We start from the raw sequence: 144,179 nt of genomic DNA, 5'->3' as shown, positions 1-144,179 counted from the left end.
AACCCAATAAGACTGAAGTCCTTGCAAGAAGAGATCAGGACACACAAAGGAAACACCATATACTCCAATATATCCTGTTGCTTGCAACACTGGTGGCAGTCTACAAGCCAAGGAGAAACGTCAGGAGAAACCAAACCTGTCAACACCTTGATCTCAGACTTCCAGCCTCCTGAATCACGAGAAAATAAATGTCTGTTGTTTAAGTCACCCAGTGTGTGATACTTTGTTACAGGAGCCCGAACTGGCTACCCCACCATCCCATCTGATCGACTCCCGGCCGTCTTTCTACAGGAGAACCAGGCGGTTGGCCATTCTGGTTTCCGTGGGTAATCTGCCTCTCCCCAGGTCTGATTTATGAGCCCTGTCTTCTTTGGTATTTATAGCAGCTCCTCCTTGGCATCCTTTGCTGTTTGGATAAGCATGACCTTTGCCCCTTCCCCTAAATGCTAAATAAAGAAGTGACAGGTTTGACAGGCAGCCCCTGTCACCCCTTTGTCTCACCCCCTGCTCGGGCCTTCCTTGGGCACCATATGCTGTTATTTATGATCTATTCGTGTGTGGTCCTTCTGTCTCTTATTTTTCTTTACAAGCTTCTTATCTGAGCCCACGGAGAGGTATCTCCATCTCTAGAGGTCCCCTAGTTATCTTTAATCTTGTGGTGTGAAATAAAAATATCCAGTACCCTGAAAACAGAGAGCTGAGAGTCTCTGATGGTGGCCTATTTCATGCACACAAACATGCACACACACACACACACACAAGCATATACGTGTGAAGCCTTTTGGTCGAATTATGATTTGTGTGGACATGCCTGCCTCCAATCCACGACGTGTGGAGTTTTTCTAGGATGGCGACTGCATTGTATTTCTCTCTGTTGCTCCAGCCCTAGCAGGACGCCTGATCTTTAGTAGGTGTGCAATCATTCTTTTTTCCAAAGGATGGATGGATGGATGATCATGAGGGAATGAAAATTCCAAGCTTACAGAAGCAAAACCATAATTTCTGATCATTTCAACGTTACCAAACTTTCCTACCCAAAGGGCAGGACTTATCTCTTGATGCAAAACTTTGAAAATAAACTAGGTCACTGGAAGTCGCTCTTGCAGCAGGCTGACTCTATACACGTTGATTGTGAACGCAACATTGATTTTGATTTTTCATCCTAGTCTCTTTGCTTGGCTCCTTTCCCAGTGCACAAACTCCCATCAAGGTCAGATTCATTTATAGTATCCAGGATCAACTATTTCTCCCAGGGTTGTAGAGAGGAACAAGATACTTTGTGACTCCCTGCGTGCTTAAATGGAGATGAGGTTTTATTCTGTGGCTGAGGGAGAGGAGACAGGTTTGGGCAGAGGCACTTGGTGGAGGGGGGATGCAGGCAACAGCAGAATGGCTCCGGGAACCATTCTAGACAGAGATGTTCCAGGCTGAAGCTGGTGGGTCAGAGGAGCTGCTTCGTGAGACCTGGGACCCAGGGGAGGCTGCTTTGGGGGCAGACAGTGCAATCCCCCAAAGAATTGGGGGAGGCCATTCTTTTCACTTTTTACGCTGTGCTCAGCTGAGCAGCAGGGAGCACAGGGCATGTGGTGCGGGAGTACGGGGGAGGGTGGTGGCCGTGGTGATAATACCATCATGCACTTCTTGGGCAGGACAAACATTAGTGGGTTCACCAACAGTCCACGCGGACACCCCTGGAGTTCCAGCCACAGCAGGAGAGGCCGTGAGGCAGGGCAGAGGGACGGCTCTGGAAGCATGGGTCCTGATGTCCCAATGCCCAGGAGCTATTGTCTTTCACCTTTGTGTGATGAGGCCTTGGAGACAATTCCCTTCCATGGAGGATGTGATTCTGTTTTTCAGGAAACTCAAGTCGTTGGAGAAGTATATCTGATAAAGCCGCATTATACCATTATGAGGTGAGTGTATTAGATATTATTTTCTCCATTTCCTCCCACACCTTCCCCAGGGGCCCCTTCACTCGTCATTAACAGCACTGTCTTTCCCTTCCTCTCGGCTCCTATTTCATTTATTTTCCCCACCACTGTTTGGTACTTACTTCTCTCATTTCTCACCTATCAGTTTTGCTTACTCACCTAGCTTCTAGAGAGTTCTTTGAGAATGGGATCTGCTCTCACTTTTTTTTTTTAAGATTGGCACCTGAGCTAATAACGGTTGCCAATCTATTTTTTTTTTCTTTCTGCTTTTTCTCCCCCAATTCCCCCAGTACATAGTTGTATATTTTAGTTGTGGGGCCTTCTAGTTGTGGCATGTGGGACGCGGCCTCAATGTGGCCTGATGAGCGGTGCCATGTCTGCACCCAGGATCCGAACCAGCGAAACCCTGGGCCACCGTAGCGGAACGCGCGAAGTTAACCACTCGACCACGGGGCCGGCCCCGACTTTTTTTTTTCAATACCAGAAATCTACCAAATTCTAGGTGCACCGCTGGTATTCGAGGATTGTTTGTTAGTCGAACGAGTGGCTTGGAAAACAGAGTGCCTTTCTACGGAGATGACCCCTGGAAGTGTTTCCTTCTGTCCCAGTATAGCCACCATGGTGCGACAGCTCTTTGCTATTCTCAGAGGCGCATCCTTTTATCCTCCTACTGTAGAGCCACATGCCCTGTGAAGATCCTGACTAGTGAATTTTGGAAAGAGAATCTCTGAGAACTGTAACTCAACTTTGGGTAGAAGTCTATTCCGAATTCTGTGGACAACTTGAGTCTTGGGAGCATGTCTTTTTCTTGCACATAGTAGGCACTCAATTAAACTTCGTTCAATAAATAAAGAGAAAACCCCTCTTATTTAAATAAAAGAGTGAATTCGTGTTAGTTGCACATCTACCACATGCATAGCTGGATTGAACTCTTTTATCTTTAGGACCCACGGGAAGAAAACAAGGGAACATATGGCGTCTGCAACAAACGCTCTGCTCTGCTAACGGAGAGGGGAGGCTGTTCGCATGCCCATCTTCACCGTGATGGCTCTCTATTTCTCTCTGGTGGCGGATCTGTGCACTGCACTTGATATTTCTGAGGTTCCACTGAGGTTAGATTTGAATAGAACAGACTGTTAAAGCCTGCAGGGTCCTTAGAGGTTTTTGATTCCAGTATTTCTCCAGCTGGAGGGATTGTGATGGATTCTGAAAAGCCTCTGAATTCTCTACAAGATTAAAAATTAGTGTAAGTTTCGGTGATAATCTAAAATACAAGCATATTCTGGGTTACGCAGATGCCCATTTTCTATCCACGCACCACCCTCCAATTCTGTTTTCTCGTTTATGTTGTGTTTACAGTCAGGCTGGTGCGAAGGGTTACTATTTCAATTGCCAAGGGAGCCTCAGGAGGTTCAGGGTCCCTGTACCAATACAGGATTTGCAGTTTGAGAACCACGAGCAGCATACTACAGTATCAGCAAACCCTGTGCAAAAGTCCTGTGGTCTCAGTACCACTCGTGGAGGTGAGAGGCAGTGTAGTCCAGAAACGTGACATTCTCTCACGTTAGTTTTGCCAGTGGAGTTCTGTTGACGTGTAGCGTTATTGTTTATTTAAAAAATGTTTTAAAATGTGCTTTGGTGCTATTAAGAGCTATGAGTCTAAATAGTTTACACCTTATTTCATAATTGTGTATACATGTGTCATTACAGTACCAATGAAGTAATCCAACCGTGGAGGCCTGCAAATTTTCCCTTTAAAAGTGGTCCAGATGTTGCGCACGTTGAGATGATGCAACTGAGGCCCAGAGGAGTGACCTCATTCACTCAGCATCACGTGGTAGCTGGTGGCAGAGCCAGATATGCCCACAGGAGCCTGAGCTTTCAGACTCGCAGCCCTGTCTTCTCTCCACTGTGCCACACGCAGCACCTGGAGCTAAAAAGTCTGTTTCGATATAAACTCTGCTCTTTGCTCCACTCTGTCAGTGGAGACCTGATCAATAATCATTCAAAAATAATAGACATTGGGGTGTGTTACTCCTTTTCATGCTGATTCAAGCCTGGCCTGGGCTCCTTCTCGCAAGACCAGTCACCGTTGCTGATGTCCCATTGGCCAAGACATGTCACATGGCTGAGCCTAGCTTCAAGGGGGATGGGGAGGAGATTCCACCTCTGTAGTGGGGCAGGGATGAGCCGCAAAGTCACATCGTGAAGGGCATGTGCCAAGGGCTTGAGGATTTTTCGAGAATCTCCTCCACACCCAAAGAGCAAGGATGAAGACACTGTCCCCAGCCTCACAGGATTCAGAGTCTGGATGCCCAGGCAGGGGATTATACAGCCCCCATGAGTCAGTGTCAGAGTTGAGTAAAGCCAAGGGTGGCATGCAGTGGGCCCCTGCGGTGGACAGAGGCCATCAGCAGGCCGCACAGGCAAGGTGACTCTGCAAGCTGGTGCCAGTGACCGAAGAGGTGAGGACAGGTCTGCTGTCCTGAGCAGCCGCACAGAGCACCAGGCGTCTGGCATGCGGGACGGGGGCTGACATGGTGCCTGGTGGGTTGCAAGGAGGAGAGGTGGCAGATGAGGCCACCAATTAGCTAATCTGACATTATTACAGAAAGCATGGGACCACATTATTAGTATTTTTAGTCAGTCTCACATTCCTTCTCAGGTGACTTGAAATTTTACTTATACGTGCCCTAGCAAGTTTACTGGAAAGTTGTACAATTCTTTTCTCTCTCTTTTTTTTTTTTTGGTATTTATTAGTGCAAGTGACACAGCAGAATGGAAAATACGTGGATAATTTTTATCACTTTTTTTGGACTTTTTTTTTTTTTGAGGAAGGTTAACCCTGAGCTAACTGCTGCCAATCCTTCTCTTTTTGCTGAGGAAGACTGGCTCTGATCTCACATCTGTGCCCGTCTTCCTCTACTTTATACGTGGGACACCTACCACAGCATGGCTTGCCAAGCGGTGCCATGTCCACACCTGGGATCTGAACCCGTGAACCCCAGGCCGCCAAAGCAGAACGTATGCACTTAACCGCTGTGCCACTGGGCTGGCCCCTTTATCACTGTTTTAAGGGTGATTTACTTAACCCTTTTCCAATTTCAGGTGCGTGTTGACATTTCTGTGTGAGTTACCTTTCTCATCTCAATGATACGGTCAAAGGGAAAACACATTTAACAATCTGTAGCTGAGGCGGTTGCAACTTCATCTTTTTGGATTAAATTTGGCACAAAGATTCTGGCAACATTAAGAGCTGAAATTGCGGGAGATGTATTTATTACGGCCTGTAGCCTCTGTAGCAGAAAGAGAATTTTGTCTGCGGTTGTAAAGAAAAAAGCCTTGAGGATTTATGGAAGCGCAAATTGCCCAGGTATCTCCATAAAGCGCTAGTAAGGATAGTCGGGGCTCCAGGTGATGAGCGGCGCCGGGGCAGCAGCTGTGTTTTGCTCTCTGCCCCTAAATGACATGGGCCCCTGTGAACAGCTCCCGCTCCTTACCCCTCCCGTTCATTCCCCTCTCCTTCCACTCTCTTCAACTTCCCGCTCTTCTTTCTTGATTTACGCTAAAAGAGGAAGTAGCTGTGTCTGCGTCCTTGTAAGTCCTGTCCCTAAGCTCTGGATAGAATAGTGATGAGAGCTGCCTTGCGGCTCAGGTGGGATGGGAAAAATCCTGGGCTACTTGTCCAGATGGGCAAGCAGATCTCCCTTCAGGAGACAAAGAGAAAATGCAAGAAGATGCATCAGAAATGGGAGTTTTTACTGTAGTCTTTTTCATTTTTGCATTCCCTTCCCGCCCAAGGCACCCCGCACCTAGGTGTCTAATCTAGGGTTTGGCATTGAGTGAGAGGAAGAGGGAGAAAGAAACCGGAGGCAAGGCAGTCCCCTCTCCTTCTTGAAGCTTCTGTTGGATGGAGATGGGGGGAGGAGAGAAAGGGGAGGAGAGAGACAGAGGGAGAATGAGGGGAGAACAGAGGAAAGGAAGGGGAGAGAGAAGGAGGGAAGTTAGGGGGAGAAGACGCTTTGGTAGGAGTAAGAGGTTCTGATATTTTGTGCTCTAGCATGGCAGTTTACACATGGAACTAGGACTACATAATTTGGGAGGGAGATTTACAAAGTATCCACTCAACTAAGCACACAGAGGCATTAGTACCAGGATGTTCATTGCAGCATTGTTTATAACTGAAATATTGGAAACACTTAAATATTCAATAATAAGGCAGTAGTTAAACATTATGGTTTTTCTTCCAATGGAATACTATGCAGACATTAAAACAATGTAAGTAGACCTCTACCTATTGACATTAAAGATATCCATGATGTATTTATTTTATTTTAATTTAATTTAATTTAATTTAATTTAATTTAATTTAATTTAATTTAATTTTAGAGGAAGATTGGCCCTGAGCTAACATCTGTGTCCATCTTCCTCTACTTTATATGTGGGACACCTGCCACAGCATGGCTTGATAAATGGTGTGTAGGTCCACACCTGGGATCCGAACTGGTGAACCCTGAGCTGCCAAAGCGGAACGTGCGAACTTAACTGCTACACCACCTGGCCAGCTCCCCCATGATGTGTTTTTAAATTAAAAAAGAACTTTGCAAAACTTTACAAAACAATATCTCTAGTACAATATTTCTTTGTAAAAAAGAATCTGTGGATTCTTTTTATCTATGGATGCAAAATGTATCTCTGGATGCCAAAAAATCTGAAACAACAGGCATTTGCTAAAATGTTAACTGTGATTTTTTCTCAGTGGTAGGAGTTGAGGGCATGCTACATTCTTCTTTATACATTCCTTTCTGTATTGTCTGATGTTTTAAAGTAATGAACTCGAAAATTATTGGAATCAGAAAAGTATTAAATTTTATCATTTTATCATTTTGAAAATAAAATTCATCTTGTGTGTTGCCTTGATAAGGCTAAGTTTTCTGAAACAGTTAATTCTAAGTTAGTAATTAGAACTTTTTCCTGGGCACTTTTCCTTTTCTAGATCATAAGCTTGAACTCATGTACTTGGTTTTCTAAATCAACGGTTCTGAAACTTCAGTGTGCACCAGAATCCCCTGGAAGCTTGTGAACGCAGCTTGCTGGGCCACCCCCTGAGTTTCTCACTCAGTTGGTCCTGGGCGGGGCCTGAGGACTTGCATTTCTAACAAGCTTCAGGTGGGGCTCATGCGCTGGTCCCAAACCTCACCTACACTCTGAGAACCATTGTTCTAAATAAGGAAAAAGCCACTCCAAAGTTAGAAGTTATGATCTCCTTTGCAACTTTTCCAGGTTTTCTAGAATAAGTGCTCCTTTAAAAATACCATACACAAAATACTGCAAAAGAACTCTTGAATTTTTATGGGACCTTTTTTCTTAAACTATATAACACATCTGTATGAATAAATATTATATACATAATATCTCCAAATACCCGTAAATTGAATTTCAGATAAAACCAGTTCTCTACTGTGTGTCCTGGTACACGCCAACTGGCATTTTGTGTATCTGGACAACCACTATTTGCATTGTGCGACCTTTCTGCAGTTCTATATGACAAATTCTTGGCCTGAAGCCATTGCTCAAAAAGTTACACTATTGCGGGGCTGGCCCCGTGGCCGAGTGGTTGAGTTCGCGCGCTCCGCTGCAGGCGGCCCAGTGTTTCGTTGGTTCGAATCCTGGGCGCGGACATGGCACTGCTCGTCGGACCACGCTGAGGCGGTGTCTCACATGCCACAGCTAGAAGGACCCACAATGAAGAATATACAACTATGTACCAGGGGGCTTTGGGGAGAAAAAAAAGGAAAAAATAAAATCTTAAAAAAAAAAAAAAGTTACACTATTGCTCACATTACATGTTGAAAAATCTCAGTGAACCACGGGGTGCACACCCTCGTTTGAAGTTTTTTAAAACATTTTCTTCTCTTGGCTCTGTTGGTCTTGCATGGACAGCCACTGTGTTGTGGATGCAACAGCATCCCTTCCCTGCAGGACTTGCCTCATCTGTTGGGTCAGTAGGGGGGCGCTGTGCTGGTCAGTGCCCAGGCTCTGCTTGGATTCCCTGCGAGCCCTTCTCACCACATCTGTGTGCTCCTTGATCCCTTTTAACGGACTGCTCTTGGCCTGTGGGAGCAGCTTAGCTCCAACACCTAGTTCCCCGGCTCCCTGGAGTTACTCCCGAGGAGTAACTTATCCTCCAGGTTCCTCTGTGCCATCAGATTGCAGCTACCCTCTGTGGGGCTTCAGCTTGAGACTGGCCTTTGCTGGGCTCCTTGTTCTTGCCTTCCTCGCTTCCCGGTCAGCCCTGGGAGCACAGCTTTCAGAATCAACACACCATCTCCACATGAATCTCCGTCATATGGCTGTTTCTGGGCAATTCTGACTTAAGGCATGGGTCCCATGTATGGCGAAAGCCATCAGACATACCTAAATATATGCAATCTACACGGGATTGTTACCAACAATAAAAATGTACCACTGGATACTCTGCTGACCAGCAAGGACATACAGAGATATAAGGCAGAGTTTTGATGTCCTGGAGGGAATCCAAATCTTCTTTGGGAGGTGTAAAACATATAGAATAAAGTTTAATAACACCTGGGGGCAGGATATTATTGGAGACATGTTAGCCCACATTTCATCTTCAGGTTCTTTGCCATCCTTCTCCTCTCATCAGTGGGGAGCTGGAGCAGCCAAATGGTCTCTCTGTCCTAGGTGTGACACAGAAGTCACAGGAAGATCCGCCAGTACGAAGGATAGCGTGGTCAGGAACATGAGATGTCTCAGTGAGGACTCGCGTGAACAGATGACACAGGGACCAAAGGCTCTGTACCTGCTGAGCTTCCTAGAACTTAGATGTAACTCCACGGACAGGAGAGGGAGACCCTGAGTTGACTGAATTACATCTCTCCTTCCCTTGGCAGATTGAGTGTCGAAAGAGAAATCCAGCTGAGGTACAGAAAACAAGGACAGAGTCCATACCCACTGCAAACACAGGGACAGGAGCCAAGTCGGAGGTGCAGAAGGCAGCCCCATGGCATTGAGCACCTGAAACTTTCATGGGTTCACAGAAGCTCTGCAATGTGTGTATCTTCTTGTACCAAGTCTCTAACATCTAAGACCTTCAGGGGAGTAAGAAAGTTGGTTAAACCAATAAATAAGAAAAACCCTTTGCAAAAATCACACCCTTGTTTTATGCATTGCTTTGACTTGCTTTACTTCTAAGCTTGCCCAAGGCCAAGTAATCTCCAATTCAAGGCTGGTTAGAGCCAATCAGATGAGTTTTATTCAACAAAGCAGAGGGAGGTCAGCCCTTTAAAAAGAAAACATTCAAGGGATTTCATTTTTGCGAACGCAAATGCTTCATATTTACTGAGTCCCTAATCCAGCCCTGAGCTGAGGTGGCCCCTTGACCTCTTCAAGATAAACAAGGGTGGTTGTTTATTCCAACTAGTTACACCTCCTTGTCTTTCCTTCATGGTAACTCTTGGAATGAAAGATGGGTATGTCAGATCCTTGCTCCTTATGGGAATTCTGGGTACCAGTTTCTCTTCCTATTTGTGATGTGGGGAGGATATTTGCTTTGCTAGTTATCAAGGCAATAAAAAATACATGAACCCTTTTAAAGACTTTAGCTTGCACAGAGGATGACCTGAGAAAACCAATGTTTTTATGATAGATAATGGTGACAATGATAGTGACAATGATAATGTTGGCAAGCCCCTTGTATCAGTCAGGATTTGATCAGAGAAGCAGAACCACCAGGGGAGATAAATATATCTCCCTATCTGTCTATATATCTCCCTATCTGGCTATTTATCTGCCATTCATCTATAGATACATACCTATATACACATACACACATACATACATATAGACATATAGATATAGATGTAAATATAGATACAGATAAATCTTAAGGGTGTAGTTACAGAGATTTGACCCTAGGCAATTCTGGGAGTTGGTGAGGTGGTCTCTCTGTGAGCTGCTGCCTTTGTGGGATGCTGGAGCTTGAAGTCTCAAAGGCAGGCAGCAGGGAATCAAAGATGGATGTAAAGTCTTGGAAACCAAGAGCAAGCTGGAAGCCAAGCGCAAAACACTGGAAGCGATGTCCGTTTTCACTGCCTCTGACCTTGATGGGGTGGGGGGTCCCACAAAAGCTGGGGCCCTTTGTTACTCAGCTAGACACACACAACTGGCGCAGGAGTCAGAGAAGCTAGAGGGGATCCAGGGAGGAAGAAGCAGTTGCAGACCTGGTTGCTGCCTCACACCACTGAGGGGAGCCAGCATTTAATGGACAACGTGTGAGCTACACAATGGCTGCTACTTCATTTCCTCCCTCCACATCTCTCGCAGGCTAACCAGAAACTTCCGGGCAAGAGAATTCTGGGAATGAGTCCAGCCTAGCCACGGGACACCTTACTAAGTCACGGTGCCTCTGAATGACACTTTCGTCTCAGGACTCCCAGAGTTCTTAAGCCACTTTCAAGATTTTTCAAAATTAACTTTCATTTTGTTTTAATAGCATGTCTGTTGATTTCTTTTGGCAAATACATTTTGTATTTGCAGAACATAACTAGTGATAATATTTTAGAACATATATTTCTATTTCTTCTTATGTATATTTAAAAATAGATGCAATCATTCTGCATATGCAATTTTATTTCCTTAGATACAATTTTATATCCTTATATTTAAGCATTTTCTCATCTTTCAAAAACTTATTTGTAAACTGAATTTTAATAGCTAAATATTTAATTGTGCACATGTACCAAATTTTATACTATCATCCATCATCTCCTTACTGTTGGATTTTTAGATAGTTTGTAATTTTCCACTATTGCAAATGATGTAAATAATGATAGGATGGACATCTTTTTGCATGAATCTGATTATTTCCTAAAATGGATTAATAGAAACTGAATAACAGTCAACATTTTAAGTCTCTTGATATAAGTTAATAATATGTAGAAATATGTTTAGAATATCTGGATAGGTTACAACAATTTACAGTCCCATCAGAAATATATTAAACCCATACGTTAATTTGGGAAGAATCAATATCTTTATCCTATTCTGTCTCCATATCTCAGAACATAATATATTTCATTGACGCTAAATTTTTCCCTATTGTAACATCTCCAAAATTAGGACTTATTTACAATGGACGTTGTTTTATAGTTTAATCAGCAGTTTCCTCGCACCTTTGAAAGGAGTCCCTTTATCAAATTCTCTTCAGATTGTCCAGTTCCAATGCCAGGATGGTGATGGATACAGAGCGAGTCCTTCCACATTTTTTCTATAACTTTTTATGCACACACACGCCCACATGCATGAGTAATAAGATGATAAACTGGATGCGTCGATTAGGCTGTGTCTGTCAGTGTGTCAGAAGAGAGACGGGGAGAGAGATAGGAGATTTACCACCTTGCAGATATTTTTAAATAGATGGTCAAGAACGAGTTGAATGACTCACTTACATGAAGGGTACGATAAGGGCTAGGTTGTTGCAGTTTAAAGAGTATTTATCAGGATAATTACTTTGAAAAAATGCAAATCCATTTGCTCTGGGCCCCAATCCTATCTGCTAGGAGTGGGAGCGTAGGGAGGGTCCCCCTTTATCTCCAGTCCACAGGAGCTTTAATGGGCTGTTCCAAATGGGGGGACTGGCATCTGACCCACAGCTAAGAACGTGAAGAAGAGGTTTTTCCTCCCAGCCCAAGGCAGCTGCATAGAATGAACTGGACGCGATGGAACTAGTTATGCGTGTAGAGATGGTAGGTGAGGAGGGTGACTTTAATTTAAATCAAGTTCGGAATTTTTATTATTATACGGGATTAGACATCTTTAGTACTGAATTGACGCCATGCTTAGGACTTAAAGCAACCACAGGATTTGTCTATTACCTATGAGTTCACAGAAGTCATGACACGGTCTGAATTTCCTCCCTGAGGCAGCAGAGGAAATTTCCCACCGTATATATCTTAAAGGAATGGTGGAAGACAAAAATAAAGAAGTTTTCTTATTAGATCTTATAAGTCTTTCCTGTCTGACAAACACCTTCTAAATTTGTACATGACCATTATTATACTTTACACACCCCTGAAACTTCCTTTTTTTTACTTATTGCTCTATATCAGACATCTTCCTGTGTCAGGACAGCTTCACTCCATTGATTTTAGTGGCTGCCTAGATTTCCACAGTATGGATATACAGTACTTTATTTAACTACTCCCTTATTGATGGGCATGACTATTATTCTTATTATTTACCATTAAGAATAATATTGCAAAAACACTGTTCACCATCTAATTGACACAGATGAATAGATTCTTTGGATAGATTTGCTGACATAGAACTGCTGTTGCAAAGAGATGGACCATATGTTGTCATCATCTCCTATCCTCCATGCTCCTTCTTTCTGATAATGGCATCTCCATTTTCCTTTGGGGAAATGGAGCTATAATAAGAAAACATCTCTAATTGTTGTCTTCTGCTGTTATTTTGTAAAACAAATACAGTGGAGCCAGTGCTGGCCCTGCCAGAGAAGAGAACTGCGCATCCCCATCCTTATGAGTGGATGTCATGTGACCCAACTAAGCCAAGCAGATGCTCCCTCCCAGGAACTTGAATCTTGAAGAGAGTGACCCCAAAATGGAAAATGGTTGGAGATGATTTGTCCTGAAAAGAGTGCCTTCAAGAAGCTGGCCAACTGTTTCTGCCCTAGAGCTCTCCTGAGTCCTATTTTTCCTGAGACCCTGTTAGTCACGCTTTTCTTCAATCCCATGAACCACTTATCTTTCTAACTCTGTGTTTTTTTTTTTTTAAATGAATCTAGGCTGAGTGTGTCTCTATTGTTTCTCAATGAGATAAAGAATAATGCATTTAATATTTTGACAAATACCTCTGGCTGCCCTCTAATCGGAGGTAGCAGTTTAAATTTCCACCAACAGTTGGAAGCTTCTGGGCTTCTTTTTATTTCGATTTGCTTTAAATGATTCTGTGGTGTTATGCACAGAGTCTCCTTTTATTCCATTTGTCTAATACAATGCCACCCCGGTTTCCTGATAGAGTGACTCTATTTCTAAATGAGTGAAATGTCATTTGCGACAGTGGCTTGACCAACAAATAACTAAGTTCTTATTGCTAGAATACAACTGGCTTGTATTAACTTGCCAGAGGTATAGTTGATGAAATGGCCCAGTGTCAAACTAATTTTATGTATAAGTGAGTGATTCACAAGGATATGAGCCGCGAACTTGGACTCCAAGTATTCCAAAACTGAGTATTCTCAAACGATCACCTTAGCAACTACAAACAATGATGTAATCATCAAATACCAGCAAAAAGTACGGTAGGTCAAGCCTGCTACAAAAAGTTCCTCTAATTAACATCATGTTTGCCAATTACTTTATTCTTACTTTAAATGTATATTAGAAAAACCAGCTGTAGAAGCAGAACAATTCGTGATTTGAATTAAAGGCATATGAAAAAAAATTCAGATTCTCCCACTGGGCAAATATGATTACTAAAAGGAATCCACGTCGGGTCGTTGCCCTGTGTAAAGAAAAATGTCCAGGTGATTTAAGGAAAAGGATAACTGATTGTGAGAATTCAATCACCAAGAATTGTGTGTACCAGGGAGAGTACAGAGAAATGAAATCACGTCTCTTACCAACATTTTGAAACTTTTCCTACAGCACAAGGTAGGAAAAAATGTACACATTTGACTTTTCTCACCTCTTCTCACTCCACCCATTTTTGCTGAAACTTAAAGAAGAATGAAAAATGTCCAGAAGAGAGAGAATTATAATGCTGGAAGAGGGGCTTCACAAGGTTTTGGGTAAGGGCAGGAGGCTCTCCAAAATATTTGACAGCCAGCAAGGTAATATAAGTTAATGTAAATTAATATATGAAGCAAAATTAAATCAATTACCATCATGTGTTTCATAGGATCTTAGAAAGGAAGATCACTTAAGTAAAGTTGTGTTGTTTTGTTACTAAGATACGTGGAAAAGATTGCCTTTCACGTGCCAAGCTGTGCAACAGACAGCAGGAGAAATTGCCAAGTGCCTGAAATAGATAAAGGCTAGTTGCCAGAGCCTCCAGCACGGTGGGCTGTTGAGAATGGATGTCCCATCCTTCTCATATTTCACAATGAAGGATGGTGCTCACTGTATGTGAGTTCTTTATAAATACCATTCAGCAGTTTTTGGAATCTCCTTTCTGTTTTGACTTTCTTAGGATTTTTTTTTTTTTTAAGATGAAAAGGTGTTGAATTTTATCTAATACTTTTTCTGAATCAAATGAGAAGACCATATGGTTTTTCCTCTCTACTCTATTAATGTGGTAAATTACATTTATTCTAACGTTAAACCTCTCCTGAATTCCTGGGATACAGCAAATTTGGACAAGATACATTTTTGTTTTTATTCTTGGCTAGATTTGGTTTGTTAATGCTATTTAGGATTTTTCTATCAATGTTTACCAGTTAGATTGTCTGTAATTTTCTTTCATCGTATCATATTTGTCTAGTTTTGGCATCAAGGCTATATTGAGCTCATAGAATGCTACTGAGGGAGAAATTCCTTATTTTCCATCTTTTAGGAAATTGGAACAATTTTTCTTTAAAAGTTATGTGGATTTGCTCACAAAATTGGCTGAGCCTGCTATTTTCTTTATGAGAATATTTTTAACTACTGATTAAATTTCTTAAATCATGATAGGACTATTCAGGCATTCTCTTTCTTCTTTAGTCAAGTTTAGCAAGTTACAATCTTTCATGAATTCTTTTATTTAAGTTCTCAAATTTATTAACATAATAGTTATGAGCACATCAAGTAATTATAATGAGCATATAAAACAATTATGATAATTTATATTTTCTTTTCCTTTTAATATCTGTTGGTTTTGTCGTTGTGTCTCTTAAAAAATTTTCTACTACTCTTGATTTGTGCCTTCTTTCCTTTTTTCTCAATAAATCTCACAAAAGATTTGATTATTATATTAGTCTTTTCTAAGAACCAATTCCTTTTTATTTGCATTTACTCTGTTGTACCTCTGCTCCTTTTCATTAATGTGTGTTCATGTCTTTATTATCTCTTCCCTTTTCCTTTAAAGAGTTTATTCTCTTGTTCTTCTCCTGACTTCTTAGTTGGACATCAGCTTATTTTCAATGTTATAATTTTAAATACCAGTGTTTAAGGTTATATATTTTTCTCACATATAAATATTTAAGGCTATATATTTTCCACATCCTACAAGTTATGATATGTACATGATTGTACATTATTGTTCAGTTCTGAGCATTTTAAAATTTTGATTATGATTTTCTCTATGTTTAATTTTCAAAAATATATTAAAATTGTTTTTTGATTTTGATTTCTGACTTCATTGCATTATGGTAAGAGAACAGAGTCTGTATGATACTTATTATTAAATTTGATAATGATTTTTTTATGGTCAATTTTTATACATGTTCCATGTGTGCTCAAGAATTCTGTATATAACCATTAAATCAAGCTTGGTAATTGAGTGGTTCAAATTTTCTACAACTTTACTACTTCATCTGATTTATCTACTCATAAATAAGGAAAGGAAAGAATTTTGAAATCTCTCCTTCTGTGGGTTTAGAAGCTATATACTCTATATTTTTTAGTTGTTACTCTTAAAATTTTACCATACTTAATTTAAAAAAATCCAAATTTAATTTCCCAACCTCCTTCTTGAACAATACAATTCATTTTAACACTCTTAACAATGATTACCACAATTAGATTTCATTCTTTTCTGATCCAGTATTTCAGTTGTTTTCTCTTTTAACTCCATGATTAGACGTTATTTTTATTATAGTATACAACTGGTGTTTCTTTAGACTTACCTACGTATTTCCAAATTTCTTTGCTCGCCATTCCTCTTTGCATCTCAGATCTTTATTCTGAGGTCATTCTTTTCTTCCTAAAATACTTTTAGAAGTTGTCACGGTAAAGGTCGAAAGAAGTGAATACTCTCAAATTCTATTTATCTGAAAACGTCTTTATTTAATTCTTGAAAGATAATTTTGCTAGGCACACAATTCTAGATTTGCAGTTATTTTCTCTCAAAGTCTGAAGATATTATTTCACCATCTTCAACCTCCTGTTGTTGAGAAAACTGCTTAGTCTTTTTGTAGGTGTTCTCCCATTTTTTCTGGCTGCTTTTTTGTCGTTGTTGTGAGGAAGACTGGCCCTTAGCTAACATCTGTTGCCATTCTTTCTCTTTTTGCTTGAGGAAGATTGTCACTGAGTTAACACCTGTGCCAATTCTCCTCTATTTTATGTGGGATGCTGCCACACAGTGGCTTGATGAACAGTGCTAGGTCCGTGCCCAGGATCTGAAGCTGTGAACCCTGGGCCACCAAAACGGAGTGTGAACTTAACCACTATACCACCGGGACATCCCCTTTCTGGCTGCTTTTAATCATCTCTTTACAGTCTGTGTTCTCAACATCACTACAATGTACTTAGGAGTGGCTTTCTTTGTATTTATCCAACTTGGTATTTACTGTGTTTCCTATACAGTGGATTTATATCATTCATCAATTCTCTGCCATCACGTCTTTAAACATTGCTTCTTCTCTATTCTGTCTATTCTTTCCTTCTGGGACTCTTTTTTTCATGTCTTTTACTTTCTTTGTATTTTCCATCTCCTTGTATCTCTGTGCTGTAGTCTTCATAATTTTTTCTGACCAATGTTCCAGTTCTCTAATTTTCTCTTCTTCCACGTCTAATCTACTATTTAACCATCCACTCAACTTTTATTATCCACGGTAATATTTCTCATTTATAAGTTATTTTGGCTATTGTTCAAATCACTATTTGTTTTTATTCTATTTTTATTTTTTTAAACATATTGTGTATAATTATTTTTTATTTTGAATCTAGTAATTCTAATATCTAAAGTAGCTGGGAGCCCAAATCTTGTTTCTCCTGGCTCTTCTCATGGTGTTTGTTTCTTTGGGCATTTATGATCTCCTGTTTGATTGCTCTCAAATGGCAGAAATCCTGAGGGCCTAACCTGAGGATGCTTTCACCTGGAGAGGTTTTGTATTTGTTCTTCCAGGGAGAGAAGACGTCTCTGGCCTGGGACCCTCAGGAGTCCAGGCTGATGTCGGGGTGGGGGCTCTCAGATTCAGTCTCTGCCTTGTGGTAAGCCCAGAGATTAATCATGGGGCCCCTAAAAGTCTCCTTCCCATCACACATATACCACATTCTGTTGATTCCACCTTACAGTATCCTGTCTATGAATTCATTTCTCTGCTAAAGCCCTCACAGCCCCTTCCAGCCTTCCACCTAGATTATTTCAGTGGCCTGCTGACTGCCTCTCTGCCTCCCTTCCTTCCCCATCCAATCAATTCTGCAGCTGGCTCCCTGGTTAACCTTTCTAGAGCACAATTCTGATTTTTATAGTGTCAAACTCTGAGGTTTGTATAGGTTGTCACTTTTTGGAAAATACTGCCACTAGGTTACCCTGCTTTCACCTCACACAGTAACTCTGTGAAAGACAGTCAGTATGCTTTTTCTGCTCAGTGGCTTCCTCTTCCCTCCAGAGTAAACCCAAGCTCCCGAGTGCTGCCTGTAAGTCCTTCTAGTACTAGCTCTGTCGTACCTGTAAAACCGTATCACCTGCTAATCCTGCAGTCCAGCCAACCTGACCTTCTCAAAGCTCTCCTTTTCCTTCCTCACGTCAGTCCCTCAGGTGAGAATGTCCTGTCATCGCTGTTTCCACCGGAGTTATCTCTCCTTCCAAATCTGGCTCCACTGCTGACTCTTCCAAGACACCTTTCATTGGCCTCCTTAGCTGAACACGCTCTTTGTCTCCTGCGCATTAAGCAGTACTCACAGAGACACACAGACATACACATGTACACATATGTGGAGACAGAAACATACACAGACACACTAGACACAGATCCACAGAGACAGAGACACACACACACAGATACATGGAGACAGAAGCATACAGACACAGACACACGGACCCCCTCACACACAGATGCATGTGTATAGACACACATAGATAAACACAGAGATACTCATGCATAGATACACACACAGACACACAGACACACACACAGGAATTAATCACTTCTTGCTTTGTCTCAGAGTCCCTTTCCCTCTCTTTTCTACCATTCTGAAGCTCCTTTTTATTTTTTAAAATTTTTTTTTGAGGAGGATTAACCCTGAGGTAACATCTGCCACCAATCCTCCTCTTTTTTTGCTGAGAATGATTGGCTCTGAGTTAACATCCATGCCCATCTTCCTCTACTTTATATGTGGGATGCCTGCCACAGCATGGCTTGACAAGCAGTGCATAGGCCCACACCCAGGATCGGAACTGGTAAACTCTGGGCCACTGAAGCGGAACGTGTGAACTTAACCGCTGTGCCACTGGGCCGGCCCCTGAAGTTGCCTTTTTAGGTCAGGTTCTGTTTCATCTTTGCAGCCAATCCCCAGTTTCATCCACTCCAACCCCATCTTTAATGATTTTTCAACATAAAGGTGAAAAGTCTCTGCAGGATCCTACGTATTTTAAAGGCAGCACAGTGGCAACATCCCTGAGAAGACTATGGTGGTCAGAACCCCACGATGACACCAGGGGCTCCCTGAAGGCTTTCTCGATGGAGGGTGGGCCTGGAAGAGGGAGGTAGTCAGTGGTCGATTTCAGGGGACTTAATTCTGAAGAGTTAAAAGGCTAAAAAGGCTTTCTACTGATTTGTATTTTATGTGGGGGGGGGGATCAGAGATATGATCTTGAATGAATGATTCAATCTTGAATGAATGAGTGGATCCTGGGGCTGGTAGCAGCATCCGTGCTCAGAGGGGCATACAGCAAAGGCAGGGGGTAGATGGTGAGGAGAGTGGGCCCACAGTCCATCTGACAGAGGACCTTGCCTGCCCTGGTGTGAGAGCCGTGGCAGGCTCTCTTCTTGGAGAACCTGTCACAGACACCTGATTTGGTGGCTCAGCAGTTTCAAGTTTTCCTTGTGATATTTGAAACTTTGCAACTTTTCTTTCTTGCCAACGGTTATACCAAGACATCTTGCTTTTAAAAAGACACTCCAGTGACATTTTCACGTTAGGCTCTTCAACCTAAGCTAACAAGTGCTTACAGACAATATCCAGCTTGATTAATTAGCTTTGTTTAGCAGTTTGCTATTGCAATATGCAAAGTGATCACATTTTGATTGCTACGTTTGAATCTCTATTTCATATCAAGTTTATTAAACCATACAGGTCCATCACACAACTGGTGCTTTGCTGTTACCAAAATACTATTCTCCTGAAAGACCATTCTAGACACTACGTCTCACTCATATTGTGCCTCTGGTGTTTATTATAGTGTTTCACACATAGCAGATATTACAAATCACATAATGCAGACCATAAGCATTAAAGGAATTTGTAGGGAAAAATTCCTTGAGGGTCTAGTCGGCAAAGGCTTCCAGGAGGAGGTGGCCAAAGATTTGAATATGCACTGCAAAAAACATTTGTTGAAGTGAACTGATTAGGTAAAGGGAAAATGGGTGGGAGCCTTCCAAGTTAAGGGAGGTGTGTGAGAGAGTGCAGAGGACGGGTGGCCCAGTGAGGCAGTGAAGAGGGAAACCCTGCATCATTTCCATCCACAGGATGCTGTACAGGGGCCCCATTAAATGCAATGGAGCTGCAAATGGAATCCATCCTGGATGGGCTGCTGCATAGAATTTAGGAGCTGCAACATATGGCATACTATGAGCACACAAGAAGGATACTTGCCATAAAAGCAAACCAGAAGGTTGTAATCTAGTTAAAAAACATACTCAGGGACACAGGATAGTGGGACACAAAAGGCACCAGAGGCAATGGCATAAATAAGATGGGGAGGCAGTGTAGGGTAGGATGATGTCATGTTCTGTGACTCTAAAGAGCAGGCATTCTGGGGCAGCATGGCCTCAGCTGGAACAAAGGTGAGTGAGCTTAGAGTAAAGATTCAAGGATTGCCACCTCCTGGCACTTCCACCTTTGTGTAGTCCCCTCCCACGTTGAATCAAGGTTGGTCTGTGCCAACAGCAGAAGACAATGGAAGTGGCTGTGGATGACCTCTGAGGCTGATCATGAAGGGCATTGCTGCCTCTGCCTTGGGCTCCTGCATTGCTTGCTCAGGGATTGCCAACTGTTGTGCTCTGAGGACACTCAGCTCTGTGGGAGGCCCAGACAGAGAGGAACTGAGGCCCCCATCCAACAGCCAGCTCGAACTTTCCAGCCACACGAGCGAGTCCCCTTGAAAGTGGGTCCTCCAGCCCCAGCCAAACCTTCAGACAATGGCAACCCCAGCCAACCTTCTGACTGCAACTCATGAGAGACCTCCAATAGATCTGCCCAACCAAGATGCTTCCGAATTCTTGACCCGTAGAAAATGTGAAGGATAATCTATGAGAATTGCTTTAAGCCACTAATATTTGGAATAACTGGAACCCAATCCTTCTGAAAAAAAACAAAAAGCAAACCTGTCATATCCTTGGGTAATCGTTCAGTCATGGACTAGAAGAGAAGGAGATCATCTGGAAAGTGTCCCTCAGTCTGTGCCTTTCTAATATGACAGTGTTGGTCAAGGTGATCACTGATGTTATATGAGTCCGTGGACTCCTTCCTGGCAGCAGTGGTTAATATTACATTTACCAAACCAGTTGCATGATCTGATTAGAGAAATTACAGTGTCTGCAAATCCTAGCGCACTTAATACCTAGCTGTTGAATCAATGAAAGAAACAATACACAAGCTGAGCATCACCAATTAATGAAAAAACGCCGTTTGTTACAAAGGTACCAGAAAATCATTCCTTCCCCAACTTGGAAACAATAAATGAGAATCTTGCTGCAAATTACTAGACTCACAGCACGGGTGGTCCCGAATGGGAAATCTAGCATTTCTAAATTGTGTTTGCAGGAGTATCTCTTGGTCTGAGGACATCTGCCACCTGGTTCATTGACTCGCTGGTTATGCACGGAGGGTGTTCAACACAGCCAGGGTTTGGGTGGGAGTGGAGTGGCAGCAGGGAAGAACTCCAAGCTTACATGCCTTCTTGAAAAGGCCAATTCTACCAAGCTTGTCCTACTGCATACAGAATATCCTTCAGTCACTTGTGCATGCCTACATGCACTCAACAAACGTTTGCTGTGTGCCTGTATGGGTCAGGTCCTATGCCTGGTCTTGGGCTACAGGGCGAGGAAAAACAGACATGGTCTCTGTGTCTGGAGCTTACATCAAGCTGTGGTGATGCAGGATGAAGGAGCACACAGATGGGTGCAAAAACGCAGCCATGAGAAAGACGCAAAGGAAAGTCGTATGGTGCTCTGAGTGGGGATGGGGAGGGGGTGGTTTACCAGTTCAGAGGTCAGGGGAGATTCTGATAGAAGCTGAGCTATGAAGGATAGGAAGGAAGGCAGAAAGAAACAGGGGAGGGGATCAGCTGGTGCAAAAGCCCCGTGGGAGGAGGTGGCATGGTGACTCGTACTGAAACAGGGCGAGGGCAGTGGAGCATGTGGTTAGCACATCCAGGAGTGTGGATGGTTTCCTACTGAGAGAAGAGAGGGAGATAAAAACGGGCTCCAGCTGCAAAGGAGATGGAGGAGGAATGGTGGGAGAAGCAGAAGAGGAGAGCGAAGGAAAGAGTGCTTCCAAAACACGGAAGAGGTTGTGGGGCTGAAGGCCGCAGAGCAGTCACAAAATTATGGCTGAAGCAGGAACAGAGAAGCAAGATGGCTCCCCAGAATGGAGGTAACCTCGAAAACAGCTCAAGTATACTTTTTCATTTCAAGAGCATCATACAAGTAATTACTGAGTAGAATTTGTGAGTTCCGTTCGAGAAGCACATGGATTTGAATGGTGCACAGAATGTTTTTCCCTGGATGCCAGTTTTTGTGCTGATTCCAAAGGCTGCAAGGAAAATTGACTCGCTTTGCTTCTCAAGTGTGGTCTGAGAGAGTTAGCTAAAATGCTGATGCAGAAAATGGTGACTTTCTAAAGTCAGGAAAATCTAGCCATAAATAAAAGGAGCCCTAGTCCTAATATTTGCCAATATTTTCTTGCTGCTAATTCATTGAAGAATTATTCTTTCGACTGGCTTGTAATGCCAAGAGCACTGAGTTCACATACAGAGTATCAGCATTTGTCTCCGGGCTCTGATAGACGTGGGCTGGGCACATAACCTCAGTTGCTCCCTCTGTAAAATGGGCATAATAATGTGTCTCCTTCCTTCGTGCTTCCTTAAGATGAATGAGATCATGCTTTGTGAATGGAAGAGCCCCACTTACTTACACATAAGAGTACCTGAAGCCTCATCAATTGCTTACATCTCAGCCGGAAGGAGGTGATCGGGTCCCTCCTTGTAAGAAGCTTTGATGGATGGGGGAGGTAGGGTGCCACAGGGTATACACAGCACAGTGGGCAAGTGGTACGAGAGGGGGATGCCACCAGCAGGCAATGGGCTGGAGGTCACCACTGACATATCGTCCTCTTCATCACCTTCTCTGGGGCTGGTCACGCTGGGCAGCACGTTGCTACCAGCCAGAGGTGGGTGTTCTTTAGGAGAGAAGGATTCTGCTGGGCACCAGGATTTTGCTGGGCCTTTTGGTGGCTTGCCTGGGGGTAGTCCACTGGGCTAGTAGTGGCAGAAGCCCCTGTCAGCTGTTAGCTGGTCCAGATGCCATTTCATAGATGACCACAGGTCTGTGCCCCTGAATATAGGCCAGGTACGAAGTAGGAGCTCATTAAAGGCTTGCTGAATAAATAATTAGTTTCCCCATTTTGAGAGTGAGTGTCTGTGCACCCGCATGGGGTCTGAGGTGTGTGTGGCTGGTGTGACACGCTCCGTGTACCACAGCTCTGTGCCTGGTGCCTCTGTGGTACCCGCTGACCTGTAGCCATGTTCTGCTCTCGACAGGAGATGGGGTCAGGCAAACGCAGGCTGGAAGCCTTCCAGACATGTGTTTTCCTAGCACGATGCCTGGGCCAAGTTCTAAAACTGCCAACTGCAACTTGAAGACTGCACAGTTTGTGCTCTTGTTCCACCGTGGTTTACCACCCCGCCTCCCCAAACTGGCCTCTTTTTAATCCCACAGGATTAGAGTGAATGCACCCCAATGTCTGCCCACAGAAAGTACACATGGGGTTAAAAGCCCCTTGGGGGAAAACAGAAAATAAGTGATGAGATAGGCAACATTTATAACAATTCCTGTAAGTTTCATGGCCTAAATATCACAACACTCTGGATTGTAAATTTTTTCTTTTTGGTTTGTTTCTCTCTTACTTTGATTATGAGCTCTTTGAAGCAGCGGCTGGCTGAGACTCAGTCACATTTGAATCTCCAGATCCTAACACATTACTTAACAGAAAAATAGGTGTTCAACAATGATCATATAAAGGAATAGATTAATGAATGATTTCTCTCGATATAACCCAAGCCCTATGTCCATTGACAAGTGGTAGATGCTAGAATTGGACCCTCCAGCTGCTTCCATTTGCAGCGTGACTGCCTTATGACATGGACCACTAGACAGAAACTGAGGACCAAGTTCTGAGTGCTTTTATGTAACGGCAATAGAAACATTCTCAATTACAATCCTTAACAATTCCTAGGCTAGGTTGGGTGTCTGCCATCTTTCTGTTTCCTAATTCCCAGGATATTTATACAAAAGAGAACTTGCCTTGGCACTGCCTTGCCATGGAAACAAGTTAGAATGTCTGGGCAGAGGAACATGTTTCAGGCAATGATGGATTTACGGCAGTTTTTTTAAGGAGTGCCATTTCTTTCCCGAACCTTCCACACCCTGAGAAGATGAACAATGCAGTAGTGAGGGCTTGCGGAACTGCTTGCTAAGAAAGCTCGTTCACCATTCGGATGATAAGGGGGAGCTTCTTAGAATTCTGTACTGGACATGGGGCATGTAAAACAAACTTTTATTCATACCTTCTGCCTGGATCCTGAAGCTTTTATTGAAAATCTGATAGGGGACGTTTGGGGATGGCATGGTGCTGTAGAAAAAGATGTTCACTTGGAGTCAAACGGCTTGGGTAGGACCCTCCCCCTCACTAGTCACTGGTGTGGGTTGGAGAAGCCACACAACCTCTCAAAGGCTTGGCTTTCTCTCTGTAAAATCATAGTGCCTCTAAGGTTGTTGCGGGAATCAGAACCAAATGGATACTGCTCGAGAAAAGTTTGGTAAAACATTATTTTATACTATTGCTGGTTAAAAGGAATCTCTATCTTTTCCTCACGTCGAGATGAAGTCTACTTGCCTACCTCTATTTTTTTCCTTTTCCCTTTCCCCTCTCTTTAGGGAATCCTAGAGATCGTGTTTTCCTCCACATCTGTTGCGACTGAATTAAGGATCTCGTCAGTCACTCCAAGAACTGTGGGTCCTCTCTCTCGCTTCTATTCTCCTTCCATAAGTTCTTTAAAAAGTTGTATGCACATCACCATTGTGTAATGGGTATTGTACAAGGTCCTGCTGCTGCCACGCTATAGAGATATATTCAACTGTGATGCCTAAGAAGGAGTTAAAGAGCCATGTGAGCCAAACCAAAGCCTGAACAAGATTTGATGTCAGATGATGGCATGAGATATGCGCCCTCAAAACTCTACTGGAGTTTGTCATGGATGGTCGTTTGAACTCGGTTTCCATTTACCCACATGAAACATGAGAATAGCACTTTAATCCACTCCACCACGTAGGAATGCCATGACAATGTGTACGGCGCATACTAAACTCTTTGAATGTATGGTTATTTAAAAAATAACAAGAACCAGAGAGAGTGGATGTGAACACAGACTGATTCATAAAGCTAGAAATAAACCATAGAAATAAGTTGGAGGCAGGCTAGTAAGCGGTCACATTTAAATAGCTGATGGCCTGTCTAGCCCAAGAGTGACATCCACTTTGCTTTTTTTTTTTTTTGCTGAGGAAGATTCACCCTGAGCTAACATCTGTTGCCAATCTTCCTCTTTTTGCTTGAGGAAGATTCACTCCAAGCTAACATCTGTGCCAATCCTCCTATATTTTGTATGTGGGTTATCATTACAGCATGGCCACCAATGAGTGGTATAGGTCTGCACACGGGAACCGAACCTGGGTCACCAAGGCAGAGTGTGCCAAATGTAACCACAAGGCCATGGGGCCAGTCACACTCTGTTTTGTTTTGATAAACAAAATAGAAGTAGCAACCAGGAACTTGAGAAATTTAAAATGTTAAAAAATAGTAAAGTCTATCAGGACAATAGTAACGATAGAAAGGACTAAAAACTGGCTAGAAGGAAGAAAACTTCCAAGTCGTGTATTTTTTGAGATGATCACACTCAGGACAGAGGACTAGGACTGGGTTTTTTTGAGGTCTTTTAAACCTAAAAGTTAGCGATGCCTTTGAAATTTCTTTTAGGACTTTTTAAATTAAACACACTCTCAAATTTGTAATCAAATCAGAATCCGGACTTGTAAATGTTAGTAACTTTATTTAATATCTAACAGCCCATGGCCAATCATCCTGATCTAGTCATCAAAACTCTAGACTTGGAGGTATTTTGCATTGTACTTCACTCTGAAAGGTCCACATAAGAAAGTTGCTCTAATAAGTAACACACAGGGGAGACAGGTGCCCGCATGTGCATTTCCTGAGGAAGGAAGGAAACCTCCCTCGGATGAGCTTTCTCCATGAGCTTCTACAGATTCTGTCATGGGATAAATTTACTAAAACTAAACTGAAGAGTGGAATCCTGAAATTACAAGTCCTGATGGAGAGTTCACCACCAGGGTAAGAACAGCGTGACTTTGTATATTGCCAATTTTCTTTCTCTTTCCCCCCTGCATCCAATTAGTCAGAAAATCATTCTACCTCTGCCTTCTCGCTGTGCCCAGTCTCATCAGCTCTCATCCCCTCTATGGCTATCCTTGTGGTCCATGTATCATCTTCTCTCACCTGGATCCGAAGAGCCTGCTACCTGGTATCTCTGCTTCCACGAGCGCGGCATGCAGGTCTTGTTGGCTCACTCACCTGAGCAGAATCCTCCAACGTGCCCCCACATCCTGCTCCGAATAAAAGGCTAAATCCTTCCTGTGGCCCGCCAAGTCCTTACCCTCGCTTTTCCTCATTTTTCTTAACTCATCTGCTGCTAAGTTTAATCACTGCTGCTTTTTGTCAGTTTTTGACCCCCAGTGCCCAGAGCAGCGTCAAGCATGGAGTGGATGCACGATAAATATTTGTTGAATGAACAAGTGAATGGCAATTAACAGATCAGCATTTCCTGGAAGTTACCGTGTGCCTGGTACAGTCTTTTGGGTGGTAGATTGGAAATAAAGGTAACTCTTAATTCTCCTTCTCATAAGGACAGGGAAACACGCTGGTCAGGAGTCTGGTTACGTGGGCTAGAAATCCCACTCCAACTTAGCAAGAGGGAATTTCTTGTCTCCTGGAATCAATCTTCAGGCAGCACAGGGCTGGAGCTAGTGCCCAGGACATGCACACCTGCACGCCTCTCTCCCTGTTCCTTTGTTCTCCATGTGTTGGCTTCATTCTCTCCAGATGGTGTCTCTTGAGGCTGGAGCCAGAGAACACAGGCCCCTCTTGGCTACTGTATCAGTTTCCTGTGGCTGCTGTAACAAATCACCATAAACTAGGGGCTTAAACCAACAGAAATTTGTTCCTTACAGTTCTGGAGGCCAAAAGCCTGAAATTGGTTCTACTGGATGGAAATCAAGGTGCTGGCAGGGTTATGCTTCCTGCAGACACTCTAAGGGAGAATCTGTTCCTTCTTCTAGCTTCTCGTGGCTGCTGGCATGCCTTGGCTTGTGGCCACATCGTTCTCATCTCTGCCTCTGCGTGCACATTGTCTTCTGTGTGTGTCACATCTTTTCCTTCTTCTCAGGATGCACGTGATGGCATTTAGGGCCTCCCCAGATAATCCAGGATAAACTCTCCATCTCAAGGTGCTTAATTTAATTGCATCTGCAGAGACTTTTCTCCCCTTTCCCCAAAATGTAACATTCTGAGGTTCCAGGGATGAGGGCATGGGCATCTTTTGGGGGGCTGTATTTCAGCCTATCACAGCTCCTATCCTTCAACATCCACAAACCATCCGAGAAAGAAAAGACTTTTTCAGCAGCTCCATTTAGAAAAGTCCTGACTCTGACCCACCGGGCTTGGACCACTGGGGATCCTTGAAAGGATGGGAGTAGGCAAGATGGTGGTTGGGAGGGGACAGGCCCCACTGGAGCCATTCGGTTGGAGTGAGGGAAGGGGCTACTATCCCTAAAGAGGGGCAAGGCAGAGAGGCTGCTGGACAGACGAAAGTCATAGCTCATTAAATGGCACGTGGGGAAACATTGTAACATTCGGAGTGATGCAGGAAAGTCTGTACTTAAATCTGACAGTACTTGCAAACTACAAGAGCTCTGGGAGCTCAGAGAGCTTCAGGGTGAATGAAGGACCGACCCTCATTGGGAACCAGGAGGAAGTTTTCCCGAAAGGAAGGCTGGAGGGTTACGCCACTCCCGGATGCTCATTGAGCAAGAGGCGTCAGCCAGGGCTTACGGCGGCGTGGAGGTGGTGCTGTCGTTTTATTTCAGCAAAGAGATACTGTATTTCTCTTTTTCATCAGTCTACAATTTATTTAATAATCTTTTCCTCGCTGCAGAATGACACAAATCTGGTCAAGTTTTGGGTTATCACGACGGAAGCTCACACTAGCTTGTGAACCTCAGCCAGAGCAGGTACTCGAGGAAACTGCATCGCCGACAGCAGCGCGCGGACCTGGAACGCGGGCCTGGCGGCGCAGGCGTCCTTGTCGCCTCCAGGGGCGCCCCCAGCCGGCCCGGAGGGGCGGCGAGGCGGTCACGGTGGGAATCGGGAATAGCGAGACCCTAGGCCGTATTAACATCACAGAAATTGGAGGAAGCAAGGCCGGTCCAGTCGTCGGTCTGGCCTCTCCGCGTCCTTCAAGACGGCTTCCTTTGAATCTAGTCCCTGCGCTCCACAGAAATGCCAGCCAGGAGCAGCAGTGCCCAAGGACATTAAAGCTCCTCTCCAGGGCGCGCGGGGCGTGGGAAAGGCCGGGGTGAGCCGCAGGAACAAGTGCAGACAGAAGTGAAGGGGCCTGGCTGCTGTCCCCGACGTTGCAACCAAAGGGATTTATCTAAGGGGACATAGGGCATTCCTGGACTTGGCAACGATTGGACGCGATGGGCCATTTCTGCAGCCAGAAAATGAGAGACGTTAGACGCGAGGAGAAACATCCCAGGCCGCTTTGCCCCGCACGGGATACCGAATTTTCAGAACCGCCAAGCGGGGTTCCAGGGCGCTGCGGCACCCGGAGCCCGGGCCCCGCCTAGGCCCCTGGCGCCCCCGTCGCCCCCGCCGCCCCCGCCGCCCCCGCCATCCCGGCGCCGGCAGGGGGCGCCCGCGCGCGGCTAAAAGGCGCGGCCGGGGGCCGGCGGCCTCAGTGCGGAGCGCGGCGGCGGGTGCGCGGGCCGGGAGCGATCGGCGCGGGGCCGGGGCGCGGCGGGCACGGCGCAGAGCGCGCAAACCCACACGGACGGCGGGCACCCGACGGCGGCGCTTCCGCGCCCCCCGACTCCGGCCCAGCGCCCACTGGCCAGCCGCCGCGCCCAGCCCGCCGCGCACCGCGGGCTCCCGATGGCGCCCGAGGCCGGGACTCCCCCGCGCGCGCGGCGCCCGCTGCCCTGGGCGGCGCTGCTGCTCCTGGCCGCGCTGCTGCCCGTCGTCTCCTCGGCGGGGGCTCCAGGTACGCGCAGCGCGGGGCTTGGCCGCCCGGCTCTCCGCGCCTCCTCGCCGCTTCTCTGTCCACCCTCCGTGCACCACCCACCCCGCCTGTCGCCCCGGGGACCGTCGCCCCGCTCTGTGTTGGCTGCGTGTCGTGTCACTAACCTGTGCGTCCTCATCGCTCGCAGGTCGGGGCGCGGAGGGGCGGCTGGGGACGCGGAGGGGCGGCTGGGGACGCGGGGTCTGGGCGCTTGGCTCCCGCGAGCGCGCGCGAGGCAGGCGAGGGGACACCGTCGGCGCCAGGGGACCTCAGCGCCCTCGGTTTCAACTTTGCCGTCGGACACCCCGGAGTCGGGAGATTCGAGCAGTCTAACTTCCCGGGGAGATTCAGGCAAAGAAGAAAAAAAAAAAAAAAAAAAAGAAAGCCAAAGAAAAGCGAGCTCTAGGTGTTGCGGCGGGGGTGGGGTGATGCTTTTTTATGCCCAGAATTTCCCCGTGGGCATCCTTCTTTCCTCCAGTTCACCTGCCCCGAGGCATAGATGCCTGTTAGAGAGCAGCCCTCCGGAGACCAGGAGGGGCGCAGAGAGGCAAGACTGTTCTAGAAGCGCACAGGGAAAAGCTGCGAGCTGCCCCGGGGCACTCGGGTACCTGGGGGCCCAAGGAGAAGCCGCGCTCTCTCGGGGGCCGGTGCATCCGGCGGGAACTTTGGCGCTGGGGCAAGACATTTGTCTTGAGAGGAGGGAGAGGAAAGTGAATGGGACAGTCGGTTCGAGAGCGAAGCTCACCCATCCCCCAAGGCTGTGGCTGGAGGATCCTTTCTTTGGGGGTTGAAATGTGAGCAACACTTTTCAGAAAATGCCAGCGTGCTGTTGTCAGATTTCTTCTATGTTTCCCGCAGAGAGAGACGAGTTTGCGGTGGGTTTCTTCCTCCCTAAGCCTTTGGTGGTCCTTGTTCCCACCTCCCGTGCAGGCATTTTCACACTTGAAACTGAAGCTTTTGTTTGTCGTCGATTTGTAGGAGTCCAAGAAGTCCACATTTTTCTTGATACTGTTCACTCCCAGCTGGGTTATAAAAATTCAGATGGGATTCCAATGAGGGCTACTTGCTTTATCATGCTGTTTAGTGTCTCTACTGCCTGCTTACTACAGGGAAGGGGTAGGGAGTTGGGTGTCACATTGCCATGTGGCCCTTTTTTTGTGGGTACATCATACATAACGCTTCCTTCAGGTTTACGCCAAACGGTGGGATGCCAAATGCCACTTTTTCCTAAGAGGCAGTGCCAGTTGTGGGTTTTGTTTTCCTCTCTGTTAGCAATCTCTAGGAAAGCATTCACGGAATATTTTTACAGTACTTAACAAGAATAAAACTATTTTCAAGGCTTTCAACTCCCCCACCTACAACTCATGGCTTTTTTTTTTCTTCTAAATTAAAATTTTCTGAATGTTGAAAGAGGTTTTGTTCCAAAGATGGACTGACACTGGAAGCAGTGCTAAACTGGCTTTGTGGTGATTACAGCCTTATTCCTGTTAGATCCCACCACCACCTGCCCGATGGGTTAATTCGAGCCCATCTGGAGTTAGGGATGTTTGTGATAGCTCCCGGAATCCTGCCGGGTTCCGCACTCTTCCTTCTCTTGCCTTCTGCTCTGTAAATCACTCAGCTGTGGAATGTTGGAGCTGGAACGCTTGCTGGCAATTCCCTCTACAGTGGTGACGTGGGATTTGCAGTAAAATGATGACCAGACTGGAAATGGACAAAGGAGGTCAAGCATATTTTGAAATGAATATCTACTGCATTTAAATGAAATAATAGAAGGAAAGAGACAGACGTAACCTGCATATAGCTCCCCATGCTGTGAAAGAAATGGTGGGGCATGCGATTTGTTTCATCTGCTCCTCCAGAGGCTTCCTGTCTGTCTTGCTGTACATAGCTACAGTCGCTGCTCCAGACTTGCATTCTGGGTCTAATGGCAAGGCCATGGGCACACTGCTCCCTCTCTGGCTGAATTAATGCATGCGCCCAGCAAGCTGCTTGAGTCAGGTCCTCCCCTCCACTCTAAACCTTTGGAGCCAGGATCCGTGTATTGGAATCACCCAGAGCCACAGTCATAATGGCAGACCACCACAGCTCAGAGGGGCTTTCCTTAACACAGAGGTACTTGGCAGGGCGGGCTGAAGCTCTAAATAAACCCTCCAACTTGGTGGTCAATTAAAACATGAAACAAAATAAGCAAGTGGTGCCCCTCTGCCATCCATTCCTGCAATGAACTACTATGCAATTAAAATTAAGACGGCGCTTGCCAGTCTGATAGGATACATTTTTCTAAAAATGTATGGGGACACGCACTCTTGCATACATTTATAGCAATTATCTTAGGGTGGTTATACGTGATTTTGATTTCTTTCTTTAAAGCTTAAAGAGCCTTTCAGGGAATCCACAAGGTCAAAACTATTTTCAGTGTAATACTAAGATATTATTTGCCTTTGTCACTGTGTTGACATTTTTATAGGAAGGGTACGAAAGCTCGGTGGGTAGAATTGTTGGTACTGTGGTGTGAATCCAGGCGCTGGCACCATAATGGACTAGCGGTCATTGAGTTTTTCAGACTTTTGAAGTTAAGAAAAGATATGCCATTTTCAATTAAGAATGCCCTTGGGGCAATAGGAGGAATTGTTAATTTTACCAAATCTGTGTTCTCGAATGCATATCTTTTTAATATTCTGTGGGAAGACAAGGGAGAGGTACATAAAGCCTACCCAAGTTCAAGGCAATCCTGGGAAAAGCACTTGTGTGATAGCTTGAGTTGTGACCTGAACTGGCTGCTTTTTTCTTGGAACACCATCTTCACCAGAAAGAATGACTGCATAGACAAACTAGTTATTCTGACGTGAGTATTTGGCAGACATCGTCTCAAAAACGAACAAATAGGGCCCACCCTTTGTAAAATAGCTGCTAGGATGTCTTGCTGGTGACAAAATTTGAGCTTTCAAGGGAAAATGAGAATTGTGCCAAGTCATCTCCAACAGCGTAAGCTTGGAAGGGTCCAGTACTTAAACATTTTTCTCACAAGATTGGTGGTGATACACATGAATGTGATTTTGAAATATTGTGTATAAAACATGTCAACATATAGATAATCTGCATAACCTGGCGAACCACGAAATTCAAGCGATCAATGGAGAGTGTTACAAAATCTTGCCTGGCTAAATGATCCATCCAAAGTGTAGGATAGCCCAATGGATTTTTAACGTAACAAAATGTGACGAATTCTTTATGTGGCTTCAGATTCTACATTGTAACCAACCTTCAAGAAACTCCTACTTGATGAGTTTTGGTGTAGTATCAAAGATTTTCCAAAACTTTCCATAAGGCTATTAAAATACTTTTTCAACTACATGCCCATGTGAGGCTGGATTTTTTTCAGCTACTTCAACCAAAACAACACACTGCAGTAGATTGAAGGCACAGTGGGTGGGAGATCCCGCTGTCTTCTATCAAAGAGATTTGCTGAAATGCAAAACGATGCAATTCTTCTTGCTATTGTTTGGGAAAAATTATTTTTCATAAAATCCAGTTTTTTATGTCCATGTGTCATAGTTTACTATTGCTATTTTAAAATGAATTAATAAATACATAGTTTAACCTCTTCCTAGTTTTAATTTCTGGTCAGGAGATATGGATAGATAAACCCCACACAAACATAACCTCTGTGAGATCCTCATTAACTTAAGAGTAGAAGGGACTCAGAGAACAGAAAGTGTGATGACCACCTGTATGTAGAAGGGTTCAACATCAGGATGCCTGGGTTTGAGTCTCAGCACTGTCATTCACCCACTGTGTGGCCTTGTGCCAGTTAGTCAGTCTCCACTAGACCGAGCGAAGATTCCTTCCATCCCACAGGCTTTCCTGTGGCCCAGTCTACCTCCAGCTTTGTGGGGTTTCCCTCCTACTTAAGTCCTCTTTGAGAGGATGAGGTGAATATACCCTTCTCTTTCATCTTGTGTGTTGGGGTGCACCCAGATGAAAACCCTGTTTTATTCATCAGTTGAGCATGCAGTTCATTACCATGGAATCCAAGGTTGTAACATAATGGCAGTGTGACAATTCCTGTCTCTGGAAGGTTGTCACCAGACAGGTCCAGAGCATTATCAGTGTGTCTCACAAAGACCATTCCTATCTCTGTTTTAGTCATAAAGGCCCATTCCCTGAAGACAGGCAGAGGAGGGGTGAGGCGTGAAGGGGTGTATTGGTTTCCTGTTGCTGGTGTAACACATGTAGTGGCTTAAAACAACACCAATTTATTATCTTATAGTTGTGGAGGTCAGAAGTCCACAATGGGTCTCGCTGGGCTAAAATCAAGGGCTGTGCTCCTTCTGCAGGCTCTCGGGGGGAAGCCAGTCCTTGTCCTTTTCAGCTTCCAGGGGTGCCTGTGTTCCTTGGCTCATGGCCCCTCCCAGCCATTGCATCACACTGCTTCCATCCGCACATCACCTGCCCTGCTTCTGACCTTCCTGTCTCCCTCTTTCACTTGTAAGGACCCCCGGAATAATCCAGGATAATGTCCCCAACCCTAGATCCTTAATCACGTCTGCAAAGTCCCTTTTCCCGTGTGAGGTCACATATTCACAGGTTCTGGGATTAGGATGTGCACATCTTTGGGGATCGCTATGCTGCTCCTGCAAGGGGTCACGGTCGGGGTAGGGGGAGCCTAGATGCAGTCATTTCAGGAAGGGCCCCATCACCCTTCACCCATTAAGGAGAACTCTTCATCATTCTCTGTGGAACTTAGGGATTACTTGGGTTATAATTAAACCTCTTCTCAGGAGCGTTTAGTTCAGTCATGAAATACAGAGATGAGTACTTAAAGGTATAAAAATAAAGGAGAGAGAATACATATGTATATGTATTTACTTGTTGATCCGTAGAATATTTATGTTGGGATACATCCGAAACGGAAACCTTGGGTGCCTTTGGGGACAACTGGGTCCCTGGGGTCCGGGATGGATATTGTTTCATTAGTTCTTTTACTAACTTTAGTAGACATAAATTAGAGCACTTGGAACGAGGGAGGTATAAGTTACATACAGGAGCGAACATCGTCTTTTCCTTGCTTCTAGAAGTTATCCTTGTCTTCATGACAAAGAATATGAATTTAATCCAACTTGGGGGAATCGTGTTATTCTTTTATAAGGAATACTCCCCAGTATGGAGCAGATGGTTAAAATTTAGAAGTTTTCAGTAAGGAATGTTTGTGCCTCTGAGCGTTTGTGACGTCCCGTGGAAGACACGCTTTTCGCCCAGTTCCTTTTCCGCGCCGCGGCCGGTAGAGGGCGCTCCCGGCCTTCCCGCGGCGCCTCGCCTCCCCGCCCCAGGAGCTGCGGCTTCCCGGAGACCAGAAAACTAGGACAAATGTTCCCTTAGCTACTTTGGTTTTTCCTTGGTGTTTGCCTTTTTGCAATTTTGCTGCTCTTTGGAGCTTCCTTCAGATGTGAAGTCAGGAGGGACAAATCACTCATTAAGAGTGGAAGTGACTCCGTGTTAGTAATTTTCAGCTGATCATTGGGTAAAAAAGGAAGCTGCAGCCTAAGGGGGGGTCGGCAGCCCTATAGCTGCGGGGCTTCTCCGGTGTCTCTGCAGGCCGCCGCCAAAGCAGGAAGGCGGGCAGGGACAGGGGACGCCGCAGGGTGGTACTTGTGTCTCCCAGCATCTCCCCTCCACCGTCAGTGGATTCTTTCTGTATCCAGGCAGAGTAAGGCTGCTTCTAAGGCGCTTTGCAGGTGCAACAAAATAACTGGGAGCTGTTAATAGTGATGGCTCACATTGTCTACTGTGGTCCCTATGTGTGGAGGAAGTGATTAGATGACAATACCGTCATAATCTATAAAGTGCAACCTACATCCTCCTATTTTCATCTTTGTGAGTTCTTAGGTGTGCATTTTCCTTTCCTTTTAATGATGACCGGCAGTTACGAGTGCCACAGAGCTAACCGTTTCCCCGTGTGTCATTTCACTTATTTTCACAGCACCTTGTGAAATTGGTGATACCCCCATCTTACTATGAGGGACCTGGATTTAGAGGGGTTCCCTGGTAAGCTAGTACGTGGTAATCCCAGGATTTGGACCCCAATCTTCTGGATCCAAACCCCACGCTCTTCCTACAGCCTGTCCTCGCTCCCGTTGGTTTGGGGCTTTTCTGTATTTCTTTAGTTTTGTTCTTTAGGCCAGGGTGGGAGCCAGCACTGCCATTTCTGGTTGGCCCAGGGCGCCTTTCTCTGTCTACACTCCAGGAACATCGCCATGGCTGTTGAGAAATGATTCTGTCACACAGGGAACTGTGTTCAACTCCAGTAGGGCTTCACTTAAGATGAAGTTGCAGCGAATCTTACTCCGTGTTGGGAAATATACTTGGCATTGGGTATAAGCAAGATCCCCATTGTGGGAAGTGGCCTTTATCAGTGGGTCCTGTTAAGACTTGCCGTTGAGGCTGGTGCTCTGTGTCTGGTTCGTTCCATAAACCGTTCGGTGTTTAATACAGTGGTTCTTGGTGAATGTTCCATCCTTTTTTTTTGTTTTTTTTTTTTTGTTTTTTTTTTGTTTTTTTGGAGGAAGATTAGCCCTCAGCTAACTACTGCCAGTCCTCCTCTTTTTGCTGAGGAAGCCTGGCTCTGAGCTAACATCTGTGCCCATCTTCCTCCAGTTTATACGTGGGACGCCTACCACAGCATGGCTGCCAAGCAGTGCCATGTCCGCACCTGGGATCCGAACCAGCGAACCCCGGGCCGCTGAGAAGCGGAACGTGCGAACTTAACCGCTGCGCCACCGGGCCGGCCCCTGAATGTTCCATCCTTACTGTGGAATTCACAACCTCAAACCTGTCAGCCTTGTCCTTTAAGCAGAAGGCCCCCAGAATTCCAGTTTGTTCACAGCGGACCATTTAAGTCAAGGGTCAATGCTGAGAAATGTTAGTCGCTCACCTACGGGGTTGACAGGTCCCTCCCTCGCATCGAGGTGCTGAGACTGTAACACGAACAGAGTTACAGTGGTTTGAACTTCTCAGAAGGGACTTGTCATGGAAACGCCAGGATTTGGTGTTTAGGGCTACTTTGTAGTGTCACATCTCTTTCCCCACTTCACTCATCCTGACCCAGTGGCTAATTTGCGCTGCGTGACCTTGGTTGGGCAGGTCACAACTCTGAGGCCTCAATTTCCTCTTCTGAAAAATGAGGGGCCTGGACTGCAGACATGGCCAAGGGCCCCTTCCAGCTCAAACTTTGTGCGAGTCTCTGTTTGAAGGCTGTCCACTCATTCATTCATTCAGTTAGTCAGTCACTCATCCAGCGTTAATACGTGTCAGATGCAGAGACGCAGAGGCTCATAAACACAGTCCCTCTGAGAGAAGATGCACAGGCAGGGGTGGGGGGTATGGACAGTGTGGCCCTGGGGCCACCAGCCTGGAAGGGCCAGGACAACCATATCTGAGCTGGGTTCTGAAGAGGGGATGAGTGTATGTTAGAGAAGGAAGGCGAGGAAGGACAATTCAGGTGGAGGAACAGACGTGTGAAGGCACAGAGGCAAGAAGCACTGTGGCACATTTGAGGAAACTGAGTGTTCTGGGTGGTTCTTGCAAAGTGGTCCCCTGGGGGAATGGTGGCATTCAGGGTTGGGGGGTCAGCAGCAGCCAGCTCAGGAAGATCCTGGAGGTTGACCATAACCCAGAGCGACTATGGCCATTGAAGGAGCCTCCGCAGTGTGGCACGTCACTGGATCGGTGGGAGGTTGCACGGGCAGCCGAGTGGAGGACGGCACTGCAGTCAGGCCCCAGGGGCGGTAGATGCTTCTGTTCATCGTGTCGGGGGTTCTGATACATCTGCTCGTTTATCTGGGGCTTTGGGGGTTTCTTCATTATAATGCAGAGCAAGCCGACAGCTCCTAACTACTGTCTTTACCTTCAGTCCTATCTGACATGGCTCATGTGTTCTAGAACAATCCCATTTTGGAATGAGTTCCAGGGCACCGCGAGTCTCATGCATTCACATGCGGGTAGGTTGGTGTAGACTTCAGTTAAGGCCGCGGGTCCTCTGGGGCTACGCTCTATTCTCAAAACAGCAGCCACAATGATTCTCATGATGCATGAAGTCATAGAACCTTCAGCAGCTCCCTATCTCTCTCAGAAAAAAACCAAAGTCCTAACAATTTTTCGAGGCTGCACATGGTCATCTTCTACACCACATCCTCTGAAGTATCAGCCCCAGCCGCCTGGCCTCCTTGCCGGTTCTCTAATGTGTTGGCACCATCCGCCTCAGTGCCTTTGCACTTACTGTTCCCTTTGCCTGAACAACTTTCCATAAACATCTGTGTGTTTATCCCTCACCATCTTTAGGTTCTTTATGGAGCGTCATCTTCACATGAGGCCTTAGCAGACCACTCCCCCCCACTTAACAGCGTAATCCTGTCCCCCCCCCCCCCCCCAGTACATCTTATCCCGGCTTTATTTTTCCCCACAACCTTTATCACCACCTGATAGTTTGTGTATTTCACTTTTGTGTTTGATAATTGTTCGTCTTCCTCCTCTGGAATGTAAGCCCCATGAGGACGGGGCATTTTGTGGGTTTTCTTCGCTGAAGTCTCCCCATTGCCTAGAATGCTGCCTGCAGATAGTAGATGCTCACTAAATATTTGCTGAATGATTGGCTGTGCTTTCTTTGGCATTCGTTATATATGATATACATTAAATATATTTATGTGTGTTGACCAGCAGGATATGTAGGGGTCGAGGTGGGGGACAGTCACCTGCATCCCTCTCCCCCTGGCCCTGTGGGGTCAGCACACGAGTTTTGAAGAGTGTTGGCTCTTGTCGGAAGTTCAGTCTGCAGCTGGAGTGAACGAGGTGTACGTGGTCCCCAGGGCTGCTGTAACAAAGGACCACAAACTTGGTGGTTTTAAACAACAGAAATTTATACTCTCATAGTTCTGGAGGCTAGAAGTTTGGAATGTGTCCAGCAGGGTCATCCTCTCTGTAAAGGCTCTAGAGAAGACTCCTTCCTTGTTTCTTCTTGGTTTCTGGTGGTTTCCGGCAATCCTTGGTGTTCCTTGGCTTATAGACACGTCACTCCAGTCTCTGTCTCTGTTGTCATGTGATATTCTCCCTGTGTGTCTTCTTATAAGGATACTGGTCATATTGGGTTAAGGCTGACCCTAATCAAGCATGACCTCATCTGAGCTTGATACATCTGCAAAGACCCTATTTCCACATCACGTTCACAGGTCCTGGGACTTAGGACTCAACACATCTTTTTAGGGGACACAATTCAACCCACAATATATGGTATGCCTACCAACACGATTCCTTTTCAGTAGGTGAAGGAATTCGTGCAGCTTCCAACACTGGGCCGTAGTTGAGGCGTGGGAAGATGTGAGTCACCGCGTTGCATTGTCTGTGCTGAACTGTCAGCCCAAAGACCTAGGCATTTTCAGCGGGCCTAATTCATAGCTCAAGCCCAGCTAGGTCCTTCATTCATAAAGTAAGTAGTTAACTCAGATCTTTGGGATCAACAATAAGGAATTTGGGATTGATATTGCAATAAATAATGGCATCGAATGTGAAAAGTGTAGCCATACAGGATCATCTAGTACTTTCTAATCAACTTCTACGTGCCAGAGATGGTGTTAAGTTCTGAATGTTTTTACTCTGATGCGCATAGAACTGTGAGATCAGTGAGAGAAATCACCACATTTGTTTGAGGACTTTGCCTGGCGAGTGACTTTGATGTTGACCCAATCTATGTTTTTTCCCTAGTCAGTGAAAGCTGGGATGCACCCCCTTCCTTCTTTTATCTAGATTGTATTGTCTAGTCTGGACTTCCAGTGATGGGATAAAGCAGGCTTGCTCTTCCACAGAGTGTCAGACTCTCTTTGACATCCTTTGGGTTATGGAAAGCCGCCATGTTCTCTGTCTGCTGTAGCGCATGGCCTGGCCCTGCTCTGTTTCTAATACCATTTTCTACCCCACTCAGCAATGTCCCTTTATTACTTCCTGATAGACTGGGAGAATTGAAGCATCTCCTTGTGGTTAATGACTCTCAGAATCCACATATGTATCTACAGATGTCCAAGCAAACCGCAGCCAAAGGGAAGAGAAAAGAGGGGCAGGGAATTCTAAGCTGCTTGACCTCCTGTGACCTGGGCTGGTCCTATTTTACAGGCTGATCTGATTTCAGTGTAAATGACGACATTTTGATACTTCTAACACCTAGGGAGAAAGAGGTCTGGGAGAGAAGACACTGGCTATGGTCTGACCAGATTGCATGTCTCTCTTATAGAACCTAAACGTTTTGACTTGGGGTCTCTGGGATGAGTTCCATAGGGTCCACTGATGCTCTGAAATTGTAATGAGCTTTCATTACAGGAAGCTGTTCAGAGCATTCTGAGGGGTGAACGGTAGGCTGGGGTAGAGTCGCAGAGAGGGCTTGATCAAATGGCCTCTTAGAATTCAAGCCGTGGAAAGCCGTGGCCAGTGCTTCCACACATGGCAGAAATCTCTAGCAAAGGCCCTCCATGAATCCCACCGTGCCATTCTTTGTGCTCTGATCATCCTAGCCAGAGGAGGACTTCCTTTCCTCACCCTTCTGAGCCCTGACGATGTTTATTATTGGTAGGACTCAGTTGATGTGAAATGTGCAGTACCCTTACTCCTCTTTCCATGTGTCAACATAGTGCTTCCCTCAGGGGACTGAAGACCACTGCCTTTCTTAGGTATCTGTGAATTAATTCACTTGTATTCCCAGGGCAGCGCCTGGCTTGGTAACTCCACCATCACCCAGTTGCATGACACATTTATAGAAGTTTACCTCTGGAGGTGGGGAAACGTGTTGGTTTCTGGTAGAACTACTCAGTCATGGAAAGTCCTGAAGACCATTTTAGACACACAGGTGATAGGCAGATTGAAGAGGGGAAGTTGGGCCTGATTACCTAGGCTTCTTTTCAACTCTCAAGATTTAAAAATTCTCATTTACAGTATATTTCCCAAGACTGAGGAAAATGAGGACCGAAAGCCCCCTCCTGCTGTGTCAGGAGGGAGAACTGGATGAGAGCCCAGGTTTGGGCATCCTGCCGGGTCATTTCTGTTGGGTGTTAGGGTGTTAGCCACACCCCTTCTGTGGCTCCTCCTCCTCCTCCTGTATCTCACATTCGTTGAGTGCTTTGGGATTTCCTTTCGTATTTTATCCTTATGTCAATCCTGTAAGAGTAGCTGTAGAAAAGGAACTGATTAAGTTTGATAATTGCAGAGAGAAACTTTGCTGACCTGTTTGCTTTGTTTGGGGGCCTTGAATGGGAGTGGACGTCTCCTAATTACAAGCAAATAAAAATGGGCTTTTCTCAACTTTGGCTTGACTTGACCCCGATGGACATTGCCTTCTTCCTGAAAATCTCTCTACTCGTGTGTTCCCTGATGCTGCTTGTTTCCTGGCTCTCCTCTTTATCACTAATATTTTATATTTAAAATGTCTTCTCTCCAGTCATCCTTCAGACACCTGTGTTCTTTGGGTCCCGCTGGAGATGTCGTGGAGACAGTGGGACCCGCTGGAGCTCAGAGGAAAGGCCAGGGCTGGAGTTATGAATTGGGGAGCCAGCAGCATATGGTGATATCTGCAATCCTAGGACTAGATGTGGTAACTGAGGGAAAGAAGACAGAGGGAGTGCACGCAGGGAAGAGAGAGGGCTGGAGGCTGGGCTCTGAAACACAATAACCTTTGGAGTTCTGGCAAACGGGGAGGAGCTGGCAAAGGAGACCAATGATATGGAAGACAAACCAGGGAGTATGGTGTTCTGGAAGGAGGAGACTGTGGGGTCAAGGAAGACAGAAGAAGAGGTGCTTCCAGGAGGAGAAGCACTCAGCTGATGTGGAAATAAAGAAAGTCGAGGACCAAGAGATGAGGATGTGGCAACATGGAGTCTTCTTGACATTGACAAGAACTCATTCAGTGCAATGAGCTCATGCATCCTTGTGGATTCAGCTTCCACTGATGACTTTCAGTTTTCTACCTTTGGTTCTGATACCTCTCCAGGCCCACATCTATCCCCTTCAGTTATGATTACAGCAGAGAGGGAACAAAGTTTAGTAGAAAGAGCATGGTCTATGGTTTAGGAAGGTCTGAGTTGGACCAATGTCACTTACTAGCTGTGAGCCCTTGGCGAGTCACTTAATTCTCTAAGACTCACTTTCCTCATTTATAAAAGTGGGGATACCAAAGCACAGTTCTCAGGGTTGTTAGGGAGATTCGAGGGCTAGTAGTTATGATGATGTAGAACTCTTTTTAATCACCTCTAGATCCCCAATGCCTAGCTCGGAATCTGATGCATAGTAGGTACTCAATAAATATGTGTTGCAGAAGTAAATGATGGCTGACACTTAGTAGGTATACAAGAAATCTTTGTTCCTTTCTTCTTCTTTATGTCTCTCTATATTTTCTTTATCACAAATGGCCCCATGGCAAAACTTAAATTCTTTGCTTATTAGGTGTGTTGTGCATTTTTTTCTCTTCGTTGAAAGGTTATTTGCCAATGCCCATTTATAACCATTAAGTGATTATCTGAAATATTAAATATTAAAAAATGTTTTAAAAAGTGGTTATCATTAGCAGTCTGGCTTGTTGGTGGGTCCATGTAGTGGCTGGCTTCTGGTTGTGTCTGTCTCATTTACTCTGTTTGATACCTACCTCTCCACAACATTTCCTTGGCCTGGCTTCTAAGGGTATTTTTCTGGGAGCTTTCTGAGTAAGATGAATGGTGATTTCAGTGACAGTAATGCCCAAGTATTTAACATAGCTAGACAATGACTTTCACATTTTGGGAAAAAGAATGAATTTTCAGGGAGTTTTTTTGGCTGGCATGTCAAGCAGTTTATAGTAGGCTGAGTTTAAGCTGGGCCAGCAAACAATGGTAATTCTTTAAGAAACTATTTCTCAGTTGCGAATTGAATTTGAAGAATGTGCAAGAGATCCCACAAAAACCTGGAAAGTACTGGTTTTTCGTAGGGTCTCTGATGCTGGTCAACAGCAGCCATAAATCCTGTATTCCCTTCCCGTCCTTAAGCATTTTCGCTGTAGGGTTCCTTGTTTTCTTATTGTTGTTATAAATAAATATATCTATGGAATCCTTCCAATTCCATTTCCCTAAACCATTCTGGAAAGTGGTTTAGATGGGGAAAAATTCTTGTTTTTTCTCTGGAACAGTAAATAGTAGCTTTTGCTTACATAGGTTCCCGAATAAAATGGCCAAGAGCTTTAAAACCTCAAGTTCTAATGATCAAATTCTGCCAGCTCTGCTGGTTAAGTTCACTGTAATTTCTGGCTGCATCATTTTCTAGACAGATGTACTTACTCAAGTCTATGGCATTCTGACAAATAAAGCATTGACATTGTCAAAATTAAATTCCCAGAGCGGATCCCGTAAGAACAACAAACGGAAAGAAATTCAAGTTAAAACAAAGCAACTCTCATTTAGAAATCAAGAGAAAAAGTGACTTGATTTTATGGATCCAGAAGTGATGATATCAGGTAACAAGGGATGGGGCTGCTAATAACACAGTGTCTGATGAACGATGGCTGAACAGGTAAGGGAATTGTTCATCTCACTTACCCATGAACTTGGCCAAGAGCAGATTGCCTATCAGGGACCCATGATCTTTTTATTTTTCCCCTCTGCCATCCCTGGCCAGGTCATCATTCTCAGCCTTGTTGCTTCATGTTCCAAGATGGCTGCCGTATCTCTAGATATGGTGTTGACATTCCCGAGCAGAGGGGGCAGGTGTGGGGGGGGGAGGGGAAAGGAGGAGGATACAAAAATACAAAAGCACATGACAGTGGATCCTGACCCCTTTATAATGCTTTCCTGGAAGTGGCAGCAGTAACTTACTTATATGTCTCATTGGCTAGAATTGACCACATGACCACCCCTAGCTACAAGAGATGTTGAAGGGTCATGAATATTTAGTGTGCCAGCCTCCATTGTAGAAGAAAACAAGGGAGGAAGAAGAGCTGGGAATGGCTCTTGGGTCCCCAACCCACAGTCTCTGCCACGGCGGTTCTAAATTGAATGCAAGCTGTTGAACCGTTGTAAATTAGCTGGGAAACTTGACTTGAGTGGGATTAATAAAAATTCAACTTAAAATGCCTCGGCAAACACCTTGAGGGAGAAGGCAGATTCATTTTAAGGGTGTCCTTTGGGCTTGAGAACTTGATTTTAGTTTTGCCACTTGGTGTTTGTTTTGAAACAGTATTCCTTGCTGCTTCATTTTATTGTCCATTTTTGCCGATCTTTCACAAGTTGGGGAGGGGGGAGTGGGGAAAGAAGGAAGACAATGAAGAGAATACTGTGAGGTAAACTATATTAACAAATATTCTGTCTTTCTCTCTTCACTCCAGTTTCCTCCCAAACATAAATAAACAACCTAGAATCTAGAACCTTCTAGGTAAATTTGTCCAGAGGGAGCTGTTAATCCTTGAAGTGATGCGAGAGCATTTGAGTGACAGCCTTTGTTTACCAGCATCACAGAATTGTGGCTGCGTTGAGAATGCAAGTGGCCTTAGGCAGGAGATTGGGACCAGCTTCTGAGGGGACGGGGGCAAGGGAGAGAAATCACTGCCCATGAGGCACGGGGCTCTTTCCTTGGGAAGGTCCCATGTGCCAGCTGGAAGCAGGTGGCCTTGGGTATGACCAGTTTATGTGCAGCACCCAGGGGGAACCGTTTGCTGAAGCCAAGTATGAGAGTCACCTCTTTTCATGATACGTGGCTGCCTAAAACTCACCCAAGGTGGAGAATATTCTCCCAGAGACGGATGAGGGTGTAGGTGGTGCTGACAATCTGAAGAGGATAGAAATGAACTCAGTCAAACTCTACTTAAAGATTAGCCAGTGGCTCGAGTTTTGAGATTTGGATGGCTTCACCGTTGGCTTCTTTGAGCTGATGGAGAAAAAATGTGATTCACAATTGTGTTCACTGACCATCTAGCGCCCTTATAAGCACATTGGCATGTATGCCTGCGATTTTGGCCTTTTAGTCTGAATAAAATGATGCTTTGTTGTTATGAAAATACTGGAAAATGCTGGAAGGGCTGGGGACAACCGCAGGGAACTCAGGTTTAGCTGAGGACGAAGGTGAGGTGAGCAGGAGCACACTGGGAGCCCAGCGGTCCAGCTGGCCCCTCTGTTCTTTGGGAAACGCTGAGGGCAGATTCGCTGAGAGTCACAGGTGCTCCAGCCACACACAAGAGCATCCTGGGGCATTTCAAGTCTTCTAGCATCTCACTCTACTCGTGTGTACCCTCACCAGGTAAATATGACAGGACCCTTTGGACTTGGGGATAGAATCCAGTAAGTCACTATGACATTGGGAAGCTGGCGGCGTTTTGAGGAATGGGAACCAGGGGTCAAGTCTGGGGAGCCCTGTCTGTCCTCACTCTCCCGAGGGACGGGGACATCTGCTTGCCTTGGAGTTTCTACTGTGAGGACAGCACTGTGTGGCTTCCCTGTGGTGGGGTCAGAGTTTCTGTTTGCAAAGCTCTTTCACTCCCTGGAATGTTTTTTAAGTTTAAAGACTTCAGATACCTAGACTTTGGTTTCACTTTTTGTACAATTATTCCTGGAGAAATATGCCAATGGTGGAAAACACATTTATTGAACCCCGTGCATATTGTGAAATGTCAGAAGAGCAGCCAGGCCATTATTTTAATACTCAGATGGTGTCCACCCAACCCAGCCTTCCAGGTGGAAAATGCAAGCAACCATCTGTAAATTTTACTAGTATGTATCAGTTTTACTTTACACAGTTGCGAAACAATCTGTACTTTCTTCGTCTTTTGTTTTTCTGGAGGCAAGGTTGTAATTATTTGCAAATACAATTCCAACATCCATTTGAAAAATTATTTAAAACTCAGTGTTTTGCCCACATGTTGCCAACCGTCTGGGTGTTTCTACATTTCTCTATATTCCTGTGCTGTCTGGTGTCTTAGGGACAATAGCTGCATTTTGCCACCTTTCCTTGGAATCATAGTCTCAAAGTTGTATATCACCTTGATTCCTGCTCCCAAGCTCTCCTGCCATTTTAGCACATCCTAACCTTTTCTGGCTTATCGACTGGATTTTTGGTCAGACACCCGTGGTTACACTGAGATCTGTGTTTTCTTCATTTCAGAGTCTGGGAAATATTTGGCGGTTTCCAGTGGAAAGTAAAACTTGAATTTCAAACAAAGATGAAGCAGGCAGACTTACATAAACATGAAGGTTTTGTTGCATTAAAGAGCGATCCTTGGTATACTTAAGAAGTAATTTTAGCATTTTTGGGGTTTTAAGGCACTGGTTTATTTCAAAAGCCCTTAACATTCTTTTGGGGGTTTTCTTCTGAACCAACGTTGTCCGTTCTTGCTGCTCAGCATCGACTGCCAGACTGGGTGGGCTGCACGGAGTGCTCAGCTGGGAATGGCAGCCATTCCTCGGCTGGTATTTGCCTTAATTTTTTTGGGCGTGTCTGCACTGGCAGCCTTTTGTGACCAAATGTACTGGCTGCTGGAGGAGCTTCAAAAAGTTATTTTTGACTTTCATAGAAGATCTTGATTAATAGTCTCTTAATCCATCAGGGTCTGACTACAAGTGGCAAAAACCCAACTTGAACTAATTTAAATCCCAGAATTCATTGGCTTGTGCAGCCGTACGTTGGGAAGGACAGGAACTGAGCTGGCCCTGGGGATGCCTAAAACCAGGTCTCTCACTGCCCCCAGACTCTCTCTCCCTCTCTCCTCTCTTCTCCGTGTGACAACAAGAGCTGGTCACCAGCACTTCCAGGATTCACCCATCACAGCCTCAAAACTGGAAAGCAAAGGCAGTGCCCAGGGTCCAGCTCCAGTTAAAACAATTCCAGTGAAGTCTCCTGGTCTGGCCAGGGTCATATGATCAGAGGCTACTGGAAGAATTGGAGGAGGCTTCACGGGGTAGACAAAATAATGTGTCCTTTGCACAGCACATTTTGGATTCTCTGCCTTATGGAGATTTTAGGGTCTTAGGACTCTAAGAATTTAGGCTCTGGGAGACTGTGCATTCAATTATTTTTACTTCAGGGAATCTTGAAGAATCTACACCTATCCCAGTGAAAGATGGCAGAGACTGCAGTTGCTGAGGGAACCCTGACCCCGTCTGGGCGTTTGAGTGAATCTGCTCTAGCTGAGGCTAAACAGGGTAAGAAGGAAGAGAGGAAAGGAAGGAGGGCTTTCATTTTGTTAGATCTTAAGCTATTAAACCAAGAGGGCTTCACTCTTCAACTTTAAATTTTCCCTGGGAATTCTGTAATGGGAGGGACCTATACTGACATTGGACATTTTTATATTGCTGGTGGTGTATTATCGGAGTGTCTTCACGTTATCATTTCATCTCATTGCTTAAACTCTGGTGGGCTATTTTGGACAGTGTGAGTGGGGCAAAATCTGGGACTGGAATAGGACAGGCCAGGAGTAGGTTTTCAGCCTGGTGGCCAACATGGCTTTGAGTTGGCTCAAGAATGAGCTTTTCGCATTTCAGAGCCTTATGGAGCTGGGTGGGGAATCCCTACCTTAACCCCAGGAGGATACAGGTGGGCCAATGAGTGTCCTGGAGGAGGTTCCTGAAGGTGGGGCAATGGTCCTGATCCTCACCCTGAAGAGGCAGCCATAGCTTGACCTCGGTTGTTGGTCAAGCCCAATGGGGTCAGGGAACAACCTGCTGGGGACATTAAGGGGACTTCCACTTTCTTCTCATGTTTCACTTCTGGCCTCTGGTCTCATCCCATACTCCCTCACCACCATGAGGCAAGCTGTACCAGAGGGGTGAATGAAAGAGCCCAGTCTCCATTAGTCTACTTCTCTACCCAGTGGGATCAATGGATTAAAAGACACAGGTATGCAAGTCTCCTCTTGCACTGGACTCCACTTCTGCTTCCATGTGGGAGGGCACTAGACCCAGGCTCTCACCCCACCCAGCCTGTGCTGCAGGCTTAGCTCTCCCTTCTGTGTTCACTCAAGGGTCCAGAATTGGAGGGGGGGGGAGGGACAGGAAGCATGATGGGGGTCACATGAGCTCCACCTTCTCCAACTCAGCCTTATCAGTAATAAAACTGATAGTGTGATTTCTGACTCCTTTATCTATTTTCTCAAATTAGTTTTGAGCTCAGATGTTCCGAATGAGCACTTCTGTGCCGCATGCTTCCAATTCAGGAAAAGCTGCTTCATACATTTAGTGAGGTGAAATAAAATTGCTACGTGATTTGTTATCTATAGCTCAGTAGAAGCACATAGGCCCTTCCTTATTGCTTGCCCAAGTAGATCCCATTTGCTATTTAAGATATAGCACTTAAGTTCTAAGAATCTATGAATTGTGTAGCACAGTATAACCATGCATTTTTTGTTTGTCTTTTTGTTTATAGGCTATCCTTTTTAGTAAGGAAGATTGGCCCGGAGCTAACATCTGTTGCCAATCTTCCTCTTTTTTTTCTCTCCCCAAAGCCCCAGTACATAGTTGTATATCCAAGTTGTAAGTCCTTCTAGTTCTTCTTGACCATGAATTTTGAGATCCAAATCTATGTTTCAAATTTGATTTTCAAATCAAATCAAACTGATATTTAATTACTTGAGTAATTTTCTTCAGCAAGTACACAGTATAAAAATCCAAGAAGTAATATTTATTTTTCTTGCAACTGTTGTCTTGGTTAGGGCCTCAGAAAACAGTTGGTTCTACGTAGCCAACATTTTCTTAGTGGATTTTCCTACCCCAGCTCTGGGTTTTAGCTTCCCTGTGCGCAGTGATGATGTGAACGACAGCTCTGTTCAGTGCAATCACAGAAGTTACAAGATTGAAGCACGTTTATAAGCTGCTGCTTTGTTTCTAGATGGTAAGTCAAACAAAGTATGCATTCATTCATCTAATATTTATTGGATTCTGAATATGTGCCAACACTTTCAGTGGTATAGCATGTTTGGCTAAATCAGTCAACTTCAAAAGTTATAATGGAGCAAACATGAAGGAATCGTGCCAAAGAGGAGGCATTTCTTTCTTTGTTTCTTCCTGGGTTAATGATGCTCTTATAACCCCTCTCTCTCACATCAACCATCCATCCATCGTCCTTTCCCTTTTTGCCTATCTGGAGAATATAATGAAGTAACTATATGTTATTTTTAAAAAGTAAAACAAACAAGCAGAAGCAACACTTTGGATCCAGAAAGATTCAGTTATTATCTTGAGTCACCGTCTTCTAAGCATGATTTCCCCATGAATTGTGTCATTTTTGGATTACTTTTACCCTTGATTCATTTTATTAACTGATTCTGAACTTGCCTTACTTTTCTTCTGAGAAATATCCTTTGACAGAATTCCTTTTCTAGGAACATATTTATTTTCGTCCATTGTGGGTATGCCTGCGTGCTTAAGGGTGGGTGGTGATATTTGAACCAAGATCGCGAGCAGTGAGCTAGTGTGGAACTCACATGAGACTGTCAAGCAGGCAGTGGGGACTGTTGGTCTGGAATCATTAGGCCAGAGTGAGATGTGTGGACGTCATCAGTTTTGCTAGCCGTTGAAGCCTGTGTAGCATCACACACATCCCTCCGCAAAGGCATCCTGGGATGCATCTTCCTGACTTCTTTGGAGCCCAGGCCACTTTATTCAGAGCCTTTAGGTCTCTCGGGGAGGGAGAGAGATCTAGAGGTGGGATATGAGTCCTTGCACAGATCTATGCCTGGCGCCTTCAGCGCCTGGGGTAACTCTTGTTCCACTTCTTCTCCAGACTTGAGCATCCATCTGGACCTGCAGACCTTGTCTCTGGACCCAGACTCCCACAGGAGTCTTAGAGCTGAAATAGGACATTGGGAAGTTGTCCAGATCAGCAACTGAAGGGTTTCTCCTGGAGTTAAAGTAGAAGTCACCGACTGGCCACCAATGGACTGAATCCAGCCAGTTGGGGGTGGTGGTGTGTGTTTCCTCACACAGTGTTTTTAAAAAGTTGCATTACCAACTGGTATAAAATTGGGAGATTTCACACAAAAATCAGGATCTGTAGCTTTTTAGAACCTCCCCTCCCCCCAGAATGTCAGACAATATGGGGCCTGAATTCCTTTTTGTCAACAGGTGCCTAAAACTAAATTGTGCCTTTAGATGGAATGTGCACTCGTTAATATGTCTTCACTTATTTGCTTGATCTTCCTGGTCCTTGGAGGTGTTTGGGTTCGAGATCTTGGTGGACCTCATTTGTCTAAACCCTCCTCGCATATTTTTCTTCAATCTGTTAGCCATTTAAGTGAGCACTGAGTGTGTGGCTGGTGCCCAGGGCCAAGAGAGATGACAGAGTGGAAGGTGGGGAAGAGGCAGGTGAGGTGTGGTACCCTTGTCCATGATGATGAGCGGGCTCCACACATGTTGGTCAGACCAGGCTGGCTCTGGGGACCTGGCTCTGGATTCAGGCTTCCCCAGGACATTCATCAGCCCTGGAGGATCCCTTGAGGCCTCTCTGCAGAAGCTGAAGACCCTCCAAGGACAGACATCGCAGAACTGTTGGAATCTCGGTATCCATCCTTGAGCCGACATGAATCCATACTTGGACCCTTGAACCAAACTGGCCTCCTAGAACTCTCTTGGAAAGACCTGGAACTTGGAGCTAGACCAAAGGAACAACTCTAGGTACTGACTGTGCCCTTATTTTCCATTCCCAGACAGACCAATAGAGGTCTCATGGGAGCCATGCTGTGAAAATGTCTAGCCTGGCAGTTGCCAGGTATCTGAAAGGTCACCAAAATATTTTGCCACTCAGTACCTGGCAAAACATTCTTGAATCTGGATAAAGTTTACTGGTATGAACTATGGAATGACTTTGAGTCATAGCAGACTCTGCTGGCTTCCTTCTGTGTCTGGAGCACCTTACCATCTGTCTCCATCCAAAGATAGCATTGAATGGGGAGAGATGGGGAAGGACACAGACAGGAAATTCTTTTTGCTTAAACTGAAGTCCCGTAGGCTGCAGCTTAGGCTCGTTTTGCATCCTGTGGAGATGAAAAAACAGCTTGTTGCGGTCATAGCCTGTCATGCATGCTCTGTGTGTTTACATCCCGGTATTCCCTCTGTTAGGCTGTATCATTCCTGTTGTATTGACTTTGGGTTTGTCCTTTTCGTCTTTAGAGAGACAGTTCATGGACTAATTAGCTTTAAAGAATGTCCCCAGTATCATCCTTATTAGATGAAAATACTGAAACTATTACACAAGATTACGTGTTTCGTTTATCCAGCAGAAAGGATGGCCTGTCCTAAGTTAAGAACACTTAGAAATAAATTAAAAACCACTTTGTCATACTTCATCTTTAGCCTACAGAAAACCCAGAATGCAGTCTGCAGAGGCTGAAATGAATTTCACGCTCTTGATGCTTTCACTTCTCATTTAAAGAATGAAGTCACAAGACCTACAAAGCAATGATCAGGAATAGAACAAACAGGCATGTTTCTAGACCCAAGAACCGGCTTTTGGTCAAGTAATGCGAGTTTGTGCATGCTGACATGTGTTTGCCTGGAGCGGCTGTTGCTTAAATGCTGGTTTCATGAATTCACTTGGAGTTCAGGCACTGAGGGGTCGGAGTGGGGCTGGAATGACAGCCGAGATTGCCTTTCATTCAGGCTTCCTGTTCTTTGCATCCAATTCTTTCTGAGCGAGGCCTGGATGATGTTCACTAGGAAGCATCAAAAATGGCATCAGTTTTAAATATCTCCTAATCAAGTCACTGTAGTGTTCTGTTTAACTGGCCCAATTTGTGTGTGTTGGGGGGTTGGGTGGGAGGAGGGGCTTGTCATATATTGGCCTAAGGCCTTTGGGGAACCTTGAATTCAGGACTGATCTTACAAGGAGATTGACCCTGAGGCTGCCTTGAAGGTATGATTTCATGGTCCCCAAAAGGCCTTTGTGTTCAAAAACGATCTCCATTAGGTAACTCTAAGGCTGAAAATGTCTCTATTGGAAAGTCATTCCTCTGGTCTAAGGTTTTGTTGTAAGAATGCAAATATCCCTGAGAGAACACGTCATTCACTTATCCTTCCTTCCAGAGAGCGGGGAGGATGAGGACACCAGCACGAGGTGATGCGACTGTGGGTGGGGGCAGGAGTGGCCCCCAGAGAGGAGAATGGCGTGGGAATTGGGGGTAGATCTGGCGGAAACAGTAAACACAGCCATGGAGGGCTCATAATTTGTTTTAGGAGAGTGGTGGCTCCTAAATTAATTAGTTTTCAATGGATGTGGTCAGGGGTCATTTATGAACAGGGATGGACCCTGAGGGTCCGTACGCTGTGGGAAGAGCTGGGTTTTAGAGTTGGACAAAGTGGGGTTTGCATTTGCCTCCAGTCCTGGTGCAGCTGTGTGACTCTGGGCACTTCTCCTAACCTCTCTGCTCCAGGCCTTGTCTTCCTCATCTGGAGGAAGTGGGAGTGAATAACGTGGAGAGGGAGTGAATAACACCTCCCAGCTTGTGTGTGTTATGAGCATCATGCAACTTAAGTTTAAGTGTTTAGAGCAGAGGGGGAAGAGGGTAGATTCAATAAGCCCCCTTTTCCTGTCTATTTCACCCTTGCATTTTTATATATTTTAGAGTAGATCTACACGATATGGCCTTTTCCTTAACATACAAATGCTGACACAGGCAATTATGGAGTTGAGACACATTGTGTGATGGTACTTGCTCATTGGCAAGCGGAGAACAAACAAACCCATGCATGGACACGCTGGGAAACCGATTGCGTAAGAAGAAGGCAACGGCATTCACTAGGTTTGGGCAACCAAGGGCACTTGCCCCTTGCCCTTCTTTACTTTGTTCATCTGATTAGAGCTCCTTGAAGGTTCTGAGTTTCTCCTCTTAGTCTGGGCTCATGCAACCATTTGGATGTGGATTCTCATGTGAGTTGGGAATTATTCCATGTGTGTCCAAGGATAGATGCAAGGCAGAGCAGGGAAGAACAATGAGTTCTTCTTTATGAGTTGTTCCTCTTTTCACGTCAGTAAATCATTTTCAGGCCTAGGCAGTTGTGTCCTAGTTGAATTCACCAGTGCCTGGCAGTAAATGGGACGGTGTTTGGGTTTTGCAGGACTCGCGTTTCAGTCTATCTGTCCAGGATCTAACTTTTCTTGAGGGAGATTTGGAATTCAACTGTAAAGAAAAGTGTTATTCGCATATTCAATCATTCTTTTGTTTTCTTCCTTGGGAGAATCATCCAACCACAAACTTCCCTTTGCAGTTTCGAGACCTTGCTTTTCATCCACCGCCGTTTGGTCAGAGTGAAATATTGGATTCTGGCAATGATTTCTGCTGTTGCCCGAAATAGGGATCGCAGCTGACAAAAGCTTGTCAAATAGATGGCAGAGAAGGAGAGCTTTTTGTAGTGAAGCCTCAGGAGAAATAAAGGAAACTGAGGGAAGGGAACCTCAGTCTTCTGGCAAAGAAAATCCTGAGAAGTTTCTCATTGGCGAGGAAGGGCAGATGGGAATTATTGAAGAGCAGCCATGATTGCTCATTGGGAAGGCTCGGAAAGTCATTGCTGTCTTTATGGTCTCCCTAGCCCACAACTTCCTGGAGAGCACTGGGTTCCTTGTCTGTGATTTCTCGCATCGCGAGATCACAGGAACCTCTCCTCTGAGGCTGAGGATGGAAGGCTTTGTGGATTTCGGTCTGTGCCTCTGGTCCAACATGGTGCTTTTGTCTCCACGAGGGCGTTCATTGCTAATGCTTGAAAGTCATTGTCTTCATGCTCTTTTTTTTTTTCATTCTTTGAGTTTCTCTAAGCAGAGTTCCAGGAGTTCCCTCCTTTGCTAAATCATTTTACTCCAGAGGCAGTGGGGCAACTTTGGGAGGAATAAGTGATGTCTGTTAGAATCGTCTGTACTTATTCTGTTCAGAATTTTCGTTCGGTATTAAAATCACGTACTAACCAATCTATATGTCATCACGAAACACTCTTCCTTCTCTTTCTTCTTCCATGAAATTCCAAATTCATTTTTCATACTGTTATTAAGTTTTAAGGTTTTGGGGGTTTTTTAGGTTACTTTTCTCTTTCGTGAGAGTGCCTTGCATCATTGAATAATCAGTTTCAGATCCAAGTTTGCCTCAAATGCATTTGACTGTTGTGTGAATATTTAACATATATTTATATTGTATTACATTGCAGTATCAGTTACCTCGTGAGCTGAGAGATTTTGTTTGACAAAATGTTATGTTTCATTTTGGTTATTTTTGAAAATCAAGAATACTTTTTTGGAGCCTCGTAACTGAAGATAAAAATGTAACTGTGCTTCTTAATAACTTGTTTTTCTTCTTCTGGGACAAAATATGGAAACGTTTAAATCAGCTATATGCAGATCAACCAGAGGTTTACCTCCCTTTTAAGGTGTTGATGATCTTGGTTTGTTTTCTTTGTGGAAATGAATGCTTTGGATTCAGTGGCTGTTCTTCCTGATCATGAGAGTTTTATGTTATTCGTCTCATTGTGTTTTAAAGATTGTCCAACTTCACTGAGCAAAATACTAAGCGCTTATTTAGTATATGAATGCTTCTGGAGAATATGTCAAATTACTAATAAGTTATTCTTGCACTAGCAAGGTAACATAATCAAGCCAGAGAATGCATAAACTTTGATTTGTTTCACTTTGGTTTAAATTTACCACCCATAGTTATCCAGAATACATAAAAGCTTGTGGGTTTGGTATGTTTCTTTTGCTGTCATCCTGTAACAATGTCCAAACATGACTGTACTTAAAGTCTTGGGGATCAGACAGATTAAAAGTCATTTGTTCTTTTGCTAACCATATCAGAGAACAATGGAAAAAAATTCGTTTTCCCCATCTGCCGTTCCCATAAGTTCATAGTTGCGCTGTTTGCATAGCTGATCACCCACTGAAGCCAAGGCACGTGAAACTGCTGTCCACTAAAATGGGCCTGAAAGTCACGTGGGACCCACCCAAAGATGCTACCAGTAGACCCGTGGAGCATTACAACATTGCCTATGGGAAGTCACTGAAAAGTCTTAAATACATCAAGGTGAATGCGGAGACACACTCCTTCCTTATTGAGGACGTGGGTAAGTGACACTCTGGTCTTGTTCCCCGTCAGAACTAACTGTACACCAATATTCTCAGTTTCATTCTTAGGATGACTATTTGTGAGACAAAGCGTGGCCAGGCTCAAGGTACCTAGTGGTTCTTTGGGAACAGGTAGCCAAGGTCATGAGGCTGTTGCTTAGCAGCCTTCCTCCCTCTCCTGGGCTTCCCCATCATGCATTTGAACTCCAATATTCCCGGATATCTCTCCAAATTGATATAGGAAACAATTTTTAGTTTCTGAATGTGCTTTTGGGAAATATGTTGATCGTCTTTTGTCTCGTAAAAGCTTGACTACTGGACAACTTTATAGCCTAATTTTCATTTCTAATTTATAAACCATTTTATAATACAAGGACTATGTTCTTGTAAAGGTGTGTGTGATATGTCCTGCTTAGCCACATCTGGTTCAAAGATGTAACATTTCTCCCCATTAAATTTGACTCTGGAAGTTTGGAGTATTTGAAATTTTTCCTAATAGATTGTTTTATAAGTGCAGTTGTAGGGGTTTTAATTCAGGCTTTGAGCTGCTTCCTAAGGATCTTCTCTCTTCTGCTTTTTTGATCCCAGTAGCCTGAAACGCCATTTATTCTGCAATCATCTCATGGTCCAACCTTAAGATGGATCATAAAGAAGTAACAGAAGTCAGCCTCTGTCACATCTAGGTCTCCCTGAGCCAGGTTACCATTTTGCTGTCTTCCTTTAGTGCATCAAAATCAACTCATGGCTCCTCAGATTCTTGGCGTCAGTCCGCCACACTTATTCCTTTCCACACCCTGCACTGTAATGTTTGACTTTCTGGGTAACGGAGCAGAAAGTGTATAGAAGGGAGATAAAGGGGGCCAGATTCCCTTCCTCATGGTTCCAGCTAAACATACATTTCTCTGAATCTCTTCCACATCAGTGTGGCCCCGCAAAGTCTGACTGTGAGGTTAAGTGGAGATTCCATTGTACCAAAGGCATGAGCAAGGTCATATTTGCTTGTTCAAACCTTGGGTTGTTACTGCAGAGAAGAAAAACATGGAGAAAGAGAGCCCTAGACCTCACTGAAAAACAAATAGTGTCTCCCAAGCAACTTTCTGATGAGTTAACGAGCGGGAATCAGAGACATGTGGATTAAATTTCTTTGAAATATGAATAAACTCAGAACGAAGAGAGAAAGTGCCCGGCCAAGCATGATTTTGCATTCTGTCTGGATCTAGAGCATTTCCCCATTAGTCGGCAGGTCATGCCAGACCCTGAATGCCACCAGGCCCTGCCCTAGTCAGACAGAAGTGATATCAGCTTTGAGCACAGCAGGCGTCCCAGATGGTATCGGCTGTGTCGCTGTTCTTGGGCCTCTGGCTTGAGAACTGAAGTTTTGTTAAAGGAATGCTCCTCACTTGGAGAAATGTAATTGCAGTTATTGCCTTTGACAGAACTAACTCTAACCTCTCCAACCCTTCGTCCCCTGAAATGCCCTCAGACTTTCATCTCTTCAAGGAATCGACACCTTTACTTACCTTTCGTGAGATAATAATTCATTTTGAGGAAAAGCAGCACTACTAGAGTTTTGCTTTTGGAAGCTGCAAGTTCAGGGTACACTCACTTTGTAACATGGCATCTTGGTTTCCTCTTGCATCCCAACAACTTCAGGAGCTCAGTCAAAGAGACTGCTGCTACTTGACCTTGACCTTGACCTTGAATCAAAAAGTGAAGCCCAGTTATTTCAAGATTAGCTTTTCTAAGATTCTAGGAGCTATTTTTCTAGAATTTTGTTGAAATAGTCAAAGACAATATGCAGGCATAGTAAAGGGAATATTTTGTTGTGAAAAGTAGAACATTTCATGAAGATTTCCCATGTGCTACCTTTATCAGTTATTTTGACACTTTCTTAATATTTTTGGAGATTTCCACTTGGACCGTCCATGGGAAAATATTATTTCTAGTTACAGTAGGTTAAAACACCTGTTTAGTGCATAGTGCCTTCCTATTTCCTACATTGATTTCACTTTAAAAACCTCAAAAGTGTTTTTTGTTGACTACTCTTGAATCCAGGTTTATTGCACATGCCATAATACTTTGTACTAAGTAAATTTTGTGTTCTTTTGATCAAGTGCATTTTAGTGACATGAGAGGAATGTTAGTGATTTTGATTAAAAAAAAGAGAAAGCTATAGTTAGACTTGTCGCTTAATTCAGATTTTCATATTTGGTTATAACTGGTATAAGGAACATGGTTAGTGAATCAAACTGTCATTCTCGGAGATTTGAAACGGTGGCTTGATATAAACCATATGTTTCAGAGCCGGGGGTAGTGTACTTTGTGCTGGTTACTGCAGAAAACCACAATGGAGTGAGCCGTCCAGTTTACAGAGCTGAAAGCCCACCTGGTAAGTCTTACCTAGAATTGGAGGCTGTGTTTTCATGACTTAGATTGGGAGAAACATCTCTCCTTGCTTCTTCAGGTCAATACAAATCTAGCAGCATTAAAGAGTGCCTGAACAAGAAAGTTTTAGACTTGCATAACAAGCTGAAAGATTGAAAAGTAGGAGAGATTTATCCCTTCTTTTAAAGTAATTTTAATGTAGGTTATTAGCACTTTGTCCTTTTTGAGTACTCACTAGCGTAAACCATGTACAAAAGACCCAAAATATGTATTGTCCATAAAGCCTAGTCACCTAAGATAGCCTGAGTAGATCCTTTTGAAGACTGTTGAAAAGACGTTTTAAGTATATGTTAGGGATGCACTGAAATGTGGAAAATCCAGTGGTCCTCCTTTCTAACTATCAAGTTGCATTTTCCTAATTTAGGAGGTGAATGGATCAAGATTGATGGTTTTCCCATTAAGGGTCCAGGATCATTTAATGAAACCGTCACAGGTACTATTTGCTCATTTGGTTCATGTCCTCACTGAAGCACCATCTCGCAAGAGGGTTGTGCTTCTGTCACACACATGTGCTCACAAACCTTCATTTAGTTCCCATCGCTAAACTAACACACATGCCACAGTTTTGGTCAATCTGCTCTGCACTTAATGGACCAGACTGCAGCCACTGTTGTTCATTTCTCACTGTTCTTTCGTGTTCTGGTGTGGGGAAGTGTCTGTGTCTACATCTGGGGATACTGTTGCACTATTAACAGGCAAATATGGTGGTCGAGATGGCAGTCCTGGCCTGATGAGGATATTTACAGCTCTCTTACCTGTGGATGGCATAAATGAATGGGAGCCACCAAACAGTGGCTTTTATTGGCTAAAATGCAGCATCAAGTCCTTCTTTCTTTTCTTCTAACCGTGGGATATTTTGTGATATGTTAGATAACCTGCCTTCCATCTCTGCTCCATATTTGTACATATGTATGTTTTATCATTTGGATGTTGATGTTGTCTGGTCATATTGTTTTGCTTGTTGAGAGAAGTGTTGACATTTCTTGTGTGTTTCTTGAACATATGTAATTAATGGTGAAAAAATAATGAATGCAGTTATTTCAGAATGTGGTTGGGTAATAACCCAAAGGCAATATGGCAAGGAGCTGTGGTTTTTTTCATGAAGCATGTTTTCTAAATACATCAGTCTGGTATAGTTGAGAGGAAGGTGAGTATGTTGAGACCAATGATTATAATCTGCTTCTCAGATCAGATTTCATGGATGTAGGCAGTTTTCAAATTCCGTTTTATGTGTAAAGGGAGTGGAGAAACAAAACAACCAGAAAAGGAAACTGGCTTTCAAGGAAAGGTGATATGTTCTTGTTCAAATATGTTGGACTTGAGATGACCGTGAAGCATTGTCATGGAGATGTCTTAGAGGTGATTGGAGATGAGGCAGTGAACTCTGGAAGAGAGAAGTAAGAGGTATACGTGGATTTAGGAGTCATGCTGTAGGGTGAGAACAGAAGTAGAGAGTGAGCAAGAATTAGGAGAAATAAGAGCAGAAGGCCAAGGATCAGACTTTGGAAGACATTGACAATAAAACAGTCAAGAAGGTAGTACACCTAGAGAATGTGCAAAATAGGAAAAGGTGTTTATTTTGGAGGTTGTCTACCCCTGAAGACACGCATCTCAACATTCGCAGGTATGCATAAACCCTTTCCTGACAGATGTACTGTGCCTTACATTTGAATCCTATATTTTGTGTTTTAAATGACCATTTTATTTATTTTTGTAATCTTCCTGATAAGGTTTTCTGAATGATAGTAGTTTTAGAACAAGTAATTTTCTTGCATTTCTTAAGTAATTAATTTCTTATGCTTTCTTTGATAGAAACGTGTGTGCGTGTGTGCATGTGACCTTTCTGAGTAAGCACATGTTGCAGAAACCGTGAAAATCAGAGTCAGAGACGATCACACCCCATCTCATATTTGTTGGTTTCATGTACTGTAAGATCATTGAACCCTTCTCTGCAGGAGCCTTGGTAGACCCTGGTTGCCAAACAGCCCTCTGCCATAGTACACAATGCTACATTTGTCAAACATTATGATAAAAAAGAACTGGAAGAAATTGCTAAACAAACCCGTTTGCAGCATATGATATAAAGCAGAACTTAAAACAAAAAACTAAAAACATCTGTATGCAGAATGCAGAGACTTGATTACAGTGCTCTGGGAAAAAAATTACGTTTCATCATTAGTAAAAATAATGAGAATAATTTATGAGAAATTATCAATAAGTAATCAACATCCATACCTTTTTGTGAGGCTTGGAAAATATACTATGCTATTGTTCTGAGGAATGGTTAATATATGATAATTCTGTGAAACAATAGAAGTGTTCTGAGATCTAGTATCTTCATTCAAGGGAAGGGATTTGTCCTCAGGATGCAGACATTAGCATCAGCTTCTAGTGTAAGGCCCCAAGGACTCGCTCTAATGCTTTGACTGGTAGCACCTCATGTTCTTCCAGTGTTTTATCTGAAACCAGAGGAAAATCCATTCTTTCATTCTGCTGGAAACAGTAGTTTCAGTTCAAATTCCAGAAGGCCTTTTGCTGGCTAAGACCTGTCTTGACCTCATTATCTTTGCTTCAATCGGACTTTCATTATTTAATTCATTCATTCAGTGCCTGTGGTTTCCCAGGCACAGGTCTAGGTGCTTAAGATGCAGTGGGGAGTAAGACAGACAAGGACAAAAGAAAGAAAGAAAGAAAAAAAAAGACAGACAAGGGCTTGCCTTCATGAAGATTATATTCTAATGGGAGGGAAAGACAATAAACAAGTAAGCAAAAAATAATGCATATAATCTGTATTAGTCTCTGGTGCTGCTGTAACAAAATACCACAAATTAGGCAACCTAAACAATGGAAATTTATTTTCTCACAGTTCTGGAGGCTAGAAGTCCAAGATCAAGATGTCAGCAGATTTGATTTCTCCCGAGGCCTCTCGCTTTGGCTTTTCTTCCCTCTGTGGGCGCACATCCTTGGTGTCTCTTTATGCGTCCAAATTTCCTCTCCTTATAAGGTCAGCAGCCATATTGGATTAGGGCACACGCTAATGGCCCCATTAACTTAATCACCTCTTCAAAGGCCCGATCTTCAAATACAGTCACAGTCTTTGGTAACTGGGGGTTAAGACTTCAACATATGAGTTGTGAGGGGGTGAGAATTCACCCTGTAAGTTAAACACGAATTCTTTGAAAAACAAGCAGCACTGTGATGTAGAACAGGCAGGGTGGGGAGCCTGGGAGGCACTGATAAGATGATGGTACCAGGCTGAGACCATATGGGGACCATATGGGTGAAGACACATGAGGAGGAGGAAGAACCTGCCAGGGAGTCCTGGAGGCGGGCAGGACTTCAGTGATTCTCAGACCTGTCAATTGTCCAAATAGGGAAACTCTTAGGACTCAGAAAATCACAGGACTAAGCAAAAAGGAAATTCCAGGGCAGAAGTTTTGGCTTCCTCTTTGCGTAGCTCATCTCAGGTCTCCTAGTCAGAAAGTTGTTCTTTGTGTTTAAGTGTAAAGTCCCTCCCTTTGAGATGTAAACCCACATCCTTTCATTTTGTCCTCAGGGAATAGATGTCCCAAGTCCCTTCACATATTGGCATCCTATTACTTGGCTTTCCTGCACACTTCTTTTCTGAAGTTTTTCTAGCTTTTTGCTGTGACTGGATCTGGGATATTCTGGTGTGCGCAGAGCCAGGCACTGGGGGTCAGGACAAAGACCATGGCTCAGCTCAGCTTCCAGCCAGCCCAGGGACTCAGCAGGCACTTAATCTGCTTTTGCCAAGCTCTTCATTTTAGCTCTCAATAGGTTCATATGTATTTTAACAATAATATAATTTTCTAAAAATCTAGTCCTATTGGCTTTTCTTAAGCCATGGAGCCCAAACTAGAGATAGCCATGAAATAAAACCTGATTCATGCCTCATTTTTATTAGATTTTCTTTATATTTATGAAGCTTGGTCGTTTTTTGACAGTTAAATTATGGCTCAGACTCAAGTTCAGCATAGCGTTCACAGTTCTCTTAGGCCATTTTCAGCCAACACTGGCATGATACCTGTGGTCCAGCCATTCCCTTCTTTATCAAGGTCATTCCTTGACCTCTAGTTTGCTCCCTCAATCCAAATAGCATTCGGGCCCTTGGCTCATAATGTGCCTCTCAACCCTGGCGTCCTGGACCACATCAGCCTCCATGATGATGACCCTCATGGTAGTCTCACCTCGTGGTTTCCAACTGCCGCCTCCTGTCACTTATGATAGAGTTGTTCCTCTCCAAAATCTAGAATTATGAAATTCCCAATCTTCTCACTTCTTCAGTGCCCTCGTTGTCATAACTTTGCTTTCAGACCCAACCAGGCTTTGAGTCTCTAGAGTCTTCCCACTTCCAGAGTCCAGAAGCTGTCTCTTGGCTCTTCTCTTCCTGATTTTATCCAGGTCCCAGCTTTTCAACCGCAATCATTTTTTCCATCCTGGATGCTAATTGGGGGGCCTTGTGAGAGAAATAAAGACCTGATCTGATCTGCATTGTTATAACTCCTTATAGCTGTTTTTCTCACTTCATCTGGGTCCTTGGTGCTGCCCGGCAATTATTCTATTTGTCCTTACTCAGTTTCCTTTGTTTCTTCCACAATGGCAAGTCCAGAATTTTGCCACTGTGCTCAGGTTCCTTCCTCCGCCTGCTTCCTCTCACCTCTAGCAGGTGACCTTGCTTCCTGCGTCCCTGGGAAATGAAGGTCATCAGGATGACATCCCTCATCTTCCCTCTTTTAACTTCTAAACCTTCATCTCCCCCTTCCTTCCTCTGAGGAAAGGTTGCTGTCACCACTTCTCTTGAAGATGACTTCAGGTACATAAAGATTCTTTGCAAGCAGGTTTAGGCCCCAGGGCAGGTCTGGGTTGAATCCATCTTTGGAGCCCCCTCCCCCATAGTACCTGGCTCGGAAAGCTGATGCCTGCTGTTGAACAGGTGTCACATTATTTGACACTGAAGCAGTGAATCTGAAACCATGTAAAGCAAAGTTGGCATCTTTACTTTCTTACCTGGCACTCCTTTCATAGGAAATATCTGTGGACATATGAGAAAGGGATACCTCAAGCATGCATTTCATCCTTTTCTATGAGTAGTTCATCAAAATGAGCACCAATCTTCAGATATATTTTTTTGGCGGTTTGTTTATTTAAATATGACTGATGTGGAATTTTAAAACTCTGACCCTAGGGTCTTGAGATGGGCTTCTTCCCTCATCTGTTGATTGAGCAGTGTAATTAATCCATGAAGCCATAACCATCCTCACTGTTCATGCCTGCATGCCTGGCTCGGGCTCCAGGTCAGGCCCCAACAGGCACTAACACCAGCAAGAGGCAGTCTTCTCAGCGCCTTAGATTTCTCAGCTGTAAAATGCTGGGACTTGACAAAAAGGTTCTAGACTCCTTTCTAGGGACCTTCTCAGGTTCTAAGGTTCTAGGATTGCTTTCAGAAATGTCATGAATTTGTGACACTGAGTGGACCACTTCCACCACTTTTAATGAGCGATCCTAAGTTTTGTGAGCATTGGGAACCGTATATATTCCTGAGAAATTGCTATTTGCCATTTTCTCCACCCTACTTTGAATGTTTTAGGTCAGCATATCCAAAAATCATATTAGTGAAGGAGGAAACACTGAATTATAGTTGCTGCGTGATGTGTTTGAAACTGAACACACAGAGGTGCAAGAATAAAGAATTGTCTCCAATGATGCCTGCAAGTACCTCTCCCAACGGCCACTTAGTCCGTGCTGCCCTCCCCTTCTCTATGTGCAGTGGCAGGAATTCTGCCAAATGAGCCAAGGAGATGGCCATGTCAACGTGTTTAAACTGACACGTGTCAATGTCGCTCTGGGAAAAGGTGCCAGGCAGCCCAGTACACCAATAGGCAAATCACATACTACAGTACTGCTGCCTCGGTGCCATCAGACGATGCTGGAGCCAGGTCATGGGGCTGCTGTGTGCCAGACTAGTGCGTAAAGTGTACCCCAATTCCAAAGTTTTAAATTAATTATGAATCAAAGACTGTCCTCTTTTCACATACTAGTTTCAATTAAAGTCTTTGGCCAATGGGAAATTAATAATGTCTGTGGCATTATTTTCTCAGTAGCTTTCTCATGCAATTATTCATTTTTTTAAGTGGGCTATTTGCAGGGCAAAGCTCAGTTTCTGGTTCATGGCCTGGATGGTGGGCTCCTCAAGGCAAGGCCCCCTGATTTGCTTATCTTCGTATCCCCAGAGCCTGGGACAAGCACATAGTAGGTCCTCAATAAATGTCTGTTAAGTGAGTTGCGCTTGGAGCCTGCTTCTGCTCTGTGTCTGCGCCCTGGTGGAGGAAATGAGCATTGAGAGGAGCTGGGGCTCTGGATGTTGCAGAGCTATCTGTCAGAAGGTCATGGTCACCTCGATCTGGTTCAGCTGCTGATTCTGAGGGTGGTCCTGGGCAGGCCAGTCGGTTGACCACAGAGTGGTGCTGTCATTAAGCAGAGATCCTCATTCTTGCCTCCTGTTTCTTGGAGGGGCCTGGGTGAAGAGTGGCGTTGAATGCATTTGGCGATTGGAATTCCTCGAGGCTGGCTGGTCTGTGAGGAGGAGGCTTTTATGCAGTCAGATCCGTTTGCTGTGAGGTTGCCTCTCTCCCTTGGAGGCACTAACAGGCACCTGCCTTCGGGGGGCTCAGATCTCTTTGTCCGAGTGCCCGTTTCAAAGCCGCCTCTCATATTAGAATATATTTAGACTTCACCAGTCTTAGAGCCCATTCTTTAGTAATACAAAGCAGGCCATAGAGGCTCGTGAGCAGAGCTTTTTAACTTCATTTAGCCAGATGCTCTTGGGTAAGAGCAAAGAAGTCAGGAGTTCCAGCCCGAATAAAAAAGCCACAGAAGGGACTCAGAACCATCAGCCAACTGGAAGAGGCAACAGTTGAGGGCAGGCTTCTCGGGCACCAGGGCTTAAAGCAGCTTTCTGCGGGGTTTCCTCTACCTTGATGAATGTAACTATCTGCTCCTAGAGTTTCCCTTCAGTGAATTCTTAGGAAGCAAGCAACTGGAAGAGAGGCCCTTTGCTCAGGGTGGACACTTATTTCAGAGGGTGATGAGTGGCTGTCCCGAGTGGGAGGGTGAGGGCCTGTTGAAAGCTGGAGAGATGAGCGGTGCCCATGTGTGGCCTTGAATGAAATGAAATGTTAGCTGTCTCTGCCTTCACGTCCTGGGAGAACCTGCGGTAGTTAATAAAACTGGTGCTTCCGATGAGGTCGGCATCCTGGGGGCCGGATGCCACTTTCCCGCTGCCTATCCATCACGGGCTTTTCTTTTGAGGTCTGAGTGAAGAAGAGGGCAGGCACGGGGCTGTAACGTCACTGAAGAGGCATGCAGCTTCCTGTCCAGGATCCCTGCAAATGCAGCTATCCGGCTCGAAAGAAAACACCTTTTTTAACTTATCAACCTATTCATATATTGTAACTGGATCTTTCATTTGCACATGGTATGTTGGGTAACAGTAAAAAATTGAAATAACCAGGGACCGGCCCCATGGCGAAGTGGTTAAGTTCATGCATTCCGCTTCCAGCGGCCCAGGGTTTTGCTGGTTTGGATCCTGGGTGCAGACCTAGCGTGGCTCATCGCGCCATGCTGAGGCTGCATCCTACGTAGCACAACCGGAAGGACCCACAGCTAGAATATAGAACTATGTACTGGGGGGCTTTGGGGAGAAGAAGAAGAAGAAGAAGAATAAAAAAGAAGATTGGCAACAGATGTTAGTTCAGGTGCCAATCTTTAGAAAAAAAAAAATTGAAATAACCAATAGCCCTTCAACAAAACAAGGTCTTTCATTGCCAGAAAATGGCTGCATTACTTACTGTTCTACTCCCAAATGAAACAAATGTAGAGAGTTTTAGACTAAAACAAACCAAACCAAATGAACCTTTGAATTGAGCCATAATTTTCCTTAGAACATTTAACCTTCCTTCCTCTTAGCTTCCATGGTCCATGAGGCTGTCTCTGTGTTACACTATGGGATGAAGACACACCGATGTCTGCATTTCAGCTGTTAAAGAGATCAGAAAAGGATTATTGCTTCTTTTGCTTTCTGTGGCCCCCGCGAGTCTTCGGGAAGTTCAACTGAAAACTACAGCACCACCAGATGGATCTGGAGCCAATGCCTCTAACGACCACACCTTCACGTCACTAGCAGAGGGAACCTTCACAGCTGGTTACCTAGAGAAGCTCCTTGATCCTTCCGTGCTGTGTCAGTAGGGGCTGGACCATGGAAGGGCTCACCCCAATCTCCTGTTGCAGGTGACTGAGGACGTCAGTGACTCCTGTTGCCTTCCAGGCTCATGGATGAGTAGGATGCAGTAGCATGCACTGGCATGAGTAGGATGCAGACTCCTGCTCTCCCTACACAGTGGTGGAGTAAGACTATTGGCTTAACGTAGGGAGAGATTCCCCTCAAAAGGCTTATGATCTGTAAAAACTGAGGGATATGTCCATGCAAGCCATTGTAGGACCTCTTCATTCTTGCGCTGGTAGCAGGGCTTCGTTGCCAGCTTGTTCTCTAGTGTCATTAATCTAGAGCTGGCTGCCATCTTGGGATGACTTGGCATTTTGCAGCCTCAGTCTTCTGTGGTGAAACTGATGGCATGAAGTAGTTTTCACTGATATTCATAGCACATTGGGGTCAAAGTCAGCCACTGATTGACATTTTGGATGACATCCTGAAGCTGCTGACATACCAGTGATTCTCAGGGCTTCTCAAACTGCGGTTTTCAGAACTTGGGAGAACCTGACACTGCCAGGAGTCCATGAAGGCGTAAGATACACTGGCCACATCCAATGGGAAGCATTTTCTTGGCAGTCAGTCATTTAAAATGTTACTTTTTATGTTAAAACAAGCACCAAAATATTATGGGGTCATCTACCGAATTCAAATGCAATTTTGAGAGAAAACCAAGACTGTGAATAAATTGCCATGCTCCAGGCTTCTGGGTGTTGAGTTTGTTTTCTTTGCTGTTATGTAGACTTTGGTGAAAAGTCTGAGGAACTCTGTTAGGTGATAAAGCGGTCCAGCGCTTTTGTGAAACAAACAAAACAAAATGGTTGAAATCGAGTGGTCGCAGGATGGCTGGAGGTATTTGCTTGGTTTCTGAGACAGTCCTGCTGGATTTTGAGAACCACATTTTGGGGCACAAATGCTGGCAGCCTTACAGATTGGCCTCTGACCACACTGTCCTTTTCTATACTCCATTCAAGTAGGATTCCCCATGGCTTCCTCACGTGGTGACAGCCTGGATGTCACCTCATCATCCTAGAAAGCAGGAAAGCGGAGTCTCTGTGAAGAGCTGGACAGGTCCAGTGGGCAGCAGAAATCTTAGAACTGAAGGCACTTAGGTTTGTTTGTTTTAAAATTTAGCTTTAAATGCTTTATACAGGCTTCCACAATCTGTAACATTATTAGTAATTGACATTGATTAGCTTTGGGGAGATCAAGGTTCTTTTTTGTTGTTGTTTTTCTTTTAAGACCTTCTCTCTTCTTCCAGCCCCTGAAAAGGCAGCAAGGGTTTACTGACTCCAGGCACTGGCTTAGGAGTGCTGTTCTAGTGTCTCTGAAGGATGATGAGATGTGTGCCTGTCCCACTAATTCTCTCCTCAGTGTCCCATCTGCTTCCCAGTCAGGCAGCCAGGCCATTGTTGTGGCTGACCAGGTCCTTGGCTCTTCATCAGATGATCTTTGCTTGGACACTGAAACGTGTGTGAATGTAAGGGGAATAGTGTGATGAGTGGATCCTGAAGGGACAAATGGACTGACTTCCCCTGAAAAGCAATGAGGCCCTTGGGAACTTAGCTGACATTTTATGTAAGCAGATGTACTCATGGCATGAACATCTTGGATAGTGAAACCAGATGCTGGAGACCAGAGTCTTCACCAGAGGTGTCTGTGAGGCACCAAGGGGACCTTCTCCCAGAGCAGGCACAGTGCTTATGCCATCATGTGGCTGCTGGTGACACCAACTCTGCAGCCACCATGAGCTTCTGAACAAGAGTGAAGTGGAAAGAATAGGGCTGTAGATGCTATAGACCCAGGTTCCAGTTCCAGCAGTCGAGGAGGAAGAAATACTCCTCTATCCTCTAGGTTCTTCTGGCTGGTCTAAAAATTAAATTGACATGAGGTGGAATAACAGGAGAAAATCAAACAAATTTAATAACATGTATACATGGGAGAAACCCAGGAAAACTGAGTAACTTTTTAAAATGGCTGAAGCCACCACTTGAATACCATCTTCAGCTAAAAACAAAGGAGGATGTTGGGGGTAGTGGTTTGAAATTCAAAGGGGAGGAAGGCAGTTCACATGGAGATGGGAAAGGAAATAATGGTAAACAAAAGTTTGCCATGCCTTGCAAAGACAATCAGAGGTGGAGAGGACTTTGATCAAATGGGCCTTGCCAGGGTACTCCTGTCTACCACACCTAGTTCATATTATACTATTGTTATCTGTGCTGAGAGCTTCTCCCTGGAACAGACCTTCTATCTCAAATTTGTAGGCAGTTAGGGAGAAGGTCAAAGATTCTTTCTGAGTCTTTTGTTCTTAAAAATAATCAAGCCAGAGAGACACTTTTGGGGTTGCCTACTTAGCTTAGTGCCTACTGCTGTCTGGCTTCAAAATTCTAAGCCTCCTTTTCCTTGCCTGTGAATGGGGTGTTGCTGGGTTAACGTGAGGATGTTTGTCAAATGCCTTCCCCCAGTAGGTCTCCAATAAATTATGAAGGTTGGTGACACTGACAGACACTCTTCCAAAATGAAGAAATGAGATTCTCTTTCTCCTTATTGTTAAATAGCTGGGCCGACCCAAATATCACACAAAAACTCAATAAGTGATTAAAATTTTGGAAGTTGCTTATTGGAGAGGAGAATGGGGTATTAAACAGAGACTTCAAAGTAAGTATTGCAAATACTGAGTGTGTTGGAGAAGAGTTTTGTGAAACACACGGAGGTGTTTCAGGAGGATTATGTGTCAGAACTTGCCCAGAAAAAAGGAGCCCTTGGTAGGTAGAGGCTGATGAGGCACTCGCTAACCTCCCGTGGCAGACGACCATCAGTGCTGTGCCTGGACCTGTGTCGGGAGCAGAATGGGGACAGCAAAGCACATGTCCTCTGTTTGGCTGTCCACATCCACCTTCACCCTCTCTAATGCATATTTCCTTCCCTTTTCTGGCCCTTCTCTCCTCTTCCTTATCAGGCTTATTCATCAAACGTGCATGGAAACTCTGGAGTCTCAGCTGGCCCCATAGAGGTGGGAGACAAGGGCACGTTTTCCCAAGCCCTCCAGGTGGTTCTCATGCACCCCGCACTTGAGGACCACCACTCTAGCCTCATGGCTGGACTCCCTCTCAACCTACAGACCACTGTCCCTGGTTGCCTTGAGGACTGATGTTTGCGGATGATGGCGTGGCTCCCTGGGGCGGAGGATGGGCGAGTGGAGGCCAGTGAGCACACAGACCTGCTCTGTCAGGCCGCGGGGTTGAGGGCAAGGGCCATCTTGCGAAGCTTGGAGGTCAGTGCAGAGAGGCAACAGATTGGCCAGCAGAACAAACTGCTTACTCTTAGGAGCTGTAGACTCAGTGATACCTCACGTTCTGCTGGTAAACAAGGATGTCCTGCTAGGTGAGATGGGGCCAAGGAAAGTGGTCACCAGACACAGTGACTGTGTACTTTTCTGCCAATGAAGAGTAGAGACCTGCTCAGAGTAATTGATAACTGTTAGACGACGATGAAGACAATGAATAGTGCTTTCAGTTTATGGTGCAAAAAACGTCAACTGGATGTAGACAACCTCATTTTGAGAAGATTTTCAGTGTAAAGAGTCTTTGACAATGCGTCCGTCTCTTTTGCTCCTGTCTGGTTCTTTGAAACACATTTTTTTAGTGCCCTTGGTGTGTGCAAGTCATCCTAGGAGGCTCTGAGAGGCGATCCCAGCTCGTGTGCTGGAGGGGGCCACCCACCCGTCCAATGAATGTGATAAATGAGAGATTTCGTTTTTATCATGACCACAAATACAACTGGCCATTAATGCGTGCTTAACATATGCCATGTACCGTAGTAAAGTTTACCTGGATTATATTACAAAACCCAACACATGTGCACTACCTTACAGAGAAGGAAACTGAGGCTCAGAGAGGACTCTCAAAGTCACATAGCCAGTGCCTGTTAGATTCAGATCCTGACCCTGGGGCCTGTGGAAGCCCAGTTTGAAAGCTACCATCTTTAATTAGCATTGAATTGTAAGTGGGCAAAGCGTCATGTTAAGTTTTGAATTTTTTTTCTGTGTGAAAAGGACAGACTCTGATTCCTTACAATTTCGGAATATTTGCCAATTTGCATAGCTGGCGATATGAATCAGGAGAGATGTTCTCATCCTATCTAGCTTTCTGATGTCCACTATGATCTAGATGGTAATTCTTTCACCCAACTGACCTGCCAAGTGGATGGTGTGTAATTAATTGGTGTGGGTCTTCTGTTATTGACTATCCCTGCGTAAGATCTACCTGACTGTGTTGTACCAAGAGCAATGAGGGGAATGTGTCTTGCCAAGTGTAGACTATGCCCAGCACTGGTGGACATGAATGTGATTACTCTTGGCAATTGGACTTCCTGTTTTCAAGATAAAAACTTACAGAGATTTGTTAGATGATGTCCAGAAGGCTTCTGGGATGCTATCACACACGGCTGAAAGAAAACACTTAATTTCATTGCAAGTGAATTTGAACCATATGGAGAGGTTTTGTAATGTGCATCTCATCTTAGAAGGGGATGACCAGATGATCTATAAAAGAGCTATAAAAGATGTTTGACAGTATACGTAACCCAGAATATTAAAGAAAGGACATTTTCAAAGTACTTGACAAAAAAATTGTGGTTGGCTTTTCTAAACCCAAAGATTTGAAAAATAGAGGGCGGTGTTGAGAGACTTGGCATTCTCCCTTCGCTCTGCGGTTTTCAGAGTCAGTAGCCTCTGTGCCGCCCGGAAACAGTTCTCTGGGGCGATCTTTGGCGAGAGGCCTTCTCTTGTTCCTTTGCTACTTGCTGAGTGTACCTGTCTGGTCCATTTTTAAAAAGATACACACATACATAAATTTAATGCCTGTTGTGCAAGGCATTTATGCTCCCAGTCTGAAGGGTGCCTCTGTAGCTCAGAAGGCCTGTTTTGCATTCGTGAGCAGAAGAGTTAGATGGTTGGTGGGATGGCACATGGGATGAGGGGAGAGCGTAAATGGAAGGGATCTGGTCAGATGAGAACGGAACTTGGCATCAGAATGGTTGAATTCAGGTCCCTGCTTGGCACTTAGCAGCCTGTGTGACCTTGAGTCAGTTACTTCACCTCTCTGAACCTCAGTTTTCTCATGGGGATTACGACATCTATCCTACTTACTTAAGAGCTTGTGTAAGGACAGTTAAAAGAAACCATATGAGAGCTTGTGACAAACTGTAAAGTTCTATGTCAAGTAGGCAGTGAGGTTGGTTATAAGGGCTGGCCTCAGCCCTGCTCCCGTAACTTGCTCGGCAGGCCTGGCCTCCTTCTTGAACCCTGGTGTGGGGTGGTTAGGCAGCAGGTCGGAGCCTGGGGTGAAAGCCTGTGCAGTCCTAGGGGGCAGCTACTGGCGCTGCCACTGGGCAGCGTGACTGATGTTTAGTGGGCCTGGTGTGGGTCAGGACAGAGCCACGGGCTGGGCACCTCGGGCGACAAACTTGTGCCACTGGGACCAAGCTCTTCGTCCCGAGAAACTCCCTGCTTCCTCCTTCAGGGACCTCGTCACTTTAGGAAATTCCGGTGACCTTTGTCCTCATGACTGTTTTTTCAGTATCCTACTGTGGAGCGTCAGAGGTGGTGTGTCCTGGAGCGGAGACCTGCAGTGCTCCCCAAGGCCCGGCAGTGACAGTGCGCTCTCCACCAGCACTGTACCCACTGTGGGATGTGTGGCTGGAAGGGTCCCAGGCCTGTCGCAGGACCACGGGGCAGGGAATGCCATTTCTGTTCCATAATTTATTTTCAGCTGTCTCTTTCAGACTCGTGTATGTGTTTCCAGTAGATTTGCCCATTTTGCTGGGCATCATCCCAGAACTCCCATGCTGAGTGGTGCTTTCTGCCATGGAAGGGAGAGGTGTTGTGGGCCACAAAGGGCTTTAGAACAAGAGCTGTGGAGGGTAGCACTGAGGCCAGTCAGGTCGATGATAGCAGCATGGACATAATCCTGTTTACTGCTGTCTCTTGGGAAATAGATTGTGTTGGTTGGGTGGTCACCCTGCCAGCACTACCTGAGAAATCAAGCCATGCAAATGGCCTGTGGCCACTTGAGCAGGAGTCATCTCTTACCCCCACATCACTGAGGTTCCCTGGAGGAAGTATGAGCTTTTGATAACAGTAAAATAAACATCATATGTTGTTGGCAGAGATCATTTTCATCTTACAGACTTTTTTTTAAACACAGCCCTGACCCCTCCCAAAGCTGGGTACTCCATGAAATCAAACCCTGACTTCAGGTGGTTCACCTCAGAGAGTCTGTGACGTCATTCATGAGCAGGTCTTCTGTTCCAGCTGAAGTTTTTGTGTGTGGTGATAGTTTGAATTGGAGGCTTACAGAGGAAAAGAATGCCTTAGAGGATGTAAAAAGAGACTGAAGAAAAGTTCTCTGCTTCCTTTAAAATTTTCTCTCTTGACCTCTATTCCCATGCTCATGGCTCATGGAAAATTTATTTCCTAACTTTGCATAAATCTGAAAATGACACAAACACTAGTCTTGAAAAATTAACTCGGTTGTGTATTTTATTCTGATAAATGTCTTCCAAAAATCTGCTAACTAACTTTAAAAAACAAACGAAAACGTCATTGTTGATAAATGAGAGTCAACATGCTGGTCCCTGTCCAGATTTTGCTTTTCTAGGTAGTTTTTACAAGATTTTTTTCCTGAGTATTTTTCAAAAAATTATTCTTACCCTAGCCCCACACAAGGTCTATTCAGCAGCGACACACGCTGATGAAGGAAGTTCACGTCTGCTTCTGTGATATAGTCACCCATGGACAACTCAAACGCTTAACAAGATTTGGCAGCCTGGATCTTTCTAGAAACATCGGATGTCACATTGTTATGAGCATCAAGCAAGAGATCCCCAACGGGAACTCATAGGAATAATCAAGTCATAGGATTGATATAGGAACTCATAGGATCAATCAATGCTGTGCCGTTAATGCGTTGGACTATTCGTACCGAACACTTTCAGAGAATTACTTTCTCTTGAACTCGATAATGAGCATAATTGTCATTTCCATAGGCGCTTGGTGGTCCCTGATTTTTATAGAAGCTAGACCTTGAAATTGAGAGCCCACCTCTTAACTTGGACCAAAACTGAGATCAATTCAGTATGACCCAGTGGAAGTGGTTACACTCACAACACCAGGGTGCGAGGCGAAGTTGTATATAGTTAGTCCATTTGCCACTATTGGATTAAAAGCAAAAAATCTTAATAATTACTACTTTATATACTGGGGAAAATATTTGTTGAACCATTACGCAGTATTCTCTTAGTAGCCTTTAGCAATGGGGTGCCCAGTGACTGATTAGTTAATTCCAGCTAGTGTACAAATGCATATTCTTTTTGGTTAGATTTAGAACATTGCAGCCAGGTGTCTGCTGTTCAGAGCAACCATCTCCGATGGCTGTTTATAGTCATGAGCTGCATAATGACGTTTCCGTCAACAACGAACCTTATATAGGATGGTGGTCCCATAAGATTGGTACCATGTAGCCTTTGTGTGTTGGCTGTACCGTCTAGGTTTGTGTGAGTACACTCTATGATGTTTGCACAACGATGAAATCACCCAATGACACATTTCTTGGGACGTATCCCTGTTATTGAGTGATGCATGACTGTATCTATTGTGTTATTGAGGCTCGCACTAACTCATGACATTAGTTTTTGTTTTTGCTTTAGCTTAGCTGGGAATTTTCTAGTCTAATAAAATTAATTAGAATTGAGGAAGGGGTTAATTTAGATGGTGAGGAAGAATGTCTGGGAAGTAACGGGCTTATATAACCACAGAGACACTCCTTAGCCTAAGTGGATCCCCAAGTAAGGGCTATAATGTGGCCCACTATTATAAATGCATAAGGTAGTCAGCACACAAGTCCCTTGTTCCCAAACTTATCAGCTCTTAATTGATGTAAAAGCAAAACTTTGAGTACTAGGTGTCGGCCACCAAAATGCATTGCTTTGAGAAAGCTCATAGTGGAGCATTTCTTGAATTTAATCAGTTTCACAAGAGGATTTCTCGAAATTGATTGATTTAGTGGGAAAGAAATAACAGAGACTGAAGATAGCGGCAGGGTTCGTTTGGAAGGGCAAGACAGACATGCAAGAAAAATTAAGATCAAAACCACAAATCAGTTTATATTTAGCTCTCAGTGATTCACCGTAAAGGCCAGGAAAGCCCATCTTTTCAACCTGACAGTGCAAAGCTTCCTGGAGGACAGTTATAAATAGCACATAAGACTGTTTGCTGTATTCTGACCTTTAGCTCTCAGCAGAGAATATACAGTTTTGGCCTTAAGAGGGCAACAGGAAATAGATGAAAAAGAACATTATAAAATATCCAAGATTACTGGCTGGCAGTTTCACACACGGTAGGTTTTCACTTCAAGTTATCGAGATCTCTTGGTCTGAAATGTGGGGAGGAACAAATGCACAGAGTGTAGATACCCTTGGGGAAAAAATGTTCTTACTAGAATTGTTTACCAAAAATGGATGTTTTAAGCCCAACTGCTAATTGTTGTGGCTCAGTCTTCGGAAAGACTTTATATACCCAATGGTAAACTCTAAGGGATGTGCTGTTTAATGGTTTCTGTGTCATGTCCTCTTTAAGAAAAGGACGTGCCAAACAAGCCGTTGCGTGTCCGGGTGCGATCCTCAGACGACCGGCTGTCCGTTGCGTGGAAGGCGCCACGGCTGTCTGGAGCCAAGAGTCCAAGAAGATCACGGGGTTTTCTTCTGGGCTACGGGGAAAGTGGCCGGAAGATGAATTACATCCCACTGACAAGAGATGAGCGAACACATGAAATTAAAAAGCTAGGTGAGTGTTACGTTAAGCAGTATTCAGTGTTTGATGATCTCTCCCATCCTTTCAATATTTAGATGCTCATTCGTGATCGAACATTTTATTGTAGTTAAAATGGTCATTTTCCAGGTTTTACAATTATTCAAAATTTTACCCTTTGTTCTATCCTCTATGCCTCCATCCTTTTAACCTTTGGTCGGTGCCAGCACACGACCACCCTTCCAGTGCACCTGCTTCCTCACCTGACAGCACCAATTTCTTGAACTGGACCACTTTTCTGGATGTTATGGGAGGACTAATGCTTTTCCCATCTCTGCTCTGCTTTCAACGTTTTGTTCTTTAAGCTTCATCTTAGATCCTAGGACACGGGACCTTGAGTCCCATTGAGATGAAATGTGGTGGCAGCTGAGTGGAGCCTGCACACCAGCCCTGCCCTCTTCCCTCTTTCCAAACCCTCACGGGGTAAAGGAAGCGTTGGCTGTGGAAGGCTGGAGGGCTCCTCTGCTGCGACTGGGAGAGATTCTGTGCATCATTCTAGCCTGGATCGAGGCCTGACCTTTGCTGGCCTTATTCTTTGGCAGGCCTGGACATGGCGTGGCCATGATCCTTGAGGGCCAGTGCTTCTCCTCGTGCCTGGTGCTTCTTTGGTGTGGAGTCAGTGCCAAGGGCTGCAACTCTCCTGCTTTTCTCCCTCTTCCCTCACACCTTCTTATCTACTTGATGAGTTTGGCAAGTGACACTGGGTAACTGTGGCTTGGTCCCTTCCTATCTCCTCCTCCCGAGGGGGAGCTGGCCTGTAGAAAGCACACATTCTGCTCAGCTCCTCTGTGCCCTGAGTCCTGTAAGGCCCAGGGCTGCTGAGCAGCAGAGGCCGTCTAATTCTGAGGTTCCGTATTAGAAAGTACACTCGTCCCCATGTTCTGCAACTTAGTTTGTACCAGCAGTAAATATTTCGGCCCCTGCTGCTTACTCTTCCTTCATTTCCTAATTGGATCAGTACACAGGCGAGGAAGATGGAGTGGTTTACTGAGCTCTTCTGGAGACTCCAATGGGATCCAGTGGTCTCTTCACTTACATATAGTGAGGCACTGCTCAGCATCCAGCGTATTCAATGACGAGCTGGGGATAGAAGGAGGAATGGCTCAAGGCAAAGTAGCAGAGAAGGGCAGACAGCTGAAGGCCTGTGTGATGTGAGCAGAGTCACCAATGAGAAGGCAGAGTGGCGCCCATTGGCGCCTACGTGGGTATAAAAGATAAGATCTTCTCTCAGATACAGCAAGGGATGGGCAAATGGCAGGAACTGAGATTAGCTGGAGACAGGACAGAGGAATGGTAGAAGGAAGGGGGAGAAGAGAACCCTGGAGTGAGAGCTGCCAGGGCCACAGCAGCGATTAACACTGGTTTGGAGCTCAGCCCGATGAGGCGAGAACGGTGGTGGTGGAAATAGGTCTGCTTGGGGGACGAAGGCCTGGTGGGCCTCAGGTGCCCTGAGGACAAGATCCACTTTGCTAAAGGCATGACCATACAACATCTTGAAGTGTGGACAAGCAGCTCCAAGTTCTCAGGACTCAAGGCTGGCTCCCTGGGCTGCAGGGCAGACACTGCCCAGGACATGTTGATCTGGTAGAGACACTCAGTGCAAGGCCAGGCTGGATTCCCTCCTGAAATAGCCTCCGAGGCTATTTGCTGCTCTCTTCAGCCACCTGCCAAAGACTTTCTCGGAAAAGTCCATTGGGTATGCACAGCACAGGGTCAGCTGTGGCGCTCTGTGGGCTCCATGGTCTCCACGTGGTGGCACAGGCAGCAGCGAGCCAGGCAGAGCATTGAAGCCATTTCAAAGCACAGAATGCAGACTTTTTCCAGCCAAAAGAGACTAGCTGCCTCTCTGCTCCAATGCCACACGGAACCACGAGGGATCGCAGAAGCCAAGGGAGAAATCTGAGCTCTCGGTGCATTGTGAAGCCTGGCTTCAGTACTGGCCGCGAGACCTGGAGCTAGAGGCTCAGTCACTGAAGCCACTGAATAATGTGGACACTCTTGAGTCATTCATTCCTGAATGTGCTGTGCAGGTTAAATGGCTCTGTTTTGGTGATGTGGGCCAGATTTTACCCAGAATGTCAACAGAAGAGTAGAGTCACTATTTTTGCATTTTTGATACTGCAGGAGAGCATTTTTTCGGTGGGAAGTTTTCATTGTTCTGGGTCTTTCATAGACACCACACATTAAAATGTCATTTGGTGTTGACAAGTTTTTCATCTGACTGGTTCTATTCGTTCCCTCAGTAGTGAACCCCTGGCTCACTTGAGGGTGGCAGAAGGATTTTTTTTGTTGCCTGAACTTGAGCAAACGTTGGAACTGAGGTGGGGGTGGGCTCCGGTCCCAACCTGAACAGACAATGCTGGTCTCTTGGGCTTCCACTACAACATGATAGCTTTCGAATTTCCACCACGTAAAAAGCATTGGGCTTGCCATTCTGTACAATCTGAGAGGTTACCATGAGGAGGAGGAGGTCTTACTGGATGCTTGCTCCATCGTGCCTGGGAGGAAAGATGAAATCAATTCCCCGGGTATGTTAGAGTGGGCCTGCTGTATTATGGGACACCTGTCTCCTGGTTTTATCCTGGATAGTAGTTTAATTCTGCTTATAACCCAGATGCCATTGAAAGTGTCATACTGCAGAGAATGGTCAGATATTAAGGAAATTTGGAGAAAAGCGAGCCTGAGGTACTGGCAGCAGAAACCTCATCCTCTGAGTCATTCATTAACTACGTCTTATTGGGCATCTTCTCTCAGTCACCACCCCAGGTCCTGAGGCCCCAGCAGTCGCTCACAGAGACAGACAATCAACAGTGTGAGTAGAGCTCCTTGTTGTAAAAGTTGCCTGGAGACAGCAAAGCAGGCCCAGGAGGCGGGCAGTGCTGCAGTGGGAGCGCCAGTGTCAATCCCAAGGTCAAAGGAGGCCCACAGGGAAAGTGGAGGGGAGAGGAGATAGCAAGCCCCAGGATGTGAGGTGGGAGCTGGACAGTAATAAAAGAATGAGGACGTTTCAGTTTGGAGTCCTTCAGAAAGTTACGACAGACCTTCAGAAGTCCAGACACTCAGAGTTTCTCACGCATCACACACTCGAGGTCCACTTCAGGTTGGGAAAGTGAGCAAATACATTGGCTCTGACAGTGGGGGGGTACTTGGGGTCACTGGGTTGGTGATGCTGGGATCATTTTGGCAATTTTATTTCCACCTTTTATTCAATAATCAGGAACACAGACGGAGGCGTGTTTTTATACCATTGCATAGTCTGCATTATCTCTTTATGAAACGGGGTGCTCTCCTCCTATCCAGCTGTCAGGCACTTTCTCAGCCCCGGTGCCCCTTCAGCCCTGGGCCTGCTAACATCCTTGCCCGCGTTATTAAGAGCCTGGGGTTTGCAGCCACACAGAACTGGATGTGAGAATTGGCCCTGCCACTTAGACCATGACCTTGCGGGGGTCATCTCACTCCTCTGAGCCTGGTTCCTCTTCTGAAATGGAGACAAGGAGAGTAGCTCCCTCATGGGCTTTTTCAGGACTAAATGAAGAATTGACGTGAAATGCTTAACACAGCGAAGAGACTGGACTGCACACACGTGAGCTGTTATTCTAGTTAACTGCAGTACAAAGCTCTTCCTTCGTGGTAATCTTGAGCCAAGTTTAGTTTGGAGAGCTCAGCAAATCAAGAATCTGGGCATAAAAAAAAAAATCAAAGAACTTTAAGAATTACATTGCTAATACATAAAAATGTCGATTTGGGGAATTATTCATTTCTTGGTGGTTCTTGATAAATCATGGGCCACTGCTTTTCGCATTTAGTTATTTATTCATGTTCCTGGATCGTGAAGCTGGACGGCAGTGGGGCACAGTTTTTTCTTTGTTGCCTTTGGGCATGCATCCACTGTCAACAGCACCAAGAAGTTAACAGAGCTGAAGCAGCTCCTCTGTTTAGAAGCTTAGTTTGATGTTCTGTGGATCCAAGTGTATCAAACTTGATTCCTGCCTTGTATAAAACCTGCATTTCGAAATTCTCTGGTAGACTAAGATGTGAGAGCCTTAGCCTAAATAAATTACTCACGGCACAGTGTGAGTTTCACCTGCCCTACAGAGAGAGAGAGAGCAGGTTGTCAATATTATCTCTTTCCCTTGAAATCTGATAGCCTACAGCAGTTTACTTTACATAAATAGGGCTCTCTGTGTGAGGTTTTCGGACACGGGTCTCCTTTTATGTAACTCCACATGCTGTTTGTAAAAACAAAAGGTTTATTTTCCCACTGCCTTATGAAAGTTTGCAATTCCTGAAGGAAGGACTCCAGAGTTGTAAGTTTCCTTTAGGATCTATTAATTTACTTGGGTATTACATGCTGCTATAACTGTCTGCATTAGAAATATATCAGGTTGCCTCATTTTTATTTGTGAATTGATTAGGGCTGCTACAAGAAGCTCAGTCAGTAGAGACAAGTTAGGCATCGGCAACCTTGGGGTCAGGGAAGATAATGAGGCCTTCTTAGGGGTGTGACCTTGGGCGAATCAATCAATTTTCATGGCTTTATGTCCTTATTTCTTAAATAAGCAGGTCAAATTGGAAGATAACTGAGGTTTCACGTGGGTCTCAGACTCTATGATTCCATAGTACTCAAGAGTTACAAGTTTCATTTCATCGTTGTGACTTTTTTTCCAAATAGAGTTTTCAAGTTTAGGTTAAGTTGAATGCTAGTGGGCCCAAAGTGCAATTTGGGGGGTGGGAGTGGGTAACTAAGTGAAAGAACAATCCAGAAATAAAGGATATGTTTAAACTCTTCCATTTGTTCTTCCGTTCTGAGGCTTTTACTTTCGAAGGGCACAGCATCCCTTCGGGGCTGCTGACCTGGCCCACTGGCCTTTCTTGTCCCTCTCCCTTCTTTTCGATGACAGATAAAACCAGAGTCGCCCCTTCTTTATTTTGGAACTAAAAAGAAATTGGGGGAATTATGTGGGTAAATATGCTATTCTTTGATTTCTTAAACATTGTTCTTCTGTCTTTGGGGCTGATGAGATGGAAACCCATTTCATTTTCAAGACTGTAGGTACAAATCGCTTCCACATTTTCTAACGTAGGAGTGTTCTTGTCTAGTTCCTGCAGTGCTTTTTGTCACCTTTAGTTGTCCTGAAGAAGTGGGAACGCCCCAGAAAGATGAGACAGGAAGGAGGAAGGTGGGAGGGACGCAGACAACTAGGGATGTGTGTCCTCGGAACACCAACCACAGAGCCTCATCCCTTGCTCGTTGGTCCACAGCCTCCGAGTCAGTGTACGTGGTCTCCCTGCAGTCCATGAACGCCCAGGGGAGGAGTCAGCCAGTCTACAGGGCGGCCCTAACGAAGCGGAAGATTTCAGGTATGTTTCTAAGGATGCATCTGGTTGAGCCATGGTCTAGGGGTGAATGCAGTGTTGTTTCCAAGTGATGCTGACTGGGTGATGAATTACATGGATTTTATTGAATGTAAAGGAAACAACAGGGCAGACTTGGGCACATTATGGATACAAGTGTGTTTCTTTTATATTCAGAGGTTAGAGCGTTCTTTGGTGAAATATATTTCTCTGTATATTTTGCATGGCTTCACTGCGCAGATTTGCCACGATAGGAGCGGCCAAGTATTTATTCCATTTAAAGGCATAATCTGATCCATGCATAAATTGGCCTAGTTATCGACTGTGAACAGAGAGAAATAAGAGTGGGTGTGGAGGAAGTGGCTTTCAAGATATGCACTCAAACTTTATTTCAGCTAATATTGCATAAAAATGGCATTGAGAAGAGAGAGAAGAATGTAGTAGTGCCTTGCTGATAGCTTGATCATTGGTCACTTACTAAGGAATACTTTTTTCCACATCCCTTCACAGATATTTTTTATACTACTTATATTTTAACAAATTACGTATACCTTTTCTGGATCATGTGCCTTAATTGAGAGAGGCAACTGCAGTCTAATTATTTTCATGAATTCACAATTTATTTGTGGATTATAATTTTATATTCTATAATATGTTCTATTATTACATATCATATTTATACATTATAATTTTATATTTATAGTTATTATAATTTTTTACATTATATAACAGAAGCCTCACATACATGTTGTTTCACTTTTTTATTCATTAATTGCTACTATAGCAGAAGTCCATATCACTTTTCTAACAGGCTAAATATTTCCATCTTCCCCTACTTGTAGTAAAAGCCACATCCTTTTGAAACATGGTCCCTGAAAGGTAAAAAGAAAAAAAATACGCAAAAAAAAAACCAAAGCAAAAACTCCAAGAGACTAAAAAGCAAAATTGAAGACTCCTGTGAGTATTTAAGTTAGAGATTGAACAAAAACTACAAGCTTAGTGACGAGGATCTATTCTGTTGGAAATTGACACACTGAATTCTATTTTTTATCTAAATATAACTTTGAATCTGCCTTGGAATTACATGTTCTAAAATGTGAGAATGCTGAACTCAATGTGATTTGGGCAGTTGTTTGAATCAGAGTTTTCATTTCATGCCATGATCACCAAGGAAATGCTCTGATTGGAGCTTTTCTTCCCCTAAACTTCTGCTTCCCGTAAAAATTATATTTCCCTGAAAATTACAGTGTATACTGGCAAAACACTGAGTTACTTGGAGGATCTTTGGCCAAGGCTCAGCAACACTTGTGTACTGTTCTTTATGTCAGTTGTGTCGGGCAGCTTTTAAGGTGAACTGTGCATTTCTTAGACTGTATAAGAAGAGCCAGGGTGGAGATCTTGGTTTTTCTACATTGACCGATCAAGTAATTGTTTAGCTTTCTATTCTTTTCATTTTATCTACATTAAGCATAAGCAATTTAAAAATTATACAGGGTAAATAATAAACTCTGGAGGCCCAAGGAATTCAGGGCAGAGACCATTGTTAGAGACAGCCTTTCCATGCGTCCCATTGTCATTTCAGAAGAGGATGAAATGGACGTGCCTGAAGACATCAATGTCCGGGTTATGTCGTCCCAATCTGTGCTTGTGGCCTGGGTGGATCCTGTTTTGGAAAAACAGAAGAAAGTTGTTGCATCAAGGTACTTTTCCTTATTTCTTTGCCTTTATGTATGAGATGTGGTTTTTCTGGCCCTGAAGACACATGTAGGGGCCGGCCCCGTGGCCGAGTGGTTAAGTTCGCGTGCTCTGCTTCAGCAGCCCAGGGTTTGCCAGTTTGGATCCTGGGTGTGGACCTATGCACCGCTCATCAGGCCATGCTCTGGTGGTGTCCCACACAGAAGAACTAGAATGACCTACAACTAGGATATACAACTACGTCCTGGGGCTTTGGGGTGGAAAAAAAAAAAAGAGACATATTTATTTGAATGATCATGTCTTCTGATGTATATGAATGCTGGCTTCTTCTGTAGCTCACCAGTAAAGCATTCTGTGACAATCCAGCTAATCCCAAGTGTGGTCACACATTTCCCACAGATCAGATGCTACCAGGGCCTCGTGTGTAATGCACACAGCAGGACCACACATCTCACTTATAGTCTTATCTTGTGTCTGGAAATTTCTTAGATTCCGTTTCTTTCTTTGTGCCCATTTGTGTTTTGCTTTGTCTCATTTCTGATCTGCTCATGTGCAGAGCATGTGGGTCATCTCAGGAGGAGTCTTACGGTTCCTCCTGTTATTGGGAAGAGTGACAGGAGGAAGGAGGATTATGTAGAGTAGTGGACATTTGTCTAATGCCTCTAATGGTGGCTCCTCTTTAGACATTCTTCAAACACTGACTTGCTTCATGTCCAGCTCATTTGTGCATAACAAAATGCACCGTTTTTTCTCTTAAGCCATGACGTTATATTATTCTGGTTTTTATATTGATTTGCAATAGCAATAGAAGAAAAACCAATCATAAGGGTAAAATAATTTTTGCATTAACAAGACCACCGATGAACACCATTTCCAGGTAGTGGGAGATTAATATAGTCATCAAAATTTCATGTAAGTGACTAAATAGTTTACATAGTCAAGGGAAAGCCAAAGGTTTGGTGGTTAGTCACTATATATCAATTTTTGAACCTATATGCAATCAGGAAAAGTGAATGTACTTTAAAAAAATGAATGAAATACAATGCTGGAATTATATGTATATATATATATATGCTGTTATTTGCATTAGATGTAGTTTCTGTCACTGTCCACTAGTACAAAGAAGACATCTGCTTCTTTTGAAAGACTTTAGAAGGTTCACAGTGATTCTCTCCCTAGCCAGATGCTCTCCCCCAACATGAAGCGTCTCTGATTCCCATTGGACTTTGATTTCCAGCATGTTGATGAAAACGAGGATTTGAGTTTTCTTAGCAGAACTCTTGTGTTAATTGGTGTGCCGTGTCTGCAACTGAAATCTTATCCTGACTTATTAAATATCATAATGAATAGTACAATTTTAATGCATCCAGTGCTTTCTACTGCAAGGCAACCTCAAAGAAAATTTCTTGGAAAAGACATGCAGTACATGACATTTGCATGTCTTAGAGTGTTGATCATGTCTTCTACCTGGGGTGGTTGAATATGACCATGTTAGCTCACACCATGTTTCTCTAATCACACTCTAGATAGATAATCACACACTAGAGAGGTCCTTTTATAAACGACTCTATCCTGCTGTTTGTTACACATTTTGCTTCTTCTCATAAGGTGATAAGTCTACTCAAAACCACATGTCGCCTTTCCTCGAGAACTTATAAAAAACATACCTGCTTTGGCATGAAATGAGTCTTCTTGTCTTTCTTTTCTGGAGAGCCAAGCTATCTTGGGCCAGTTCTGGTTCTTAATATTGCCCTCTCTACACCACATACATACACATCCCTACACAAACATGCACACACACGTCTCATAAAGGTTGTCCCCCTTCTATCCCTTTCCTTCTTAGTCTCTGCTTGATGTTTTGAGCAGTAAGACTTTTGGGTCTTGAAAAGACACCAAGCTCCATCTTTTCTGGTCGACTTCAGACATCTTTCCCTGGATCTTAAGTAGGTTCTTTCAGTCCATAACATAGTCAGAAGTTTAGATTCTTCTCCTCTTTGGTTACTTTGCTTACCTCCAAAAGCCATCACTTATGGGGAAGGAAAACCAGCAAGGAATCTAATGTTCAGCTGCAGAGAATTGTCGACTGGGTGCATTGATGTCTTGTCGTTTCTTGTAGACAGTACACTGTGCGCTATCGCGAGAAGGGAGAATCAGCCAGGTGGGATTATAAGCAGATCTCCCACAGACGCGTGTTGATCGAGAACCTGATTCCAGACACCATGTATGAATTTGCAGTCCGTATTTCACAGGGTGAAAGAGATGGAAAGTGGAGCACCTCCGTCTTCCAGAGAACGCCAGAATCGGGTCTGTATTTAAAACGGCCTTTGGGTTTTCCATTTGGGAATTACCCCTGAAATAAGATTTAAAGACAGTTTAAGAAGCCAATAGTGATAAAGGCCAGAAGAGGCATTTTTTAAAGCAAGATTAACCTTAAATCTTGGAAGTGTTTCTACGTATGAACACAAAGAACACTTTCTTTGGGTCCAAGTTTTATCCTTCACTGACCATTTTCCTTAGCATGTTGTTCTGACATGTGGAGCACATGTGCATGGATGCCCCTGAGTAACGCATGGCTTGTCTTCCTAAGAGCCTCTTGTTTCCTAAAACTGGCATCATGTTTGATTTTGGGGAGAATTTCACACTGTATTCAAAGCTACAATTACTTTCTTTTAAACTATGTCTTTAAAAGCTTTATTAAAAAGAAATGTGAACTGGATTTTCACATTGTTTGTATATTTCACTATTCATCAATGAAAGAAATTCGGAGTTCCCAAAAGCATTTCCCTAGATATGTCTAAATTCACTATACGAGTTGGTAGAACTGTCGTAAATCATTCTGTGGCACAAAGAACAAGTGCAGAATTTTCTCTCACGTATAATAAAACTTAAGACAGTAGCTCTTTAATAAAAAATGTGTATGTAGAGACCGTATGTCATTTACTTGCAAAGATCCACAAGGGCATTTTTAAACCTTGGATCCTGGTCCTTTTGTAGCTCCTACCACAGCTCCTGAGAACTTAAACGTCTGGCCAGTCAATGGCAAACCCACCGCTGTCACTGTCGCGTGGGATGCACTGCCGGAGACCGAGGGGAAAGTGAAAGGTAAGAACCTCATTTCGTAAAGTATAAGGGCCACACGGGAGTGAAATACCCCAAACAGAGATAGTACCTTGACTCTGATCAACACTGGTTCTAACTGCAGGTTTAGTGACTGCAAAAGCAATAAGGAAGCGACATACATATATGGGGTGCTAACCCAACGGACAAGGATATTTCATGCAGGGTTTTCATTGTCAGGAAGATCCAGGTCGTCACGAAGATGACTTTTCATCTTCCCCATATGCAGACATTTTGGTGCTGCTCTCGGGGGGGCGTTTTTAATTGTGTGGGTGTGACATCACAACCTTTACCCATGTAAATGACACCTTGTTATTCATGCTCTGGGTCATTTCATTGTGCCAGTAAGATCATGGAAAGTAGGAGTGAGCAGGAGCCCTGTGGGGCCATAAATGTCTTAAACGGGACCATAAATATTTCATAGGTTTAAAAATCAAGTACTGTAATAAAATAAAATGGAAAATGGATTTTTTTCCCTTTTTATCACCCTTTTAAATTAATTAATTATTTTTTTGGTTGAGGAAAATGGGGCCTTGAAATAGAAAAATAATATTGTAAATTTTAAACAGTAAAATAGAATGAAATGTTTACAATTAGTTAAATTTAAAAATAGTCTGTTAAGAATATTGGATAAAAGGACAAATCATTTCTTTTCTTTTTTTTTCTTGAAGAAGATCAGCCCCGAGCTAACATCAGCCCCAATTCTCCTCTTTTTGCTGAGGAAGATTGGCCCTGAGCTAACATCTGTGCCCATTTTCGTCTATTTTATATGTGGGATGCCTGCCACAGCATGGCTTGATTAGCGATGTGTAGGTCCATGCCTGGGGTCCAGCCCAGGCGAACCCTGGGCTGCCAAAGTGGAGCATGCCACCGGCCACCAGGCTGACCCTCAAATCATTTTACTGTTACTTGATTTTGGAAGACAACTTTAATATGCCCTGAAACTTGAAAAGTTTGTGTAAGCTTAAAGAAATCCAGAAAATTATCACTAGTCTCCTTTGGGAATTTCTTAATTGAAGAAGTTGAATGGCTCTCTTTTGTATTCAGCTTAAGTTATCTTTGCTGGCCTATAAGGATGTCTTTTCATGGAATAATAGAAGTTAAGGGAGGTATACGTAAAATAGTATTAAATTTAATGCTTTTTTTACTTTCAAGTTTTTTTTAGGAATATATTGTACTGTTGTTCTCATCTTTACCAGTGAAATAAATCAGAAACAAATGAAGAGAATAAATCTTTAGTTGGTGCCTTTAATCATTCTTTTTATGATGATTTGAACATCGGCTCCTTCTGTATGATTTTTGTGATTCTGAAAAGGCTTCTGAAAGTTTAATGAAGACATTTTTTGGCTGACTACTTCTTTTAGTTATTAAAAAAATTAGTTACTGCCCTTCTAGTGACTTTATTACCATGTTACTTATTTTTTTCTTTCCTTCTCACACATCTTAGTTTATATTTATAGCTCTTTGGTGAAAGAAGCTCATGACAGTCAAGTAAATACTGCCAGAAATAATAGTAACTTTGAGTTTTTATGTCCAAAAGGACTCACATATCTTAACCCTGCTTAGGTAATTAGTGGTGGGATTGAAAATTTATAATTATACTGGGGCATTTTTCATGTATGAGAAATATAAAACATAACAGAAGAATATCCTTTGACATGGTTAAATTTTTTCCAGATGAATTGGATCCATAAAAAAATCTGAGTTACAAAATTTTATAGACAGTGGGTTCTTTTAATTCTTACTTTTGACCACCACAAATGACTAGTTTGTTCATTTTCAAAGAGAAAAGAATGCTGTTTTTTTTTTTTCAGACAAATGCTGCAAAAGCATTTTTGGTTGAAAGTTTTTTAATTAATGTCCTTTTTAAGGATTAGATGTTATGGAAAAGAAAAAATCTTGCATGTTTCCCTAGGAAGTATGATAATTGCTTGGCTTTTCTGTAACTCAAATTACCATTCTTGATAAGTCTTGTAAATCTCGCCTTCATTGGGAGGAAAATAGGCATGACAGATTTTAGTTGAGGCTGAAAATTATGCTGTAAAATATGGCTTCCTTATGTTACAATATTTCCATACGGGCATAGAGATATATCAGTTGCTTTGACTGAATTTGCTATGATTTTCAAAGTTCAACAGTATTATATGTTTACAGATATAGCCAATTAAAGATGGAAACATTAAACATCACATAAATCTACTACTTAGCAACTTTTCCCCCCAGTTTTAAACACTGTGAACTATCCTTACATGCATATATTCAATAAGAACTTTTATAATTCCTACAAAAGTGAAATTATATTCCTAAGATGGAATTTATTTGGCTTAATGTGCAAATAAAAATAGCCCAGATAAATCAAGTGAAACTCTTGAAGATGTCAGCAGCTACTCAGAATTAGTTCCTTGCAGCTGTCATTTCTTTTCCCATGGTTTCTTCAACTCAGGATGTATTAATTCTGTCATAGTAAATTAGTAAATAAATACAGTGAAGAAAAAACCCAAACACAGTGTAAATATTTTGGGTAAATTGTATGAAGATGGGGCTCCTGGGGTCCATATGTTTAATTCGCTGAAATAGAGAATTGCCAGCTAATTCACTCGCTAGCCCTGTCTGGCGGCCTGAATGAATGCTACCTCACCTTCTACTGTGTCTTTATGCTCCAGCTGCCGACTTGGCGTGCATGGCTGAGTATTAATTTTAGTAATGCACGTTCTAATTCATCCTGCCCATACAGTCTGTCTGCTGGACACAGGACTGTTTTCAGTTTCCTCCTTCCAACCGTCTGCCAAATCATTTCAGAATACGTTCTTTCATACGCCCCGGCTCTCAAACCGTTTGGAGCAAAATCCCTCACCTATCCTGGAGACACTACTTCTGCCATAGTGGATGGTCTGCAGCCTGGGGAACGCTATCTTTTCAAAATCCGGGCGGCAAACAGGAGAGGAATGGGGCCTCACTCCAAAGCCTTCATTGTCGCTATGCCAACAAGTAAGCATTGTGTATTTGTGGCTCTCTTTACTACTGCTAATTGTGGTGTGTTACTTTGAATCGTGCTCTTGGGTTGAGAACTGCTCCGCGGGTGATTTTTTTGGGCTAAGTTTGCAGATTGATTTCCCAGATAATTTTTGGGGTCCCTTTAGAAATTAGTCTCCCCAAAGACTAAAATGATATTGATTGCTAATAACATTCATTACTATTACAACAGCAGGAACGTATTAATTATGGGGTTAATGTTATGTCCCTGTGTAATTTGGGGTTTATGATGACGGGGAAAGAACATTTTTACAAGTGTAATGTGACGTTTTTAATTGTTAACTCTTCAATTTCTACATAGCATTAAAATTTTTTAGTTTGTATTCCATTATTTTAGAGGGCAACTTTACTCAGAAGAATCTCCGTTACCTTGTTTATCTGATCAGTATCAAAACCAAGCAGGTTAATAAAATCCAAAATTGGAGTGGGGTGTTTGTAGACTGTGGTTTCTTTTCTGCTTCCCCACATTTACAGCAGATATTGGTAGCTGTCTCCTTCATTACATACTGTGAGGATCCACAGTATAGCTCAATATGAAACAGTTCTGTCCTGGAAGAAACTGAAATTGACGAAGTTTGCTCCTTCGGGATTCCCATTGCTATATAAATTCCCCTCCCCTTACAGCATCCCTTTCTGCATTCAATTCTGCTCTCCAGAAAGGGAAAATTGTAGGGTACACATAATATAATGCTTCACCTACCCTAGGAGTCTTTTTATTTTAGGCCTTATTTTGGAATTACAAATGTATCCATTATTAAAGGGATTTTCATCAAGAAGGAAGAAGCAAGTAAGGACATATTGGGGCAATAGGGAACTCTTTGTAATGCCTCAAAAATTACAAATTTGTTACTCCAGTTACTTGCAAGCCACACACAACACATCTCCATATAATTTTGAGTATAGATCATTCAGCATTTTACACCAGTCTCATGTGTACTTCTTGCCTACATTGTTAAGAATGGCTGTAATGCATTTGTAATGTCCTGACAGTTATATTAAAAAAATCCTACATAAGATTTTACATTTACAAAATCCATGAATTACTTCAAAGTACCCACTTCAGAATTCCTTCAAATAAGCTGACATAACCTGATTCAATTTACAGAAATTCAATACACATATTTTCTAGGCCTATATCTGTTACTTAAAGCCAAACAGAACTTTAAAAGGAGATTGCTATAATTGGGGAAATAAATGTGCAATGTCCAGAGAATGAGAAATTATCAATTATAACTACTAATTTTCAATGCCTCCATACTGCCATTTAAATACTTTCTGTTGCACAGCGTTCCAATTTCTTCTTTGACAGCAAATTCTTTAAAATCTATTACAGCCCCGACCAGTGCGTCTGATGTTCAGCGGAAAGCAAACACAGAGGATAATTCCAAACCTGAAAAACCCGAGCCTTCTGCACCTTCTCCGAAAGCTCCAGCATCCTCAAAACACACTCATTTGCCTGTTTCTCCCCGAGGCAGAAATGTCAAGAATCCACTTCTTGACTTGAAGAACAAAATACTGGCTAACGGTGGGGTGCCCAGAAAACCCCTACTTCCCCCTAGGAAGCCTGAAGGGTTGGATCTTCAGTCCACAGAACTCACTGATGACGAGGAACTGGAATCCCGAGCGGACCCACCAACATCACCCTCGGAGATTCAGGACCAGAAGCCACAGCAGAGGCCGCCAATTAGATCTGTCCACCCGGTCTTTGCTCCTGGAAGGACTCCCGTGAGAGCCCGAATGCCAGTACTGCCCCGAAAGGAAAGTGTAGATAAGCGTGGCTCCTTACTGGCCTCCCACCCTCGTCCAGGGGCATCCCCATCGGCCTCGGCCTCTTCTGTCCCCCAGCCCACGGAGGGCAGCCCTCACCGCCCTTCAGGGAGACCCTCTACCCACCTGCCTTCCAGCTCTTTTGACAATGACTCCCTGGGCCAAGAGGAGGAAGAACCAGCCGCAGGCTCCCCCCACCCCAAGGAGGCGGTCTCCCAGCAGCTGCCTCTCAAGAGCGCAGCCCACTCGAGGCCGGCCCTGCCGTCCAGCCGCCAGTCGGCCTGGAACGCCATGCGGGACAGGAGCTCCGCGCACCACAGCGCAAAACCAGCCTTGCCAGCTCGGAGGGCACCCTATTCTGAGGATGCGGAGGAAAATTCGAGTGCTCCAGTCCCACCCTCGAGACTTTCTCCACCCCATGGGGGGTCATCTCGGCTGCTGCCCGCAGAACCACACTCCCGCTCTCCGCTCTCCAGGGGCTGGAAGGATGGGCATTATGCCGCAGCCGCCAAGTCCAATGCGCCATCACGGCCTTCCAAGTTTCCCTCGGTCTCTTCTCGTCTCTCCTCCAGGACACAGGTCTCTGAGGGAGCGGATGCGTCTGATGGCGATGGCGATGGCGACAATGATGCAGAAGCTAAAGGGAGGCAGACTGAGGCCACGGCTCCCACGTTTCGAACCCGGCTGCCAGCAGGTCCTCCTGTCTCTGGACATTTCAGTTTGCTCAGAAACAGGCCTTTTGCTGCCCACGGCAGATATCCAAACAGGTTTGGCAATGGCCGAGGACCCCGGTTTCAGCCCTCCAGCCCCCCACCACCCACCGTGTCCCCCCGAGTTCCCTCGAGGGTGAGTTCTCACCCAGCTTCTAACCATAGGCGTGGCTCTAGTACCCATGAAGACAGTGAAGAGAGGGAGGCAGAAGATGAAAAGCCGCTTCCTGCCACCGTGGTGAATGACCACGTGCCTTCCTCCTCCAGGCAGCCTGCCTTCCGGGGCGTGGACCACCTAAGAAGAGGCCCCCAGAAAGGGACGAACCTTCTGCGGAAGGAGTCGGTGGCAGAGAACCCCAAAGCTGCGGGAACTTGGGCAGGTGCGCATCCTCAGGGCAAAGCTGAGTCGAAGGCGCAGGATGTTCAACAGAGCACCGACGTGGGCGCGGAGGGCGGGTCTCGCAAAACGCAGCTGTCCCCTGCTCCGCCGCCCGTGGCACGGTCACAGCACCACCCCGGATCCAGCGTGCCCAAAAGGATGGGTGCTGGGGCTGCCGCTGCGGAAAAGCAGCCTTCTTCAGCGATCTCCGTGTCGCAGCAACAGCCCCGCGGCCCCCAGGGCAAGGAAGTGGGGCGTGCGCCTTCCAAGCCTGCACTCCCCCAGGCTGGGCGTCCCCACCCCACGTCGCAGGGAAGCGCCTCCTTCTCCGATCCTTACGCGTCCAGAGACAGTCAGTCCCCCCACGCAGCAAACTCCCGAAGGGTGCGCCCCACGTCTCCCCAGAATCAGAACGGGGATGGCGACAGCAGATATGGCGAAAACCAGGAGGACAGCACAGAGGCAGAGGCCCGAGGTGTCCGGGCGCCCGCGCCCCCGGCCCGGGCTAAGGAGGCCACCCTGTCCCTTCCCAAGCACCGCCAGGTGGAGACTCAGCCAGGAAGCGCGGGCGACAGTCACCTCCGCAGACCCCCAGGCTCCTCCCCGAGGCCCGGCAGCCCCCACCCCTACGCCCACCCCAGGGTCCCGGGCAGAGCAGGGCCCCAGGCCACGCCGTCCAAAAAGGAGTCGCTGTCGTCTAAATCTCAGCAGTCGGTCTCAGCCGAGGATGATGAAGACGCGGGATTTTTTAAAGGAGGAAAGGACCAGGACCTTCTGTCTTCCTCTGTTGCAAAGTGGCCCCCCTCCTCCAGCCCCAGGGGCAGCAAATATGCGGATGGGAAAATGGCCAAAGAGAAGACAGAGCCTACCCTTGTGCTTGCGCCTCCCAGAGTGAGCTCCTCCCAGGAGGACAACGACACCCCAGTGAAGCGTCCTCTTTCTCCGCCTTCAGGCAGCTCCCCGAGAGCCCCGCACCTGCCGCCCAGACAGCCCCCGCGCAGCCCTGCCACCCTAAGCCCCACGGTGGGCACGCCCGCCTGGGCGCGGTACACCACCCGTGCGCCTCCTGTCTATTCTTCCACCACCCCTATGCTCTCCTTGCGCCAGCGCATGATGAACTCGAGATTCCGGAACCCTCTCTCACGCCAGCCTGTGAGACCCCCTTTCAGACAAGGTAATTCGTTTTCAGTCGCTTACCATTTTCTCTACAGTTCTCAGTAGTGTCCATAGCAATGCCCGAAAGGATTTTATTTTGTTGAGCATCTCCTATCCACTCTGTCTAAGCACCGTGTTGAGAGCTTTGCAGATGCAACATGATTTCATCCTTTAACCATCTCCTAGCGTTTGCGTTGTTTCGCCTGGTTTTCAGGTGAAGAAGCTGGCGCTTGGAGATCTGAGTGGTTCCCCCGAGGTCAGACAGCTATGAAGTAAGTGGCAGAGCTGCCATTCCAGTCTGGAACAGTAATTCTACAGCCCTCTGCCGTTCCATTGTCCCATGTCGCCTCTTTGAATCCTTAACATAGATGCTCTTAATCTGTGAAAATGTGTCACAGCCGCAATGGCAAACTCAGGTTCCTGTATTTTAGGTTCTGTTTAGTTGCTCACGTGCCAGCATATTTTAAAGGAGTGGCAGAAAGGAATACAATACCTTGTAGGCTGGATCTTGTTCTCGTTGATCCTGTGTATGAAACCCTCCGCTGAACATCCCCTGGGACAAACTCAAATGTCTTGGGTGTGGATTGCTTAGACATTGCAATCAGTGAGTGTTGTTCAAAATGTCCAGAAAATGCATGTTAAAGACGGTTGTCACACAGAGGAGTAACAGGCAAGAAACTCAGTATTTGATTTTCATTAACTATTTGAATGAGAGAAATAAGTCTCTGACCTCCAAATAGTTGTCAGAGAGCTCAAACGCTTTATCCCTGGGCAAGACTGGATCACAGAAGGCTCCCAGTGGAGGCCACCTACGAACTAGCTGATCAGAAATGGCACGAGATGAAGAGAAAGGGCAGAGGAAGCAACAGACAGAAACAGAAACTGGCAGGGCGGCTAACTGGACCCTCTGTTTTCTCTCTGAGCAAATGCTTCTCAAGCAACCCCACAGAGTTCAGCAAGCTTCGAGTCAGCGCTGTGCAGTTACGCTTGGCAATTGATGATTGGGACCTGAGTCAGCTAGAAATAGAAATAATCTGCTGAGAAAAGCAGGACAGCAGCTACTACATTTAGAGATAATTTTCTCCATCCTTCCAACTCTCCCTCCCTCCACTTCCCAACTGGCAAAAATAAAACTACAGCTACTGCTTTCTCTGGAAAATTTACTTAATGCTGAACACTCTCATTCCCCTAATATTGTCAGGAAACTGACTTTGCCATCTTCTTAGTAGACATTCATCTCTTTGTTGTGTAGAAGTCACAAGTCAAAACTATCATTATGTTGCATATGAGCTGTTGGTTTAAAATTCTGTTTAACTTTTCTGTTTGAAATTATGTGTTACTACTTATAGAGTGGTAGGAAGCCAACTTTCCAAGAAGGTTGAATTTACCAGGTTCTGTTATCTTCTTTTGCCCCATGTAGGTTATAATGGCAGACCAAATGGAGAAGGGAAAGTACTTCCTGGTAGTAATGGAAAACCCAATGGACAAAGAATTATCAATGGCCCTCAAGGAACAAAGTGGGTAGGGTAAACTTCTTTACACATACTAGTTGTTTTCGTGCTTTTGGGAAGAGAAAAATGGTAGACATTGTATAACAATAAATGAAGTGGTCTTTTCTTTTCTTCTCTATCTTTAACCACTCAGATGGCAACATACTTGTATACTGTGTCCTTCAGTACTCAGAAAAATCTTTGATTCTCCTGAGTAGCTAGTTTGTGTTCTAGTAAGTTCTCTAGCTAGTAGGATAAGGCATGGGCCCTTGCTTCTCATTTGCCTTGATCACACAAAGATATGGCCCAACCACAGCAATGGCACAGAATGTGATGCATGCCCTTTACAATGAGCTTCTATTTTCCCAGTCCTGAAAGCTTTATTTTATTTTTATTTTTTGTTTATTGTTTGATTAAATAGTGCACATGTTTTCTGTAAGTTGTCCAAATCCTTTGTCAAGGGAAGCAGGGTAAAAACGAATAAAGAAATCAAAAAACCCTGAATCAAATAGGCAATTTTTATCAGATCACCTTTTGAATCTTCCAAGTTGTTGGAAGTCGTTTGTATAAAATAAAAAATAAATATTACTACTTCATGTATGTTTAAGCTAAATGAGTTTAACTTTCTGGGGTTAAGATAAATGTTTAGAGATTTTTGGTGGGTTGAGGTTAACGGGCAGAACAGTTAACAGTGTTTGGGCTTTGAAATATTTCTTCAAAGAGTCAACACATTATTCATAGTAGAATTCCAAGTCAAAACTTCCCATTTGTGAGCCAGCCCTGATGGCCTAGCGGTTAAAGTTTGGTGCTTTCACTGCTTCGGTGGCCCAGGTTTGTTTCCTGGTTGTGGAACCACACCACCCATCTGTCAGTAGCCATGCTGTGGTGGCGGCTCACATAGAAGAATGAGAAGGACTTACAGCTAGGATATACACCCATGCACTGCGGCTTTGGGGAGAAAAAAAAAAAACCCAACTTCCCATTTATAACAATAAGGTTTTAGGAAAACATATTAAAGCACTTCATGAAATTTTCAGGCCCAGGTGATCTAAAGATACATCTTATCATTTCTCAAAGGAACAGAAATTTATAATAGGAAGAATGCATATTAATAAAGCAAAATATCATCATCAACAAATTTGAATTGAAACTGTATGGAGTAGACCTCAAAAGTAGGGTTTATATAAATAAGTTTTATTTAAATTACTGAGACAGCACCCAACCAAGTGGCCTGCTTGCAGGGGTTCTTCCAGTGGCCTGATCTTGCAAAGGTGTAGTCCTCAAACTTTAGCGAGCATCCGAATCATAGGGTGGGAGGGGCTTGTCAAATATGCTCTGGGGTAGGGCCAGGTAATTTGCATTGCTGATAATATATGATGCTCAGGTGATGCGGAGGCTATCGGTCCTGGACCACACTTTTGAGAACCACCAGTTTACAGCATGAGCTTGTTTCTTAACAGAGATAATAATAGCTTTCCTTAAGTTTTATAATTCCTCAGAATATGAGCTTTTTGCATGCATACAAATTTAATTACAAATTCAATTGTTTTTGTTATAGCAACTTTGATTTTTAACATTAACAGCAAAGCTCATTTTTAATACACTAGGAATACATGTTCCTTGCAAGAAGTTAAAACAATTCAGATATAAATGAAAAAGTTAATAAGCATCCTGGGGCCGGCCCGGTGGTGCAGCAGTTAAGTGCGCACATTCCACTTTGGCGGTCCGGGGTTCGCGGGTTCGGATCCTGGGTGAGGACATGGCACTGTGTGGCAAGCCATGCTGTGGTAGGTGTCCCACATATAAAGCAGAGGAAGATGGGCACAGATGTTAGCTCAGGGCCAGTCTTCCTCAGCAAAAAGAGGAGGATTGGCGGCAGATGTTAGCTCAGGGCTAATCTTCCTCAAAAGAAAAAAAAAGAAAAAATAAGCATCCCAAACCACTTCTCAGAGATAACCACTGTTAATAATTTGGGATAATATCTGTCCAGATTTTTTTCTCTGCAGTTTTAAGCTTATAGACACAAATGAATATATTTTTATTTTTGCAAAATAGTCCTGTAATCTGAGTTCACATCAGTATATATCAATATATGTAGAATTTCCAAATCCTTTTCTTTGCCTGCATAGTATTGCACTGTCTGGAATAATTTACTTAATCTCTTCCTTCCAGTGATGGACACTGAGGTTGTTCCCTTCTTTTCAGCATTACACACAATGTACTAACCAGTAAAAGTATTTTGAACATCTTCATATATTTAAGGAACCTAAAACAGTTTACATTTCTTATGGGTAAGCTATTACTATATGAAATATGGTTGTCTTACATTTTATTCTTATTAAATCTTATGAATGATGCTGAGAAAAAGAATGTTTCTTGCTCACGTGATGGTTTCCTTCTGTGGAAGCTTCATGGATATATTCATGTGGTTGGATTAATGTGAACATTTTGAAATGTCCAATATATTCTTTAATCTATATTATGGATTTAGGTTGTGGATCTCGATCGTGGGTTAGTACTGAATGCAGAAGGAAGGCACCTCCAAGATTCGCATGGAAACCCTCTGCGGGTTAAGCTAGGAGGAGATGGTCGAACCATTGTGGGTAAGTGAGAGTGGTTCTGAAGGTACAGAAGTGTCCTGGATTACTCTAGAAGAACACCTCCTCTCTACCTCTTCCCCCTGATTTTTGATGGGGCCCTTGCTCCAGTTACTTTTAGCCATCTGGAAAAGAATGCCTCAAAAGAGGGAGAATTTAGCTTTTTCCCTGATACAACTGTAGTTATACATTTTTTCTACAGACTCCCCCATTTAGAAAAGGTGGTGCTAGCCTTCGACTTCATTCTTGAAACTGGGCAGCCGGGAGCACAGATGGACAAACTACAGCCCTCAGGCCAGACCTCGTCTACTGCCTGTTTTTGTATGGCCTATGAGCTCATAATAGTTTGTACATTTTTAAATGATTGCAAAGAAAAAATCAAAGAATAGCTAATATCTGTGACATGTGAAAATTATATGAAATTTACATCTCAGTGTCATTCACAAAGTTTTATTGAAACATAGAAACACTCATTTGTTTGTATCCTGTCTATGGCTTTTTTTGCCCTGTGATGGCAGAGTTGAGGGGTTGCAACAGAGACGATGTGGCCCATGAAGCTTAAAATATTTACTCCCTGGCCCTTTACAGAAAAGGTTTGCCACGCCTGGTCCAAAGTAACATTTTACTCCTTAGGGGTAAGAATGAAGAAGAGGAAAGAATTACTTTCCTTATGAAAGACTGAGAGTTACTTCAGGGTAATGGGGCATATTGATGAAATATTTATATATTTATGTAAAGTAATACAGAGCAATGGACTATATAATAAGCCCAGGAATTTCTGGAAAGCAACAGATATTGCTACCTTGGCTGATATCTTTTTAATTATTTCTTTGCCCCTTACTGATTAAAATGTAGGAATACATAAGCTTCGAGAAGACACTGTTTTGCTTGCTTTTTACTTCCTCTGGGTTGTTTCACCTTGCTGCACAGCTTGTGTTTCATTTTATTTCAGATCTGGGAGGGACCCCCGTGGTGAGCCCTGATGGCCTCCCCCTCTTTGGGCAGGGGCGGCATGGCAAACCTCTGGCCAGTGCCCAGGATAAGCCCATTTTGAGTCTTGGAGGGAAGCCTCTGGTGGGCTTGGAGGTCATCAAAACAACCACCCGTGTCCCCACCACAACCACTCGACCCACCACAACTCCAAGGCCCACCACAACAACCCGGAGGCCCACGACGACCACCACACGCCCAACGACCACCATCCGAACCACTACGCAGACAACCACCACCAGCACCACCCCTCAACCCACCACCCCCATCCCCACCTGTGCCCCTGGGACCCTGGAGCGGCATGACGAAGATGGCAACCTCATAATGGGCTCCAATGGGGTCCCGGAGTGCTACCCTGAAGAAGGTAACCGCCTTTGTCCTAATGGTGGCCCACATAACTAGCATGCTGCATTTCCAAGTAGAGTCATAGAGGCTACAGGGCGGGGTAAGTAGGGTGCAGGGCGGAATGGCAGCCAGAGGCACGCAGTCCTGTGTCACAACTAGGGTTGTCAGATTGAGTGAATAAAAATATTGCATGGGACATGCTTATATGAAAAATTATTTCCTGTTTATCTAACATTCAAATCTAAGTGGGCATCCTATGTTTTATCTGGCAACTGTTGTCACAACCCAAGTCAAAAATTTAGCTGAAGCATGGGACATTCTTAGCTTGGACTAGCGTTTCCCAAAGTATGTTCTGCTGGATATTAGTAGATTAGCACTTATTATATATATATATTTTAAGAAGGTTCTGTGATTGGCTATGTGATTTAAACAAGGTTAAATGAATTTCTTACTGTTGGATCCTTCAGATCGTTGAATAGTCTCATCGTGAATTTCCAAGAAAAGTAGAGTTTCTCAAGCACGTTGGGTAGCTGAGCACTTTTTTGATCAGCTCTTCCTTTGGAAAATGCTAATCCTTGCTTGGCTGGGCTCTTGTGGCAGGAGGGGCTGTCCATTGGGTGGGATGGCGCCATTTCCCTGATTTGGGTTCTCCAATCAGGGCTAGCCTCTACCCCTGCCAGGTCTTCCTACTGGGAACAGCCCAGTCTCCGTCAAGAATGGAAGCTAGGACACTTTTGGCCAGGTCTTGGTGGAGCTGAGATGGCACCATCTTTTCTGCTCCGTCTCTGTCAAGTGGCTCTGGAAGAGGTCATCCTGTATTTGTGTCAGGCTCGGAGGAGGCAAATTCCTCCTCTTTCCCTCAGGTTGCAATGAATTGCAGGGTCGACTGTAAAGCTTATGTCTTTTTAAGCGAATGCAGAGTGAAGACCCTTCATTTCAGGAGTTATCTGCATGTGCTGAGTTCTTGCACAGCGTTGTTGACCGTGATAAGCCCAATGGATTTGAACTAGAATGCTGTGTCCAAAATGGGAATTCTGTTTGAAGTCAGCCCTTCCATGGAAAAATTCCAAATAAAGAGAAACACTGGATACGTCTAACAAATTCACACTAAAGAATAAGAAAACATACTAAAGAAGAGGATCCTTGGGAAGAAAGTTCTCACACCATCAGTGTACTCAGTGAGTACAAATGGGAATTTACCTTTGGATTTCTGGAATGAAAGTGTTATGTACTTTTCTTGACCTCTTATTTCTTCATACATTAATGTGTTTATTTAAAAAAATTGAAGTATAATTAGAATAGATATTTGCTTAATAGTTGGTTGTAAACAGAAGAGTGACTATTTTAGATTTGGTTTTAACTACTGTTATTACTAATATTTTGCATTTTCTTTCATCTGCTTTTATATAGGCCTGATAGCTTGTTCTTTTCTTTGTGTTTTTGGACTTCTATTTGACATGAAAATCAATATTTTTCTTGGCATTTTTGTTTCTTTGTGAGTCATGATATACATATGTGTAGTTTTTACTTCACTCATGTCCATTTTTCTAATTTCCTAGTAGCCAAGTATTGATAATAATTTGCCTCTAGGAAGCATTTTGAAAATAAGTATAAATGAATACAAAGTCTTGTGAAGGAATTAAATTTTGGGAGGGCAGCATGTCATCCTTAAACAATATTATAATGTAGTATAATTTATTATTTTAAAAATATTTCTATATGGCCTATCTTGCTTTTTTATTTCTGCTGCTCCACTGACAACTTTATTAAATATTTTCTTCCTTATATTAATTCTAATCATAGTTATTTTTATTTTTAGTTTTTTTAGTGGCAGCTTTATTGAGATATAACTCACGTACCATAAAGTTCACCCTTTTAAAGGGTAGAGTTTAATGGTTTTCATTGTGTTCACAGAGTTGTGCAACCATCACCACTAGCAAATTCCAGAACATTCTCACCATCCCTGAAAGAAACTCATAGCCATAAGCAGTCACTCTTCATTTTCCACTCCTCCAAGCCCCTGGAAACCACTTACCTACTTTCTGCCTCTTTGTATTTGTCTATTCTGGACATTTCACTGTCCGGAAATAAGTGGCTTCTTTAATTTAGCATAATTTGTTTTCAAGTTTTATCCACCTTGTAGAGAATATCTGTACTTCATTCCTTTCATTGCTGATTAATATTCTGTTGTGTGGACATGCCAAATTTTATCCATTCATCAGTTGATGGACATTTCAATTGTTTCCACCTTTTGGCTCTTATGAATAATGCTGCTTTGAACATTTATGTACAAGTTTTTTTTTTAACACCTGTTTTCAAATATCTTGGGTATATACTTGGTAGTAGAGTTGCTATATCCAAGAGTAACTCTATGTTAACTTTTTGAGGAGCTTACCAACTGTTTTCTAAAGTGGCTGGACCACCTTACATTCCCACCAGTAATGTATGAGGCTTCCAATTTCTCTCCATCTTCACCAACACTTGTTATGATCTGTCTTTTTAATTCTAGCCATCCTAGTGGGTGTGAAGTAGTATCACACTGTGGTTTTGATTTATGGCTCCCTAATAACTGATGATGTTGATGTAGGTATTTTTTATACTTTTAGTTTATAGGTTCTGAAAGTGAAAGTGTGTGTGATTAAGTTTTGTGTCTAGATAAGCCCTGATTTAGAGTTGAGTAAATTCATTTGATCAATCTTTCTTTATCTTTACCATTGGGACAATGATTTCATTATGAGGAAACCCATGTAGTCATTTAAAGAGGATGGAGTAGCTCTGTTTTTGTTTTCCTGGCTTTATTCATAATTTTGTAAAATAAAATGAGCAAATGATCATTAATCATACTCCATAATCTACTCCACACAGATCAGGTTCTGTGGGGGATGCAGAAAAGCAGATGGCACGGCGCTGCCTCTGAAGGGCTTGCCATCGAACTGAAATTACAGTAGATAGAAACAGCTCATCCTCTCCTCAGAAAACCAAATCGTTCATCCTTAAAATAGGGCAAAAAATAGGTTAAAGATCCTTTCACAATAACCCAGAGAGTTCTCCAGGCCTGAAGCCTTAGTGTCTCTTTGACTTCTTTTGCTCTTCCGTCTCCATTGTCAGGTCTCTTCAATCCCCACTGATTCTTCCTCCATCACCTTTCTTAGATTTGCTCCATTCTCTCCATCTCTAGGCTGGCCCTATTGGCCCAACCCGCAAATTATTATTCGTTATTGGGCCCCCTTACACCAACCTCCACTCACCACCTATCCAGATGCCCACCTCAGCACACATTTCTTGAACATTCCTGTGAGCCTGACACTGTTCTTGCCTTGGGAATACAAAGCATAGTCCCTGCTTCATCCATCATTGGAGTGGTACATGCCAGGGCTAATGATCGAGAAGGGCATAGAAGTGAGCATCTTGGGTGGGAATTAGCTTCTAAAGATGGCTTATAATTTGAAAATCAGAGTCAAAATTACTCAAAAATCCGATGCATTGTCTATAAAATACAATAGAGTTTGCCATTTCTTGGTGAACACCTTGTTGTGGGCTTGATGTGATGTGAAAAAAATGAATTCTGTAATTGCTATTATGACACTCGGGGCAGAGAAATGCTTTCAGTGAGAGGCTCTGATGTCAGCTGGGGGACTGTCCCAGGGATCCCCATCACACATTATCTACAGAACCACCCATACCACAGCTCCCTGCCTCTTGCTCTGCTCTCGAGTTTGTTTTCTCTCATGCACCTTCTCTGTTGTTGTATTAAGTATAGTTCAGTCCATAATGTACACTCACACATGCTGGGGCTCCACGTGTCCACAACCAGTATTGACCAAGTGACATTTTGGCCATGGCACTTTGCAGCCGAGTAGCCTGAAATGTTTGTTGCTGTGGCACTTATAACTTAGAACCTGCATTAGTGATCACTGGGTGAATACCTGACCTTCCAAGGTCTCCTTTCTGCCACCCCCATCCAGTCAACCATTTGTCATTACGTTCCATTGGCAAAAAGTCTTAAAATTTTGTTTCTAGCCCTCCAATTTTAAAATCTTCTTTTCAAATCTCAAAGTCTTGGCTCCTCGGGTCAAATCCTGTCCCCATTTTTCTTTAAGGTACTGCTTTAGAATAACGTTCTGGGAATAACTTTATGTCATGCAGTCATTGAGCTGAGTCAAGCAGTCTTGATGCCCTTTCTCATTGATTATGGCTGCCATACTTGTATGTAGATTCCTGTAAGCATAGATGCATATTACATGCTTGTTTCATGTGTTTTTCCTTTTACTCCTCTCTCTACACACACACACACACACACACACAAACACACATACACTTTTTTTTTACTTGATTTGACCTGCCTCATGAAATAATAAGCTCCTTGTGGTAGAGACAGTATCTCCTGCTTTATCTCAAATTCCTCACGGTACCTAATTACGCATCTTTGAATATCTAAACCATACCTTAAGCTATAGGCATTCTCCATTTTCTAACTGAAAAGTAAAAGCCAGTGATCCCTGTTTTTCAGGTTCCATTTCTCTGGCGAATCTGACGCTATCCTGTGTGTTTGGAAATGTTACGAGCCAGCTGAACATCTTCAACAATTTGTAACATGACTTTGGGGCACGTTTCAGAAAAAGATCAGTCAGTGTGGAAAACAGTTCCACCCTGGCACGGCTCTCTCTCCAGACAGAAGACACAAGGAGAATAATTGAAAATTCACTTGAGTTGGACCAACCGTACAATTTGCAAAGATTGTTGGCTTTCAAATGGCTGTCATTTACCTTCTCGCTACACTTCTACTGAGAATATCGTTTTCATAGTTTTTAAATATCTCTGAAGCTAAGGCTTTAACTCTTTGTGACATTTTGCACTCATTTTTTCATGACCATTTTGATAAACCACTCAAGAGAATAAACCGTGGTTGGTGGCTGGCAACTATTATATGAAGAGTTCGTTGGAAGCTTTCGACATCGATACTGACTTGATTTATAAAACTTTCAGTTTTACATAGTTCCAGTTGCTTCAAAATGGTGATCAGGTGGGACAAATTCTGATGGTCAGCTTTTAAAAAAAATTGTAAATAGGCTTCATTACATCTGGAAGTTATTTTTACGTGGAGTCAAGATGGTGCTATGGTGCCCTTTTAGAAAAATTATGCCTGAATTTATTTGGTCTTGAAAAAAGAAAAAAAGAACGCTAAATCACTCAGTAGGATGTTTACTTTTGCCAGAAGACTTACCTGTCACTCATTCAAGAAGTGATCCCAGTTTTCACATAGATGGCATCGTTTCTGTGACCTGCTACGTGCACCAGAGTATTTCAGTGCCTCAAGGAATGGCATTCAACACCAAGAATCCATGAAGGAAACGCTATACTTTTCCCTTTTCTTGCTCACCCTGGGGTGCAAAAATTGTACAATTTATTCATTTTCGACCTGGCTAAAAATAATAATGAAAAGAAATGAATCTGAGCCAATAATGAGGAAAAATAAGACTATGTTCTGAAAAGTTAGATTGACTAGGGAAAGAAAATGGTATTCTGGGAAGTAACGGCAAGATAGCCCCAAACTCTGGGTGGTGTGAACTTGAAAACTGTCTGATTTGAACCAGCCCAGAAGTAATTCCTGCTGGATCCAGGCATATTGACGTTGGAATGACCTAAGGAAAAATTATGTCTAATAGTTTTTCCTGCAATGACCATCCTGACCGCTGTAGGGTGGATAATAATTTACAACTTCTCTCTTGCTGACGTTCATGGCCTCATCAGAATGCACTCAGGGTCACCACATTAAGGGCGAAGCAGATGCCAGCGCACCTCACAGGCCTCTGGTGGCTGTGCGCTTTTCATTAGAGAGGGGGCGAGGTTAGCAGGGAGAGTGAAGCACAGGGAACACACCTGAGTGTGGTTTGCCAAGTTAGAATGTCGGAGGGGCAGGAAATTAACCTGCTTCTAGAACATTCGAGCAGTAAGATCAAGGGCAGGAAGGTGGGATGAATACAGGAGCTCACAGGTGGAGGGATTTTTGTCTCCCCCCAGAGCATCAACCGCCCACTCTGCTTGCTGCTTTCTGAGAATGCCTGTTCTCAGGCCTGTGACACCATGGCCAGGGGACCTTCCCACAGCATCCTGAGGGCCGCCTGGGCAGGCCCGGCATGTGGGCACCAAGGTGGTAGGAAGGGAGGTCAGAAAGCTCGCTGGGCTGGGGAGTGGAGTGGACATGCTGCAGAGGCGTCTTTCCTTTGATCTCCGGAGGGCATCTTGAGTGCCCCCTTCTCAGCACAAAGAAGAGAAAATCCGGGTTCCACCTCAGTGTCCTAATGCTCTTCCTTCTGAGAAAGCTGAGGAGGCCCTGGTATTGGCGACTTATTCACGCGGAGTGAGTCGCGGCACCGTTCTGAGAGACGGACTGAGAAGAAACCCTGGGGCGTTTGATGACCCTTTCTCCCCTCCTCCCTAGATGAGTTCTCGGGCCTGGAGACGGACACAGCGATACCCACGGAAGAGGCATACGTGATCTATGATGAAGGTACTAACTGACGTTAAACACGTTAGTTGGACAATTTCTTTCTCGATCGCAGGATCTTATTTTAGTTGCTAACTGAATGGGCGCAACCGCAGTTTCCTACAGGACTCTGCGCTGGGGGGCAATGCGTAGGGAAGTTACGCATTGGATTACGTTACGCAATACGCGTAGGGAAGTTACGCACCCTTCTAAGATAAATTACCCCCCAATACGTATCCGATCCAAGGGAAAACAGTGAGCTTGAGAGGCAACGTAGCGCCAGACAAGTCACCTGTGCTCCCCATTCTCCCCCTCCCCACCCCTCCATCCTCTAGAAATTCTGGAGCTGCTTGCGTCTGGGCCTCCCCCTTCCACCACTCTTTGTACCAACGTCTCAGCTTCCTCTCTTGGCTCTTCTCATTTTTCTTCTTTCCTTTTCTCTCCTTTTCTAGTTACATAAAAAAATGCAGTGCTCTAGGTGGGTTAGTTTTTCATCGTAGACTCTTTTCAAGTAAGGGTGAGTTTACAAGATTAAGAATACAAAATGCGTTGAATACAATCTGGAACCGCTTAACTCGGTAACTGGTAACGAATGCTGTTATTGTACTTGTGACTGTTCGGTGTGTCTTCTAAGTTGCCTCTGCAGTTGAAGAACTGCACGTTCTTCTTGGGGCGCATCTTGTCCCGACCCCAGCGCCACCTTTGACACTCAAGATGGCCTCCCTTTTATGCTTCATCTTGCTTGCTATTATCTGTAGCTCCAACGGCCGTAAATCCCAAATGTGGGAATAATATCACCTTTGATGCAATCATCATAAAGTTTGACGTAGTGGTTTAATCTCAGTTTTCAAACAAAAACTGACTTAAAAGAAAAACAGCAGCTGTCAGAAAGCGAAGGAAGGTTTCTTAGCACCTTTGAAAATACTAAGCACCTGTCTTATGATCTTTGAGCTGTTGTGGAGGGAGCAGAGTTTTCTTTTCTTTTTTAAATGTTAAAGGATTAGTTCTCATAATAGGATTAATCTCACCTCCTCCCCAGAAAAAAGCCCATGCACAGAGATAAATTCTTTTAAAATTTAGTTTATTTTCTGATGTGAATCTTCTATGACTCTAAAAGGGAAAATTATTTAGGTAAAGAATGGCCTTGGACCAGTAAAAAGAATGTACTAAACTGGATGAATTGTAAGGTTCTGTCCAGCTTTGATTGTAAAATCTCGTTTTTCTGGTCCTATGTGTTTCCTTTTTCCATCCCTTTCTTTTATCTGCAGCTGCTCTTCGGAGGGGCCTGAAATGTGGGGAAATGTTGTTTTATTAGAAACAAACTGTGTTTAGGCATAGCATTTATTTTAGGGTATATGTGTGCATGCTGTAGTCGAGTTGACTCTTAAGAAGGCATCTTTTGACTGCAGACAGTGCCCCTTTTCTGGAAGTGCCCACTTACACAACCTTCCTATCATTTCAGATTATGAATTTGAGACCTCGAAGCCACAGGCCACCACCACGCCCACCACCACGCCCTCCACCACGCCCTCCACCACGGCTGCCACACCCAAGGTCATCCCTCCAGAAGGCTCCATTAGTTCTTTTCCTGAAGAAGAATTTGATCTGGCTGGAAAGAAACGATTTGTTGGTAAATAGAACTTGCTTAATCAGAGAAGCATGGGGTTCTTAACTTTTGTTCTTTGAAGAAGAGCATAACTAATCTCTTGGCCTGGCCAGGGCGGTGCATTGGGAGCAGAAGCTTTCCCGGAATGAAGTTTCCATCTGGGATGGTTCAGTGAGTCAGTCCTGTTGAGATGCGCATTAACTTGCTTTCTGCAGAAGCCAGGAGAGGGAGGCATGCAGAGAACACTTGGCGTCCCTCAGAGTAGGGTTTAGAAAGGCTGCCTTGTGCAGACTAAGAGGGAGGAGCACGTAAAAATCATCAGGACCAGGGAACATGAGTATTTTTATTGTCTCTCTCTCTTCTAAGATGAGACTTACCTTAGGCCTTGCCTGCAGGTCGTTCAATTCTTGCTAAAAGATGAGCGGTTTACTGAATTGAACTACTGGTACTTCTTATCATACCTCAGCGCCGAAGTTGTTTTTAGAAATTTATTTTACTCTTTTTTGTCAGTTACTAAAACAGTTTCAAGAGGAAATTTGATCGCACTAAACTGTGTGGCATTCCCTCGGAGTTTTCTCTTCTCATGTCCTTAATGAACTTCGCTAATGAGACAGTTAGATTAACATATTACTAAGTGGAAAAAAGTAATATATTACTGAGTGGCGACAGGCGACAGCTTAAACTAATATCACACTTTTCTGCTTCCAAAATAAATGTTCTGCCATAAGCAGAGAACAGCTCTTGCCAGTCAAGACGTAGTATGGAGTGTGTGAACCACATGTACTTGAAGAACAAGAATATTAATTTGAGGTAGCATTCCTGAGGCCAATTCTAATGCTGGCTGATGGCATGTGGCGGCCTGGCCGAATTCACCAAATGTTCTGACTTTTCTCTCCTTGTTCCATGGCAGAAATTGAAAAGCTTTTTATTAGTAGCTGTTCCAAAGAACTCTTCTGAAGACAGAAAGGTTTACTATAGTCTGGCTATTTTTGTAATCTGTAACTCTATGAAGTAGAGTATATTACTCCCCAAAACTTACCAATGAGATCCATGGACAAGCTCTAAAGGCCTAACTTTATACAAATTGTTAGAAAACAGAGGAGTTAAAAATTGCTTTTAGTTCTAAAGGTCACTGAGAGAGAATGAGAATCTGGTACCAAAAGGTGCAATGGAACATTTAGAAAGTACTAGAAACTGTTACTTGGGAGCACTGGGAAGTCTTGCATATATAGAGCTCCAACCCCAATTCCTTGGCTTGTCTAACTTCTTATAGAGGGTATGTAATAAAAAGGGCTGTGGACTAGAGGTAGTCTCCTTACTTCATGGGCCCCCTCTCAGGGTCATTGACTCTGCTGGAACATGGGGCATCAGTCCATGCCCTGCCTTATTCCCAGGCCCTGTATCCACTGAGATAGTATGTGTAGAAAAAGCTTGAATCTGTTATTGTACTGAGCAGTAATGTTGTGGAAGGCTGCTCAGGCCTGGTCTTGTGCAGATATTCCAGAAGGTTATGGGGAGCCCTAAAGCCCCAGAGAAGACCACCCAGGACTAAAGGCTAGAGGCTGTCCATCTTGATCAGTGTATATTTTTTTCCAGTCCCAAGACAGTCCAGGGAATGAACTGTGTTGGGAGAGCTCTAGTTAAGTGTCAGCTGGGCCTGATTCACACTTTTACAAATGTTTGGGCATAGGACTGGCAGAATGCTGCAGACTTACACTACACTGATTATAGTTTGGGGATCATTCACAATTACTTGAGGGCATAGTCGTCAATGTTGATGGGGCAATAGGATCTTTTGAAACCAGGAGATTGAAAGACGTAAATGAGTGGATCCGTTAAGGAGGGGTAGGGATGTACTTCTGAGTTTGGCATCAGGGCTGATGGCCCTTGGAGCCTCTGTCTAGCAGGGAGAGACTGAATGGTGAATCTACTCCATGGGGCAGATGTTATGTTTCTGCCTCCAGGGAAAGATTTCAGCAATCCAATTGGGTATCTCTGTTCTTTTCCAGCTCCTTATGTGACATACCTAAATAAAGACCCATCAGCCCCATGCTCTCTCACTGATGCTCTGGACCACTTCCAAGTGGAAAGCCTGGATGAAATCATTCCAAACGACCTGAGGAAGAGTGACCTGCCTCCTCAGCATGTCCCCCGCAACATCACCGTGGTTGCTGTGGAAGGCTGCCACTCATTTGTCATTGTGGACTGGGACAAAGCCTCCCCAGGAGATGTGGTAACAGGTGTGTTAAGGAAGAGGCTCAAAGTTCCCGTAAACCTGTAGGTGGGAAATACAGATAATAAAGGATGGATGGATGATGGATGAGTGGATGGATAGATGGATGGATGGACCGGATGGATGGACCAGATGGATGGATGCATGGGTGGATGGATGGATGCATGCATGGATGGATGAATACAGATGTCTTCTTTCAAAAGGATGAAGTGTAGGCAGTAAGGGCAGGGTTGTGGGGTACTATGAAGAGCACTGGATGGAAGTCAGAAGTCTTGAATCCTAGTCCCAGATTGGTTTATATGACCTTGAGCTAGCTACTTCATCTCCCTGGACTTTGGTTTCCTCATATGTGAAATATTGTTACATCTCTAATACTCTGTAATCCTGAAAATGGCCAGGGAGTCCACATAACCACTTTTAAGATCAGATCCTGCAGCACAGGTGGTGAAAGAACTCCTACTTTGTGCTGCCCCATGTCAGAGTCAACCCTGGGATCATGACTCTGCCTCTCCCCTTCTTTCCATGCCTGCTAAGTGCTTCCAGAATAGTCTGGGTGCTCCTGAATTCCATATGTGGGAATTGGATGTGATGGAAAATGCCCAGGAGTCTTGAGCCTCCTAAGTCTTGGCCTGTGAGATGTTCATGAGTTCATTTGACTCTGCTAACGATATATTTGAGGATAAATCTGTCGAAATAAGTTCTTACAGAAAAAAATTAATATTTTCTTTGAATAGATCCTTCCTTTGCAAATGACTTCTTCTGGGCCTGCGAGTTGTATAGGAGGAAGGAAATGTGTGTCTGTGTCTGTGTGTGTCTCTTGGGACTGGGGAGCGGTGGTGGTGTAGGTTAGAGCTTGACATGTTATCTGTCACTATTATGCTGGTGTAGTTCATAGAATTCAAAATGTCTAGGCTTTTGCTTTATGTCCCAATATTATCTCTTAAAATGAGAAAAAATGTCCAGGAACATTCAAAGAGTGACTTTTCTTATGGAGTTTGTACTCCAAAAGCCCAAAAGCCAGAAAAAAGGACACAGGAAAAAATGCCCCTGGATCTTGTGCCAGGTGAGGTTGAAGGGCCCAGGTGGGTGGTGAGGATGCGGGCGGGATCCAGGAGTCTGAGTCTTTGGTGTGACTAAAAGAGCTGGTCCCTCCAGCATGTGTGCTGTGTGGGCTGCTGAGACCAATTTCTGCGAAGTCCAGTAAGTTCCTAATAGAAAGCAAATAAATCAGTGGAAGGAGGAAAACTTGTAGTCAAACAGCCATAAAATTCTTTTATTAATTGAATATGATTTTATGAGTGGCAATTTTGTATTGAGTTCATAATAGTTTACATCAATGCGAAATTTCAGTTGTACATTATTTCTTGACTGTCACCACATGACCCTTCACCCTTCACCCCCTGTGCTGACCCCAGCCCACCTTCCCCTGGTAACCGCTGAACGTTTTCTTTGTCCATGTGTTTGTTCGTATTCCACATGTGAGTGAAATCATCTGATGTTTGTCTTTCTCTGTCTGGCTTATTTCGCTTAGCATAATTCCCTTCAGGTCCATCCATGTTATTGCAAATGGGATGATCTTGTCTTTTTTATGGCTGAGTAGTATTCCAATGAATGGCAATTCTTAAAAGCCAGCAAGCATACAGAAAAAATCATTGAAAATCTTATTTCAAGCTCTTTAGCTTTTGCTCTCTTGTGTAACAAATGTTACTTAACATAAATATACCACTGTGCCCTGAGCCATGGGGCGTCTGAGAAACAGTGGCTGCAGGATGAGTGCCGTGGCCACACTAAACATGCCTCAAAGGCTGGTGCAGGAGGAGCTGTCTGAGGACTCCCAATAAATATCTTCACTCAGACGTGATTCCTGTGTTATCCTGTAGAGGGCGTGCTTCTGGAACGCGTGCTCTTGTTAACTTCACATCCCAAGTCATTCAAGGCTCTCCAGAGACACGGATATCATCATATCATCACAAACCCTACACCTAACCTGAAACCAAACCTCGGTGCCCTAGTCATGAGTACTCATGCCCTAGTGTAAATAATATGGATGAGCTATTTATAGGGACTTGGGCACTCCCAATATAAAATTGTGCCAACTCCTGCCAAGCTGATGACCATGGAACGTTTCAGCACATGACAGCCCTGTAACATGCAGGAGAAGCAGCAGACCCCGAAAGGCTAAAAGAGAAAATAGTGCAAGCTCTTTATCAGCTAGTAAATCAAGCACTAACGTTTTACCTGCATGACAAGGAAGCGAAGTGGATACATGGATACATCCGAAACCTAAAAAGAATATCACACTTTCGGACCCACCGCAGAGCATTTGGATTCTGGTAGCTGTGTGAGATGTCGAGTGCGCTGCCCGGCTGTTCTTTCTTTTACTGGCAGGCAGTCGAGTCAACGTGTAACAAGGTGGTATCCAGCAATATGAAACCCCTGCAGCATAAATAGGCCTGCAACCAGGCGCTTTTCCTAATCACTCCTAATAAAAGAAGTGGTTGCGCCATTCGGAGTGATGCCATGGGAAGTCACCAAAGTGATGGCCTCTTAGTTTTTCAGGACTAGCTCATCAGTGTTTCAGGACTGCTTTTGAGAAGAACAAGAGAGAAACCAGGAGTTACATGTGCTCAGCAAGTACATGATCGAAACCCAGGCCCTGACAATGCAGACACAGGATAAGCAGAGAAACCTGTGCACCACCTGGGGAGAAGCACAGGGTTCTGATGGAAGCTGGAGATCAGAGGGGAAGAGCCATGCCCACCCAACGCCAGGGCTCCTAGAGCAACAGTTGTGAGCCAGATCCACCACTGGGTGGGCCGTTGTTACATGCAGCATCACTGTAAGCACAAATAGCTTGATGTCACCGTTGTCAGAGGAAGAGAGAATCCTATGGAGAGAGCAGCAACGCTTCACAGGTTCTCACACAATATTTCTAGAAAACAGAGAAGAATGAATTTCTCCAGGGAGCAGTGTGGAGAGGGCTTCAGAGCCCTGTGCACCTGCGTCTAGTTCTGGCACGCCCATAGCTGCATGCTAACCAATCCACTCTTTTTATGTTCCCAAGATAGCAGTACTCAGTGCTCAGCAGTGCTCAGCAGTGCAGTACTCAGCAATCACAGGTTGCTAAATGTAAGGAGTTAGCCTCTTAGATGCATTTGATGCTGTTCATCTCTTCCTCCTTGGCTTGTGGTCCAAGTCTCTCAACCTCAGACTCTCTTATAGACTCACCCTCTTTCATCTTAGCATTAAGTGCTGGAATTTCTCAAGGCTTGGTCTCAGTCCTTTTTTCTTCTTGCTCTGTCTTCTCTCCCTCCAGGATCTCACCCAGGCACCTGGTTTTAATTCCTCTTGGAGTTGAGTCATTGATTTATAGCTCAAGGCCAAGCCTGCCTCTCCTCTGAGCCTCAGACAGTGAAATCAGATGTCCACTGGGTATTGTCACCAAGATGTCCCCAAAGCATCTCAGACTCAGTGTATCCAAAATCAAACTCAGGATCCTTCTGATCCCCAAACCTGCTCATCTGTGTTTCCTGTCTCAGAGAGTGGCCCCATTTCCCACCCATTTTTGTCAGCCTGAAGCTTTGGGGTCGTCTTCAAATCTTCTTTTATTTCCCTTCTATGTTCAGTTCATCATGAAATCCTGTCAATTTTACCTTGCAGGTTTCTCTTGAACCCATCCGTTTCTCTCCATTAACCACCACATTAAGCTGAGCTGTTGCCACCTCTCACCTGAGTATTGCAATAGCCGTGTAGCTAGACTGCCCCATCCACACCCCACACCCAATCTGTTCTCCACCCTGCACCAGAGAGGCGTTGAAGGCAGTCTGGAAAGCAAAAGCCGGTGTGACCTAAGGACACTGCACATCGTTCCATTCTGTGCTTCTCTAGCCTCATCTCAGGCTGTCCCCACCCTGCCACTCCAAGGCTCCTCGTCCTCTGCTTCCTTCCTCGTCAGCATCTCTGCTCAGGTGCTCCCTCTGCCTGGACTCCTCCCCACCTCCCACCATGCACCTTAGCTGCTTCCCATCCTTCACTTCTCAGCCACATCTTCCTGGCCCCAGGGAAGCTCTCCATGTCCTCCATGACCAGGTCAGCTCTCCCTCTACCGCCACCCCACCAGGCACATGGGCTGCTCTTTCGTAGTTTGAATCACAGCTGTATAGTTCTGTTTGTCTGTCTGCCCTACTGCTCCGTGAGTTTTAGATAAAACGAGTCACTATTTTATCTCCAGTGCTTAGTACAGTGTCTGACAAATAGTGGGCACATAACAAATATCTGTTGAATAAATTAACGAGTGTGAACTTGGAGGAGATGTTTAACCTCTCTCAAAGACTCAGTTTCCTCATGTGTCAGCATGGGGATGGCAATGCCTGCATACTAGGATCAGGAGACTTAATCAAAATAAAATAGTGAGGGGCTGGCCCAGTGGTGTAGTGGTTAAGTTTGCATGCTCTGCTTCAGTGACCCAGGGTTCTAGTTCAGATCCTGGGTGTGGACCTATGCACCACTTGTCAAGTTATGCTGTGGTGGCATCCCACATAAATTGAAGAAGATTGGCACAGATGTTAGCTCAGGGCCAATCTTCCTCACCAAAAGAAAAGAAAAGAAAAGAAAGCAATTGAAAGTGGTTAGCATAATGTTTGGTACATAGGAAGTGCTGGGCAAATGTTTTCTTCCTTTGTGTATAACATAATGGACCTAGTGTAAAGAGTGTGCTGGGTTGGGACATGAACTTCACTTGGCCTTTTGAGGCAGCCTGGAAGGCTGGGCATGTGTCAGGACTGAGGGCCCACCCACTGAGGTCCATTAAATAGCAGATAAGGCAGAAAGAAGAGCTGCTTGACTGCCGTCATTAGACATTAAGGTCAAGGGCAGGCACAGCTATTCAACAAGTAGAAACCGAAGGAGAGCCTTCACCCAGTGGGTGAGGAGACCACAGTGAGTCTAGGGTCTTTCAGACACACACATTCACACACACACACACACACACACACACACACACACGGCATTGACCACCAATGGTTTCTTCATTTCATGTGAAGGTCAGTTGTATTTATCTCTGCCAGGAGATTCTTAAGTACTTGTGTGGAGGTCACGGCTCTTTTCTTCTGCTGCCTTTTTCGCTGTGCAGTCAAGATTAGATATGATTCCTTCTGAGGAGATGGGGAAGGCCAGGGAATGCAGAAGGTAAGAAGAAGGAAAGAGGTAGGGAGCCAACAGTCGTCAGGAAGTGTCTTTAATTTTGTTATCTGCATCTGGATTCACCAGAAGGTCCCAAAATCATACCCCATCCTGACCCAGCACGCAGCTTGCTCCCCTTCTTGACCCTCTCCCACTGAGCTGCCTCTACGCCCTTGCCTCATCCCCATCCTCCTCCACTAGTTACGCCTCTTGTGTGATGTGGTTCCTTGATCCTCATTGGGTTCTTCCTTCCACTTGTAGGTTACTTGGTTTACAGTGCATCCTATGAAGACTTCATCAGGAACAAGTGGTCCACTCAAGCTTCCTCAGTAACTCATTTGCCCATTGAGAATCTGAAGCCAAACACAAGGTATGATGTGTCAGTCATCTAAAACCAAAAAATGAGACCTGTGTGCATGGTTACAGATATCCTTAGAGGATCAATCAAAATGTTTTTATGATTTCTTTTGTATTCTCTCTTTGGTTCTCAGTGAATATCAATGAACACTGACCATATGTCATGTATTTTTCTTAGAAGAAATTACTATATGGATTGTAATTGTCAGTCTGTTGTGTTTCTATTTTGTTCCTTCTTTTCCAAAGACTAAACACTACCTGCCATTGGGTGAAGAAAGGTTGTTCTGTGTGTTGAAATGGAATTGATCCATTTGTAGTCATCCATGTGGTGGCATTAGACAGCACAACCTTCATTTGTGACATTAATGGCGCCACAATTGCTAAACATGTTAATTAACTGGTCCTCAAACTCTATGGTGAAGTTCAGACCATTCAAGAAAGATGCATTTTACATGGCAATAAAGGTTCCAACTACATCTTCCCAAACTGGGCAGTTGCTAGCTGGCCAGAGGGCCACCTGGGAGCCAGAGTTTATGGCCTTCGGTGTGAAATTTGCAAAACTTGTTCTCAAGGGTGCAAAGAGGATGAGTGGGCATTTCCTCTTTTATGCCATCTGTTTTTTGAATGGTAATCGTCATCAGGAAAGTTTCCATGGTGGATGAACATTGGCAAAACACCAGACACGTGATGGTGGAGCAGTGGTGTGCTTGTAAACCTGCGCTCTGGGGGAAAAAAAATCCCTGGTTTAGAGTGTTTGCCAATTTCTGTAATGTAAATACCCCCACCATGGCCAATTTCAGGCTACCAGTGGGCCTGCAGATTTCCTGAATATTTAATGATCAGCTCCCTCAAGCCCGTGCAAATGGCTCCAGCACACCGCTGTCATATCAAGGCAGCATATTTATGTAGCAAAGAGCTCTAGGTGATGTGATGGTGGGCCTGAGGTCTCCCATTTTCTGCACAGAGGTTGGAACAAAATTCTCTCCTTAAACAGAAGAAGAGGATAGAAACTGGACAATAGCTATGGGTATTGAGAGACTTCTCAACTAGCCTAGAACTTTCCTCAGGGTATTTTAATGTGCCATTTGGGCCCCCCTGAACTGACTTTCATAAACTATTATGAAATTCAGGATTTAGAAGATTAAAAAGCAAGTACTAAAACATGAAGCTGAGAAAAGACTTTTCTTTATTTTCCCCTAATAGAAATGAAAAATTGATTAAAACAAAAACAACAAAACTAAAGAAAACCAGGTCAACATCCAGCTTTTTTATTGTGTGCAGCGTGACACTGCTTTCATAGCACAGCCGGTATCAGAAAGCTGAAAGAGGCCTTGGAGATGTTTTCACATAGTCACTTGCTGTAGAATTTGAATCCTTGTCTCTCATGCACCACCCACCCCCCTGCCCCCGCCCCAACAGTCCAATGTCTTTCCACAACTTCTGCTGCCAGGCTGATGTTGAGTTTTGAGTAATGGCAGGACATGGTTATGTAGGATGAAGGTTTGTTCATTCTTTCAACAGTGTGAATGAGCACCTGTGATTCATTCGGTTCTTACTTACTATTTGCTCAAGGCCAGGCCCATGTCATGCACTAGGGGTAGAACGTGGGAGTGGTGGGCAGGCATAAAATACACTGTGGCCCTGTCCTCATGGGGCTCACAGTCTGGTCAAGGAAACAGATTGCTCATAAACAACATAAATATAAACTCGCGCCTGTCGGAATCCTGAGGGAGAAGTCTGCTGTGCTACGAGTGTAAAATAGAGGACCTTTTCCTGAGCTTGGGGCTGCAGGGGCAGCTTACCCTAGGGAAGGAAGATAAGCAGCAGTCAACCTGAAGAGGTGAACGGGGGAGGCCAAGTGGTTCCAGGCAGAAAGGATGTTCAAAACAGTGGTGTGTTGGAGGAAGGAGAGGATGCCAATATGGCGGGAGGGGAAGATGAGGCGGGAGGCTGGCCAGGCTGGGCCCAGAGGGCCTTGGGAGTCCCTTGTGGCTTCTGTCCTACCCTCCATGCACATTCGGCCCCCTTATAGACAGGCTGGGAGCAGCAGCTGCTAGTGGAACCTTCTCTCCAGGATGCCTGCTCAATTCTTTGTTCTTCAGATGGAGAGTGCTGGCTAGGATGCACAGCACAGGTGCGTCCCTGACACTGATATCCTCCAAACCCCTCTGAACTGCTGCTGCATTTTTATAGCTGGAAACGTGTGACTACGATGTCAGGATGCTCATTGTTTCCCTGAATCTCCGGTGGACTCATTTTAGGAGTTCATGTGTTTATTTCCCGGAGGCCGCATTACCCCATCCTCATCACAGTCCTGAGGGCTTCTCAGGAACCATCTTCAGAGTCTGTGTAGGAGACACAAGAAATCAGATGACTCAAGAGGAGCCGGGGCATAAAACTCAGCTTTGGTTCTTTATAATTGAATCTTATTTTTGACTTTACATGGACATTATCCACCTTATTCACCCAACTCAGCCCCAGATCACTTTCTGGAGTCTGCATATTGTAATCCATACTTAAAGTACAAAGCTTCGCCACTGGAGGCTATTCAGAAGATGCCAGAAGCTTACATAAGCAGAGAAGGCATGGATTGCTCTGGTTATTTGGGTGAGGCAGAGACTATTCAGTGTATGAAATATATATTTTAGTTCACAGAAAAAGTTTAATATGGCTTTTGAAAATAGGAACTTTACCTTTTTCATAATTCCATGTTGTTTTTCTGCTCAGTATATTTAAATTTGCTTTGACACATTAGGGGAAGTTCCAGTGGAAATGTGTCTTTGGGACGGGGCCAATGTGGCTTTGTGGGGGACAGAATCCTGTGTGAAGAGGGCAGGTAGACTCGGAGAATACATGGGTTTCGGTAGGAAGACAGAATTGATACGACAAAGACATCAGAATGGTCTCTCTTAGCCAACTGGCCACCCCTTTTGCCATCTCCTGAACTGCATGGCCATGCTTCCCTCTCTGGACCTTGGGAAGTGGCATCAGGGTGACTCCAGCGATAGCTCGAGAAACATTCAGCAGAAATGTCCCATGTAGCCTCTGAATTGTGTCATTCCTTAGGTTTTAATTGCCTTTTCTTAAGGGGAAAAAAAAGCATCTGTAAAGTTTGACCAGCATCATTGACGGATGCCAAACCACCGCTTGAACTGCCGGCAGAGTTTTGCCTTAAATAACTCCACAACCACCGAATGAAAGTATGCGTCATTGGGAAAACACGAACTGCTGAGTGAATTGAGATTTAGAAACTCATATGTTCTCAATTCTGCATATCTTTTTTTTTAAAAATGAAATTAAAAAAGGATTCTCTCCTAAATGAGATGTGAGTTGCAAGACTTTTAAAGAAGGCTAATTTTGCTGAATGATCTTTTCTTTGTTCTCTGTTTAATCAAGCCTGAAGTCAGCTATCTCTGCGTAACTGCATCGCTACACTCCCTTGGCGACCAAGCTCAGAAGGCTCGGTGCCAGGACAGTGGTGCAGTGATATGCCTTTGCTCTCTGAATGTAAATAATTCACCTCTTAAAAATTTAGCGCTTATGACCTGTATGCCTGACTTAATCAAATAAGGAATTTTGTAACATTGAAACATAACTCCTGCTGGCCAGAAGGCATAAGAAAAAGCTTGTTCTGAACTCTAAAATGGCGGAGAGCCATGCTCACAGGGAATTTTTACTCCCCTTCTTTAGCTGTTAAGTAGCCAAGGAGTAAGAGAGCACACCTAGTATCTGAAATTTCAGAGATAAGGAAAACACAGAGATTAACAAATAGATGTAAGTGGCTCACATCTCTGGTGTTGATCTGTAGTATTTTCTAGCCACCACTTTTTGTCCTGTAGCTCATAAGAGTGCAAAGCAAGATGTTTTGGGACTCCCAACCTACTTGGCTTATCCGTCTCCCTCTAGATGAAGTAGCTGATTCAGACAATGTGCTTTCTAGCACATTCTCTGTTCCAAGATTTCCTTTTCTTTCCTTGAGGCACAGCAGCTTAAAACTCAGTGACTTTTAAAGCTCCAGAGCCAACTATAGCACTTGTCATGAGCCCAAAACATCGTTGTCATGTTAGTTCCACTGAGGAGGCCAACCTCTGGACTGGTTCACCTTCTCTCTGCCAAAAGTGAGTTGCATCATTGCTGGGTCACACATCCTGCTTTTTCACATGGAGTCCAGTGATAAGAATGAGGTTGAAATTTGAATTCTGCTCTGTGAGTGTTTGGCTGCTCCGACTTCTCCCTCTAAGGTTGTGGAACTTCAGCTGGGACAAGAGCAGGACAAGAGAGGAGCATTTCATGCAGGGATGAGCAGGCACGGGGCAGTACAACCCTTCATGTCCTAAGGAACGCACACGCTCTATGTGATTTCTTGGCCCAATAAGCCCCTTCTCTTCGCATTAGCCATGTCTTTGCTGTTAATTGTGTTATTTTGAAAGGTTATTCGAAAATTCAGAAAAAATATGAAGAAAGAGCAGTGATGTGTGCCTTTGTAACAAATGCCCACCACAGGGTAGGTGCTCAGTGGTCTGGGAATCTGTCTTATGACACAGAAACTAAACAAGCTTCTCTGTCAAAAAATGTTTTCTTCTGACTTCAGGTATTATTTTAAAGTTCAAGCCCAAAATCCTCATGGCTCTGGACCTATCAGCTCCTCAGTCTCATTTGTTACAGAATCAGGTATGGATGGCTTCCCGTTCTCATTTTTTTCCTTTTCTGAAAAACAAATAATTTGGAATAATGACTGTTATAGAATAAAAACTGAAGAAGTAGAATCTTTACTTTTCAATTGAATGAATTCACATTGGATGCTGCTTTATAAAATAAACATTTTCTTTGTGCTAGGTGAACACTTGGATAGAAAAATTAAAAGTAGTCTTCCTTGGAACTGCCTGAAAGGTAGAAAGGTCAAATTCCAATGAAAGGAAAAATTCTAATTTTCAACCATGTGTAGGAAAGTTAAGTTTGCATCTATCTGTAAAAGATTTAATTGCAAAGATCATTTTTCTTTTTATTGCAAACAGCTGAAAAGCATAAATATCTTGTGGCCTGAAAGGCAGTTGTTTCTTCCAATTAGTAGATCTCTAAGATGCTTCCTTTACTAGGAGATGAAGATGTCTTTACTTAATATGGAAAGTTTAACTAAAGTACTCTCCAGTCTTACAGAGCTGGCCACAGTGACAGCTCCTGGCTTAGCAACGTTTCCTTAAAGGAAGCCAGAAGCCATGCTGGGGAGTCAGTACCTGTGTCTCTAAGCCAGGCCACCTTCAGCAGCCCAGCTCTCCACTGAAATAGCTCTAGCTTCTATTTGGTTAGATTATTTCCTACATGTAGCTGGATCTCAGCGCATTTGTCATTGGTAGATATTTTTAAGTGCCATGATTTGAAATCTGCTGAACGCAAAGTATGTGGCAAAAAATCAATCTTTTCTGAGAATGAGTTTTATCCATGAAATGTGGGCAAAGGACCTCAAAAGTGTTTTCACCTATTTTACCTAAGAAGTGTGTCTCTCATTAGTAATTAAGAGAGAGTGAGAGAAAACCATTATCAATGGTTAATTTGCTAAAGTGAGGAATGTGTCTACATTTATGGCCACATTTCCTAAAAACAGAATGGACCTTTGGCAACTGTCAGGATTAATATGATAAAAATCTTATTAATTTCTCCTTCATCTTGTACAACCCTGCTGAAAGTGGTTGGATTAACAACAGGAAAATTATCAAGTAATTGAATTATGACACTTGCCAGACATAAAAGCTAGTATATGAATAAGTGTCTGTGTGTAACCTAGACTGCACCGTGGGGGAAGTTTCTGTTGTTGTTTTGTGTTGTTTTCCTCCACCCCACCCTGGAGCATCTGAGATTTTTTTCAGCAGACTATTGAAACTTAAGAGCAGGAGAGCAAAGCAAACATTTTCACTTACGGCTGATTGTATGTCACTTTTGTTGTGATAGTGGATGAGGTCAAAATGAAGGGTGTGGACAAAGGGGCAACACAAGGGAGATTTGGGGTGATAAAAATATGCTGTAGCCCGATTGTGGTGGGGTTCCAGGAATGTACACATGTTGAAATTCACAGGATGTTTACCCTAAAGAGCAATTTTATGATAATTTTTTAAAGAGAATGGGCTGTGTTTGCCTAGGGCATGGTGTTTCATAAAAATAAACTTTTTCTAAAGCAGACTTCCTTAAAAAGCTAGTTTCAGATTTTCTTAAGTGGCATTCTTTGGGCTAAGATATAGGCATGTTATAAGACATATATATGTTACATAGACATGTAATAAACGGATTGAATAAATAGCTTTATTGAGGTATAATTGGCATACAGTAAACGGCACATAATTAAAGTGTAAAACTGAATAAGGGCTGAGGGGTGTTTACACCCTTGAAGCCATTGCCAGAGCCAACGCAAGTGAACGTCGCCATCACTGCAATGTGGGCCTCCCCCTGCTCTGCAGTCTAGCTGTCCCACCCCTCACCATGGGCTCATCGTCTCTCCTGTTTCCTGGCAACCACTCTTCTGCTTTCTGCCACTATAGATTGGTTTTCACTTTCTAGAGTTTTATATAAATGGAACCATACAGTATGAACTCTTTTGTCTGGCTCCTTTCACTCAGCACAGTCATTTTGAGATCGATCCGTATTGTTGTATGTATCAATAGTTCATTCTCTTTTATTAGTTAGCAATATTCCATTGTTTGGCTGTGCCACAATTTGTTTATCCATTTACCTGTTGATAGACATTTGAGTTGTGTCTACTTTTTGGCTTTTACGACTAAAGCCGCTATGAACATTCATGTACAAGTGTTTGTATGGACATATGTTTTAATTTCTTTTGGATAAATACTTAAGAGTGAAATGGATAGGTTATATAATAGGTGTGTGTTTATCTTTTAAAGAAACCTCCAAACTATTTTCCCAAGATAGGCACATTTTTAAAAATAATGAGTATTGGGGGCCAGCCCTGTGGCCAAGTGGTTAAAGTTCTTCGCACTCTGCTTTCGCGGACGGGTTCATGGGTTTGGATCCTGGGCAAGGATCTACTCCACTCGTCAGCCATGCTGTGGAGGCGTCCCACATACAAAGTAGAGGAGGACAGGCACAGATGTTAGTTCAGGGCTAATCTTCCTCAAGCAAAAAAAAAGAGGAAGATTGGCAATGGGTGTTAACTCAGGGTGAATCTTCCTCACCAATAACAATAATAACAATAATAATGATAATAATAATAAGTATTGAATTGTTTTGTAGTACCCAAAGTTAAAAATCTCATTATATTCTGGGACCCACAGCTTCTATATAAATAACAAGGCAAGATAACTAGAAAAGAGTATTTTTCAAACAGAAATGCTTAGAAGGTAAAAACTAAGGAAGAACATTGGCACCTATCAAATAATCCTTACATTTTTCCTTATCTATTTCAGATAGCTCTTTGGTTAGCTCTTACAATTACAATAAACATTTTAACAATTGCATGGTTGTGAAATATAATAGTGAAGTCTATTTTTTTCATTCTACAGACAACCCTCTCCTTGTTGTGAGGCCACCAGGTAAGTTTCTGTTCTTGATAAACAACATTGTAGTAAACAAGTTGGATTTTGAGTATGATATTGCTATGATTAATCACAAGTAGAAATGCTGGACCATATTTTCATTTTCATAATTTTATGACAACTTTTGTGGTTGGTTTCCTTGCACTCTTCATTCTGATCTAGCATAAGAATGATCTGGGAATTTTTAAATAGGGTCATAGCAGGCAATATCCATTAAAAAAACCCATTAGGAGTGGCCAATATCTATGAAATAGATAATTTTATTTAGATAACCTCTTTGAATATTTTAAGTTGCTGAAAAGATAGCAAAATGCATTGTGTCCAACAAATTTTTACTTTGCGTTTCAAACTGTGAAAGCCCTACTGCTTGAGTCCAAGACAGGTCTTGTGAATGACAAGAGCAGTAGGAGTCTATGCTGAGGGACTTCAGGAGAGAAGAGGGCGGATGGCATGCCCCAAAAGATCAAATATGTCATTATAGCGTATTTGCCTTGAGGATTAAAGGCTTTTCCTCACTCCAAGAATCCCTTACAGAGCCAGCCCTGATGGTCTAGAGGTCAAAGTTCAGTGCTCTCACTGTTTCAGTGGCCCAGGTTTGTTTCCTAGTTGTGAAACCACACTACCTGTTTGTCAGTAGCCAGGCTATGGTGGTGGCTCACACAGAAGACCTAGAAGGACTTACAACTAGGACATACAACCATGCACTAGGGCTTTGGGGAGAGGAAAAAAGAAAGAGGAAGACTGGCAACAGATGTTAGCTTAGGGCGAATCTTTCCCTGCCAAAAAAAAGAACCCTTTATAGAAGTGCAAATAGCTTAAATATGTTTACGTAAAAGGAACTCCCCAGTTGTACTTAAGTACTAAGAAAGAAGGGAAAAGAAAGATGGTGCCCATTGGGAAGGTGGGAAAACTGCTTAGAAAAGCCCTGAGTGAGGGGAAGGCCCAGTGAATAATTCAAATTTCCTGATACCTTGTGCGAGAATATACATTGTGCAATGCTATGACTTAGAGGGTGTGTTTTGTGTTACCAAGGTGGCGAGCCCATCTGGATCCCATTTTCTTTCAAACATGACCCCAGCTACACGGACTGCCATGGCCGGCAATATGTGAAGCGGACGTGGTACAGAAAGTTTGTGGGAGTCGTTCTTTGTAATTCACTGCGGTATAAGATCTACCTCAGTGACAACCTGAAAGGTAGGTCTTAGAGGATGGTGTGCTATGAGAAGGGGTGCAAAGTTTTTGTTTTATCAGGTACTAACTTGACATAGCAGCTGCATCAGACTGTATTTGAGGTGTGGACCCATTATATCTCGCTCTGGCTCAAATGCAAACCAGTTCTGCAGGCTCTCCTTTGGAGTTACTAGTTTTTACATTGACATCCAGAAATATATATATATATATATGTAAGTTCTACTACATTTTAGGAATGAAGTCCAAAATTCTGTTAGAAATTAAAAAGCCAATTTGCTGTGCCATGAATTTGATGATAAGAGGTATGAGTATAAGCTGGAAGTATTGAGGAAAAGTCCCCGCTCTAGTTCCTACCATTGCCACAACTTTACAGAGAAAAAATGCAGATAGTGAAACATACATCAACAGTATTACATGTTCTGTGTCTGAATAAAAATTACATTGTCTTCATCATGGTAGAAGATTAAAACAAAGAATACCATTAGTACCTTGAACTACTAACATTTCACAGTGCCATCTCTACCCAGCTGGCTTTGACTCACCCACCTGCACAAACTTGTTTTTTATTTCAAAACTTTCACAACTTTTAATTTTTTAGTACATACATTTCAAAAAAGAACTCTCCCTCAGCTGGTCTATCTTTTGTCATGGTCATTTTTTTTTTCTTGCTAGTGGTGATCATTTAAAGACAGCATCAAAACAAAGTCTTCCTTACCATCCTCCACTCTGGCGGTTCCTCAGTGTATGTGCCTCTGTCAACATCCACTGTCTATGTGTTTCTCTCTACTCTTTCTTTTCTCTTCTGCCACCACTCTTTTCCTCTCCTGCTTCAGAATCCGTGGAAGAGGTTGGATAGCCATCTCCAGCGTCCCAGGGTTGAGAGGAACAACTTTGCCCTACTGTGCAGCTGTGGATCAGCACCATGGACAGTGTCTCATGCCACAGACACAACCCCTACTTCTAGTTATGTATGAAAATAGGTTCTTCTGTTTTTAGAGATCTTCATACCTTTCATAATTATTTCATAATATAGTCTCTGACTATCATAGTTTCCTCTATTCCTTTCTTTAAACCAAGGAGTAAAAAGGCCTACCATTTATAGGCTGAAACTGCCTATAATATTAATAGTTTCCATTTATTGAACACTTGTGAAGTAATTAGCACACATGATTTCACTGAATCCTTACAACATTTACGAAGTCAATGCCATTATCATCATTTTTTTTAAACATGGAAAATATGACACATAGAGTTGAAGTGAAGTACCCAATTTAAATGGTCTCCAAATCTTGTGTAAGCTCCTAACCAGCTGTGGCATTTTTTGACTAGTCACTGAGCCATTATGTTCCTTTATGCAGATACATTCTACAGCATTGGGGACAGCTGGGGAAGAGGGGAAGACCACTGCCAGTTTGTGGATTCACACCTTGATGGAAGAACAGGGCCTCAATCCTACATAGAAGCCCTCCCTGCCATTCAAGGTAATGCGAGCAAAGGCTTGATTCTATTACACTGGGGAGTGGGAGACGAGGTGTAACATGAGGAGAAATCCACCCCATCTCTACCTTTGGTTTACCATTTGAAGATGGATGTTGGCAGCATTTTGGATCATAAAAATAAGGAATCAACAAAATACCCCTACTGTGTGCTGGAGTTGGGGTGAGCCTAGGGGAGGTAGGGATACAAGGCAACATAAGACCTTATCCCTGCTCTCAGGAACATGCTCCGTAACTGGGAAGAGAAAATCAATATATGAAAGGTAACTGAGAGTGAACAACTTAAAGTGTAGATAATGACAAGAGTTAGGTCACATCCTTGTCCTGTTGTCAGGTAATTGTGCCGATTATAGTCACTGTCTTAGTTCAAGGGAGGCAGGCTTTCAGGGAAGGTTTCAGAAGAGTCATAAAGATAACTAGATATGCAGAGATTGGAGGGCCTGCTGGGTGGAGACTGGCACAAAAGTACAGAGAAGAAAAAAATAAACAAACATGCAAACCAACCGTATACCTACTTCGCATACTTCAGGAGATAAGGTATCAGCTATCTGATTATGGCATCATAAGCTGAGAACAAGTATATTAACCTCAAAGGCTAACAACTTGTTAGTAGCTCCCCCAGCCCCCCAAACAAACAAACAGAACAGCTGAATGAGGTCCAGCCTTTTTCCATTATGTGCTCAACTCTTAGTGATCTGGCATTTTCAAGACATGAGATACTCTGATCTATGAAGTTTTTTAGTTTGGAAAAACAAATACCATAGGCTGGTACACAAATTACCCATTTACAAAGAATTAAGATACAGTAAAATACACAAAACAGTAAAATAAGTGTATTAGTCAGGGTTATCCAGAGAAACAACCACTAAGAGAAAAAGAGAGAGAGAGACTTTAAGGAATTGACTCATAAGATTGTAGAGGCTGGAAAGTTCAAAATCTGCAGGGCAGACCAGCAGGCTGGAGACCCCGGGAAGAGCCCATGTTGCCCTTTGAGTCTGAAGACCATCTTCTGGCAGAATACCTCCTCTTCAGGGGAGATCAGTCTTTTTCTATTGGGGCCTGATTGGATGAGGCCCACCCACATTATATCGAGTAATCTGCTTTACTCAAAGTCTGCTCATTTAAATCTTAATCTCATCTAAAAAATACCTCCACAGAAACGTCTAGAATAATATTTGACCAAGTATCTGGGTACCATGGCCCAGCCGAGTTGATACATAAAGTTAACCATCATGCTAAGCACACAAAATATATCACATTTCTTCATTTTTTCAAGATCTTGCAGTGCTCCGGAGTTACTAAGTATTATTTATATTTCACTGTGTTTCTGGGACTGTGGTCATGGTTTTGGCTCTGAATATGGATGAACAAATTACATTGACAGGTAGAATGACAGGTAACCTTTCATCTCACAAGAGTAAAAGGGATAAAGGGACGAGAGCAGTTGTTGAGTTACCCCCAAAAATTTCTTTTTGAGAAGGTTGGCCATAACTTCTACTTGAGGGGAGAGATGGTCAGAATGCTACAACATTCTTTCCTTTGAGAGATTTACTTGAAAGGTCTAAAAGTCTACTATGGCTTCCAAGAAGTAAACCTTGGAGGCTGGAGGTTCTAGGTGAGTTGGGAGGCCCTAAGTTCGGTGAGGACCAGGTGGCAATCTTGCTTACAGCTGTTCCCAGCTCAGGGCCTGCCCACAGTGAGTGGTTTAATTGGTTTAATTTGCAACAGCAGCTCACAGAACTCAAAAGAAACACTTTACTTACTAGATTACTGGTTTATTATGAAAGGATATAAGTCAGGAACAGCCAGATGGAAGAGATGCCTAGGGCAAGGTATGGGAAAGGGGCACAGAGCTACCATGCCCTCTCAGGGCATGCCATTCTCCCAGCATCTTCATGTGTTCTCCAACCTGGAACTTTCTGAACCACGTCCTTTTGGGTTTTTATGGAGGCTTCATTACGTAGGCATGATTGATTAAATCATTAGCCACTGGTGATTGAATTCAATCTCTAGCCCCTCTCCCCTCCCTGGAGATCAGGAGGCGGGACCAAAAGTCTCAACCCTCTACTCACACGGTTGGTTCCTCTGGTGACCATTCCCCACCCTTAGGTGCTTTCCGAAGGTCAGCTTATCAACATAAACTCAGATGTGGTCCAAAGAGGTTTGTTATGAATATCTAGACACCTTTATGGCTCTTATCACTAAGGAAATTCCAAGGGTTTTAGGAGCTCTGTGCCAGGAATGGGGATGAAGACCAAATAGATGTATTTCTCATTGTAAATCACAATCTCACAGATACATTTTCTTTCCCTCTCTTTCCTTCTCCCCTTCCAGGCTACTATCGCCAGTATCGCCAGGAGCCGGTCAGCTTTGGCAGCATTGGTTTTGGAACGCCCTACTACTATGTGGGCTGGTACGAATGTGGGGTCTCCATTCCGGGAAAGTGGTAACCACAGGACCGTCACGCTGAAAGCTCACCCTGCCTGGCCCCCTTGACTAACTGGCACTTGGGGTTATGAGCAGGAAAAGAAAGACGGTGTCCCAAGCCCTACTGTCCCTGGATGTCAGCAAGGCTACATGATGGACACTGGACGTTTTGAGCATCTTCAGTCTAGAACTCAGTCCTACTTCTTGGTCTGGACTACACACAGGATCGACGTTACTGTTAACTTTGCTTCTCCACACTTTTTGCTTATAGTAGCACATCCCAGAGACAGCAGAAACACACAGCTACAGCAGATGCCCACTGATTCCAGGGGACAGCATAAACATGCTGTGCTTGCTTCACGGAATGCTACACGCTTTCTTTTTTCTCATTGGACTCCTCTGAAACTAGCCGAATTTAAGCTTCAGATCTCTTTCTATGCAGTAGAATTGAATTACTAAAAACACCACCAAAGGAAATATATCCTACTCAAGATTTATTCCATGGACTTCCCCACTGCTAGACCAAATGTATCAAATCTTATTTGTAAATTCTCAATTTTGAGATATATATGTATATATGCATATACATATCCACACTTGTCTGCAAGAACATTGATTAAAATTGCTAAATTTGTACTTGTTCACTCAATAAATGTGTGTGGGACTTTTTTGGAGCAAAGGTGCTGTTTATGAACACATTTTAGAAGTATCCAGAGAATATGTACTCTACATAATCTGACAATAATGGAAAGGTGTGTGTGTTCTTCCTGTGAATGTTGCTGAACTATGGAAATGATGGGGATGCTGTGAATCTAGCAATGAACTAGCCGCGGACTGAGAGCTTTCTACCGAAGGAGACAATCTTTCCAAACCTGTGTCAAAAATGGACTAGTTGCCTCCATGGGGACACATCCAGTATACTTCCAGATTGAGTAAGATTTAGGTCCCAAATGATTTTAAAATCCAGTTTTTAAAAACTCCTTTGCCCTTTTCTGCCACCTCAGTATTCACTCCTAAAAATATAAGCATCTTACCTCTCTTGGCTGCAGCACAAGAGAGTTTTTTTAAAAACACTTTATTCTAGTTATTTTTAAGACATGTTGTCCTTTCCATGTGCTTGGCTCCTCTGTCCTCAGGCAGTTCTGTGGAATGAGGGGTTTGTCTTCTCTCATAAAGGTTTCAGCCTAAGAAATGCAGTGGTGGCAATGAGGGAGAGACACTTTTCTGGGGCCCGCAGGCTGTCATTCTAGGTAAACAAGTTAACGGCGGAATGTTGTCCAGGCTCCTTGAGTCAATTATTTTCATGCCAGTACTGTGTCCACCTGATGTATCTGATGGATTTGAAGGTGAAACTTGGAAGGAAACGAGTAACTCTCCAGGGTCTTCATGATGAGGCTGTGATAGCTGACATTTTCCTCAAATTCCATAATCCCCTTTCTACAGCAAACAAAAGTGAAGAAAATGCAAGCATCCTGACAGCCTGGGAAAATAGTAGAATTCCTTAGTGGGACAGACGAGATCCAGTTCATATGTTACTCACTTTTTAGTTTACAAAATAAGATAGGACCCTCTAAGTAGCTTTTGGGGCTCTTGTACATGAAAGAAAGATTCTTTAAAAAGGGATGTTTAAAAAACACCTTAGTTTTCACACTACCATTTAAATGCACTTCACAATGCCAAGGGGAAGATAAGATCTTTAAATATAAGTGAATTTTCCCAATAAGCACATCGTTTGCTTGCTTTATTTTTCCCACCTCGCCTCCCAATTTCTGTCTGGTTTCAGCATCCACTGGCCTGCAATCGGAGAGCAGAGAAAGATGCCAAGATGAGGCCCTTGTGGGCGGGGCTGGGGTGGGTGGGGAGCACCAGCAGACCGCACATTTCCTAAAAGTATTTCCTGGGGTGTAAATAATTCATTAGCAGGTACAAGACAAGAGCTGTCTGGTGTGGGCCACAAACCTGGCTGGGTTCTGGGGCCTCCTATGGAAGAGAGAGACCCGGAACAACAGAGATGCAGACAACCTCTTCTTTATGGTTCCCGCTCTTCATACGCTACAGGGTATGCTTCCTGCCTCACCCCCGAAAGGGTTTTATGCTCCTTTAATATACTAAAGGATGCATTTCCCTCAGAAGAATTTTATGCTCACTGCACAGAGATACAAAGAATTCACTGGCATTCCCTCATGCAATGATTTTCAAGCCCTGCCTGGAACCTTAGACTGTATTTGATTATAGAAACCTGAACTTTCATTAAAAATCAACGTTTGCAATTTTGATGGAAATTGCTACAAACCCCAGATGATAAAGCAGCCAAAACAAAAACAAAAACACTGACTCTAAGCATAGGTGGTATTATTTCCAATATTCTGTCTAAATCAGGTCACATAATAGTTCAAGTGAGTCCACAGGGGTCACATTAATTTACTGTGTAAATTCTGGAGGCCATGTTTTAGGAACCACGTGGATCTAAAAACCATTTCATATCAAGTTAGGAGGAAATTAATGGGGCTGTTTTCCTAAAGAAGACTTCATCTATTTCCTAGGCTCTGAGGAAGAAGCAAGTTGGCCAACTCTAGAGGTTGGAAGTAGACCTGGGTTGGAATTAAAGGAAAAGAAAATTTGGCTAAATATGACAAAGAGTTGTAGAAGAGTCCAACTATCAAATAAGCCTCATTGGACAATAGCGACATGTCCGTCACTGAAAAACCTTAAATAACTGGAAATGTCTAAACTTGCCATTGGAGACTCCAGCCTGCTTTTACATGGCCTGTGAGCTCAGAATAGTTTCTCAAATTTAAAGGTTGTAAACAAAACAAACAAAGAGACAAGCAAAAAACCAATAATACGCAACAGAGACCGTCTGTGGTTTGCAAGGCCTAAAATATTTATTATCTCGCCCTATGAGAAAAAGTTTGCGTACCCACAGATTAGAGTTTTCTTGAGATTTAAGGAAGGTTTAAGCAAAGTTGTAATTTGAAAACTAGCACCTACTACTTAATAGATGTTTGTTTCCTTCTCTGTTACTTGAGTTGTATTTATTTTCTAACCATCTCCAGTGACTAAAACCTGGACTCTGCATTGAGTGGTTGGACCCCCAGTCCCCCAGTCTCCCGTTTGGCAAGCCTTCTGTTTGTGCTGTGGTCTCAGGAAGTATTATGCTCTTTAGGAGGCTCCATGCATATTTAACATTACCATTTGGTTAAAATAATTTCTAGCTTTTACCAGATGAGTTCTGACTTCTTTTTTCCCCTTTGACCAAGCCGAATATCGGGGTCAGCTCAGCAGGGTGGGGAATTTGAGAACGTGATGATGAATGGGTTAGGGTGGGTTTGCCTATCTGGGCCAGGAACACAAGCCTTAGTCACTGTGCATAATTATAAAACGATTCCACTGGAAGAATCAGCGCATGCTTGTGCAACATCTTACATGTTGTGGATGCCTTAAAATCATCTTCCTTGAGATGAAATTATCTTGCAAGTGGAGGTAAGAAGTGAGTTTAAAAAGCAAAACAGGGACTGGCCCAGGGGTGTAGTGGTTAAGTTCACGCACTCCGCTTCTGCCTAGGGTTCGCAGGTTAGGATCTCAGGTGTGGACCTAGCGCTGGCATCCCACATAAAACAGAAGAAGATTGGCACAGATGGTAGCTCACGGACAATCTCTCTCAAGCAAAAAGAGGAAGATTGGCAACAGATGTTAGCTCAGGGCCAGTCTTCCTCACACACACACAGACACACACACACAAAAGTAAAATATCTTCCTAACCATCCCATGTCCCAAAATTCTCAGTAAAATTATATGAAAACACAGAGCATACCTGTTATGAATGGAGGTGTGGTTTTCAATCTTAGTTGTAAAATTATTAATGTACAAAATTTAAAATTTAAAAATCATGAAGAGCTAAGCACATAAGGGTTTATGATAAAAGTGAAATAAAATTAATATAGAATTGGAAGCCAATAAATTTAACACACAAACAAATTCTTCCTCCAAATTGGGAAAGCAATATTCTCTCAGGCAGAGATTATTTGATGGCCAAGAAGAGAAATAATTTGACTGTTAAGTAAATGATGTATATATGGCTGGACCACAAAGCCTCAGGACAGGAAATAACGTGCGGGAGGTGGTGCTGGGTGTGGGGAACGACATGTTAGCAAGGCTGCCTCCTGTTCCCTCTAGTCTATTCTCTCTCTCTCCTCCTTTCCATTCATTGCTCCATTCTCCTCCTTGCAGGCGGGCTTTCTCTGGGCATATGTGGCCCAAGTGGCCACCAGCCCCAGATTTCACATAGGGCTGCTGTATATGGCTGTGCTGTGTCCAGCTGCCACAAATGTATGCAGCTGTCTGTCTACATTGGAACTCAACCAACTATCTAAGGCTCTCAGTATCCAGATCCAAAGATCTGGGATCAGGCCCTGATTGGATATCTTGGGGCAAGTATATACACTCTGGTCCAAGCAGCTCTTCCCACATGGGGGTGTCACCTGGTAGAAACATGACCGCCTACGCCGGCCCTGTGAGCAGAGGCTGTTTGTAGGTGGAAAGAGATAATGAGTGACACATCTAAGACAAATACCCATGGGTGAATGACAAATAAAATGATAAGAACAATGAGTCATTTTATTAGGTGACTGATAAGTTTAAAATAACTTCACAAAATATATTAAAAATTTCATGTTTGGTCACTGCAAGGCTTAATGCTTTCTATTCTCCAGTCTTTCTAGCTACCACTGGGATCGCCTTCCTTGTTAAACTAAGAGAAGTTTGAGAACTATTCCAAATATTTATAATTAAATCATGGGCTAGTTTCACTCAACCACACCTATGTTTTTAAAGAAAAGATGAGTGCATTCCTTTTACTGTCTGGGATGCTCCAGGAAAATTCTTAATTTTGAACAGAAATAAGAAAGCAATTAAATACACAAAGTCCTTCTGTTATCCGACCAACAATGAAATGAATAACAAGATACAATGGAGATTAGCTAGAGACTGAAAATTCTTGAAAGCCATGGCGAGTAGCTGGCCCTGAACGCTCATGGTGGGAAGTGGAGTGTCTTTGGAGTAACCTGGGGATGTAGATCGTTGGGAGCTCTGAGATAGACAGCTTCCTCAGAGTAAAATCCTAAGTCCTTCCCACAGCCTCCAAGGCCCTCCATGATCTGGTCACGCCCCCCCCCCCCCCCCAACTCACACCAACAAGCCCGCCACCACGCTGGCCTACCGTCTCCCCACCACTCTCTTCTCATCTGCTCCTGCCTGTCACAGAGTCTGCACAGAGTAGGCCCACAGTAAATATTTGTCAAACAGGTAAATGCATGGCTAAGAATATAGATAAGAATTAAAAAGGCAGAAGTTTTTAATCCCAGATTATCAACGAGCAAAATGCGCCCCTCCAGCCTACCATCCCATGTGTGATTCGTGCTCAGCTCCCTGCGGTTTTCCGTAATGGTTTATCAGCCTGTCCATGCTCTCACACTCTACTGCCCGTGGCCCCTCACCACCATCCTCCACTTCCCCTCTCACTTCAGGAGACGCCGCCTCATTTTACAAGGCAGATGGAGCCACCAGATGGCAGATGGGCACACACACCTGCGTCCACGCCCATCCTGTTACCTTCACCAAGAACCGCCCCCTCAGGCTCAAGACCAGTGCTCGACTCTGATCTCCTGCGACTGCAGTGTCTCCCTCTTGATAGATTCTTCTCCAACATTCAGACATGCTCTGGACTCTCATCTTAAAAAAAAAAAATTCATTTTTAATTTAAATTAAACAATCTTTTTTCCATCCCCCCAGGTCCCTCTCCTGCCATTCCCATCACACTTGGCTTCACTTTGAGCTGAGTTCCTGAATTAGTCACCCCCCTTCCATCTCCCTGCCCTCCTCCTCATTCCCACACATTTCTCTCTCTGCCACACCCTGGTTTCTGTGACCGCTACCTCCCACACTCAGCTCTCCCAGGTCCCAATCTATCCTGGGGGCTAAATCCAGGGGATACTGGCCAGTCTTTCTCTGTTGTGATCTTTTGGCACTACCTGACAGTCTTTACCAGCTTGTCCTCCTTGAGCCATTCTCCTCCGTGATTCTCCCCTTCCCAGGTCCAAAATGGTCGCCAGGCCCTCTAGTTCCTGTTTAAGAGGATTCAATGTTTCAGGGTGAATGGAGACAGGTCTGAACGCAACTCTCTTCCCTGGCTTTTCTTTCAAAAGCTTAAACACATTAAAGAGATTACGTGAGTATGGGGCGGGGGGAGGTGAGTGATTTTGGAGCTATGGTGGTGTTGAGAGGAGACATTTCCCCCAAGATGGTGGAGGGGATGCTAGCTGGGGTTCTGGGAGGAGCAGGGCCCTGCGGCCACCCCTTCTCTGTCACCCCTGGGATGTGGTGGAGTGAGGATGACCGTAGTGAGCAGATGAGTCGGGACCTGGGCCCACGCTTATGCCATCCTGAGCCTGATCCCCCCTCACACAACACGGAGCAGGAGGGTGATTGCCTTCAGGGTCCATGGAGGCCTGGGCAGTGAACACGGCATCAGTGACAAGTCACTCCTTATCTTATTTATAAAGCACAAGTCAACTGAACCCAAAACATGTGCCAAACACTCTTCTAGATACTGTGGTTGCAGGAGGACCACAATACATATGGTCCCTGTCTTCGTGGAGATGGCATCCTAGTGGAACAGGCAGAAAACACGCAAACAAGTCCACCAGATGTCAGCTGGTGAAAGTGATTGGACATAAAAGGAGCAGATGACTGTGTCATGGGCGAGCGGGGACTGAAGATAGTGAAGAGGTCCCTCAAATGCTCTGTTCTCAGACAGACCTGGACACCATATGGCTGGAAATAAGGAAGGTGGACATGGAGGGAGCCAAGAATGCCTGAGACTGTGTGGTTTCTACTTTGACATATGGGATCTCAGACTTGACTTTTAAAAGCAATAATAAAACAATGCCCATTTCATGATCTTTGAACTCAGGAGGACTAATCTAGTTGACCCATTATGTTGCTATAACTTTGACCCTGTAAAGGAGGATGTCTTGATCCTGTCCTCCCCAGGGGACTTCTGACCTCAGTCCAATTCCACCTATCCAACTAGTCACCCATCTTCAAGCTCCAGACATCAACAGGGAAGAGGAGATGGATAGCAGAGTCACTGAGGCACGCCCCGTCCCTCCTCCAAGACAGTGACTGGGCACTTACTTTATGTTTATCTTTAAGGCCTTTTTGTGATTTTCCCAGAACGAAGCGTATCTACCCCAAGATGAGCTGAGATCTCCTCTCCAACAGAAAAATTAACTGATGTCCATCTTTTTTGGAAGCTTGCCATACCAATTTCCACTGCCTACTGAATGACAAGTGTCATGAAAGCAGAGGCCGTGTTTGTGATTCTGTTCACCATCATATCCTGGAATCTAGCACAGAGCCTGTCCCATAGCAGGTGTTCAATAAATAATTCTTGAGTGCAAGAATGAATGAGTGGATGAATAACTGAATGGATACTCTGCTGCTCTCCTCTGATTGCATTTCTTCAGATGTCCTGCTGGGTTCAGCCTACTGGCTCTGTTTACTTTGTTTCAAAGGACAGAGCATTTGAGGCTGGGATCATTTTCTCAAGGAAGTCCTATTGGCATGGAGAAATTCCCCAAGTGCCTGACAATGGTCTTCCATTAGCTTATTTCTAGTTCTGTGACAATGTTTTTTGGTTTTGTGCTTTTTCCATTTAGAAATTGGAAACCTGATAACCGAGATATGTTGTGTGCCATTGTAACATAGAACCTGGAATATAAAAGTTTGGTAACTCAAAGTTATTATGTTCATTTCCCTTTTGTCAGAAAACAGGAGAACTTGAAATTAGGGGCAAAAAATTGAGCAGGGGCAGAAAAACCCATGCAAATAGGAGCCCCAAGACGTCTACTCCTTGCCCTGGTCTTCCAGGCCAGCTGACGCTAGGTAGTGGGAGGGCCTGGCGGGGAGTTGTGTCTTAGGCCAGGGAAGAGGTGGCTGAAGGATTGTAAGGATGGACCGCTATATTGACTGCTTGCCTTCCCACTCCTCCCCTCGCCTGTTTTTCATGTCTTTGCATCCATTTGGACTGGACAGTTCAGGACTCCTCAAAACACCTGCATGTGACACTTCCATCTGATGTCCCTTTCTGAGAAAAGCAGCTTTTAAAGGAGGAAAAGTTGGCTTCTCCATCTAAGACTCATTGGATAAGAATGATGCTGGAACTGTAGGGTGACTGTAAGGACACTCCAGATGCATCCGTCAGATTATCCCTTTAGGGAAATGATTAGTAAGTAAAGATGATGATAGAGAGGTAGATGATAGACAGGTAGATGATAGACGGATGGATAGATAGATAGATAGACAGATAGATAGGTATAGATTGATCAGGGAGAGTAAAACCTGGTAAGCTTTCGACAGTAATACCAACAGAGGCTTAGAGAGCAACAGCCACGTTGGAAGAGCCAAGCTGGTCTAAAGCACCACATCCTTCTCTCTGGTCCAGGATGTTTGTCTCATTCAGAAACCTTACAATTCGTCTCTATCCCTGCTCTCCACAACCTTTGTCAGACTTCTTCAAAGATGATACAGCCATCTGAGCAGATATAGACCTTATATATATATTTCATTAATGAAACAAACATTTACTATTTACTGATTTGTATAAGGCACTGCAATGCTGGATCAGCATCCCAACAGCAAACAGATGTCACTGTCAAATTAGGATAATTCAAAGATATTTAAGAAAGGGACTATTTATGTAGGTGCAGGTGGGGACCACGGGAATACTGCATCAGGGGACTGTTACTACCCCTTAGCCTGGAGGGCCTGAGGAAGGAGCGGTTAGCAGAATCCAGAGGGAGAGTCTCATAGAGAAGTCCAGTTTTAGAGAGGCAATGACCTCATCGGGGGACCATGGCAACCCTGCAGGGAGGGAGCCAGCTTCTCCCTCTTCCTTTCCTCCCTTCCTTTTCCCTTCCCTGCCTTCTCTCCTATTTCTCGCCAAGGTCCCCATTGCCCAAACCCATCTGGAAGCCAGGTGGCAAGGAGGCTGGTTGATGAGAGCGAAACAGATTGGCCCCCGGGGCAGGGAGCGGGGTGAAGAAAGGAAGAGAGCAGATCTGGACAGACAGAATTAGAAGCTTCCAGCACAAGCAGGAAATTGATAATGCCTTGTTCACAGTCACTCTTACTTTTAGCATGTTATCCTCTCAATAACAACAATGAGCTAAGGACAAGTTTTAGAGAGCTCATTTAAATAGAAAGGGCCTCAAACTCCCTTCTCTTCTTGGAGCTGGAAGAGACTTTAAAGGGAATTTAGTTTGAACTGTTATATAGTTAAGACCCCAAAAGCCAAAGTAACCTGCCAAAGCCACATGGCCAGCTACAGGTCCTGCTCTTCCCACCAGCAGGACTGACTGTATGAGTGTGAGGGCCATCACGCCTCTCTCCTTGACCCATGATAGACATTGCTAACCCATCAAGGTGTGTTTTCCCCACGGAATCTGCATTTGACTATAGCACCATTGTCAGCACTGATGTCTGGGCAGTCCTCTCAGTCGAACCACACCAGCAGTCCGATTCTAAGCTGTTTGCCATCTCCGCACCACACTGTCTCATCACTGTAAATGTCTCTTAGTTTTGATTCCTGACAAGAACTAACCTTCTTCCACTCTCAGGGCCCCCCCGAGAAGTGGTCAGAATAGGGGAAAAATGATAGTTTGAATTAAATCAGTGCTTTCCACCCAACGCGGTCCGGTTTTAGTTTAGCTGACAAATTTGGCCAACTTCAGCATGATGTTCTAATTTGGTTCAATTTATCAAGGAATTGTTAAGCCTTTGCTATGTCCTCAGCACTGCGCTAGCTGCAGCTGAGGCCAAAGAGAGAGAAGGTGGGCTTGTTGCCCTCAAAGGTTTAGTCAAATTTGGGGGGAAAGCATCCATGCGGCTCTTCCCATGCCCCAGCTGACCCTGGGGTTACTACTCCCAGCGCATTCTGCGGCCACCTCCTGGGACCTCTGATGCAGAAGAGCTTTATATTCTCCCTCTGTCCCCGCCTCAGTCTGGAGCCACGCACACTCTTTCCACAGCCCTCCCACGTGGCCCTCTACAGGGTGGCTTCCAGACCATCCTCTCACCCTAACAAGACCCTCGTAAGTCCCACCCCACTACTACATCCTTGGAAGGCTTGGAAATTTATGGATTTGCCTCAGGATGAAAAAACAGGGGAATTCGGTGGGGGACTCCAAAGATGGATCTTGAAAGTTCTGTATGGAAGTTAGTCCTGCTCGAGCAAAGGTCTGAGATTCATTCAGGAGTGAATGTGTGTGGTGAGATGCTTCCTGGCCCGATAAGCTGAGTCTGGCACAGGACCTGTGGGCTCCACTTTCAAAGTTAGGGCGATGCTGGGACGGTGGATGCAACCCAACTTGTGCCCTTGGCACATGCTGATGTTTAGAAACAATGATGGCCTTTCTTCATTGTTCAGCTGTATCCATCTTTTCTTTAATGCAACAAACTTTCAGCGGCAATATGTGCCAGGGAGTATGAATGAATGATAAACACGTTTATAGTCCATGCCCATCCCAGAGTTCACAGTCTACCCCAAAACAATACTTGGAAAGCTGGACTTTTTAAAGGATTGAGAAAATTATACCTAACTGATGGATACTTTGTGTTTCTTTGTTTCTCTGGGTGCCATCATCTCTATTGTTCCAGTTCCATGTGACGCACAGCTGCTTCGAGACTCTCTAAATTCCATTTACAACATTTCTGGGTTGTTTTCTTATATATGAAATATTTATTTGGCGACCACGGCTGTGTTCTGGTTTTGATGCTGAATCGAAAAATGCTGTTTCTCCTTTGGAAATGCTCTCGTTGACGAGAAACAAATGGTGGTCTGAGAGGTACAAAACTTGCTGACCAGTCCAGATTTTCTTGGCCTATCTTCAGGGCTTTATCTGTAGTCAGGACATTTCTGAGGTAATTTGTAATTATTGAGTTGGAAATTAGCCTGTGTCCTGGTTCACAGATCAAATACAAGGTAAATATTATTGACGGCTCCATACATACTTCCATAGCAGCCAATTTTAATAAGTCCTTACCAAGTGGCAGGGATCCTTCCACATACAGATTCATTCTCTGTGTTTTTTTAAAAAAAAATTTTAAACTGTTTTGTTGAGGTATGGTTGACATACAAAAAGCTGTATATAATTAATGTATATAACTTGATGAGTTTGAAAATAAGCATACACCTGTGAAACCATCACCACAATCTATGCCATAAACATATCCATCACCTTCAAATGTCTACTCCCACCTTCTTTATTATTATTTTTTGTGTGTGGCATTAATACTTAACATAAGATTTACCCTCTTAGCAAAATTTTAAGTATATTATAGAGTATTATTAACTATAAGGACCATTCTGTACTGTAGATCCCTAGGACTTGTTGGTCTTGCATAATTGAGACTTTGTACCCTTTGACTAATCTCTCTCCATTTCCCCCTCCCCCAGCCCCTGGCAATCACCATCCGACCCTCTGCTTCTATGAGTCTGACTGTTTTAGATTCCTCATACAAGTGGAATCATGCAGTATTTGTCCTTCTGTGACTGGCCTATTTCACTTACCATAATGTCCTTCAGGTTCATCCATGTTGTCACAAATGGCAGGATTTCTTTCTTTTTTTAAGGCTGCCTAATATTCCATTATATATATATATACCATGTGTTTTTACTCACTTTTTAAAAATTTATGTATAGTAGAATTCTCTCCTTTTAGCATATATTTCTATGAGTTTTGACAAATTCATAAGTCATGTAACCACTATAATTAAAATAAAGAACAACTCCATCACCCCAAAAATCCCTTTCCCCCACCCTAGCCCTGTCACCAACTTGGTGACCTGTTTTCTGTCTCTGTAATTTCACCTTGTCCAGAATGTTACGTGAAAGGATTGGACTTTGAGCCTGCCTTCATTCTAACTGAGCATAACGCATTTGAGATGAGATTCACGTGTGTTGTTGCATACGTCAAGAGTTTACTCCTTGTAATGCCTGAGTACGATTCCCCGGTGTAAATGTGCCACAGTTGGATGATGCACTTACCAGGCAAAGGACATCTGAGCAGTTTCTGGTTCTGTGCACTTATCTATAAAGCTGCTATAAACGTTCATGTCCAGGACTTTGTGTGAACATAAGTTTTTGTTTCTCGAGGAGGAGACTTCATCACATGGTAAGTGCATGTGTGTTTAACTTTGTAAGGAACTGTCCAACTGTGTCCCAAAGAGGTGGTACCATTTGCCTTCTTCCCAGCCGCGTATGAGAGTTCCAGTTTCTTTACATCTTTGCCAGCACCCAGATCTGTCACTTTGTTTTTAAATTTTAGCCATTCTATCAGATGTAGAGTGGTATCTGGAGGTTTTAATTTGCATTTCCCTAATGACTAATGATGTTGGCCATCTTTTCATGTGCTTATTTGACATCCAGATGTTGCCTTTGGCGAAGTGTCTTTTAAAATATTTTGCCCATTTCTTTTAATCGGGTTGTTAGTTTTCTTATTATTGAGTTATAAAAGTGTTTTATGTAGCCTGGAAACAAGTCTTTTGTCAGACATATGATTAGTATATATTTTCTTCCAGTGTGTGGCTTGACTTTTTAATTCTCTTCACAACGTCCTGTATATAGCAGAAGTTTTAAATTTTCCTAAAGGCCAATTTATCAAGTTTATTCTTTTATGAATTGTAATTCTGGTGAAATATTTAAGAAATGACAAAGATTTTCTCCTACGTTTTCTTCCAGAAGTTTTACAGTTTTAGCTCTTATTTTAGGTCTAAAATCCATTTGGAGTTAATTTTTGTGGAAGTGTGAGGTATAGGTTGAAGCTCTTTTTTTCTGCATGCATGGTGATGTTGAAAAGACTAGCCTCCCTGCACTCAGTTGCCTTTGCTGGAAATCAATTGGCCATATACGTGTGGATCTATTTATGGACTCTAATCTATTCCATTGTTCTATGGGTTTATCTATATGCAATACCACAGTCTTCTTTTTTTCCATAGCTTTATAATCAGTCTTGATATCAGGGAACATGAGCTACCCAACTTTGTTCTTCTTTTGCAAAATAACATTGGCTATTCAAATTTCTTTTCTTTTCCACATAAATTTTAGAATCAGCTCATCAATTTCTACAAAAAATTTTCTTGTAGGATTTTGATTGGCATTGCATTCAATCTAGAAAAAGTTTGGGAAGAATTCATATCTTAAAATATTGAGTCTCAATCCTTCAATTTGGTATATCTTTTGATTTATTTAGATCTAGTTTGCTTTCTTTATCGATGTTTTTAGTTTCCAGGATACAAATCCTTCATATATTTTGTTAGACTTAGGCATAAATATTTTACAGTGTTTTTTGGCACTACTATAAATGGTACTTAAAAATTTTTTTTATTTCCAATTGTATATTGCTAGCATATAGATTTACCATTCATTTTGTATGTTGACCTTGTGCCCTCCATCTTGATAAACTCACTTATTAGTTTTAGGAGATTTTTTTGGTTGATATCTTGGGACTTTCTACACAGACAATCAAAACATCTGTGAATAGAGACAGCTCTATTTCTTCCTTTCCAATCTGTATGCATCTTATTTCTTTTTCTTGCCTACCACTGTGCTAGGATCTCCAGTATGATGCTGAATAGGAATGGTGAAAGACGACATCTTTGCCTTGTTCCTGATTTTAGGGGGGAAGCGTTTGGTCTTTCATCACTAAGTATCATGTGAGCTATAAGTTTTTCGTGTAGTTTCCCTTTATTTCGTAGATACTCCCTTCTATTCCTAGTTTCTTTTGAGTTGTTACCATGAAAGGTTATTGAATGTTGTCAAAAGCTTTTCTGCATCTATTGAGATAGTTAAAGCGTTTTTATTAGTTAGTCTGTTGATATGGTGGTGTGTTGATATATCATTAGATATTCAAATATACAACCAATCTTGCATTCCCAGGATAAACCCCATTTGGCCATGCTGTATTATTATTTTAACACATTGATAATTTAAATGTGTTAGTATTTTTGCTGAGCATTCTTGCATCTATGTTCATGAGAGATAAGGAACTCTGGTTTTCATTTGGTATCAGGGTAACTCTGGCCTCATAAAATGGTGACTCCTCTTCTATTTTTTTGAAGAATTTGCACAGAATTATTATTTCTTCCTTAAATGTTTGGTAGAACTCCCCAGCGATGCCATTTGGATCTGAAGTTGTCTTTCTTGGGCGGTTTTTAACTGTGTATTCAGTTTCTTTAATAGATAATAGGGCTATTCTGGTTTATCTTTCTTTTTTCATAAAGCTTGGTGGTTTATGTCTTTCAAATATTGGTCTATTTCATCTCAGTTGTGGAATTTATGACATAAAGTTTTTGTAACATTTTCTTATTATTGCTTTAATACCCGTGTGGTCTGTAGTGATGTCCTCTCATTCATTATTAACACAAGCACCTTTTGCTTTCTCTTTTTCTTCGTTAGTCTGTCCAGATGCTCATCAATTTGACTGATTTTTTTAAAGGAGCAGCTTTTTAAAAAATTTTCTGTATTGTTTTAGGTTTTCAACTTCAATGATTTCTGCTCTTATCTTTATTATTTTACTTCTTCTTCTTGCTTTAGATTTAATTGATTCTTATTCTTACATCTTAAGCCATTGGCTTGAGAAACTTCTCTTTCTTTATATGAACATTTTAATGCTATAAATTTCCCTCTAAGCACTGCTTGGGCTGCAACTCACAAAGTTTGTTGCTTTCATTCTCATTTAATACATAATATTTTCAAAATTTCCTTCTTATTTTCTCTTTGATACAGGGATTATTGAAAAGAATGTGGTTTAAATTCTGAATATTTCCTTAAAAAATAGAATTATAGAATACCATACGGGCCTCACAGTCTGGAGAATGTGAGTCCATCTCCCTGCTTCTCTCTTTCCATATTCCCTATGTTCTCTTCTCAACGTGGCACCCAGCAAAATTGTTTTATAACACAAGTCAGATGATGTCATTTCTTTGCTCACTGGCTTCCCATTTCACTCAGAGATTGAAGTGCCCTCAGTGACCTGCAAGACCTCCAGGACCTCATGCCTGTCAAGAGCTGAGCTGAGCTGAGAGAGCTGAGCTGACACGTGTTGAAGTAGTTGATTAAGACAACAAACCAAGATGAAAGCAATAGTCAAGGCTTTAATCATTTCCTGCCATAGTGTAAACACGAGGCTAGGCAGGAGAAAGTGCTGACTCACTCCTGTTCCATTTTTCCTCATGGAACAGTGTGGGTAAGTTGGATCTGCAAAGACGTGGGCTCGCCTCAAGCCTGGGGAGCTTGGAACAAAAGGCTCCTGTCATTTTATGGACCTGCCTTTCTATGGGGAGAAAGGGAGAGGGAAGGGCTGGGAGTGGGGAAGTACTGAGTACTGACTCAGAGTGAAGAAAAGTATCTTCAAGGCTCGCTCTCTCCTGATAAGGAGGCCTTGGCAGAGGTGCCTGGAGAGAGCCTCTGCCAAAGGCCTTCAATGAAGAGGCCTCTGAATGGAGATGCCTGGTCTAGGAATGCAGATATGCATGAGAGCATGGCCTGCAGGGGGCCCTGAGTCCTTGACTACAACTTCAGAGACTGATTCTTTGGCTTTGCACCAAGTCTGGTGTGGGGAGGGCAAATTTTCCCCATGAGGCCTTTGGGGCTGATGGCACAGCCTCCAGGCTGTGTCTTAGACCAGGCCCTCCACTCACACCCATGGGACCCAGGGAGCAAGGGCAAATGAAGGCCCACATACCACATGTCTAAATTTGAAATTCCAAATCAAGACCACTAACTCTAAACAGAATCTACTCTCTTAACAGATAGGGCTTCATAATTAAAAATAATGTGTAAAAATGAGTAAAATAAACATAAAAAATAAACATGTATAATTACAAGCTAGGAATAAAGCTATGTTTTTTATGTGACTGAAAGTCTGGAAAATATCAAAGAAGACTGCGTTTCATAATTATTGCGATGTTTTTGTGTTCTGTTGGTGGACTGGAGATGTTTGGATGAGCAATAAAATAAAGACATTCATAAATCGTTTCGTACTTATCCCATAATGTTCATTTTCCTTGCCTACATTTCTGTAAAATCATGATGTTATAACAATTTTTACGTAATTTGTGTCATATTGACAGTAATAATCTGAGCATTAACAATTAAAATGCAGTCATAGTCAAAGTACAAAAAATTTTGTTTTCTCTTTTTTTTACTTCTTCTTCTCCCCAAAGCCCCCCACTACATAGTTGTATATTCTAATTGTAAGTCACTCTAGTTCCTATATGGGGGCGCCACCTCAGCATGGCTTGATGAGTGGTGCTAGGTTTGCGCCCAGGATCCGAACCGGCGAAACCCTGGGCCATCGAAGTGGAGGGCATGAACTTAGCCACTTCACTCCAAGGGCCAGCCCCTAAGATATTTTCATCAAAGTGTAAATTAAATGTAAATAATTGAAAATCAAAAGTTTTTCATGTTTTCAGGAGTTATTTTTCCTTTAAATTATTCAGAATTAGCTCTTAAAATTATAAGGCCTTCCTCCCTGCTGTTTGGAGGCCTCATCCCCTCTTTTTACAGAGGGCCCATCTTTTTTTCTTACAAATTTTTTGATAAAGACACATTTTTGAGTGAAATCCCTCCCCCAAAAGTTATGAGGCAAAAAATAAAACATGATTATTAATATCACAATTTAAAATAAATATCAAGTAAGTAAAGCCAAAATGTTTGGGAATTTTCATTGAGGCATCTTAAGTATTTTAATAAAAATTCAGCTATTTTGCAAGGTACGATTCAAAGCTCATCTAGTTGCCCCTGGAAAGAACTGGTACAACGCTTCACATGTGTTTTGCTTATGCCTATGTATCCTCAAACTTAAGAGTCACAAGAATTGTTTAATATTGAAAAATCTGCTTCAACCACCACGTGTAAATACCGCACTAGTTTGTGAGAACGTCCAGATCAAGAATTAGACTACGAAGAGGAGGAAGAAGATAGATATTTGACATCCTTGGGAAAAGAAAAGAAATTTCATCACGCAATAATCCACCACATTCATGATGAGGATTTGATAATTGATTAGTCTTTTCTCTTACCTCTGTGCTTCTGCTGCTCAGCCCTCTCGGCCCCTGACGCAGGCTGAAGCTTAGCCCACCAACATTTGGGCTTTGGAATGCAGGGGACTCGTGTTTCCAGGACACAGGGCAAGAGCTGTGGAGAAGCATTTCCCTGGGGCCTAAGCGGTGCAAGTTGTAAGAGTAGATATTCAAGGGTTGTGGGTAATGCTGTGCCAGCTCTGAGCACCATATCCCCCAGGACCCAGGTGCCCATGTGTTGTTTCAATAGATTTTCTAAAGCACGGGCTTTAGCCAGTCAGTCCTGTCTTCCACTGGCTGGTCCCTTTTTCTAGAACAATCTTCTTCCAGATATTTATGAGGCTAACTCGCTCCCCTCCTTCAAGTCCTCACTCAAAGGTCCTTCTAGGTGAGCCTTATTCCTAGCACCCTATTTAACATTGCAATCTGCACCTCTACCCCTCCCTGGTCCTGTATATATCCTTTAGCTCGCTCTCCTTTTTCTCTTTTCCCTGTGACACACCACGCAGCTGAATTACTCTATTTATTGTTAACTGTCAGTCTCTACTCACTGGAATGCTGTGTTAGTCAGGGTTTTCCAGAGAAATAGAACCAATAACAGAGAGGTAGATAGGTAGACAGATGGATAGATAGAAAGATTTATTAAAGGAATTGGTTCACAAGATTATGAAGGCTGAGAAGTCCCACGATCTGCAAGCTACAAAACCAGGAAAGCTGGTGGTGAAATTTAGTCCGAGTCCAAGGGCCCAAGAACCAGGAGGGCCAGTGCTGGGGGACAGGAGAAGATGGAAGCCTCAAATGAAGCAGAGAGCAAATTCACCCTTCCTGCGCCTTTTTGTTCTCTTCAGGCCCAAGGATTGGATGATGCCCACTGGCATCGTGAGGGCAATCTTCTTTACTCAGTCTACCCATTCAAATGCTAATCTTTTCCAAAAACACCCTCACGGACACACCCAGAAATAATGTTTTACCACCTATCTGGGCATCCCTTAGCCCAGTCAAGTTGACACATAAAATTAACCACCATAAATGGGAACTCCAAAAGGGCAGAGATCTGTGGCATCTCAAGTGCCTGGAACAGTGTCTGGCACATAGTGAAGAAATGAATGCCAGACTCCATTTTTGGACCATTTGCAGGCACTAAACCCAAGGCAGAAGAGGTTAAGTAACTTTCCCCAAACTATGCAGTCAGAAGGGGCGAAATTGGGATAACTACCCAGAAGACCATTGTGAAGACTGAGTGGGATAACTGTTTACAGTGTTAAGACAGCGCCTTGCGTGTAGTCAATATTCAATAAACTGCTCTCGTCTCATCTGATGAGCAGCCTGCACTCAGTTCCCAGCTCTCTGGGAGCCAACCACTTGTTTGTAAATGCGCGCCGCTTCCTTTGTGTCTTGTCATGTTACGGTGGCTGAAACCCTGACGTGGTTATGGGCTCGTTAATCACTCAGAATCATTGTTCATGTGCTTTGGGTTTGATTAAAACCACAAATGCACTTGCACAGCCCCTTTCTGCAATTTTGAATGCCGTCCACTTACGAATAGAAACTTGATTCCCATGTTGATGGTCCATCTATATCTCATTGACTAAAATTCTGTTCACTTGGAGCCAAGAAGTCTGTCTTTTCCTTGTGAAAAAAACAAAAATCACATTTTTGCAACTGGGAAATAACAAAAATTTTAATTCAGTCTGAAATCCTAACCTCACCGATTTTCAGTCATCTGATCTGGGCCAATACGGGCAGCCCTAAGTTTATAAAAGATTCATATTTAGAGTTCCTCTTCCTTGGTTTTGTTATGATAACCAGTGCAGAGCAAACATCGCCAGACTCATTCATCCCCCCAAAAGCCACCAAGATCCTCTAAGACTTTTCCAAATGTCTTATCAAATATTGTTGAGAGAACCTCCTTTCGAAAACCACCTGAGTTTTGCCACCATCATAAAATGATTTCTTAAGTAGGGAAATAAAATATATGTACATAAGATAGGAATTATGAGGTTATATATGTGTGTTTCTACAGAAAAATCAAGTTTGTCATGCAGTGTTTTTTTGGAGGCAAACCCTCCCTGAGTGAATATCGCTTGTGTAACTTTTTGTGGCATTGTAAATCCGGCACGCAGCCAGGCATGAGCACTGGAGAATTTTCTAGGTACTTAGCGTTAATGATGACTGATTAAAAACTATTGCAGAACATGTGGGCTGAGCTGCTATAATTATGCATGGAACAGTGTATAGGCTGGACACTAAGCAAGGACGTGGAAAGATCAATTTCAAAAGAGGATTTTTAAGAACTCAGTCTCTGCTTTATATTAGTTTCCTCATATTTCAAAAAGTCAAAACCTCTTGCCAAATTTGAAATGAAATTGAACTGTTAACTTTCACTTATACTAGAAGATACAGAGTACTTTGCTTATTAACTGTACCACGTTCCTCAAATGCCGCAGAACCACTGACTC

General features: G+C 43.7%; 1 protein-coding gene across 2 annotated transcripts; it reads left to right on the top strand.

Moving 5' to 3' along the window:
- Positions 1–28,420: 28,420 nt before the first annotated feature.
- On the top strand, positions 28,421–125,257 carry FNDC1 (fibronectin type III domain containing 1). Of its 2 annotated transcripts, none has more exons than XM_044761133.2 (23): positions 28,421–28,730; positions 53,609–53,827; positions 56,131–56,217; positions 56,638–56,706; positions 73,196–73,402; positions 78,689–78,787; positions 80,364–80,481; positions 82,593–82,780; positions 83,471–83,578; positions 86,393–86,581; positions 87,960–90,656; positions 92,058–92,158; positions 94,619–94,730; positions 95,677–96,078; positions 102,502–102,570; positions 104,009–104,176; positions 106,162–106,392; positions 111,828–111,936; positions 116,515–116,594; positions 119,432–119,461; positions 120,497–120,658; positions 122,014–122,136; positions 124,486–125,257. In XM_044761133.2, the coding sequence occupies exons 1-23, from the start codon at positions 28,622–28,624 to the stop codon at positions 124,599–124,601; spliced, it is 5,793 nt and encodes a 1,930-aa protein (XP_044617068.2). In that variant the 5' UTR covers positions 28,421–28,621; the 3' UTR covers positions 124,602–125,257. The 2 variants fall into 2 exon arrangements, with proteins under 2 accessions (XP_044617068.2, XP_044617069.2); XM_044761134.2 differs by having other exon boundaries at positions 28,484–28,730; positions 53,633–53,827.
- The last annotated feature ends 18,922 nt before the right edge of the window (positions 125,258–144,179 follow it).

This window comes from Equus asinus, chromosome 1, assembly GCF_041296235.1.
Source record: "Equus asinus isolate D_3611 breed Donkey chromosome 1, EquAss-T2T_v2, whole genome shotgun sequence".
NCBI lineage: Eukaryota > Metazoa > Chordata > Mammalia > Perissodactyla > Equidae > Equus > Equus asinus.
This window is presented reverse-complemented; position numbering and strand designations above follow the sequence as displayed.

Excerpts from the sequence above, each read along its gene's own strand:
- FNDC1 (XM_044761133.2), top strand. The coding sequence starts at position 28,622 with ATGGCGCCCGAGGCCGGGACTCCCCCGCGCGCGCGGCGCCCGCTGCCC. Across the intron at positions 111,937-116,514 it reads AATCTGAAGCCAAACACAAG|GTATTATTTTAAAGTTCAAG; the intron begins GTATGATGTGTC and ends TTCTGACTTCAG. Across the intron at positions 122,137-124,485 it reads AGCCCTCCCTGCCATTCAAG|GCTACTATCGCCAGTATCGC; the intron begins GTAATGCGAGCA and ends CTCCCCTTCCAG.